Genomic DNA, 143,316 nt, shown 5'->3' with positions numbered 1-143,316 from the left:
ATATCAGTGCCTCGATGCAGAGTTGCTGCAGCACTCCCAGCAGAGGTTACATGTGAAGCAGTCGTGGTTGTCCAGCCACGTCTGTCTTCAAGAGCCAGGGAGCATTTGCTCCGGGCACTCGTCAGGCAATGACACAGCATGGTGGCTCCAGGGGACACCCTTCGAGGGACCAACAACCTGCCAGACATGTGAAAGTGGGTGGCTTCTATCTCCTATCTCTCTCCTTCCCTTGAACTCTTTGCACTAATATATAGCCCATACCATACCGTTGTGCCCTCATTCATTCATTCATTCATTCATCTATCCCGCAACCATGTAGAAAAATCCTACTTGAGTCTATTCACACATCTTGAGAGCGGGGGCCGTAATTTTTACATTTACGGTTTCCCCCACAAAGTCTATCTAGCACAGTGCTGTCACGTAGTAAGTGTTCTAAGTTCTTGCTACTGGAAGAGTGGGCCACAGAATCCACTCAAGCAGATTTGGCATCTTGCCGAATCTCCAGATAACTCATGCGCCCATTTAGGCTGGAGAAGTGCTGGTCTAAGTGTTGGTTTGAGGATAGTTATTTGTGGCCCTGGCTAATAGAGTGGGTGTTGTCTTCAGTTCCAGACAGCTGCGATCGTGCGTGCACTGCGTCTGCCGGCGTGGCAAGGAGGGGGCCTGAGTTAAGGGGTGGCAGAAAGGAGAAGTGAGTTGAGGGAGAGGGATGGACAGAGGGTTTGCCGAGGAGGAGACAGATGCAGGGCTTTGGAAAGCCTGCTGCTGGGGGTGTGAGCATGTTAAAGGCCATCTCCTTCTGTGGTAGGTGGGGGGTCACTCTTCTTCCGTTCCATTTCTCTGATAGGAAGTGGGCTCGGTGCCAGGAAGAGATGGATCCATTCTAGAACTTGAGTCTGGAACTCCATGGAGAGAGTGTCGGGGCCGAGCTGGAGTGGAGGCTGACGTCTTACCTCTTTCCCACCAGCCCCGCCACTCGGGGTCGTGACCCATGAGCTCCTCCTGGGTGGGAATTTATCACGGAAAGCTAGGAGCTAGACTGGAGCCCCTGGGCCTAGCAAGGCACATACCCCTGCTTCTCCCCCTCTCACCCCTCAAGAAAGCCACGCACCTGGAAACCAAGTTTATTCTACCCTCGTGGGTGGGGTGGATCTGCCTTCCAGTAAGTCCTTGAGAAGCTCAAGGGAATGTGTGGTAAGTTTCTGGTGGGTTCCTCTACCAAAAACAACCTCAGGAGGGAGCAGGAGGACGCGTGTGCGCCCTTCCCCGTCCGCAAACCCGGTGAAGGCGCCTCGTCTGTTCTGCTGAGCGAGGCACCTGTCTAGGGCCCGACAGGACACCCCCCTGCTCTGCACGCCTGCACCCCACTCCAGCCTGCAGGCCAGGCCCTCTGCTGACACCCACCCACTACCCCTGACACCGCCCCCCAGACTCCTGGGCTCAAAGCCAGGGACTCCTCTTTGACTGTCTCCCCTCACTCTGTCCCCCTTCCTGCCCGTTTCCCTCTCCCATGCCTCAGCCGGCATTCCTTCCACTGCACTGTTTTGAGCATCAACACAGAAAGATCTGTTTGACGTGGATCCTGTCCTTAGGGAGATCAGCACCTCAGGGGAGATAGTCACATAAAGAGGCAAACTACGAGGTGAACAGGTTGCAACATAGTGTATCGTGCGATGTGAGGCAGCTCAGTGCAATGCTGTACGTGGAAGCACTCTGGCCTGGCGTTTAACTGAGAATAGCTCTTCTTCGCACAGCTTTGGGTAGCGAAGGCAGCTTGGTCGTATCTGTGCCAAAGCGTTACTTCCTAATCATTAGACTCTCCAGAGATCTGCCATTAACCCCACCTCCACATCCCCAACTGTAAGTTTCTTCCTCGGGCAGCTTAACTAAGACACCACCAGCAAGGCCGCCACAGTGGCTTTGTTCATTGTCACTTGGGGACCCTGCCCGGGAATCCTCAGCCAGCTGTACAAGAGCTCCGTTCTCATGGAAACAAGAATAAAGAATCCCACTTTGGGCTTCCCTGGTGGCGCAGTGGTTGAGAATCCACCTGTCAATGCAGGGGACATGGGTTCGAGCCCTGGTCTGGGAAGATCCCACATGCCGCGGAGCAACTAGGCCCGTGCGCTGCAACTACTGAGCCCGTGCATCTGGAGCCTGTGCTCCGCAACAAGAGAGGCCGCGATAGTGAAAGGCCTGCGCACCGCGATGAAGAGTGGCCCCCACTTGCCGCAACTAGAGAAAGCCCTCGCACAGAAACGAAGACCCAACACAGCCAAAAATAAATTAAAAAAAAAGAGTAACACTGTAAAAAAAAAAAAAAAAAGAATCCCACCTACACCCTAGTTCCCTCCTATGCCAGCCCGTCAAGATGCCTGTCTGGTTTTATCCTAAAAGTTCTTAGACACGCACATGCCCTTACTGTTGCCCTTCGACTTGCCCAGGCTAGACAAGGCAACTGCACTTCCCAGCTCTGTCCCCTTGGGCGAGTTACTCGGTTTCTCTGACCTTCATCCATAAAGCAGGGATAATAGCCATTTTCTCCTGGGCTCATTGTGAGGATAAATGAAATACAGATGTGGAGCTCGGCAGAGCACTCCTCGGAGGAGGCTCAGGGTCACATTCATTATCTTCATCGCGGCTTTCCGTGGTCTCCACCCTATTTATTTACCCTTGCCCCACCTGCCTACCATACCGTAAAGAAACAATCTCACGTCTCTGTTTTTAATTTAGTCTAGTCCCGTTAACATTTTTGTCTTACCAGTTGTGTTTCCATGAGTTTGGATGACAACTGATAGTATCTAGGTTGATTGATGAAGATCCTGGGATTTGAGGTATAGAATTGAGTGTTTTCATTGTTTTGAAGTCAGTAACACAAACTCGGGATTCACAAACATTTAGTATTACCTGCAAAGGAAACCTGGCACTAGGGATACATGGACCCAATACTTAGGCACAACTTCTCCCTAAGAAGGAAAACAGGAGCTTCTAAGTTTATCATGAAAGCTAGGAAGACTAGGATAGTGGTTAACCTTCTCAATACCTATCAGTTTAAACAAAAGCATAACTGTGGAAAGACCAAGATTTGGGGCGAAATTACCCTGTAAGTCTTTTTGATCCAGTTTGATGAGAAGCTCCAGAGTATCTAACTCAAAGACGGGAGAGAGAGGAGCGGATTCTTCTCAGGTCACAGTGGCACCAATGCTCTACAGTTGAAGGGGAGAGGCACTAGGGGCACCGACCCTTTGGCAGTCGAAAATCGGCATATAATTTACCCTGACCCTCTGTATGTACGGTTCCTCCATGTATACAGTTCTGCCTCTGCGGATTCAACAACTGCACACTGTGTAGTACTGTAATATTCACTATTGAAAAAGTAATGGAAAAAAAAAAAAAAGTAATGGGTTGGGGGGAGGCTTAGTTATCCCAGAAACAGTGTGTGCAAGGTGAATCCAGCAGTAGGATGTGGTGGCCGGGAGTGAGAAGATGAGAAAAAAGCAACTTCATTATCATCCTTACTAGCAAACATTTAACGAACACCTACCTATATTATGTATTGTACTAGAGATAAAAATTTATGTAATATTTTATTTCTTCTCTTGAATGGCTTATGCATCTTTGCAAATCTCTTGGGCGTGGAGCAGTGGAAAGAACACTGGCCTTGGAGTCAGGAAACCTAAATTTTACACGTACCCGTGCATCTAACTTGCCTCGTGATCTTGATCCAATTGCTTTACTCGGTGAGCCTCAGATACTTCATCCGTAAAATGAGGTAGCTGCGTGTGGTTTTACAATGAGAGGCACCAGCTCCAGTTTCTTTTCCTCTATCACTTCACCCTAATCCTAGTTTCACTATCAATGACCCATCAGTTGAATCTGAAAATCAACCACTGTGAAGCTAAGGGATCAACTGGCTGAGGGTTTAACTTTCCCATCCAGTGTGACTAAGTCAGATGGCACTTCCTCTGCCTTTGGGCTCAGCACCCCTCTCCCAGCTCCACCTGGGTCCATGCTAGTCACCCAAGGAGAAGCAGAGCAGTTACTCAGGCATAGGAGGCAGGCCGCCTCCAGTACTTCCCTTTCCCCAAGACCCAGAAAAAAATACCTTGAGAAGAGAGAATATGTCTAGATTTGTCACCTCTGAGTTGGGCTTGGAAGATGAAGCGCCCGTCAGCTGCACCAGTGTATCCTGGTCCATCTTCCAGGCTGTAATGACTGACAACAGCAGATGCTCTGAGAGGCGATCACCTGGAGCCCTGCATTTTCTTGCCTGAATCAGAGGCTGGCCAGAGGTAGAGGAGGCATTCCCAGTGCAACCTGGCCATCAACCTCTGACAAGCCCATTGAGCTGTCCTGGATAAAACTCCATGAGAATGCTAATTGATGCCCAAGTAGACATCAGTCAATCAGCCAGTGTTTACGTGATGCTTGTCTGTGGACAAAAGCCTGAGTGCGCTAACCTGAGCAAGTGTTAACCAAGCATCTTCCACAAGCCCAGGGCACAGGTGTGATGTGGGGAGTGCAAAAGAAGTGTTATGTAGTCCTCGCACCAAGAAAGCTTCGACCCACATTCCAAGAGATGACCCACATTTCAAGCTGCTCCAATACAGCTTCAGAGACAAAGAGATGCTCTAAGACAGAACTGCCTAACAGAACTTTCTGTGATGATGGAAACATTCTACATCTGTGCTGTCCAGTATGGTAGTCACTAACTACATGTGATGATTGAGCACTTGAAAAGTGGCTAATGCAATTGAGAAACTGACTTTTTAAGTTTTAATTGGTTCTAATTTTAATTAATTAGCCACATGAGGCTAGTAGCTACCATCTTGGACCACATGTCACAACCTTGCTACTCAAAGTGTGGCCTGTAAACAAACCAGCAGCATCACATCACCTGGGAGACTGTTAGAAATGCAGAATGTCAGGCCCCACCCCAGACCTACTGAGTCAGAATCTGTATTTTAACAATATCCCAGGGTCATGTGCTTGCACATGAAGTTGGAGAAGCACTAGTCCAGGGGCAGTGCTTCCCAAACTTGACTGTGTATTCAAATTCCTAATAAGGGGAGCTTTTAATACTCCCAAAGCTGTGACTGCACCCCAGACAAGTTAAATCAGAATTTCAGGCACCAGTGCTTTTTAAGCCCCCTCCTCATGTGACTCCAGTGTGCTCCCAAGGTTGAGAATGGCTGCTCCTGGGCCATGCAGCCAGCCTGGGTCACACTCTGATGGATGAGTGTGTGTGAGGGCCAGCGCCTCATCTCTCAGCCTCTAAATTCACTTGTTGGGCCCGGCTGGCTGGGAAGCCAAAGGGAGGTATTCATCCTCAGCAAGTAAAAGAACTGGCTGGGGCTTATATTTGTTTCCAACGCCTAAGTGAGATGTTCATAAGTTTTTGACAAAACACATCCAAATGCCCCACCACCAGAGCATACTGAACAGGCCTGATGACTGGAGGGCTGGGAAGGGCTGATTCACTTCCTTACTCTGGGACTTGGATAACACTGGCATCCCAGAGCAGCCCCATGAAGGGAGATATTCTTCCCATCCAGGGTGGAGGCGGCTGGTTTTTCCAATGCCACTCTCTTCAGCTGTCCTTCCCTGTACCTCAGCAAATGTCCGAGGGTCACTGGAGCCAAAGAGAAAAGGTGGATTTTCCTGAAGAGCCAGACTCTCTCATCCTGTTGATTCAAACAGGACCTTAAAGGCCCCAGTCACTTTCTAGTGATGAATGACATTTTAGGAGATGAGTCTTCATCTTCCAGCTGGCAAAGACTCGGGAAAAGCATATCTGAAATCAGGCTCTGAGAAAACTGGGTCCCATGAACAGCATGGCTGTCCCCAGGGATGGAGCTGCAGCCCCTGTATGGAATGTCAATTTCCAGAGTCTCACTGAGGAATTTCATCCTTGACTTGGGTAATTTGGAGATGCAAGTGATGCACTGTGGAAATGGGGTCCACAACTATATGATTATTTGCCCCTTTGTCTTGACGTGTCCATGGAATTTCTTAAGCTTTCTATCCATAACTCTTCTCCATGTCGACCTTAGGAGACTCTGTCAAGACAAGGGTGACCTCAGAAACAAGGGAACAAGCTATGATGTTTTGCCCATTTGGGGCAAGGGAAGAGTAAGGGCCAGCACTGGGAGTGTCCTAGGACAGCCAGAGCAAGGACATCTGCTGCTGTCTCCTCCAAATCCACCTCCACCTGCAGGTTACCACGCATCCTGCAGACATCCAGACATCCTTAGGAGGCTTTGTTAGCCAGCAGGCCCCTGGCCACAAGCCACATCTGAATGAAGCTCTCTCTTTGCTCCGACTGGATGTGAACCTATTTCTAGGGGAGAATCAGGAAAAGAGGCAATGGGAGGATTTTCTCCCCTCCACGGCTGCATAGGTAGGTTATGCCCAGTGGGAACAGAGAAAGAAAGCTGGCTAAATGTTATCTCCTCCAACTGTCTCAACTTTATTGCTGTCCCACTGCCTAGATGAAGACTCCCTGTCACACAACTGTACTGTTATCTAGGCTGCACAATTATCGCTTTGCTAAATGCTCCCTAATTCTTCAATGGTACTTCATTACTGAGCCATAAATCATCAGGGCCCAGCAGTCTACTGGAAGGTCAAATGGTCCAACCCTCTTGACTTAAAGATGGAGAAATGAGACCTAGGGGGCAGAGCTGTGAGCCATAATGGAGCCTAAAGCTAAAGCAGAAATCAGTAATGCTGCCCCCATCTTTATTTCAAAGGTGGACATTCTGTTCATCATGGATTTTTTGTATTAATTTTTATTTTTAAAATATTACCTTAAAATACTCTTTATCTTGATTACTAAGGCTTTTTTGTGTGTCCTTAAAAGTTTGCACCCAAAGCAAGTGCCTTACTTGCCTCTCACCCTAGGCCTGGCTGGCGCTGGCAAGAAGGGTAGGGACTTGACCACAGCAGCGCTAGTTTTGACCAGAGGCAAAAGGAGAGCTTGGGCCTTCCAACTACGTCTACCTCCTTCTTCTCTGTCAACTTCAAGTGTGAGATCTTGTTTCTCCAAATAAGTGGAGCGCTTCAACAGGCAGGGAGCTGAACTTGCGGAATAATAACACTCTTGCTTTGCTATTGCCCAGTCGGAGAAGCAATATTTGCACAATTAAGAAACTGCAAAATTATTCCCTAAATAACAGATTGCTATTGATGATAGTATCAGAATAGTGATACTGCAGTGAGGTAACAAGAGACGTAGAAACACAGGCTAAAATGTGGGCCAGTTCCCCTGCCCAACCCTCTCTCACCTGTACTACTTTGGAAGTGAGGAAGCCCCTTCCATCCTTCCCAAACCCAGGCTGGCGTTCTTCAGAATAGTTTTGTTTCTTTGATAAAGCTTCACCATACCGGTGGTTCTTTTCCTCACCCCATGCTCATGGCATAAAGCACAGCCTTAGGCACGTAAAGCGTGAACAAGATGCAACAACTGGGCACCGATGAAGCACCCCTTCTTTCGTTGTATGGTCACGCGACACCGCGTTCCTCCGCATGGATGCACCATGGCGCACCAGTCACAGGTCGATGGACACTCGGTTGCTTCTTTTTGTTTTCTCTCTCCTTCCCCTCCCCTCCTCTCTCTCTCAATCTCTCCTTCTCTCTCCCCTCTAACTTTTCGGCTGGGGATAACCCTCTTTTGTTTCTCCAGGGTTCTCCATTGCACACTCATGTAAAGCACACAGTTTTCTTAGAAAGAGTACACGGTCCCTGCCCAGAATCAGTGCTGCTCGTGATTCACATCCTCTAGCTATAGGATCAACTGTCCGCCACTCAAAAGAAAGGCTTGGAAACCCAGATTGATGGAAATCGTGGTTTGGTGGTAAGCTTTTACGGACAACTGTTCCCTAAAAATCTCTGCGAGCGTGGCTGCTGGGAGAGCCCAGGAAGAAGGAGAGGAGAGGGCAGTGAGCTGCCATCTCCCCATGGACCAGGCTGGGTCAGCTTTGCATCGTCTACAAAGAAAGGAAAGCACTCTTGGTTTTTCTCCTTTCTTTTCTCTTCTTTCTTTTTTTTAAAGAAAAAATATCATAACTTTACTATTATTTTTAAGAGGTAATTCATTCACATGATTCAAGATTCCAAAGTTACAAAAAGTGAACTCTCCCTCCCAGTCACCTACTTCCCCTCCCAGAAGAGATCAACACGACAAGTTCTCAGGTATCCTTCCCGAGAGATTCCAAGCATAGCTCAGCAACTGTTCCCCCCCTCGCATTACAAATGGTAAATATCATCCATCCTCTGTTTTTTTTTTTTATTTTTATTTATTTATTATTTATTTATTATTTATTTTTCGCTGTGTTGGGTCTTCGTTTCTGTGCGAGGGCTTTCTCTAGTTGCGGCGGGTGGGGGCCACTCCTCATCACGACGCGCGGGCCTCTCACTATCGCGGCCTCTCTTGTTGCGGAGCACAGGCTCCAGACGCGCAGGCTCAGTAGTTGTGACTCACGGACCCAGTTGCTCCACGGCATGTGGGATCTTCCCAGACCAGGGCTCGAACCCGTGTCCCCTGCATTGGCAGGCAGACTCTCAACCACTGCACCACCAGGGAAGCCCCCATCCTCTGTTTTAACACAAATAGTAACATACTCTACACACTGGTCTACATGGGACTTCATTTTTTTTTTTGTATCTTGGAGATGATTTCATATCAACACATTAAAAATGGCCTCATTATTTTACTGGTTGCTTAGTATTCCACGGTGTGGATAAACCATAATTTATTTAACCAATCCTCTTTTGATGGACATTTGGGCCATTTCTAGTCTTTTGATGAAATAATGCTGCAATAATAGTTGCAAGTATTTTCTCATGGTTTAACATTTTGTCTTTTGAGTTTGCCTATGGTGATTTTTTTGTTTTTTGTTTTGCCATGCAAAAACCTTTTATTTTTTATGGTCAAAATTATTTTATTTTGATTTCTGGCTTAATTCATAGATTTAAATTTTTTCTCATGCTTTCTTTGAGTTTTTTCAGAGTTTAATTTTTACATTTAAACTTTTCATCCATATGCAATTTATTTCATTTTAAGGTGTGAGGTATAAATCTGACTTTAACTTTTTTCCCTGAGTGTCTACCCAGTTGTTCCAGAACATTTATTGAGAAGCCTATCTTTCCTCACTGGTGGAAATGCCATCTTTACTATGTTGTCACTTCCAGAATCTGTTTGTGCCTGTCTCAGTGCTTCCCCTGCTGCCCCACTGGCCTAGGTCCCCGTGCACCAGCACCACAGCCTGTCTTTTCTTTAGGTGCCACGTGGACTTGACTGCAGGTCTCTGGGTTTGCAGACACTGGGGTGGGATGGGATGGGGATGGGGGAATAGCAAAAAGTTGGCTATTAAGATCAGAAAGATTCTAAGCTCTCTCCAAAGAACCCCGCATCAAAAATGTCTTTGCTCCCATACCTCCTCTCAAAAGAAAATCAAAAAGAGAACAAAGTTTGTTTCCTCATTAAAAACTCTGGCTATTTGTCCAGCCCGGAGGGAAGCCCTTCTCCCCTGTGCACTGGCTATCCTCGCAGTGTCTTCCTTGCCAATTTCAGGAGCCCAGAAAGGCCTTTGGTCACCGCCTCGCTTCCCTCACAGGTACCCTAGGCCCCAAGCCCAGTTCTTGAAGGTGGAGTGTAAACTGAGCTGGCCTTTATCTTAGAGACATTACAACAGACCCTAAACAAACACATTAACAGCCACTAAGAGACCTAACTAATGCTGGCCAATAAACAACCCCCCAGGAGAGATTATGCAGAAGAGGTTCCTCCTCCTCCCAAGGCGGAGTTCTTGCTCCCTCAGCCTGTGGGCTCCTTCCTACGGCTCCCCGCTCTCCACCCCACCACTGGACTGAAAGCACCTGGAAGGCAGCTGCCCTGCCCTGGCTTCTTTCACATCTCCCCACAATCACCCAGCATGCTCCCCTGCACTCAATAAACAGCCACTGCAAACAAAACAAGTAAGTACAGCTCCTTAGAAGGAACGGCTGAGAGTTCCAAGATATCAAAAGGGAAGTTTTCCTTTGGAGATAGAGCTTATCCTATATAACAGAGGTTTTCAAGTTAAGGCCTTTGGATGCAGTTCAGATGTTCCCTGAACCCCTGCAGTGATTTGCAAATGTATACATAGGCCTAGGGGAAGGAGGGTTCTTGGTGTTCGCCAGAGTCCAGTACTTAAAGAAAAAAAAATCTAGATATCTATGGATAAGATGATGTCTAGAATTTGCTTCAGTAGATTCCAGTTGGAGGGCATGGAGCGGGTGGGGTAGGTGAAGTTACAGGTGAAACAAGATTGGCCATGAGTTGATCATTGCTATTGATGGGTGCTTGGGAGTTTATTATATTATTCTCTCATGAAAGAAATGATGGAGGGAAGGAAGGAAAGAAGGAAGGGAGGGAGGGAGGCGGGGCGGGGTAGGGGGAAGGAAACCCTTGCTGCAGACCACATTGAAAGAGCCAGACAGCCCACAGTGGGTAGCTGCCATCTCACAGTTCTAGCTTTACAGGAACAACTGTTGCCCAGTGGTTTCCCTGATTAGTGTTTGGAAGCCTGGAAATATTTGTGGGTGCAGAAGCATGTCCCCTTCACTCTCACCTCCACCCTCTATCCTCAGCATCACCCAGAGAGGGGGACCAGAGTCCCTGAGGCCATCTTTGTTCATCTGCATCATCTCTGCTAAGCCTCCAATACCCCAGCACAGGCTTCGTGGGATCAGGGAGCCGGTCATCCGAGGCCCTTGGCCCTCCAGCCCCTCTCCAGGCAGACAGAGCCCCAGTTGCCTAAGCGAGCTTGTGCCAAAGGGGTCCGTGGCTTCTCCGTTTGGATGTGCTTGGAGTAGAAAACTCACAAATTCCAAGCTCTGCTCCCAAAGCAAACCTCCTCAGCCCAAGTTCTGCTCCCCTCACCCCTCCGACGAGCTCCTCGGGGCTGCCAAGCGGGAGGCTTTGAAAACCAGCTTGTGTCCGAGTTGTGAAAGCACCAATGTTTGCTGTGTTTGCCCAGCAGAGAGGGAACATATTTCCTCCCTTCCAAATGCACACTCAAAAGATGCTCCACAGGTTTTTCTTCAGACTTTCCACAGGAAACATAAATAAGGAAGAAAAATGACTTTAGGTACTGAGACCTGAAGTGGAATTTCAACCCTGAAGAACTGCTTGTAACAAGTGCTCTCTGTCCTTCAGTGAAGCTGTCCAGAGCCTGGGTCCATGATTCGTCCCTCTGAGCAGCCTTCATAGACCAGACAAAGGGAGGAACTGGACCAGTTCTCAGGCCTGACCCCTGGCCCAGGGCTTCACCCCCCTCCTTTGGATGGCTGGTACTTGGGCTCATCAGCTGCTGAGATTCCTTAGCTAATTCCTTAGCTATCTTTCCATCTTTTATCCTTCTTGATTGTGTTAGAGTAGAACAAATGTGGGTCCTCCAACCCCAGAGGCCCACAGCCCTGCAAGCCAAATGCTAATCAGAGCATTAGGAAGACACATGGACATGGCGTCCCATGGACCCTGAGGACCTCTCTGACTTGGTCTCCATCTTGGAAGGAGAAGGACTTCCCTGGTCCATGGTCTCTGCCCTGAGGAAGCTTATAATCTGCGTGCAAACGCAAAGTAAGAGAGGTCACGGCAGGGTTTGAGTGCACACGTATGCGCATCAGTCGATCCAGAGTTTTGAATAATCTAAATTGACTTTTTTTCTGCACAGAGGATGAGAGCACCTCCTATTCATGAGTTCTAACTCCCAGCTGCTGCTTCCTCACTGGGGGTTTTTGAAAATTATACATTTACAGATCAAACGGGCCCTACAAAACCCCAGACCCAAGAAATACAGGGTTGAAGTCAGTTTGGCTAGTTTTAGTAGACTAGATGCAACAGGCTGATTGGTTCGTTATGAGCTGTGTGTCGAGGGTTTACTAGGGCTGTAGATGGAATGCTTCAAGGCCGCCATTTCTGCCTCTTGACATCTGAGCACCTTTCTTCTTGAGATGTTTTCCTCTCCTATAACATTCTATCTTTGGATAGGCCCAGCAAGGCCATTAAGCATCTATAATATTTTTAAAAATTATTATCAATTCATATACATCACCTAAACAAAGCAAGGGACCCCACTGGAAGGTGCTTGTAAGAAGATCATGCTTCCAACTAGAACTCGATTGTCTTTGATGCACCAGATTCAGAGAAAGGCACCAGATTCAGAGAAAGACACCAGGAACCATTTCTTTTTTGGCTGAAGTTTATTTATCCTGTTTATTTGAAGCCAGAGCCAATAATCCAAGTGGCTTTCAATGGCTCAGAAGGTTTCTCTGCGTTAGATTAATCAGTCCCATCACAGAAAGGTCAGCTGCCCTATGGACCGGCCTGCTATATTCACGAGTGATGCCCGTTCTGACACCTGGGGTGGGGGGAAGTGTTTCCCTAGTGATGTTTGAGAGGAGAGGCACCAGCTGAGATTGGCTTTGAAAGGAGAAGTAGAGGAGGAAAGGGCAGGCAGTGTGCTGACATGGGCGAGAAAGAGTGATCAGGTGGCTCAGAGCATGGGCTTGGGGGTCACACAGATCTGGGCCCAAAGGGCTAGCCAGGCTCTGCCACTTAGCAGCTCTGCAACCTAATGTGCTTACACGTTTCCGCACACGCAAAAGTGGTACCGTTCAAGCGCCTGCCTTGTAAAGTAATTGTGAGGATTAAATAAGGCAGAATGTAGACCACAACGGACAGCGCCGGGCTCAGTCGACACTCAGCAGACGGAAGCTATTCTAATTATGACAAAAAAGAAGAACAAGGGGACAAGTCGAGGATGGGGAGAGGGGACATCGTGGGAGAGGTGCATGAGACAGCAGCCCCTCCCCCAGCCCCATCTCCAGGAGCCTGGGATAACGGATGTTCCAGTCCAGACAGATGGCTCAAATGTTTATTAAGAAACCATCCATAGAAGTTATTGGAAACTTTACACTTGCAGCATGGTCTCTGCACACTGCCCAGCTGCCATGGCTCTAAACAAGGCCTCATTCACTTCCCCGGGCAGCTCCCTCTGCTGCCCCCAGCCCCTCGGTCTCACACCCACCAGCACCCGGCCTGCTGGGCCTGGTTTGCAGAGCACCCCACCCCCCAAGCCTGGCCCCCTCCCCTCCCTTGGCTCTGAGTGATTTCTGACTTGCTTTTTGCAAATGTGAAATCTTGGAATGAGGTCACTTCAAGTGGGGGAGCTGGGGGAGGGTCACCAATATTTCCTAAGTGCAGAGGTCCCTGGGGTGATTTTAGGTGGAACACGGGTAAATATTTTTCGTCTTAATAGTTATACATTTTTGTAATGTATTTATTTTAATGTGCATTGGAGGAAAAGGTAGAATATCAATGCCATGATGTAGAGTTTTCAGTTCACGTAAACTTGAGTAAAGGAAAAGAGAATGAGAGAGTTGACTTAAGGAAACTATTAAATCCATAGTAGTGCAGGTGGCCCTCAGATCTGACAGATCCATCTGGGAACACTGCATACTTGATCTCAACCCTCACCTAAAGCTTCCTAGACATGGACAAGGTTTTGATCTAAACAGGAGGGTCCTACCCTGGGCTGGGCAGAGAGAAGGTTTGCTCCATGTCCAAAGAGCTCTGGTGACATGTCACAGCTCCCTGGATGGTGGTTCTGTCTGCCCCCTGTGGTCTGCACACCCGGCCCGACTTGCTGTCCTCAAATGCTACTCGCATGGAGTTTCAGTCGAACTGCTCTGAAGCCCTCTGTAAGTCCCCATTGCCTGCAGGGTGGAGGCCAACTCCTCAGCCTGGCACTCAAAGCCCTTCTTAATCCGTCTTTCCGGTCTCTGCCCCTGGTCCGGTGTACTCGCTGCCCAGGCACCTGGTCTCCTTCCTTTGATCTCCCCTCTGCCCATACTGCTCCACCGAGGTGAACTGCCCCCCCACCTCCAACCTGTCCTGCTCCTCCTCAACCTCCTCCGAGGCCCCCAAACCTCCTCTTCCCTGAGGAGGGACAGTTCCTACAGTGTAATGCTCACAGGCAGGCTGTGAGTTCTGACCCTGACTCTACTGCTTGCCAGCTGTGTGTCCTTGAGTCAGTTACTTACCCTCTCTGTTACCCAACTGCCTCATCTGTAACGAGTGGGTAATGACAGCAACATCTACCTCCTCCCAGTTTTGTTGGGAGGACCGAATGAGATGCTCCTGGCATAGCACCAGATACACAGTAACAGCAAGTAAACTGCGGTGGCTGTACCTTCCTTGAATTAGCTCTTGCCAAGAGCAGCCTTTTGGCACTTGTTTTCCAGGGAGTAGGTGTTTGATAGACATTTGCTGATTGATCGTGGCTGTCCTGGGAAGTGTTGTCTTACATTCTCTTGATAGTAGGCTCCATGGGGCCTGAGAGCTGCGTTCCTTTGCCTGGGTCTAAGGACCCTTTGGAGCCTTGGAGAGCATCTATTCCTGGGCCATCTCATGGCCTTCTCTTCTCTGGACCAAGTTATCTTTAGCCTCCAGGGCTCTTTGTGGAACTATCTACCTCTTATCCTTCAAATTTGGCCGAATAGCTGGAGTCTTCCCAGGAGCGGGCGAGGCCAGTGGAGGTGGCGTATGAAGCGTCCCCAGAGCAGATGGGTGGAGACAGGACGGTGCCTGGACACATGCAAGGCCACCTGCGTGGACAGGGGAGAGAGGCCCGCAGCCCACACCCACCCAGGACTCCCTCTCCCAGGCCCTGTGCTGGGTGCCCCCTGCAGGTCCAGGCCCTGCTCCCTGGTCTGGCCCCTCGGCCCTTGCTCAGGTTGGCTATAGAGACAGTTCCAGAGCCTGGGGCTGAGGACGAATTCTCCAGCAAATGGCCCGTGGCCACCCTGGAGCCGGCCTGGAGGAAGCAGCGTGCCTTCCCTGCCCCACCCAGGCCTCAGCCTTTTCTGAAAGAAATGCTGTGTTCCCTGAGCCCTCCCCTTCCACCCACAGAGCCCCGGTCCCCAGGCGGCGTTCCAGCGGTCCCTCTGACGCATGGCTTTGTTAGAAAGCCTCATTAGCAGAGACAGAAAGGCGCGAAGCAGCTCAGAGCGGCATTCCAGGTGTCAGATGAGAGTGGCCGCAGGAGGAAAAGGCCAGTAAACCATACTGAGGTCAGCCTGCAGTCGAATGAAAATAATCAACTGCGACCTGGGAGAGGGGTGGGATGCGAACTGGGGGCGTTAAAACGGGATGCCCCGGGCTCAAGGCGGGAAGGGAAGGTCCTGGGTCCTGGAAGGGCTGCCAGCTTCTCTTGCCTGATCCTAAGGGTCCCAGAGGTGAGGTCTGAACAGCCTCCATTATGTGGACATCTGGAGATGGAGGCTGGGCCTCAGGGGACGCTGAACCCCCAGCGCCCGGCACCGGCACGTGCTCAGTGCCAGCATGCGCTCAACGTCCGTTTGATGAATGAATGTATGTCTCGTCTGGTCCTCGGGGAGCGGGGCCGGCAACAGCTCAGACCTCCGGTGCGCCAGGCGCTGTGCTAAGCACGGCCTGTCTAGAAGCTCTTAGTAACCCCACCGCCCAAGTATCATTAGCTCCATTTCAAAGATAAGGGAGTACAGATACCAGAATGTGTTATTTGGGTCTCCTCTGGCTCTTCAAGAACTCACTAGAACGTGACCTCCTGACACTCGAGACTGCTGAACTGGGGACGCATTCCTTCACTCCACAATTAGTCATAAAAAGGCTGAATGAGCACTGGGGCTGAGGCAGCACTGAAGCTCACTCCTGCTGCAGGGTCATTAGTGTGAACGCTGGGATCTGGAATTCCCTGGCCCGGGGGCGGCGAGGGCCTGCCCCTAGTCAGGGACTGGCTCTGCCGAGGGCGGGGAGGGTGCCGCCCTGGGTGGACCCCGGACCGCTGCCGTGAGCTGTCTCTGCCTTCTCTGGGCAGGTGTGCTCGGGGGCTGTATATTTCTGTCCTTCGCAACGGGGAATGTGTGTGATTTATGAAGACTTTTTAACCTGATGCTTCCTCATAAAGGAGCTTTGAGGAGACTTCAGGGAACCTAGTTATGAAAGGCCTTCCTTCCTGGGGATCTGGTAGACAAGGCTTTGCTGCCCGCCTGCCTGCCCTCAGGGGCTGGGAACTGTGCATGCCCCACCCTGGGTCTGGAATGTGGGGATCGGGGACCCCAGGAAAACTGGACGTGGACTTGTGCCTTGTCCCCCACCCCTGCTCAGGCTTCTCGCCCTCCTCACCCCCTTAGCAGAAACCTGCCCCGAGAAATCCCCGATGCCCTTGACTTCCAAGGCCCAGGCTTCCCTTGGACAAGCCACTTTACCTCATTTGAGCCTCGGTTTTCTCATCTGCAAAGTGAGCATGACAATACCTAACTCAGCTTCTTGTAGGCCCATATTGCACCTCTCCCCAGTCCAGAAAGCCCTCTGTGGACTCGCCTCTATGTGTCTTGTGTATTCTTGTCTCTCAGGCGCCTGATACAGGGCACACGGCGGTGGATGCAAAGTGGCAATTTGTTGAACTGAATTCTACTGGATGCAGTGATGAGGAATAAATGAGATGTGTTTGAAAGCTCCAAGCACAGTGACCGGCTTTGGCGGGCAATTAGAAAATCGGGGTTAAATTTGAATTTAAATCTGACTCTCCCCTACAGATGCAGAACCCAAGACCCCGGCCCAGACTGTGAGATGGGGCCCCAGGGTTTCAGCACTCTCCTCCCGGACCCCCTTTGGACGACCAGGACCAGCGGCAGAGGGCTTTTGTCTGTCTCCCTCGCAGGAGCCACTCCCCCCCACGGACCTCCCGGCCTCTCTCCATCCAGGCAGCAGCTTCCGTGGCCCCTCCGGGGAGGTGGGTGTCCCTGTGTCCGCAATAGCCAGGCTGGGCCCCTCAGGGAAGGGGCTGAGGCGTGTGAAGGACTGGTGTGTGTGACTTTGTTTATTTTCTCTGAAGGCTCCCGCCTGAGCCCTGCTATAAAAATAACCTGCCTGGAAACCTCATCTCCGAAGGGGAGAAAGAAGCTTTTGTACCCAGACAAGTGGCTCTGACGGTCCCCGTGTACCTTCGTCTCAGCCCCACACATCAAGGAGGAGCTGGCTAAGGTGATGAGGGGCCAGGGACCAAGTGAGAAGGGTGCAGGGCAGCTGCCGATGGAGGGCATGGGGGGGAGGGGGGGAGGAGGGGGGGAGGAGGGCAGCTCAGCAGCCTCTCTCCCCTAGCCCTGCTGAAGCATCTCCCTGCCTGCTTAACCCAGGAAGTTCTGAAAAAGGAGGGAGAGAAAAGGCAGAAAGAAGAAATCAACAAGAGAGAAAGGCCAACTGAGATGCACTGGAGATCAAGAGAGAAATTAAGAGGAAAATCAAGTTCAATGGAGAGGAGACCTGGGGAGGAGACTGAAGTTAAAGGAGAAAGAAAACAGTGAGAAATATTCACCCACACAGCTATGGAGCTCCAGGGATCGGAAGAGACTGCCGCCGTGTTTACAGATGTAACTAAGGATTTGGTCCAATTCCTGGGATCCCCACTGTGTGTGCCCCCAGCCCCAAGGGAGGGCCACGCAGGGGCAGAGCTGGGCTTTAGGGCCCATTCCTGCTTCGCTGCACCAGCTCCTGCTCTGGCTCAGGTTGGGCTAGGCAGGAAGACAAGCCTGACTGAGGTTTCTCAGGGTATTCCTTCCCCAGAGACAGGTCCAAAGGCAAGAAACCAATCTGCAGGAGTCAAAAGAACACTGGTATTGGATTCAAGAGGCCCTAGATTCAAGTCCCAGCTCTCCCACTTTTGAGCTGAGTGGTCTTGTACAAACCATTTAAAGTCTTCCAGCCTCATTCTCTTCTCTGTAAACTAGAAAAATAACAACTACCCCCCGCCATCCCCAACTGTCAGGGCCACTGGGCACATCCTTAGAAGGGCGTCCAATGGACTCTCTAAGCTGTACGGTACCAGCAAGATGACAAGAGGGGATGACCCATTCGGACACATTTCTCCAGGCACTGGCAACGGGCTGATGCTGACCTAGAAGTCATTAGAGTCTTAGTAACCAGACCACTCACGCCACCTGAAAGCGGCAGGAGGGGCTCTCTGTTCTGCAGCCAGAAGGTCAAAGAGGAGCCTCGAGCATCAGCCATTGGGAGAAGAGTAGGTTCTAATATTAACCACGTAAGTGAAGTCCTTTGCTGTAAGAAATCTCCCATAGTTTTTTATCACCCAAACTTGGGATTGATCCACTTAAAACCAGAGGTTGGTAGGACACGTGCCATTGAAGACACCCTTGAAACTTTTGTCTAGGAGGGAAGGTTTATTTCTCCTGAGATAATTTATGGGGCCAGCAGAGGGGACATATTATCTCCCTGGGACTGGTGTACTTTGAGTGACACAGATCAAAGGGGAGAATAAAGCTGGGGTCCTGGATGCCTTAAAGCAACTTTTGGAGGGAGAAGTTAAAATGTGGAAAGACTATAAAGGAAGCTCTACTTTGGGAACAAAGAACCACGCAGCACAGCTGCCCACCAAAGCTAGGAGAGGGCCAGGGAGCTACAGAAGCCATAATCACAAGCAGGCTGTTGGCACTGCAGGGCCTAAAGGGTTCCCAGTGGCCTGAGGCTGAACAGAGTCCTAAGGGATAAAGAAACAAGTAGGGCTGCAGCAACATTGTTGCTGTGAAATAGAAAGGAATAGGCTTGGTGATGTTGCTGGGGCTGTACCCCAAACTGGCCATCAGAAATGCATTTGAAAACTGATTCACGGCATGAGCTCAGGATGCTAATAACAATGATAGTTCATAAAAAATGGTTAGCCCTGGGACTTCCCTGTTGGTCCCGTGGTTAAGACCCTGTGCTTCCACTGCAGGGGGCGCAGGTTCAATCCCTGGTTGGCGAACTAAGATCCCACATGCCACACGGTGCTACCGACAAAAACAAACAAACACACAAACAAAAAACCTGGGGGTCAGGTGCTACTCTGAACACTTTTCATACCTTATCTAATGCAGCCCTGACAAATGTCCTCTGCAGAGGACATGGTGTTTTCTTCCTCAGCATCCATCACACACACACACACACCCCCACTATGGAGCAAACTTGCAGTTTGGTAGGGTTGACACCAGGCCCAATTCCAAGGGTAGAACCTGGTAGATCTGAGCCAATCAGGGTAATCCTATCACTCATGCCCGAGAAACTCTTTCAGGTTGATCCAAACGAAGTGTAGAGCAGAAGTTGATTTAATGATGAGGAAAGAAAAGACCGCTCTTCTCTTTCCTTTTTATGTTAGACTGTGATATGTGCAGGTGTGAGGCCTGGGACTGCTGGTAGCGATCTTAGGATCATAGGTGAGCCATCATCATAGGTGAGGATGAACCAACATATCAGCAAAGCCAAGCCAAGCCAAGAGAATCACAGAGACAAGCTGAAGCCCTGATCAGACTATTCCTGAAACTCTTATGACCTTAGGATTTTCTGTTATGTGAATTAATAAAGTCCATTATTATTTAAGATAGTTGAGTTGGAAATTTTTTTTCTTTTTTTTGTAACTTGCAAGTATCCAAACAGATGCAGAATACGAGGCCCAGGAAAGTTAAGTAACTTGTTCGAAGTCAAGTATGATACATACATGAAAGAGTGAAGGAGCTGGGATTTAAATGAAAGCAATATGAATCCAGAGCCTATGCTCTTCCAACAGCATCAACAAACCACATTGGTTGCCTTCTGACCATAGACCGGCTCTGTGCTTAGTCACTTTTCATGTGATTTCGTTGCATCTTCACAACAGCCTTTAGAGGTGGAAACTACCATTATCCCTATTTTTGCAGGTGAGGGAATGGAGGTTAAGTAACATGCTCCCCGTCCCATAGCGCTTAAGCAATCGAGTGTGATTTGAATCCAAGAATCTGTGATGAGGATGCTGGGCCTTCTCTCCAATCTGGTGGCAGGGGCTGCCCGGGAAAGACCCAGGACGGTCTGCTCCACTCCCTTTGAGGATGAACTGATTTCTAAATTGTTCTTTATAGGTCGGTCTTGTCTCTCCATGGAGACTGCACAAAAAGATGAGCAACAAAGGGAGTCAGGGGGTCAGTTTTAGCCCAGTGTTAGGAAGAAGGTTCCTAGCGTTCCAGCAATGGAGTGGGCTGCCTGGGAGGGTCCCAGCTCTCCATGGCCGAGAGGCCGGCAGGCCAGGGAAAGGGGTGCCTGCACAGCTTAAAGGAAAGGCTGACGTTCTGTGCTCCTGAAGGACTTGCCCTCCCTAGGCTTCAGTTTCCCCATCTGTACAGAGGTTGGGGCAAGACTAGGTGAGGGCTGAGGTGTCTTCCAGCTCTAACATTCTCAAATTCTGGAATTCCCGGAGGCAGAACTCCAGGCCCCAGGGTCTGGCGGAGAGAACAGAGCCATGGCTGTTTTGGCCAGCTCCGTAGAACAGTGGAACTCATTGAGCTAGCGGTTCCTGAAACAGAAACAGCCAAATGGCACATGCAGGGAAGATAAATTCATCTGTGGGTCTGGTGAGACTTGCTGGAAAAAAATGCAGTGCTTGAGGGCCATCCAAGGAGAGCCAATCTTCAACTAGTAGGCTGTGACAGTGCGCTCACACGATAGAAACAGCACCCGGGGCTGCACTCTGCCCTGGCCAGAAGCAAGAGGGTGAACTCAGAGATCACAGTCTCCGCTGACACCACAGGGACCAAGAAGCCCTACTTGGACAGGGCTGCTTACGGTGGGGTCCACTCTCCCTGGAGGCCCGGTGGCGTTGTGTCTGTAATTAGCAAAGGGAGTCCTTTTGGAAATTTACCTTGAACTAAACTGTAGTTGTTTACGTAACCCAAAGGTGTTTATTTCAGCAGTAGAGAGAGAGAGACCACCCTCACAATGTGGTGAGGCCAGAATTAGACTGAGAAGGCCTGGGGTCTCCTTCCCTGTGTGTATTTGGGTTGGACTAGAAACCAAGAGGTGGACGAGATGCCATCATAAAGCATCTGATGGTCTTTCTGGGACATTCCCTCCACCCTTTGCTCTAATGATGACTGATGTTGATGTCGTGACTATTTTCAACGTGCCTGGGCATCTGCAGTCCTACTGACCTTCATTACAATCCACTGAAGTAGAGGCAAATAATACTGCACCGTCTGGAGGGGAGAGAACACAGGGTGAGCTGAGGGTCTCTCAGGTAACGCATTGTGGCTCTGGGGCCTGAACCTAAGCCCCTTGGCCCCAAAGCCTAGACCCCTTATTTCTGGCACACTGCCGTCACTCCACCCCCATTTTGGGGGCCACATAGGACTGACTTTCCCAGGCTGATTTTCCTTTTGCTTAGGGACAATGCAGAGCCCTTGGAGCTGGATTAAAACTTTTACAAGTGTCAGCTTTGAAAAGATTGGTATTCAAATAAAAGCAATTCAAATGGTAAAGTAAGTATACAGAAGTCCAACAAAGTTTTGGCTTTTACCATGATGACCACCTGTATGCTTAAAAAAAAATCAAATATCAGAGATTACATGATTAATTTTTTATTTAGTGACCCTGCCCTCCTGGTGTCCCGAGTAGTTTCTAGCCCACCTTTGGACCACCCAGCTCCGAGGACATCCCACCATCACAGGTCCCTGGGCCCCCAGGCCACACGCTGCTCTGCACTGAGAGGAAATCTCTAGAATTGTCTGTGAACAGGGCAGGAAGATGCCTGTGCTGGAGCAGGAGGTGACTGCTAAGCAGAGAACAGGGGGACCTGAAGGAGGTGCTCTGTGAGAGGGACCCAGGTAAGCAGGAGGAACAAGCCCTGTCTGGGAACAGCCTCATGGCCTCCCTGGCAAAGGGGGCAAGGAAACGAGGCCACAGACATGGAGGCTCCTGCAAAGCTGTCAGTCATATTCTTCCCGGGCTTGGGAAATGCAGCCATGACTACCATCCCTACCCTCAGGAAGGAGATGGAGCTCAAATCCGGAAGGGCCAAGGTAACAGTGTGAGAAGAACGGAGTATTAGGAGTGTCCAGCAAGGGGACCAGGAAGGGAGTTGGAGATTTCCCGACTCCCCACTCCCTAGTGGAGTGGACCCCATCCTCCAGAACTTCCTAGAGCTAGGGCTCCTTCCTATATTCTCTGGTTCCTTCTAGACGCCAGTCTGGGGAGGAGGAAGCTGAAATTAAGTTCTGGGATATCTATCAAGAATCCAGCTGGCACATTTTCCCATCTTCCCTTCTCTTTTTGTTACTTCAGCAGAAGTTGAAGGGGGCTGAAGGATTATAGGGAGAAGAGGATAAGGGAGCTGTATTAACAAGCGTTTGGAGGAATTCTGAGCCCTTTAGTAGCACATTAATAAGAATTTGTAAAATTCTTTTAAGTAATATAAAAATAAGCAGCTAATAAGTCTTTGATTCTCTGTCTCAAAAGAAGTAAAGCCTGTTTGTTTGGGGAGCAGTGGGCGTGCAGTGCCTCCACTCTGATTCTCCCGGACACAGTCCCTCCTGCCCACCCCACCTCCTGAGCAGTCCTGCCCCTGGTCCCCGAGCCACCCACCCTCTCAGGGACCCTCGCCATGATGGGGGCTGGCTGTTCTCTGGCTGAGGGTGAGAGGGACTGGAGACCCCTGTATGTTGGTGAAGCAGCCCAAGGTCCCTGAGGATGGAGATGGAGGACCCTGTAGAAGTCAGAGCAGTGAACAAAGAGGGCTTTGAACCAGGCCTTGGCAAAAGCTCTGAAGAGCCAGTGCCTTTGGCCCAGTCTTCTTGCTGCTCTCATACTCCCAAGGACTGGCTCAAACAGACTTCTGGCTCTGGCCCTTCTCTCCAAAGGGGGTTCCTTATGTAGCTTTGTACCCCAAATGCTGAAGAGTGCTGTGTCCAATTCATCTGAAATGTCACCAGGGATGGGTTCATCCCCTTGATGTCCTTCTCTTTTAAGAGTAAAGACTTTGGAGTCAGACAGTCCTGATTTCAGTGTTAGTTTCTGCCACTTATTGGGCAAGTGATCCTGAGCAATGCACAATGTCCCTGAGCCTCAGTTTCCTCACCTGTAAAATGAGAATAATGATATTATTCACTTCATTGTTTGGTTTCACAATGCCTGGCACATAGAAAGCACTCAATAGACATTAGTATCATGGTTATTATTCCAAATATCCACCCCATCCTCCATTCTCTCTTGCTCCATGACCACTACCAGGCTTGACCCTCCAACCTGACGACCCCAGCCCAGCAAATGGGTCCGTCAGATGAGAGCACCTCAGTCTGAGCCTGAGCTAGACTCTCCACGGAGGTGATGGGTATGGGGATATGGGTATGGGGGTCATGTGGGAGAACCTCAGAAAGTAGGTGTCGGGTGAGGCTGACACGGACCTTAGATGATTGAGTGGACTTACAATGGCCATTTTTTGTCACTTGCAAAGCACATGACTCATACACGTAGAGCCCTGAATGGTCAAGAAATTCACTGATTCTTCGGCTTTGAAGGAGTCCAACGGACCTATGAGAAGCTGGCTAAACTCATGAAACCTCTTTCCAGCAAAATATAGACTTCTACGTGTTTTGCGTATGATTTTAGTAGGTTTCTCTATGGACCTCAGGGTGGCCTCTATTCATCTCACTGTCAGAGACTGGAGCCCAGAGGGGCGGACTGACTTGCCTGAGGACCGCAGCTTGCAGGCGGCGTAGCTGTGACTTGAACCCAGACGTTCAGAGTCCTCTCTCTTCCTTCATGGGGAGGAAGGCCTTCATCCAGTTCTTTGGCTGAGAGTGTGTTCACTTCCCCTCCCGGGGACTTGGGGGATTTGCAGGCCCGCAGTGGGCTCCCTGGGGATCCTGAGGACGTTGTTCAAGGGTTAACTCAGGTGTGGCCAGGCTTGGGTAAAAGGGATTGAGAAAGGCAAGGCCAGAGCCCAGGCTGGGAGCCAAGAGCCCCCCGCACGTGGCGGTGAAGGGTTAACAGAGCCCGAGTATGGCTCTGTGTGTGTGCTCGAGGGCAAGGTAGCGTGTGCAAAGGCGCACGTCTCTCACTCGCGCATGTGGGAGCTACGGACCGCAGGCCAGCCTGGGAGAGCGGTGCCGCAGTGTCCTGGGATGAATGGGTCTCTGTCTTCAAGGCTGTGTGAGTCTCTGTGTGTGCAGTCCCATTAACTCGCCCTCGGCCACATGTGGAAAGGGGAGGAGAGGCCTGGAGAAGCCCAAACCACTCAGAGTCTTTCTGATTTTAGAATGAAGTAGAAGGCACAGAAGAAAGAAAATTATACTGACCCAAACTCGTATATTAATAGAGCGTGCACGCGTGCGCGCGCGCACACACACACACACACACATACGCACATGCACACACACACACTCTGGTGCCCTGTCATAACCTCCCTTTCTCAACCCTACTGTCAACCTCCTGTTACGCATCTGGGTACTTTGGGGGAAGAATCTTTGGCTAATACCTTAAAACAGATTCTAGAGACCTGACCCTATTTGCTTTTGGAGAGGTTTCAGTTTCGTACTGTGTGTGTCTGTCTTCTCCTTGTCTGTGAGTCTGGGTGTGGCTTCTCTTTCCCCTGCCTCACCTGCAGCTCCCGCGATGTGTGCTCAGAACTCCAACTCAGCCAGCAGGCCTCACTTGCACCATTGTGCCTGTGATGGATGGGCTTGGCCCAAGTCCTGTCCTCAGCCCCATGTCCCTGCTCCCCCTTCGAGTCCTCTCTGGGCCCCTGTTGCCCTTGGCTGTGGTTTGTTTAATGGAGTGACTTCTGTCGGGAGCAACCCAGAGCTCAGGACACAGGGAGACACTTGTCCAAAGTTGCTATTTTTTTCACCAAAAAGAGCCAAGCCACAGTGATGGGCTCAGTGGCCTGGCTAGGAGCCTTCCTCATCCCTCCCACCACTAGCCTGGCCTCCATTCCCCTCACTGGCCCTTGTTACCAGTGGCTTCTGGTTCAGGACTTCTAGTTATCCATTGGGAGTCCTCCTCAGTAGGAGTCTGGCTTCTTATGTGAGGAGAGAAGGGAGATCTGGGTTCTGTGGAAGTAGCTGAGGCTGAGAGAGATGCCCTGGGGACCAAAGAATAGGCCCACAGAGACCAATGACCATACCATATTCATCCCTCTCTCCCCAGTGCCTGGCACAGAGTAGGTCCTAAAAGAGTGAGCGAGTGAATGTTGGATGGATGGATGGATAAGCAGATGTGTAGATGGGTGAATGGGTAGAAAGATAGATAAATAAATGAAGACTCTTAGATCCAAGTAGACATTCTGATAAACCTAATCTGATTTCTTGGTCCAAACGTGGGACACAAGGAAGGAGAAACCTGGGTCTAGAAGGTGCAGCCAACTTATTCCTGAATCTAAAGGAAATCTCTCTTCCCAGACTCTTTACAGCATGTCCTTGAGACTCCCCTGGAGGTCTGGGGTTGGGTGAAACTGGCCTTTTCTCCATCCTCATGTTTTGCTTCAGGCCCCTTCTTGCAGAGGCTTCTCTGCCCGCTAGAAAAGGTGCTCTGCAGCTGGGCAAAGCAGCACTGAGTTAGGGAGGAGATAGATGGGAAGAGATGAGGCTCAGGCTGATGGGAGTGCCATGGAACAGGACCCTGGGCACAAAATGTTTTAGGCTGGGGCTAGAGTAGACTGTTATGTGCTTGGACCAGGAGGTGGAGAACATTTCCAGCACCTAACACAGGGGCCTGACATAGTAAGCACTTGTATTTTTTTGAATGAATGAATAAAACATTCCTATGTCCTCTTCTCTCTAGATAACACCCCCAAATCCTTTCCCAAAAGGTATAGAGAATTCTCAAGAGCGCTAGACCGTTAAGGACCTTCCTTTGAGGGTAGAGCGAATCAGGGTCAGCAGCCCTGCTGAGGGAAAAAGGGACAGTGGCATCTCTGGCCCCATCCAAACTCTTCTCACCCCCACCCCTGCTACCCATGGTCCCCCCTCCTTCGTCCTCCTCCTCCAGCCCCATCACTAGCTATCACGGTGCTGATCCAGAAGCTGGGGGTGCCAGGAGGGAGCAGCACAAAGCCGCCGTGTGTACGTGAGTGCATGTGTGCATGCATGAGTGGCCGTGATGAGGGGGCTTGACTGAGGAGACGGACGGCTCCACACCACCAAGGCCGGCGCCGTGGGGCTCGGAGACCCCATCCAGGGGTCCTGTCCCCAGGCCAGATCCAGTAGATCTTCTCTGGTGCTGAGATCTTCATGGAAGGAAGTTCTCAGAGCTCCTCAGGGGCTCTTGTTGCTGGGATGTGCTCCTGAAGTTTAATCACTCTTCCCTGCTGCAATTTGTTTTGGGAGAGTCCAAGTAGAGCCTTCCCTTAAAGTAGACCCATGGTCAAAGCTGCCCTCTGAATCAGACCTAGAAAGCCTGGGTTTTAAGGCCGGAGGGGGCTTGCCTCTGGTCTGTGCTGAGCCCATTTTCTGAGCAGACACAGAACTGTTGGCTCAGGGCAGGCAAGAAAAGGCCTCGTGCGCCAAGGGAAAACAATTAGGAGTAATTACCATCAAGAGAGGCCCCCAGTGAGGGGTGAGGGTGGGAAAGGCCGTCCGTTTAAGAGGAAGCTGAAAGCGGCAGACTGATTTTGGGGAAAAAATCAGAGACAGAGGGTGGGAGGAAGGGTCGAGTGTGTGCTGTCTTTCTTTTCCAGGAAGACAGCAGGACTCCTCCCCCTCGGCCTCTACAGGGGCTCTCTGTCCGGAGGTGGGAGGGGAGAGCAGGAGGGCACTGGGCTCTGCATTCCTGAGATTCTCAAACCAGTCGGAACGGAATGGCAGAGGAAACTTCATACTGAGGGGACTGAGCCCTAGACACAGAAGAAAGTGAAAAGATAAAATGGAGCACTGTGGAGCACCCAAAATGTCTGCAAGTGTCCCCCCACGCAACGCCCTGGATCCCTGAGAATCGGTGGGGATGCGCTGGATCGGCTGGTGTCTCCCTAGTCACCACCCTCCAATGCTCAGCCCTGCCCCTTTCGGGGTTAGAACCAGAGGCCTCAAAGGACAAGTGTTGCTAGTATGGGCAACCTGGAGTTGGGGACAAGAGTGGGGGGCATGGGCTTCCCTGGTGGCGCAGTGGTTGAGAATCTGCCTGCCAATGCAGGGGACACGGGTTCGAGCCCTGGTCTGGGAAGATCCCACATGCCGCGGAGCAACTGGGCCCGTGAGCCACAGCTACTGAGCCTGCGCATCTGGAGCCTGTGCTCCTCAACAAGGGTGGCCGCGATAGTGAGAGGCCCGCGCACTGCGATGAAGAGTGGCCCCCGCTTGCCACAACTAGAGAAAGCCCTCGCACAGAAACGAAGACCCAACACAGCCACAAATAAATAAAAATAAATAAATTTCTGATTGCTGACAACACTTTTGTTTAAAAAAAAAAAAAAAAAGAGTGGGGGGCAAAAAGAAGGGCAGTTGGAGAAAGAGCTGTCGAAGGAGGGGTGAGGGAATTCCTTGGTACCCTTTGCTAGAGAAGTGAGGAGGAAATGAACCCCAAAGGAGAGGTGCCCTGACATTCCCCTTGACCTTCCAAACTAAGGTGAAGAGACAAGTAAGGGCCTCAATCCTGCTCATGAGGGAAAAGAGGGAGGCTTGGCCTTTGCGGACCTCATCGGAGGCTCTCACTGGCTTCATGCTGCTGGAGCCCCGTGACCCCTGCTGAGTGAGCCGGAGCAGGGCTGGCTGTGTGAAGTGGCAGGCCACAGGCTTCGGGGACACAGGCTCTTGGCTTGGAGTCTCTGTTTCTATCACTGACAATCTGTGAGAATTTGGGCAACTTATGCAATCTCTATGCTCGTTTTCTCATCTGAGAAATGGGGATAAAGTACCTACCTCATACACTTGTAAGGATTAAATGAGGTAATGTATATAAAGATTGGGCACATAAAGCTGGGGCCAGGGCCTCAATAAATGCTTAGTCTTCTTATTATTATTGGAAGAAGACAGCTCTAAGTGCTAAGTGGATGAGGAATTTGAAGCCAGAGGCCCTGGGGGAGGCTGCCCTGTCAACCACATACGAGGAAGTGAGTGAGGACTTGATAGGGTGGAGGCTCTCAATACGGAAGGTAGGCACTGCTCAGAGATGCTGAATAACTGTAACTCGTTCACTCCTTCAACAATTCTCTCCTTCCGTTGTTCTAGGCACCTGGGATGCAGCATAAACAGAACAGACATTTTAGTGAGAGACCGACAAAGCAAATGAGTAAATAATATAGTCAGAATGAAATGCTACAGAGAAAACATGAAGGGAGCTAGGGAGCGTGAGAACTGGGGTGTGGGAATGACAGAGGAGGTGAGGGAGTGAGTCGGGGGGAGAGTGTCTGGGGGAAAGCCCTCCAGCCACAGGAAGCTGCAAGTAGAATGACCATGAGGCAGAAGCAAGGTGGGTTTGTTAGACAAACACCAAGCAGGCCTGTGTGGCCGAGACCAAGGAGCCGGGGCAGAGTGATGGGGGAAGCTGTTGGAGAGGTGGTGAGCCACCGTGCAGGGCCTCGCGGGCCCTTCTAGGCATAGGTAATTGGCCGGTGGTGGGCTGACGGGAAACGGAGCTCAGGTGTACAAGGAAGCAAACTTTCTTTCCTGGGTTTCAGAAGAGCATCTGGTACAAACACTATATATAAAATAGATAAACAACAAGGTCCTACTATCTAGCACAGGGAACTATATATTCAATATCTTGTAATAAACTATAATAGAAAAGAATCTGAAAAAGAATAAAAAGCGCATCTGGAACACGAATTCCTTAAGGAACGTGAATCCCACCCCCCTTCCCTTTGTAACTTTCTGCAGGGCCCAAGACCAACCCAGCCACCTGGGGGTAGAGCCTGACTCTGACTCACGTTTGGGTCCAGGTCCCCACTGTGATGGAGTCTTCTCCCCATCTGTAGACCCAGGCAATCGTCAGCTATCTTTAACCACATTGGGGAATCAGAAAACGAGAGGCTTGAAGGCTTCCCTCCTCACTCCAACCATTTTCAAACGGCTGAAACATCTTAACTGTGTCAGAAAAATGTTAGAACTCAAGAAATGTCCTGGAGGGACTTCCCTGGTGGCGTAGTGGTTAAGAATCCGCCTGCCAATGCAGGGGACACGGGTTCGAGCCCTGGTCCGGAAAGATCCCACATGCTGCGGAGCAACTAAGCCCGTGCGCCACAACTACTGAGCCTGCACTCTAGAGCCCGCCAGCCACAACTACTGAGCCTGCGTGCCACAACTACTGAAGCCCACACGCCTAGAGCCCGTGCTCCGCAACAACAGAAGCCACCGCAATGAGGAGCCCGTGCACCGCAACGAAGAGTAGCAGCCAAAAATAAATAAATAAATAAATAAATTTATTAAAAAAAAAGGAATGTCCTGGAGATGACAAGCAACTCTTCTAACTCAACACAGATAAAACTGTTTCCCCAGGATAGTGGAAGATTTTTCAGAAGTTGGTGCTTTCTTGTTTTATTCTTTGGAGTGCGAGTTTTACAGGTAGACCGGCGGAAGCACTTCCTGGAGGTTAGATGGTGAGGAGAAAGGGGTGTGGGAGGGGGCAAGGAGACAAGGGATGCTGTTAGGTATCCAGGGTGGGTTGGAAGTCCCGACTGGTGTGTTTGGCTCAGGAGGGCTCTCTGGCTGGCTCCACAGACAGGTCTGGTTTTAAAAAGTGCCAAGGAGCCACAGATTTGCATGTTATTTGCGTTTCAGACTTCAAGTCCAGGTATGTGGAATGAAATGAATGAATGAACAGTATTGAGACTCCTGGTTAAGGCGTGGACTCCGGAATCCAGACCACACTGAGGATCCAATCACTGGTCCAGCTTGGATCAGGAGACACAGACACAGACAGAGACAGAACAAACAGTCAAAGAGACAGAGAGACAGTCAGAGAGACAAACACCATCGAGTTCTTTTTTACCAGGGAGTTTCCAAGTCAAAGCAAGAAAGCAAAATCCACAGAATTTATTTTAAAATAAATCAACTTTTAAAAACTAGGGAGAGAGCCACACATAGATAGTCAGATAAAGGCAACATCATCCTTGACTTATCTCCGCCTCTGCCCCGCCATCATCTACACCCAGCTTCAAACTGGACCATATGCCTATGAGTCTGCCTTCTTGATAAGGTCCATTGCTTGGTATCTGCCTGGCCTCCTACATGAGTTAGACTCTAAGGTCTTTGAGGATGGGTGGCTTTTATTTCCACCAGATGGTCAAACCATCTCTTCACTCCACCCTCCCGGGCCCCCAAGCCCAGTGCTTAAACACAGGCTTATTAAACACCTAGCATAAGGGGCTCCTCAGAAGTATTAGATGAGGAAAATGCCCCCAGGAACTTAGCTCCGGCTAATAGACAAGACACAGGCAGCATGTAAAACAGTCCATTTAAAGGACAAGGCAGACAGAAGGGGATCCACAATCCATAATGGATGTACAACATCACTGGAAATAAAAAAAACATAAAGAAAACTGTATATAATAGAAAGGTGTGTGGTTAGGGAAAAAATACTTTTTTTTTTTTTTTCCAGGAGAAACAGCTTTATTTGGACTGAGAGCTGGAGAGTGAGAGGAGGACCTGAGATAGCATACTGAGCTAAGGGGTAGAGATCAGTTTCCAAAATGGCAGGCAGAGCTCATCAGCCAAATGGACTCCACTTCCCAGCAGCCTTGCAGTGAGTTCAGTCAATGAAAGGCCTGCTGGGAAACGTTTATTTGCCACTAAATCATCCAAGCATGCCACAATTACAAGAAAGGTACAGGTCGTTTTTTCCTTTCCATAATTAAATCTCCACAGCATCTCCCCAATCATGAGTATTACAAAAGAAAGTTAAAAAATCACATTTTACAGATCTTAGACTTGTCTTCAGCATTTAGCTCAAATCTCACCATCTTCAAAAACTAGTTCTCCTGTAAAATTCACCAGCTAAAAGTTCTATCCAAGCAGTGGGAAGACGGCCTTTGCTAGCCCATGGCAATTCTTTTCCCATTTTCCCTAGCCAGTTAGGGTTGAACAGCAGAGTGAGGCTTAGATTGCAGGGTTGGCGAGGGGAGGGACACAAAGGCTAATTTCCCCCAGTACAAGATGGCATCTGAAGCGTGATGGGGGAGCAGAGCTGGAGAGACTTGAGGGAAGGGTCCAGGCCCTGTATTCAGTCAGAGTCACTGCTGGAAGAGGAGGAGGAGGAGGAGGAATGCTTGCCATGTCTGTGGTGTTTCTGCTTCTTTTTATGAGCTTTTTTCATTTTCTTTTGCATCTTCTTGTCAATCACCATTCCTGGTCCTACCATGCCAGGAGCCCATGGAGTCACAGGACACATGCCAGGGGCAGGTGGTGGGTATGGAGGGGGGTAGGGACCTGAGGGTTGGCATCCTGGATACCCTGGTTGTGGCACAGGATGACAGGGCCCACCAGGGGGAAAGGCTGGATTCCCCTGGGGTGCTCCTGGGGGAGTGGGAAAGGGGCCTGGAGGAAAGGTAGGGGCGGCAGGTGGTGGATGGGCAGGATTGCAACCTCCAGGGCACCCAATGTTAGGGGGGTGTGGATATGGCCCTGGCTGCCCGGCATTGGGATTCCACATGTTCAGGTATTTCTTCCAGCCTCTACACCACTGGCGTCCTGTCACCTCTACACCACTGCTTGGGCGGACTCCTCCTTTCCGGGAAAAAATACTTTGATTAGGCCCCTTGCATAGAGACTGAAACCCATGAAGGATATGCCAAACTGCTGAGGAAGGGGCTTTTGTTAAGGGCAGAGTGAGGCGTTAGGTTTAGGGCCAACAAAGGAGGTGCAGCCTCACTGCAGGCTGATGTGAGTGGACCTTCTCCCCCGGACTCCTGAAATGTTGGTTAAATAAATGTTTAGTCAGTTACCCCTACTCCTCCCTAGCAGGCCAGAGAGAAGCAGCTTGCACTCCTGGCCTGGAAAAAAAAGCACCAAATCATTCACCTGCCTTCACTGGCAACACAGGTCTCAGTCCATTCTTGATGTAAAGGACAGATTACAATACATATGCCACGTGGAGTTGTATTATTTTCTAAATGCTGCAGATGTCCAGATAAGAGATTTTAATGTAATCAGGGAAGGCTTCAAGAAGGTGAGATTTGGGTGTGTGTGCGCTGTGTATTCGTGAAAGCAGTAAGAGTAAATTGGATGAGGGGTGCCCAGCAGGTTGAAGGCTCTGGGCTCCTTGTGTGCCTCTCCCCGACAACTTTCCTTTCCCAGCACTAAAGTTCTGTGAAGGATGGAAGGACAATCTCCAGAAGTCAAGCAGTTGATGGTTACTCCTCAGTTTAGAATGGAGAAAAGTCAGCAGCTATGATCTGTTCCACTAGGAAAGACTGACCTGGGCCTTAACTCTAAGATCAAGCCAGTGTTAACACTGGCCTTAAACTTGACTTTGAATCTCTACCTTGACCAATTTCTATTCCAAGCAGCATTATGGCCCTCAATAACATTTCAGAATCTGGTTCAACCACTCCCAAATGGAATTCTCCCCACCCTCTCCCTGACAGGCCAGAGAGGCAGCCTGCACTAACGTTTCCTCGAGGTTTATCTTGTAGCTAAAAGTCTCCTAGTTTCCCATTTCTCTCCCACAGGGGATGCATGTCTAAGTACTCTTCTCTTTTTTTTTTTTTTTTTTTTTTTAAATTTTTTACTTATTTATTTATGGCTGTGTTGGGTCTTCGTTTCTGTGCGAGGGCTCTCTCTAGTTGTGGCAAGCGGGGGCCACTCTTCATCGCAGTGCGCGGGCCCCTCACCGTCGCGGCCTCTCCTGTTGCGGAGCACAGGCTCCAGACGCGCAGGCTCAGCAATTGTGGCTCACAGGCCCAGTTGCTCCGCAGCATGTGGGATCCTCCCAGACCAGGGCTCGAACCCGTGTCCCCTGCATTGGCAGGCAGACTCTCAACCACTGCGCCACCAGGGAAGCCCCTAAGTACTCTTCTCTTAGTGGTGACCAGCATAACCCCATTTACCCTTACGTTACATCACCCACCACCTCCAAAGCTGGGAATAGGAATTATGGGCTCTTAAAAGACAGATATTAGGATTCAACACAGGTGAAATAAGGCCTGGGCTATTAGGAAAGTTATTGGGTTGAGTCTTGTCCCTTCCCAAATTTTAGGATGAATTTGAAGCTGTGGACAGATTGCTCCTGGGTAGGGAAATATGGCCACTTTGCCAGGAGCTCAGCATGTAGTCTGAGTCAACAACAGGGCCTGATAGCGTTACACGTCCTTTTCTGACTCTCTTGGGTATGTGAGCTCCCAGGATGAAAGCATCATATTCCACCCTACCCCAACCCCCCTGGCCCATCCAGGTGGAGCAAGGGAGAAGACAAAGGCCGAGTGTCAGTTGTCTCTCTTACTCTGGGTTAAGACGTATTTGAGAGCTGGAGGGATGGCACAGGAGAAGGACCAGAAGCTGAAATGCTAAAAACATTGGGGCTCTGAAGCAAACCCTCCCTCTCTACCCACCAGAGCCTTTTATGGGCCACGCAGAACCAGGTGGCGATGGACAGACTCTGGAATATGGCTGCTGGCAGTGCTTTTCCAGGCAACCTGTTTCTATCCCAGAACACTAAAACTTTGGGGCTAATCTTGCTAGGGGCAGTGGGTAGAAGATGCTAGCACAATTACAAGGGCAAAATAAGAGAGAAGTTGATACCACAGAGAAATATGAAGAGTCAGTTTACACAGAGTCTCCAGGCCAGATGAGGGAAAAGCGCTCTTACATTCAAACCTAAACAGGGCTCCCGGGAGCAATGGTGGGTCCCAGATGACAAATGGGATGGAACTAGCCTCTGTGCCTCGCACCATGTATCCTCAAATGGGCAGGAATGGTCTGATTTTCTCTGTACAGGGTCCAGGAGTGATTGTTGAGACTGTGGTTTCTGCTGAAGGCTCCATATCTGGCATCTAGAGCTTATCATCCATCAAGTGTTCCTTTTTTTAGGGGAGGCAGGTAATCATGAGCACTGGACACAGAGGAGAGGGGAAGATCGGAGAAAAGGAAAGCAACAGGCTTTAGTTTAAAGCAGGTTAAACAAGACATTGGTAACACGCCCTTGGCCATGGAATACAGGAACGTCATATTTTTTCCCCCCTGTCATCAAGGTCCGCCCTTAAATGAAGAAGAAAGTTTACAGATGCTAGTCCTGCTCTTCTTGGGCAGCTCTCTGGAAAGAATGGCCCCCACTATGTTAAGTCTACTTGGTTCCCACCCTGGACCACAACCTGTGTCTCAGCCTGGCCCACTCATGCAGGGCATCTCAGGATCACTAACTTCACCTTGTACAAAACTGCACTGGTCAGAAAGTGGGGCCAAATTCAGACAGGCTTAACAATTCCTTGTATATTTTTCAAAGTGCTTTTGTTGCATGTTTCATTTTCTGCTGTACATGGCAATAAATATTTGTTGCTTTGGTCTGTACAAAAAGTCTGTGAGGAAAGTAAGACAGATGTTATCTAAATGGACAAACAATAAATACAGAGAAGTATCTTGTTTTGAGTCCCCCAGACAATAGCAAGAGTGCCTGAAAAACTCAGGTCTTTTTGATTCATGGTCCAAAATCTATACCATATTGCCACCTTTCAAGTTGTCACTTAAATACATTAAGTACCAAGAATCAATGTTCAGGAGTCCCACAATGAGCCTGCATGCCATAGCTCTCTAAAAGAGAATGTGAAAGTCCCAGGAACTCATATATAGAAAGCTATTTATTTCCTATAGAAAACACCAAAAAAACCCAAAACAAAACAAAAAAAAACAAACCAAAACAAAACAAAACAGGCAAGAAAGAAAGAAGAAAAAAAAGAAAACAAACAAACAAAAGGTGGTCTTCCCCCCAAAGGCAGGCAGTATGAAAAAGGTAGGACATCTAGTTGCTGGAGTGGAAAACAGTAACATTCAGTTAACAATGGAATATTTAAAAAAAATAGTTTTCTTTTCAAATTGTAACCTGTGGTAACACATAGAAAAATGTACTAAACAAGCTTGATATAAAACAGAGTAAAATTTTCAAATAAGCCCAGGGAGAAAGCACAATGTTGGAAAGGATGAGGTACATGGGAAGAGAAGAAAAGATTTCATACAAAACTACCTATTACAATACAGAAAAAAGTATAAAATGTTCCTATTTTGGAACTTAAGTACAAAATGACACTGGCATTGGATCGTTTCACTATCTAGCCTGAGGAGCGCTCAGAGGGTGGGGAGATGCCACAAAGAACAAAAGGAATAGCAGTTTTTCAATCTCAAGTTGATCAGTCCAAATTCCACCCGTTTTCCAGTTGAAAATCTTGCCTCCCTCTGTAACCTCTACCCCTAAGCCAAAATTCAACCAGGAATCAAAATATTCGTTAGGAAGTCCACAAACACCCTACACATAGGGGCTGGGATCTGTGCGTGCTGGAGCTAAATTTGGAAAATGGTAATAAACCTACAGGCTAAAATGGTGAACACATTCAGCCTTCAAAAAAAAAAAAAACATATCCCTGTGAAATATATATATATATTAAATTCTCTGTGGTTAGAAACATATTTAAACTAGCTAGCCACAGACCAAACTAGACCTGCATTCATCCAATGCTGGAATTGTATGCTAAAGACTGAGGTCCTTCTTCTTGGTCAGAAGTAGGTAGCAGTAAAAGCGGTGCCTTGTCGCTCCACTAAACCGCTCCCTGGGTGGGTCTTCCCCATATCATGTGTTGTGAGCACATGCAAGCCTCTGCTTTTAAGGAAAGGACTGCCTGGGACTTTGGGGTCCATCCAGGGCTCACGTGTTGTGCCTCAGGAGAGGAAGAAGCTACAGATGATAAAACAGCCTTGTACAGAAGCAGACGGATTTCACAAAGGGGCATATAAATAGGAAAGGTCCTGGAGGAGGGAATTATGCAGGTGCCCCAAAGTCCAGTTTACAGTCACTTTCCCAGTGACATATCTTGAAAATCCTGTGTGTATGTATGTGTGCGTGTATATGCTGGTGGTTTTCATCCCTACCTTTTTGCCCACGTCCTTTCCTACCTCTTAGTAAGGCCTAACAACAAGAGTTTACATGAAATCAAGAGTCTTTCCAAGCTTCTCTCAGGCCCCTAATTAGAGACTGAGTGAGGCTGGAGCCCTTTGAAAATAAGATGGCAGAACTGAAGAAGTGAAAAGCAGTCTCTCTCTTCAGCTTAGGGATGTCCCTCACCCCTTTCACAGCACCAAAGTTTCTTTGCAAAAATAGTATCTGAGATACAAAAGGAAAGGCAGATGTGCTTGTGAGTGCATCTCTCCAGGGCCTGGTCCAGGATCAAGGACTTTACAAGAACAGAGGGTTGGGAGCAGCTGTTTCCAAGGTCTCTGGCCGTAGACAACAAAGAGCTGGTCTCCCACAAGTCCACGTCTGCTAATTGAGACAGTCTTCACAAAAGCTTTCGGTGGAGGATTTCCCAGACCATCCGCTTCCGGAAGTAGGGCATGTGTTGCTGTAGGGACACAGAGACACCCTTATTTTCATTTCTTGTATGCAGACCTAACACTCCTTTCCGTCTTGAAGTTTTCAACTAAAATAATCTCAGCTGAATTTCTGATCTTTCAAATGGCTCATTCTTCATCACATGTGATTTTTTTTCTTTCTATTGCTTTTTTCTATTACTATCTCTATTGCTATTTTCCATTGTTGTAACCTTAGAAGTTTTGTTGGGCATTGCCAGAAGTCCCTAGGGTACACCCAAATGTCTCCAAGAATTTTGAGAATGGTGTCTATCAAGTCCTCTATGTTAAACTTTTAAGAGGATATGAGATCCGACACTTGAAAATCAAAAACTCACTTTTTACGGGAGGAGTTATAGGAACTGCAAGAGTGAGCTCCACCCAAGGGCTATGGTGGAAAAATCTGGTAAAGCCATTGATTTAAACAGAAGTAAAGAGTTAAGTGGAGGACACAGAATAACCCCTAATCTCTAGTCTCAATCCACTTTGGTCTCCGAAGGACCACGTGGACAGAAATAAACAATCACAAACTATAAGAAGACTGACCAGCTGCATCAAGTGAGGGGCAGGGGAAGAGGGCAGCATAACAAATTACACTAGATCAAGGTGTGGCCTGTTCCAAAACTTAACTGCTATCCAAATAAAGGGAAACTACAGGAAACTTGCTCTGGTCCCAGTTCTCTGCTTCTTACAGGATTTGAGGTAGGTGGGAGAGATGGGCAGAGAAGAAGGCTCTGCCCATATATCACAATATGTGATATACGGTAACCCAGGATGTGGCCTATCACTACCCTTTTTCTTGTGACGCGGCACAGGCAGTAACCACCCGTGTTATGAGCCACAAGCTGAAGCAGAGCCCCCTAAGTGGAGCAAGTGGAGGGAAAAACATCTATCCGGCAGCCTGGAGACAGGGTGGTCATAGAGCTCCCTCCTGAAGGCTTGGCTCACCTGTGTGAAGTTGATTGGTCTGTCTTTGGTAATGCAGTCAGCATATTTGCAGGCAAACATGCCACAGTCGCTTCCATTCATCTGCTGTGGAATTTCCTGAAAGGCCAAAAACAATAAAAAAGTGACATCTTTCCAAGCTTCCTTCTTTCTTATTTGATTATAAATAAGAGCCAAAGGATATAAATTTTACAGGTTTCCCTGAATTTGGAAGAGATGACCCTGGTCCCCGACTCAGAACAACAGAGGCTCAGAGAAAAAAATTCAGCATCTCAGTCCAGCCTGTGTATTTCATATTAATCACACAGGAGACTATCTTAGATTTCCATGACACCCAAGGGTGTAAAAGCTGGCCCCTCCCACAAGGGCCAAACAATCTGCAAACATTTCCCACAGATGAAAGTTTAGCAAAATAGCTGGGCATTTATAAAACCTAGTTCTTCATAAGAAACACATTACTAGTTTCCCACAGATAGCTTACTCTATCTTCCCCAAGGAACCAAACGACTAAGCTGAGGTGAGGCTAGACACTAACACAGAAGGTCTCTGGGGACCAAGCAGTAAAATCCTTTTCTTTCCAATACCCTAGGTCTCAGGATTTCCATCTCATCAAGAAGAAATGTACCTGGCTTTTCTTGCTGAAGAGTTGCCAGCCATTGGTGTCAAACTCTTTCCTTTTCTTGTCAATGCTTTCTTGCTTCAGGTATTGCCTAAAGGTATTGGGAGAGAATGAGATGAGCTTGGGGAGCAGTGATGACAGCTGCCACTGCAAGAACGGGGCTGACAATCCTTAGGAAGAGTTTTCTTCTGTGCGTCTAAGGAAAACAGTATATACTACTGGGCAGGGAATCTTTGGACTGCTAAGCTTCCTTTGGAGGTCCCACAATTCAGGCCTTCCCTGTCAACCCAAGAGAAGCATGACATCTGCCTTTGATACCCAGGCTCCTTCTACCTACTGTCCGTCCTGAGGAACAAGTTTTGGTTCTTTTCCTTGGTTTATATGGTCCTACAGAACTCAACCTAATGGAAGAAAAATGTTTCTCCAGCAATACTGAGGTATTTATTTATTTACAGTCTTGATTCTCCTGTGTGAAAATTCAATCCAAATCAACAATTTGTTGAGTGCATACCTCATATACAGCACTCTTCTTAAGTGCGAACTGCTCACCATTCTGGAACCCAGCCCCCTCCTGGCTGCCAAAATGGTACAGTGAGAAACAGACATTTTGGAAAGAGAAACAGATGGGATATAAAGAGATTTGCATTCTGGTTCCCAGTTGAGCCACTAACTAGCAGGACCTGAGCAAATCTAAGTCACCTCTGTGGGTCTTGGTTTCTTCATCTGAAAAATTAGGAGGTTGGAGTAGATGATTTCTAAGTAGTTTCTATATCTATATGTATATATCCACTCTGTATTTAGAGCACTGGGACAGTAATTATCCCCATTAGGGTGTATTTTTGGTATTATATTATTATTAAACTTTACTTATTTAGATGGAAAATATCCATTCTTACTCAAGATAAAGATTTCCTTTATTAATCACTACATTGAAGGGATCAGAGAACTGAGTTCAATAGCTGGAAAAACATAACATATACCCAACATCAAACTCTTTGTCCTCAACTCCCTACTTACAAGAGGATCCTGCAGGCTTCATTGTTTATCCCACCCATGGAGTCGTAATAGGTAATATTCTTCTTTCTAAAGTCTACAACCTGGGAATTAAAAAAAAAAAAAAATCTGTGTTTATGAAGTGAAGAAAACTGGTTTCTCAGCTTTTCCCTTCCCTGGAATTTGGAACCTTCTGCAAGATTTCCTATGATATCATGACAAGTTTGATGGATGCTTAGCATTATACCATGCTTAATCTGCAGAGGAGAGAAGAACAGGGGGGTTATTTACTCAGAACTACGATGGGGGCTGATTGACTGGTGGCTCCAGTAATTGCCCTGAAACCTTTTCCTAGTACTCAGGTTCTCCATCTGCACTGTGGGTAACAGTGAAGACACAACATGCTCTTCAGAGAACGTAAGTTGAGTGAGATAATTTCCATACATTTTCTGAAAGATGGTAAAAGAGTCTAGTTTTTGTTTCTTTACTTGGAGAATTTTCTTTTGGCTTATGCTTTTCAAATGTAATTCAAAACAGACTGTGAAATACTTTTATACTTTTATTAATATATTAAGCTCATGTATCCATGTTCTCAGAATCATAAAAAATATTGAATTACCAAGTATGCAAGACAAGTCATGATTAGGCAGAAAATAACAGTCATAGAATCTGAGTTGGCAGCATCACTGAGAAGTCACTTTTACTCCCCATGCCTTGCCTTTAGCCTGCTTTGACTTATAACTCCCTTTTTAAATATTTCCAGAAAAGGAAAACTCCATAGCTTTCTTCAAAGTCTAAGTATCTCCCACTCTTGACAGGGAGTTCACTGATCTACCCAATTTTTAGACAACTAAATGCTACTTTTTCTCTCAGTCATCTAGTGAAAATGTAGAATATTCACCACTCTCTGTGTATTCTATAATTACATAGATTTCTTTTAAATTTTATCAGTAATAAAAGAGGCACTCACAGCAAGACACCAGTGCACTCCCAGGTGAATGGGCACCAAAAGAATGTCAACAGAAAAGACATCCACTTTCTTTGTCCAACGTTTCACTGCTTGATAACCAGCTGTTTTTAACTTAGTGAAAAAAAAGGTATTAAATGCATGCACACTTGGCAATCCCTTCTCTTTACTTCGCTCCATCAGCATATTCATGTAGAAGTTGATGATCTGTGGGAAGAAAGTATATGTATTAAAATTGATACTCCAGCCTTTCAAAATAGTTGTGTTGTAAGAAGGAAACACAGTTACGATATTGCACAGCATAGGTTAGTTTCCTAATCAATTCAATTATGACTTCAACACCCAACAGCCTCATGTCCCTATATCAAATTCTGACTAGAAGGGAGGGAGGTGTTGAGGTGGTTATAAACAGTGAAAACAGAAAAAGCTGATGTGTGTGTGTGTGTATACACACACACACACACACACATATGTGTATATATATGGTTCCAGATACATATGGGAAGATGTTGGCCAGACTTGTAGAAGACTGAAGATTAGGTTAAAAAAACTGGAAAAGGAGGAGGAAGGGGTGGTACAAGGTGAGACTCAGAGAAAAGGAAAGGAAGGAGTACAAGCAGTTTAATGAGGTACACACAAGCAGTTCCTTTAATCTATCGGGACTGTGTGAATAATTTAAATAAATCCTGAGCTCAGAGTCTAGTGTTAATAAAGCTAAGATCAGTAGTTCAATCCTTCTATGTAGGTCTCCTGATTCTGCACAAAGATAGAAAATTCTGCTCCATGACTAAGGATTGCATTTTCAGCCTAACAAGCCACCTAGCAGAAGCAAACTGTTTTGGTCTCAAGTAGAACTGAGCGACAGAATAAACCATCAACTATATTGGAAAAACATCTCTAAACTGGTAGTAGCTCAGCAATGTCACCATTATAGAGGCAGACATGGATATAGTATAACCTACATTACATGAGACCTGAAAGTAAAATGACAAACATGAAGAGTAAAGTTCTCCCCCAGAATCTATATGGTTAGCTGCCTCATTTTTGTTGATTCCATTTATGCCTTCAATATCAAGTACAAGTGAAAGAAATTAAAATGCTTGATACAGGAGATATGTTAATGAAACAATGTGTTCTCTAACAATGACTATGTCATCCATGGTTCCTTTAAGTCCAGGACTCCTTGGTACCAAAGCTTGAAAGTTACTGTGCCGGAAGTTACTGCATACTTATTTTATGTGGCCAGCTGAGGTCAGGCCAGTGTCTGTCAACTGCAAGGAATGAATGGGCTAACTGATCCAAAGCTTGGAAATATGACTAAGAAAACAGGCACATTTTTCAGAATGCTTTTTGGGGAATGGGAAAACACCCCCGTCCTTTGACAAATATTTACACACTAGAATGCCAGAGCAGTGAGCCCAATAGTAGGCAACTACATACTGGGGAGGCAGCAGGGAACGCTGCCAGGAACACACCGGAGCATGGTCTAGACCAGAGAAAGGGCCTATAGATGAGGATGCCTAAGCAGTTGCAGGGAAACCACATTCACCATGAAGCAGAGCTCTGAGGGTGGTGGGAGGGAGAGCTAGGACTGAAGAAAGACACTGTTTTTCCTGCATCTCTGAAGACGGAACAACAGGCCCAGAGGACTCAGGTTGTGGTTAATTCTCTGCTGAGTGATGCCCAATAGGTAACTGGAGCTCAGTTATTTAAAATAATGATAATGAATTAAGACACAATTAGGATCACAGATTTCTCCAATCCAGGTTTTTAATCTAACCCTGCCCCCGAAGATAATGGTGCTAAAGGATGCTTCTCCACTTGTGAAGGCAGCCAGGAATGCAGGAGGATCTTGCTCAGCAAGCACAGATTTCACAGCTATAATCTACATCCTCTAGTGAGAGAAAATCAGCAGGAAGGGACTGATTCCTCTGGCATTCTATCCCACAGTATTAGCCATCCTATGAGGCTAACTAAACCCTTCAATCCAGGGGGTGAAGTGAACAGGCAGACAACCTGTCAGTCACTGTAAGCCAAACCTTCCATGGGGGCAGACAAGTTATATATTACAACAGGCAACAAGGACTTAGGATGGAAGTGGAAGAAATTAGAGAGAGATAAGGATAGCCAAGCACATGAAAGCCACGGAGATATATCTCCCCCAGGTGCCCATCAGAGGGGTATACCACCTTTGGTATAGTTACCCTGAAGTGAAAAGGATGACATTATGAGTGTCATGCTATACATGACTATCCTATTTTTCAGGAGGAAAGAGTGCCAGAAACCAATTAAGTTTAGCTGGACCTCCATAGACTGAGTTGTTTGGCTTCTTATTTCATTTTGTTATTTTGAGAGAGTGGACCTATAAAGCTAAAGACCAAGCCAGCTGAACAGGAACAGAGACCTAGTGATCAGGATACCACACTAAGAATCCCTCTTCCACTGCTTCAGTTCTGCCTCCAACCAAGGTTTCTCCACTGAGAGGGAAATGGCTTCCTCCAAAGCCAGCTCATTAATTAGCTCTACGGAGTGGTCTGGGTTCTTTTTCATTTCTTCTGTATCTCAGTAGGAGGGAGTTTAGTGGCTTCAATGTTCCCTCCCATTAACTGAGGACATGTAATCTGACATCTGAGGCAGAATTTAGATCTGAGTTTCTCTCCTCAGTTTTTCAGCTCTTACTCTATCCAAATGAGGAAAATTGCCGTAGTTCAGCCAAGACACAATCATACCAAAAAAACAAGCTAGGAGTTACGAGAACAAAAAGAATCCTACACGTCATCTCACAGAGGGCTGAAGATAAAGGAAAAAGAAATGAGAGAAGGGATCACAGTGCTTAAGATGAAAGAGGAGCAATGATGGTCAGAGCACTTGCTTGTATTTTGTGAAGACAAGGTTCCCTCCCCTTCCATAGTGAGAGCCTTTCTGCACACAGGACTCTCTTAGCTGCAGAAGATCTTCAATTCCCTTTGGAATAGGGGGCTAAGAGTAATAAGTCAGCCCGGTGCCTACTGTTTGTCTTGCACTTGTCACTCTTTTGGGGGCCCACACTTGCCTCTGCTTGCTGCAGCTCCTGGTGCCTAAAGAGCTGCCCTTCCTGCTGCCTTTGCAGCTTTGGCCATGAGTGCCTACTTGTCTATGCAGTCCTGTCTGGGGGTGGAATGGTTGTTTATAGTGTCTTATTCCTTTGTGATTTTATTTGAAGAGTTGCCAGGTTGAAGCTGAAAAAAGCTTCTCTTTAAAAGAAAAGCCTACCATGTTTTCAAACTAAGGACTCAATCCTTTTCCTGTATGTTACCACAATGACATAAATGACTGCTATTTGTATCCTCCTTCTCACGCAGTAAACCAGCCAAACTATTGTTTTCTCATGCATTTAGAAGTAAAACATTTCACAATACAATCCTGACGTTAACCCTTTCCAATTTCACACTCTGAACCCTTATAATTGACTTAGGAAATAAATGTTCTAAAAGTCCTGAGCATGACAGTGTTCCTGAGCAGAGACCACGATAACTTTCAGGGGGAAAAAAAGCTGTTTTCCTATTTTACCCCTCCAGATTTTCCCCTCTACATACTCATTCTGAAATTTTTTTTTTTAAAGATTTAATTGTATTTATTTTTGGCTGTGTTGGGTTTTCGTTGCTGTGCACAGGCTTTCTCTAGTTGTGGTGAGTGGGGGCTACTCTTCCTTGTGGTGCGTGGGCTACTTGCGGTGGCTTCTCTTGTTGTGGAGCACAGGCTCTAGGCGCGCGGGCTTCAGTAGTTGTGGCACGCGGGCTCAGTAGTTGTGGCATGCGGGCCCTAGAGCGCAGGCTCCGTAGTTGTGGCACACGGGCTTAGTTGCTCCGTGGCATGTGGGATCTTCCTGGACCAGGGCTCGAACCCGTGTCCCCTGCGTTGGCAGGCGGATTCTTAGCCACTGCGCCACTGGGGAAGTCTTCCTCATTCTGATTTTTAAATTAGACTTATCCTTGTCAACCACAAAACCCAAAAGACTAAACAAGCAACAACCCCTGAATATTATGAGTCAGAAGGTCACTCACTCCTAAAAGATCTAATCTAATAATACTATGGAAACCAAGAAGGCAGACTTCAGGTAAGCTCTACGTTACTGCATCCCTCACTGTGTCCAGGATTTTTCTCACATGCGAATTCAAGTAACAAATTATTAGAATTACTGCCAAGGTTTTAGAGAAAGAGAGGCAGGCAACATCTATTTTTATGGAGTCATGACAACTGTAATTATTCTCCCTGTGACCTCACATAAATCCCTGGTTTATCAATAGGACTACTTCTATTAAGAAACACTTTAAAGAGGTAAACTATAATGACGTGGAATCTTCCCACGAGTCATGTTAGAAACACTATAACTTCCATTCTAGTCATTTTATTCCACATGTTAGAGTGCATAGCATATCGTAGACCCCATCATATTCACTTAATTTATCTCATTTTGTCTGATTTTCTTCCCTTCTTACGCAGTTTTTATTTCCTAAGGAAAACCTACTCCCTGTGCTAGGTTTGTCTAGTTGGGCTTAATGTTTGGCAGGATGTTTCCTCTCTTACCAAGCATCACTTAGATTTAACTTCTCCTCGGAAACAGTTAATTATTGAGAAAGAGGTGTTGAAATCTTCAACAGTAATTATAAATTTGTCTATTTCCCCTTCCAATTTTCTCAGTTTTTACTTCATCTATTTTGAAGTTCTGTTAGGTGTGTACATATCTAGGTTGTTAATCCTCTTGAACTTACCCCTTTACCATTATGAAAAGTCTATCACTGGTAATATGACTTGCTCTGAAATCTACTTGGTGTGATATTAATACAGTTACTTCATCTTTCCTTTGTTTAGTGTTGGCACGGTATATTTTTTCCATCCTTTTACTTTTAACCTATATGTCTCTTCATATTTAAAATAGGTTTCCTGTAGACATATTTTTTAACCTAATGTGACAATCTCTGCCTTTTAACAGGATATTTATACTGTCCAATATGGTAGCTACTAGCCAAATATGACTCTTGAGCACTTGAAATATGACTAATGCAAATTGTGTTGTAAGTGTAAATGTGCTGTAAGCGTAAAATACATACATTTTAAAGAGAAGGTAAAATATCTCATTAACAATATTTTCAGATTTATTACATGCCAAAATAACATATTTTGGATATATTGGGTTAAATAAAATATATTATAAAATTAGTTTTACCTGTTTCTTTTCACTTCTTTTTAATGTGACTACTAGAAAACTTAAAATTACATACATGGCTCACATTATATTTCTATTGGGTGTGCTGGGTTAGGTCATTTACATTTAATGTGATTACTGAGATGGTTGGTTTTAAATCTACCATCATGTTCTTTTTTTACTATTAGTCCCATCTGTTCTTTGTATCCTTCCTCTTTCCCTGCCTTCCTTTGGATTGGGTATCTTTTAATTCCATTTTATCTCCATTACTGGCTTATAACGATACCTCTCTGGTTTTTGTTTTTGTTTTTAACTGGTCGCTCTAGGATTTATATGTCTTTAACTTATTGTAGTCTACCTTCATATAACATTATACCACTTCATGTATTGTACAGGAACCTTAGACAAGTATGTACTTCCATTTTCCCCCTCCGTTATGTTATGATTTTCATATACTTCACTTCAACATGTTATAAACCCCACAGTATGTTGTTTTATTTTTGACTTGACTAGTCAATTGTCTTTCAGAGATATTAAAAACTGAAAGCATTTCCACTGCTCTTCACTCCTCGTGTAGATTGAAACTTTTACCTCATATTTGTCTTCTGCCTGACAAATATCTTTTAATATTTCTTACGGTAGAAGTCTGCTGGTGATGAATTCTTTCAGCATTTGTTTGCCTAAAAAAGTATAGCCTTATTTTTTGAAAGATTTATTTGCTGGTATAGAATTTAGGTTGACAAGCTTTTTTTTTCCTCCTTCAGTACTTTAAAGATGTAGCTATATTGTCCTCTGGCCTACATGGTTTCTGACAGATCTTTGTTCCTCTGTACATAATATGCCTCTTTTCCTCTGGTTGCTTTCATTAGTTTTCTCTTTATCAGTGGTCTTTAGCAATTTGATTATTATACATTTCACTATGGTGTTTCTTCTATTTGAGGTATGCTGAATTTCTGGGATCTGTCAGTATATTTCCAAATTTGGAAAATCTTCCACCGTTATTTCTTTAAACATTTTTTCTGATACCACTTACACCCAACTTTCCCTTCTGGGACTTCAATTACATGCTTAGGCTTGACACTGCCCCAGAGCTCGCTAAGCTCTAGTCATCCTTTTTCAGCCTTTTTTCTACTCCATTTGAATGGTTCCTATTGCTCTATTTTCAAGTTCACTAACTGTTCCTTCCACAGTGTCTAATATGTTAATCTCATCTCATGTATTTTTCATTTCAGATACTGTATTTTTCATCTCTAGAAGTTCAATTTGGGTCTTTTATATTTTCCATTTTTCTCCTCATAATGTCCACTTTCCTGAACATGTGAATATGTTAATGATATCTGTTTTAATATCTTTGTTGGCTAATCCTATCATTTTTGTCTTTTCTGGGTATTTCTATAGTGACTGTTTTTTCCCTTTGTTATATTTTTCTTCTATTTGCATGCCTGGGAATTTTTAATTGGATGCTAGACATTGTGAATTTCATGTTGTTGGGTTTTGTTGTTACCAGAATTTGCTGTGTTCTTTTAAATATTGTTGGGCTTTGTTCTGTGATATAGTTAAGTTAGTTGGATCAGTTTCAAGCTTTCAAGACTTGTATTTAAGCTTGTTACCATGGGTTCAGGGCAACCTTTATTCTAGGGTCACTTTGGCCCCACTCTTGAAGCAATGCCCTTTTGATGACTCTATTCAATGCCCCACAACTTTTCTACTCTAGATGGTTGGGACATGAACTATTCTTGGCACCTGTGTTAGCTCTCAGGCTTGTTCTGATTCCTTCTTTCTGGTGGTTCTTTCCCCAGGCTCTGGTAGTTTCTTCCCATATATGTACAGATCAGTATTCAGCCAAAGATTTGAGGGGGGCCCACTGCATATCTCTGGAGCTTTCTCTTTGTTCAGCAACTTCCCCTCCAGTATTTATCTCACAAACCTTAGCCACTTTGGCCTCCCTGAACTCCGTCTCCTCCACTCACAAGACTGCCAGGCACTGCCAGGTTTTACCAGCTCTCTCCCCTCAACACACCGCCCCAGTAAGCTGTGGAAATCATAGGCTCATCCTTTTCATTTCCCTTCTCTCAGGAATCACTGTTATCCAATGTCTGAAAATTCTTGCTTGATGTTTTATCTAGTTTCCTAGTTAAGTTGAAAGAGTAAATCTGATCCATTTTATTCTATCAAGATCAGAAGAAGTCAGATTCATTTACTTGTATGCCTAAATAATTTCCATGTATTTCTAAATTTATCTGATGCTTTATAAAACAACTTTTAGGCCCTCTAAGAAGCAGAATTAGCAGGCCATAAAGAGAAACACAAAGCCTAAGGTAGTCCTCTCCTCAGGATCATTAACCTAAAATCTTAGACTTGGATTCCAGAAGTTATTCAACTCAATCTCCAGGAAATAATAAATAGTTTCTAGTACTGACATACACTAAAAAATATTTCCTTTTGTTTAATTTGTTAATATTGTTAATATTTAATAATATTGTATTGTTAATATTTCCTTTTGTTTCCATCTACTTTTGCAACTAACTCCTCCTCTCTTTAACCCTGTCTTCCTTCCCTTAATTAGAAATTTCTTTTAATAACTAATCACCAGACCTGGTATAGAAATCCCCATCTATATGTTATTAGCTTTCCAGCCTCATTTTCTATTCTTTACAAGGCAGCCACTTCCCACATTCCAATTTTGAGAAGTTTCATTTTCTTATAGTAAGGTAAAATGTTAATCCTCACCTATATAAAAATCCATTCTTAAAAACATGTTGGGGGGGCGGAGTCAAGATGGCATACTAGGAGGATGCGGAATTCGCGTCTCCTCACAACTAGGACACCTACCAGGCACCAGTGGGGGACCACGGACACCTAAGCAGGTAGGAGGAACCCCCAGCGACTGGGTAGGACGTGGGTCACTGGGGGAAGGAAGGGGGAGAAGAAGTGGAGGCGGGATGGGACTGGCGCCCCGAGGGGTGGCTGCGGGAGGGGAAGGGGTAAATTGGGGAACCACTGGGAGGGTAGAGGATCAAAAGGGAGTGTGGCCAGGTTTCCCCTGCCCACTTGAACCCCCAGGAACCTGCTGAGATCCCGGGCCTGAGCCTCTGCCCATTGAGGCCCCCTCCAGCCATGCGGGTCCTGAGGGAGTGGGAGGGAGGGAAGGGGGAGCAAAAGTTAAGGCCAGACCTCCAGGACCGGCACCCTGAGGGCTGGCTGGGGGAGGTAAGGAGTTCCTACACCCAGCGGGACCCAACCACGGTTAGGGGTCCAGTGGCAACGGGGGAGACCCTGGGGGATACGGTGGGGGAGGGGCACGAAGGAGCGGAAGGGAACGGGGCCAGTACTTTCCCTGTCCACTTAGGCACTGGGAAGCCTGTTGGGCTCCCGGGCCTAATCCTCTGCCCTTGGAGCCTCCCCCCTGCCGTGCAGAGCCCAAGCCCCACCCCTACACCCCCACCCAGGGCCCCAACTCTACACTCGGAGACCCCCTCCAACGAGCTGGGCCTAAACCCCACCCACACACCCTCACTCAGTGCCCTACCTCCAAACTACGGAACTCCACACTCCTGAGGCCCTCATTTCTGCATGCTGCCTCTCCTATTCCCCACAGGTCCTAAGCGGAGGCCACGCCTCAAGCTTAAAAGTCACCCACCTAGGCCCCACCCCATGCTCAAATGTCACCCCCCACCTGCCTAGGCCCCGCCCCACCCTAAACACTGCCCCTGCCTAAGTGCCACCCCAGCCTAAACTCCACCCCCATGGTCAAGGCTTTTTTTTTTTTTTTTTTTTTCTTTTTTCCTCTTTTAGATTGGGGTTCTGTTTTACCTTGTTGATTCACTGTTGTTGATTCTTTTATATTTTTATTTTTCCTAATAAATCTTTTATTTTTCTTATTTTATTTTATTCTTTATACTTTGTTAGTGATCTCTCCTTTTGGCTTGTCCTCCACCACGCCTTTTCTTCCTTTTTTCTGTTGTGGTTTTATTTTGCCTTGTTGCAGTTGTTTCAATTATACTTTTACTTATCCTAACATATTTTTTATCTTTCTACTTTTATTTTGTCTTTTATTCTTTGATATTGTACTGCTCCTTTTTTTCTTTCTTTCTTTCTTCTTCTTTTTTTAACCGTGCCACAAACCTCACGGGATCTTGGTTCCCAGGGTGGAGGTTGGGCCCAAGCTCTCATAGTGGGAGCTCTGAGTCCAAACCACTGGACTAACAGGAACCTCAGACCCCAGGGAATATTAATCAGAGTGAGACCTCCTGGAGGTCCTCATCTCAGCACAAAGACCCAACTCTATCCAACTGCCTGCACACTCCAGTGCTGGACGCCTCAGGCCAAACAACCAGTAAGACAGGAATACAGCACCAACCATCAAAAAAAACAAAAAATGAAATGACAAAAAAATATGTTATAGACGAAGGAGAAAGGTAAAACTTACAAGACCAAATAATGAAGATGAAATAGGCAAACTACACAAAAAAGAATTCAGAGTAATGGTAGTAAAGATAATCCAAAATCTCGGAAACAGAATGGAGAAAATGCTAGAAACATTTAACAAAGATCTAGAAGAACTAAAGAGCAAACAAACAGTGATGAAAAACACAATTACTGAAATTAAAAATACTCTAGAAGGAATCAATAACAGAATAACTGAGACAGAAGAACGAATAAGTGAGCTGGAAGTCAAAATGGTGGAAATAACTGCCAGGGAGCAGAATAAAGAAAAAAGAATGAAAAGAATTGAAGACAGTCTCAGAGACCTCTGGGACAACATTAAACACACCAACATTCAAATTATATGGGTCCCAGAAGAAGAAGAGAAAAAGAAAGGGACTGAGAAAATATTTGAAGAGAGTACAGTCAAAAAACTTCCCTAACATGGGAAAGGAAATAGTGAATCAAGTCCAGAAAGCACAGAGAGAACCAGATAGGATAAACCTAAAGAGAAACACTCTGAGGCACATATTAATCAAACTATCAAAAATTAAATACAAAGAAAAAATATTAAAAGCAACAAATAATATACAAGGGAATCCCCATAAGGTTAACAGCTGATTTTTCAGCAGAAACTCTGCAAGCCAGAAGGGAGTGGAAGGACATGTTTAAAGTGATGAAAGGGAAAAACCTACAACCAAGATTACACTACCCAGCAAGGATCTCATTCAGAATCGAGGGAGAAATTAAAACCTTTACAGATAAGCAAAAGCTATGAGAATTCAGCACCACCAAACCAGCTTTACAACAAACGCGAAAGGAACTTCTTGAGGCAGGAAACACAAGAGAAGGAAAAGACTTACAAAAACAAACCCAAAACAATTAAGAAAATGGTAATAGGAACATACATACCCATAATTACCTTAAATGTAAATGGATTAAATTCTCCAACCAAAAGACATAGACTGGCTGAATGGATACAAAAACAAGACCCGCACATATGCTGTCTACAAGAGACCCACTTCAGACCTAGGAACACATACAGACTGAAAGTGAGGGGATGGAAAAAGATATTCCATGCAAATGGAAATCAAAAGAAAGCTGGAGTAGCAATTCTCATATCAGACAAAATAGACTTTAAAATAAAGGCTATTACAACAGACAAAGAAGGACACTACATAATGATCAAGGGATCAATCCAAGAAGAAGATATAACAATTGTAAATATTTATGCACCAAATATAGGAGCACCTCAATAAATAAGGCAAATGATAACAGCCATAAAATGGGAAATTGACAGTAACACAAAAATAGTAGGGGACTTTAACACCCCACTTTCACCAATGGACAGATCATCCAAAATGAAAATAAATAAGGAAACACATCTTTAAATGACACATTAAACAAGATGGACTGGGGACTTCCCTGGTGGCGCAGCGGTTGAGAATCCGCCTGCCAGTGCAGGGGACACGGGTTCGATCCCTGGTCCAGGAAGATCCCACATGCCGCGGAGCAACTGAGCCCGCGCGCCACAACTACTGAGCCTGCGTTCTGGAGCCCACACGCCACAATTACTGAAGCCCGCGTGCCTAGAGCCCGCGCACCACAACGAAAAGTAGCCCCGCTGGCAGCAACTAGAGAGAGCCCAACGCAGCCAAATATAAATAAATAAAATTTAAAAAAAAAAAAAAAAAACAAGATGGACTGAATTGATATTTATAGGACATTCCATCCAAAAACAACAGAATACACTTTCTTCTCAAGTGCTCATGGAACATTCTCCAGGATAGACCATATCTTGGGACACAAATCAAACCTTGGTAAATTTAAGAAAATTGAATTGTATCAAGTATCTTTTCCAATCACAATGCTATGAGACTAGATATCAATTACAGGAAAAAATCTGTAAAAAATACAAACACATGGAGGCTAAACAATACACTACTAAATAACCAAGAGATCAATGAAGAAATCAAAGAGGAAATCAAAAAATACCTAGAAACAAACAACAATGAAAACACAACAACCCAAAACCTATGGGATGCAGCAAAAGCAGTTCTAAGAGGGAAGTTTATAGCAATACAGTCCTACCTCAAGAAACAAGAAATATCTCAAATAAACATCCTAACCTTACACCTAAAGCAATTAGAGAAGGAAGAACAAAAAAACCCCGAAGTTACCAGAAGGAAAGAAATCATAAAGATCAGATCAGAAATAAATGAAAAAGAAATGAAGGAAACAATAGCAAAGATCAATGAAACTAAAAGCTGGATCTTTGAGAAGATAAACAAAATTGATAAACCATTAGCCAGACTCATCAAGAAAAAAAGGGAGAGGACTCAAATCAACAGAATTAGAAATGAAAAAGGAGAAATAACAACCGACACTGCAGAAATACAAAGGATCATGAGAGATTACTACAAGCAACCATATGCCAATAAAATGGACAACCTGGAAGAAATGGACAAATTCTTACAAAAGCACAACCTTCCAAGACTGAACCACAAAGAAATAGAAAATATAAACAGACCAACCACAAGCACTGAAATGGAAATTGTGATTAAAAATCTTCCAGCAAACAAAAGCCCAGGACCAGATGGCTTCACAAGCAAATTCTATCAAACATTTAGAGAAGAGGTAACACCTATCCTTCTCAAACTCTTCCAAAATATAGCAGAGGGAAGAACACTCCCAAACTCATTCTAAAAGGCCACTATCACCCTGATACCAAAACCAGACAAAGATGTCACAAAAAAAGAAAACTACAGGCCAATATCTCTGATGAACATAGATGCAAAAATCCTCAACAAAATACTAGCAAACAGAATCCAACAGCACATTAAAAGGATCATACACCCTGATCCAGTGGGGTTTATCCCAGGAATGCAAGGATTCTTCAATATATGCAAATCAATCAATGTGATACACCATATTAACAAACTGAAGGAGAAAAACCATATGATCATCTCAGTAGATGCAGAAAAAGCTTTCAAGAAAATTCAACACCCATTTATGATAAAAAGCCTCCAGAAAGTAGGCACAGAGGGAACCTACCTCAACAAAATAAAGGCTATATATGACAAACCAACAGCCAACATCGTTCTCAATGGTGAAAAACTGAAACCATTTCCACTAAGATCAGGAACAAGACAAGGTTGCCCACTCTCACCACTATTATCCCACATAAGTTTTGCAAATTTTAGCCACAGCCATCAGAGAACAAAAAGAAATAAAAGGAATCCAAATCAGAAAAGAAGAAGTAAAACTGTCACTGTTTGCAGATGACATGATATTATACATAGAGAATCCTAAAGATGCTACCAGAAAACTACTAAAGCTAATCAATGAATTTGGTAAAGTAGCAGGATACAAAATCAATGCACAGAAATCTTTTGCATTCTGATACACTAATGATGAAAAACCTGAAAGAGAAATTAAGGAAACACTCCCATTTACCATTGCAACAAAAAGAATAAAATACCTAGGAATAAACCTACCTAAGGAGAGAAAAGACCTGTTTGCAGAAAACTATAAGACACTGATGAAAGAAATTAAAGATGATACAAACAGATGGAGAGATATACTATGTTCTTGGATTGGAAGAATCAACATTGTGAAAATGACTATACCGCCCAAAACAATCTACAGATTCAATGCAATCCCTATCAAATTACCAATGGCATTTTTTTTACAGAACTAGAACAAAAAATTCTTAAAATATGTCTGGAGACACAAAAGACCCCGAATACCCAAAGCAATCTTGAGGAAAAAAAACGGAGCTGGAGGAATCACTCCCTGACTTCAGAGTATACTACAAAGCTACAGTAATCAAGACAGTATGGTACTGGCACAAAAACAGAAATATAGATCAATGGAACAGGATAGAAGCCCAGAGATAAACCCACGCACATATGGTCACCTTATCTTTGATAAAGGAGGCAAGAGTATACAATGGAGAAAAGACAGCCTCTTCAATAAGCGGTGCTGGGAAAACTGGACAGCTACATGGAAAAGAATGAAATTAGAACACTTCCTAACACCATACACAAAAATAAACTCAAAATGGATTAAAGACCTAAATGTAACGCCAGACACTATAAAACTCTCAGAGGAAAACATAGGCAGAACACTCTATGACATAAATCACAGCAAGATCCTTTTTGACCCACCTCCTAGAGAAATGGAAACAAAAACAAACAAATGGAATCTAATGAAACTTAAAAGCTTTTGCACAGCAAAGGAAACCATAAACAAGACGAAAAGATAACCCTCAGAATGGGAGAAAATATTTGCAAACGAAGCAACTGACAAAGAATTAATCTCCAAAATATACAAGCAGCTCATGCAGCTCAATATCAAAAAAACAAACAACCCAATCCAAAAATGGGCAGAAGAACTAAACAGACATTTCTCCAAAGAAGATATACAGATTGCCAACAAACACATGAAAGGATGCTCAACATCACTAATCATTAGAGAAATGCAAATCAAAACTACAATGAGGTATCACCTCACACCAGTCAGAATGGCCATCATCAAAAACTCTACAAACAATAAATGCTGGAGAGGGTGTGGAGAAAAGGGAACCTTCTTGCACTGTTGGTGGGAATGTAAATTGATACAGCCACTATGGAGAACAGTATGGAGGTTCCTTAAAAAACTAAAAATAGAACTACCATATGACCCAGCAATCCCACTACTGGGCATATACCCTGAGAAAAGCATAATTCAAAAAGAGTCATGGGAGCTTCCCTAGTGGCGCAGTGGTTAAGAATCCGCCTGCCAACACAGGGGACATGGGTTCGAGCCCTGGTCTGGGAAGATCCCACATGCCGCGGAGCAACTAAGCCTGTGCGCCACAACTACTGAGCCTGCGCTCTAGAGCCCGTGAGCCACAACTACTGAAGCTCTTGCGCCTACAGCCCATGCTCTGCAAGAGAAGCCACGACAATGAGAAGCCTGCGCACTGCAACAAACAGTAGGGAAAGCCCGAGCACAGCAACAAAGACCCAATACAGCCAAAAATAAAAACAAACAAATAAATAAAAATATTTTAAAAGTAAAAAATTAAAAAAAGAGTCATGTACCACAATGTTCATTGCAGCTCTATTTACAATAGCCAGGACATGGAAGCAACCTAAGTGTCCAGGGACAGATTAATGCATAAAGAAGAAGTGGTGCATGTATACAATGGAATATTACTCAGCCATAAAAAGAAACGAAATTGAGTTATTTGTAGTGAGGTGGATGGACCGAGAGTCTGTCATACAGAGTGAAGTCAGAAAGAGAAAAACAAATACCGTATGCTAACACATATACATGGAATCTAAAAAAAAATGGTTGTGATGAACCTAGGGGCAGGACAGGAATAAAGACACAGACGTAGAGAATGGACTTGAGGACACGAGGAGGAGGAAGGGTAAGCTGGGACGAAGTGAGAGAGTAGCACTGACATATATACACTACCAAATGTAAAACAGATAGCTAGTGGGAAGTAGCTGCATAGCACAGGGAGATCAGTTCGGTGCTTTGCGACCACCTAGAGGGGTGGGATAAGGAGGGTGGGAGGGAGCTGCAAGAGGGAGGGGATATGGGGATATACGTATGCATATAGCTGATTCACTTTGTTATACAGCAGAAACTAATACAACACTGTAAAGCAATTATACTCCAATAAAGATGTTAAGAAAAAAAAAAAACCATGTTAGAAAGCCTATTGTATGAACAGGCACTGTGGCTTACTCTTCTTTTAGGAAAGAGAGCAGAGAAAGGGTAGCCTAATGGCTCTCTGTACATATCCCAAATACAGGACTTCTGGATTTTATTTTCCTTATAAACTAAATCTGATCCCTTTCATTTCTAGGATCTTATATTCCTCGTCTATAAAATAGTAGAAATAATGTGTCAACCACCTTCTTTTGGAGGAAATTTTAATGCAGCCTATAAAACTGACATGAGAAACAAAAAGAAAAGAAATGGTTATTAATGAAAATATCTGTTTGAGGGAAGGAGAATAGCACTGAAGAGAGCAAATTACTTGCAAAAGATTGAGAGTTCACAATTGAGAAATGGAATTAAGTATTTTAAAATGATTATGAATAATTAAGGATATCTACTAATTCCCCTTCAGAATGGTATTAGCTTCTCAAGGGCAGTAATTCTAAAAGCCTGAGAAATGTGGTACTTTGAAAATGGTGCTTTTTAAAATAGTTAAAATAGTTATTAAAGTAGTTATTATAACAGTTCTCATCATCATTATGGACATGTGAATTGGCACCTGCTTTCAAGGTTAACATTATCCTGAACTCAGAAGACAAGTACTCCTTACAAAAGTTATGGGTAGGTGTGGTAGAGATAAAGTAGGCAAGGAATCTTTCCTTTCCCTTGTCTCTTCTAAGTAATGTAATTTCCATGAACTTTGGTAAAAATCCAGCCTCTGGTGGGCCCAGGGAATGGAAAATATGTCCTGATGAATGCTGCCTCTGTAAGGGAGCTCACTGAGGTAATACCAGAATATATAGCTAGAACTCAGCTCATATCCTACTCATTGCTGCCCCCTAGAAGGTTCTGCATAATTTACAACAAACACGAGCTACAATCCCTATAGAATAACTGACTCTTCCCCATTTAGCAGTGGCAGTCAAAAAATGGTAAAAGACCACAGATTAATATCTCCAAATCAGAAACACTTAATTGGTGGATACTTATGACTGTTCTTGATTTTCATTTTGCCCTTTGATTTGGTGAGCTCTTTTTTTCCCCTGTTATTTGACCCAATGTTCTAATATCACTATTCTGAGCCACAAGAAGCAAGGGATGTTTCCCCTAAAGCAAGACAGTATCAAACCATAATTTCTTTACTATTCTTTGTCAAAGATATTATTCAGGGAGTGATGAACTTCTGAAATTTATATCTTATAAACTCACCAATGGCAAAGACGGTGGGGTTAGTTCAGCTGGTCCCATAGAAAATCAACCTACTGGACATGACATGGTTCTCAAATCCTATACATCTAATCCTAACACGGGATCCAATTTAAGATTCTGAGGCAGTATGACATAATAGATAAGACCCAATGCTTGAGTCTGAATCCTGGCTCTGCTACTTACTAGTTATGTAACCTTGCAAGTTTCTTAATCTTTCTATGCCTTGTTTCTTTATTAAATGGAGATGATAAAATTACAGTATCTACCTCCAAGGGTTGTGGTGACTATGACATGAGTAGAACACATAAAACACTTAGAATAAACCATAAACAAGACGAAAGACAACCCTCAGAATGGGAGAAAATATCTGCAAACGAAGCAACTGACAAAGGATTAATCTCCAAAATATACAAGCAGCTCATGCAGCTCAATATCAAAAAAACAAACAACCCAATCCAAAAGTGGGCAGAAGAACTAAATAGACATTTCTCCAAAGAAGATATACAGATTGCCAACAAACACATGAAAGGATGCTCAACATCACTAATCATTAGAGAAATGCAAGTCAAAACCACAATGAGGTTATCACCTCACACCGGTCAGAATGGCCATCATCAAAAAAATCTACAACCAATACATGCTGGAGAGAGTGTGGAAAAAAGGGAACCCTCTTGCACTGTTGGTGGGAATGTAAAATGATACAGTCACTATGGAGAACAGTATGGAGGTTCCTTAAAAAACTAAAAATAGAACTACCATATGACCCAGCAATCCCACTACTGGGCATATACCCTGAGAAAACCATAATTCAAAAAGAGACATGTACCACAATGTTCATTGCAGCACTATTTACAATAGCCAGGACATGGAAGCAACTTGAGTGTCCAATGGATAGAGAAGATGTGGCACATATACACAATGGAATATTACTCAGCCATAAAAAGAAACAAAATTGAGTTATTTGTAGTGATATGGGTAGACCTAGAGTCTGTCATACAGAGTGAAGTAAGTCAGAAAGAGAAAAACAAATACTGTATGCTAACACATATACATGGAATCTAAAAAAAATGGTTCTGATGAACCTAGGGACAGTACAGGAATAAAGACGCAGACATAGAGGATGGACTTGAGGACATGGGGAGGGGGAAGGATAAGCTGCGACGAAGTGAGAGAGTGGCACTGACATATACATACTACCAAACATAAAACAGATAGCTAGTGGGAAGCAGCCGCATAGCACAGGGAGATCAGCTCGGTGCTTTGTGACCACGTAGAGGGGTGGGATAGGGAGGGTGGGAGGGAGACGCAAGAGGGAGGGGATATGGGGTTATGTTTACATATAGCTGATTCACTTTGTTATACAGCAGAGACTAACACACCATTGTAAAGCAATTATACTCCAATAAAGATGTTTAAAAAAAAAAGGTATTTGAGTTCAAAACAAATACTGTATAACATGAGGTAAATGCCCAACAGACGTTGGCCAATATTAGTATTTGGAAGGTCTTAAACATAGAAGGCCAGGATACAGGTACCTAGAATACCTAGTGCTTACTATATTGAGCATCTAAAAAGTATCCATAGCTATGAAGCTTGAGTACACCCAAGATATCAGGCAGGAATGCTCCTAGTGGGCCTAAGAAAGGAGGCAGGTAAATAGGAAAAAATCCCAACCCAGCTCTCCTCTTTTGCTGTGAAAATATCCTTTCTAAACCTGTAGACTCCTACAGGTTTAGGAATAGGACAGATCAGTTTAAAGATTCTAATGTAACTAATCTACATAAAATAATTAGAACTCTCAGGAGCTGAGAGCCATACCTTTTTTCTTTTTTAACTCAATACATCAAATATTTAATAATGTAACTTCTATGTCAGTTTAAATAATATCACGTATAAATGTAGGCTATTTTAAAAAGCTTCCCACTCATAACGTAAGTGACCTAAGTAGAGACAGAAAGGGTAATAGAAATGGATTCCTATATGGAAATCCCAAAGTATTCCTTCATGCTGCAACATGGTCAGCTATTAAATATTTGATCAAAAGATGTGAACTGCAGGGCAGGTGCCTTAAACAGAGCGAGAATACCAATAAGCGAAGGTCCTCTCCCTCAGCGTCCAAGTCTTCAACACATAAAAAGATAAATCAGCAGTTCTCAGACATTAAGGTACATAAAAAAATCACCTGAGATCTTTGTTTAAAATACATAACTCTACCACACTGCCTCAAACTTATTCAGGAGAATGGAGAGGCCTGTGAGAGCTGATTCTGAAGCAGGTCATCCAAAGACCACACTTTGAGAAACAGTGAAATAATACCTTTCGTTTCCACTTGATGTTTACTTACTCTTTGAATATAAAAACTAGTGTGAGATTACCTCATCATTGAGCCAGTTCAGATGGTTTAGAGTTTGAATATCTTTGCGTGTAATAGTCAAGCGGAATGCTTCACTCAGAACTTCATCCTGGTTCCCATTACGAAATACATTCTTTATTTCTTTCTCCATTTCCTAGGGAACCAAGAAGTGTCAGAGATCAAGCATACATGGCCTTAGACATACCAATCTCTCACCAAGCTCCATGCAATCCCTAGACTTAAATCAACTATTTACTTCTAATATTTTGGTTTCTATTCCTTCCAGTAATCTCCCTGATTACTTCTTTCCATCCTAGCTTGTCCTCCCTTCTCTGTTTCAGTACATTTCAGACCCTTGTTTCATATTATTCCTGAAGTCTGAAATAACCTTCTGCTGTCAAATTTCCTAAGTTCATGAGAAGACCTAATTATATTTTATATCTTTGGTCCAAACAATTTCCTGAGAAATAGAATCTTTCTCAAAGGCAATAAGGGAATAAAGGTAGTGAAGTCTTTTAGAAACATTTTCCTAGAAAAATTTGTTTTACTTTTTTAATGTAAAACTGTGGAATTCAGCACAACTATAATAAATGTGTTACACTCACCAGCTATATGATAGTTTTTCAAACAGAAGAATGAATTAAGGAACAGATTTTTAAATGTATGCTGACTTTTATGTATTTTCCAAATTTTTATTCTGCGTTTTATTGCTTAAAAAAAAAGGTAAGGCTCAACTTACTATTTGATATCAAAGTACCAGACACATGCATTAAGTAAAAGTGCACATGAAATGAAACACAAATTTATTAAATGCTTTTTTTACTGAAGTCACTAAAAGTCACCCATAATTCTTTCCTGAATTTTCAATAATCCTTTAAAAATAAAGCCAAGATTGGTATGCAATACAAATGAAAGCAGGAGTATGCAATACAATTTAAATACCAGATTACTTTTATGTTTGAAATTTGTCCAAAGAATTCTCTCTAAACACAACACTTGCTAGTGTAGGAATTGAGAGTATATAATTTACCTCTGTGATTTCAGGAAATTCATCTTCGCTCTGCGTTAATTTATGACCTTTTTTTCCTGTTTCTTGGGCGATCGTGACAGGAATCTCCTTTTCAAGAGGCACACGAAGATGCAGTTCTACTGAATCATGTACTGAATGTTCTTGTTCCTGCAGTCTCTGAAAAACAGAGCTTCAAAATAAGTGGAATAAAGAAATCTACTATTTGTCTATGTACACTAAGTAGTACTAGTTGGAGAGACCAAGAACAAAAACCACTTATCATACAATGCTATGCTATCACACTATCTTGTAATTACAACAACTTTGATCCCAAATCCAGGTAACCTTCTAAAATTAGTTTCAACCTGGATGTGCTATTCATTTATTATATCAAAAAAATTGTTTTACCTGGTTTTGAAGCTGTAATGCCAGTGCTTTCTGCTCTTCAATCTGGCGCAATCTTTCCCGTGCTCGAGAATCATAAACACTAGTCCTTGGAAATGAAAAGGAAAGTGACACAAATGCAGACCACTCTCTCAGTGTCAAGAACATTGCTGACGCACAATGAGCGTTAAATATAAAACCCTCAGAGAGAAAGTCTAAAATCCTTATACTAACTTATCACACTACATTTACTTTAAGACAAAGTGAAACCACATGGTGTTACTGAAATTATCCTATTTTTTTTTGATATAATGAAAATTACTAGTTTGTTGCTAAACGTGAACAAGTGACTTTTGTGTTCGTAAATGTGGAGTCCTTTTTTAAAAACATGCTTCTAAGATTATGGAGAAAGTGAAGCTTCATTCTAGAAATCCAAAAATGAAACTGAATTCCAAAGAAGAGAATAATATAAGATATCATCGAGGTTTTAGTTCAAATATTGTATTTATGATCCAGAAGAAGAAATATGGGTTTCTTTTTTTCTTTCAAAAAAATCAACTAGACCAGGGGTTTGGATAACTCAAAGTGAGTCCTTGAAACTAGAGACTAAACTTTCAGTGATTTCACAAACTCCAGAAATAAAGATTATTCAATAAATTAGTTTTATCAATGTGAAAATAAAGGCACTTACTTTCCTTTCTATATAATAGCTAACTTTGAAATATTTTTCCAATTCAGTTGAGCTTCAACAATTGTTACAGATTTAATAAACCTGAGCATAGATATGTCCCAACTCCAACAGAATCTTTAAAACCCAATTAACTTAAAAGTTATTTTCTATATAGACAAACATAGGAAATTTTTACTGACTAAAAATAGGTAGGGTGATTGGCTAATTGATTTCTTCTAACTGAAAAGAAAGTGATAGAGAGGGAAAAATGATACCAAAAATAATAACTTACAATTCTTTGATCCACAGCTCTGCCTGGAAAAAAGTAGGACTATGGGTGGGAAAAGAAAAATGTGACAAATGAGCAGGAGACGTAAAGGAAAATCAAATATTTTCATCAAGAAAACCAATTATTTAAACAGTTTATAAAAATGCTTTACAAGTATGCAATAAATAAAAGGACCTAAATTACATAAAACAATTCTAACTGGGAAGTAAAGGAATACAAATATGAGTCATCCGCACACGTACAGTTAAAAAGATGACCCAACATTCAGCCGAGAAATTAAGTTTAGCATGCTCCTTACTTGGAAGAGAGACCAACACGATGTGAAAGAGTACATCACTTGCCAAGGCAATATATTAAGCTAGAACGTTCCTCTTTCCAAATGGCTCAGATTGACAGATTTATTAATGGTTTAATAAAATCTTATGGGTTCTTGGACTTCTTGTAGGTCTACTTGAGTAAAAATACATTCAACCACATCACATTAGATACTGAAAATCCCCGCCCACAGAACAGCCCATATCAAATGGCTAATGAGCCAACGAACCAAAGCGGATAATCAGCAATACAACTCCATTCCAAAGATGAAAGGCCAGTTCTACTCCATGCAGCTCTTGCTGACAACCCAAGTGAATAATGCTTAGCAGAGTCACAGGTATGCTCTCTGTTCTAGAGCCTTTTGCTCTTCTGAGACTTTCTTGTCTCCTTTCTTATCTCCTTGCCCCTAACTGAAGGAGTTCTCATAGAACCAAATGAAAGAAGAGGGAACAGTTTTCCAAAGAAAACTTTCAGATACGTAGAACAGGTAAACAGAGCATCAAATTGCAATTTAAGAGACGAGTATCTCCTGGAGCTGCTTTGTGACCTTGAGCAAGTCACTTCCTTTCCATGGGCCTCAATTTCTGGGTTTGTAAACATGGAGATAAGAGTCCCTTTCAGTTCTTAAATTTCTACAGTCTGTCCTGTAAAGGCAAGAATAAGGGCTCAGAGATTATCCCCTTGCTCCTTAGCCTAACTTCTGAGAATTAGTATTCCCAATCATCCTTAGTTCTGGGGTTTGGTGATAAACATGCTGCTCTATTACCTCCCCACTGTCGGTAGCTACCTCCTTAACACAGTGAACGACTGATACAACAGCCAAGAAAGAAAGTCACAGAGATCAGTGGAAGCACTGTGAGGGGCTACTTAGCGCGGGATACTAAAAACAAATGAACGTGAGAATACATTTATTGAACAATATAACAAAGTGACAAGAATCACCCAGAATTTCATGGTACTGGATCATGCTATTCAAATTTGTCTGCTCCCCTTATTAGAATATAAGCTTGATGAGGATAGGAATTTTTCTCTTTTGTATTTACTACTGTATCCTCTGCACCAAGAATAGTGCCTGACACATAGCAGGCAGTCAGTATTTACTGAATAAATAAATAATGTAAGGGCCAAACACTTCTCTTTAACGGATCAAGGTATCTGCTGGCGCAGGAAAGCAAAATGCAGAGGAAAAAGCAAAATCTGTTTGCTTTTCAGAGATTATACATTACTTCTCATATAATTGAAGCAATAATAATTACAGCTACTTAATGAGCACCTACTTAGTGCTTTATGTATAAAACTCTCTTTGGGGGGTTTTACATATTAGTTAAGCCTCACAATAATCCTCAAATTAATTAAGACTCAATATAATGTGTAATAAGGAAATATTACATATACTGTACAGAAAAGGAAATTGAGTTCAAAAGAATAATTTGTTTTGGAAGAGCCAGGATCAGAAACTATTTATGTCCAATTCCAAAGACTGTGTTCTTTCTATTATTATAAAGTGTCTTCTAATAAACCAAAGTATTAAGCCAAAATGGAGATGATGAGTATTTGGGCTACTCAAGAGAGTATCTCAGGCTCTCTAGCAAAGTCATTTATTTAACACAGATTTATTTTCTAAGTGCCCATGATGTGCCATGCACTCTTATGGGCACCAGGTGGTAGTGCAAAGGTACTAGTACCCAACAAAGTACAGAGATCGAAGTACTGGAAGGAAAGACTAATGCTATCAGGAGAAGCCAGAGAAATGTCCTGAGAAAAAAATAACACCTGAGTCAGATTCTGAAAAGCAAAATAAGAGTGTAACAAGTGGACAAGGAGAGAAAAGGAGTTCCAGGCAGAAGGGGAAGGGTTGGAACGTACAATGGCACAAAGGCATAAAATATATGGCACGTTCTGGGAAATAAGGGCAGATCTTCATTGCTGGAACCTAACCGAGCGGGAATGCTGGGAGATTAAGAATAAAGAGCCAATCAATCAACCCAGCCTTGGGAGAGCAGGCTCCAACTTTGACAAACAGCATCATCCAATAAGCCTTACCCAAGACTACTTCTTGTCCATCTCACTCTCAGTCGTCACTAGGAGAAATTCTCCATAAAGGAAAGGCAGACTCAGTAAAGCACTGAAGAACTGAGAGCACCCATTACATGAAATCAAATTTTTCCCAAGAAAGAACACCTATTTTTGCACATACATGTAAAGCACTTTTATAAGTGTTTTATCTGTAAGTTAATCTTCACAACAATTCAATAGTAAGGTATTAATACTCGCATTTTATTGATAAGGAAACTGAGGTTTAGAAGAGTAACTTGTCCAAAGTTACATGAAGCCTGGAAAAGGCAAGATCAGAACCCAGGTCTAACTCAAAAAAAAAAAAAAAAAGTATAAAGAATAAAGCATCTAAACTATAAAGTCTCCTTGAGAAACTATAACTGGGGAATTTTTTAAAATATCTAAAGTTTAGAACATACAAGGGAGCTGCAAAGACACAGAGGGACTGAGATGAGAAAGAACATTTTATTATTCCTAATCTTCTCAATGGAAAACTGATACCATTATTATTCTAGCAATTGAATTGCTAAGGCCAGATATGGCAAAGACACAGCAATCTGAGTAGCAACTTATTGGATTACAGAGGAAGAAGTACTTGGTACCTCTCAGAGGGGTCAAGTTTCATATAGAAGATCACACTTGAATTGAGACTTAAAAGATAAGAAAAAGACTACTGCCCGAGAGACAAGTGGAGGGGGGAGAAGGGGAGCATGCCAGGCAGAAGGCACACAATGTGAAGGTAAGAAAATACCTATCATCTTATAAGTCAGCATAGAATAAACACACGAAAGAATCCAGTATTTACACATGGTTCCTTCTCTCACCTCCACTGTGTCTCTCCTCAAATGTCACCTAATCAGAAACTTGCCATGACTATCCTAGATAAATAGCACCCCCAAACCCCAGTCCATATACTACCCTGCTTTATTTTTCTTTGCAGCACTTATCACCAACAGGCATGTGTTTATTTGTTTATTTGTTCTCTGTCTGTCCCCCATCCCTCCCCTTACACCCCTTACAATTAGAATGTAGACTCCTTGAGAGCAGGAACTTCATTTTGTTCACTGCTGTTATCTCCAATGTCTATACTAGTACCTGGCACCCAAGAGACTATCAATAAATACTTGTTAAAGGAAAGAACGCATGATAGGAAGCAAGACTTGTGGAGGAAGGGTGTTGTATACCATACTAGGAGTTTGGGCTTGATTCTATGTCTGATAAGCCACCCTTGAGGGAGTTTAATGAACAATTAGACAAGCATTTTAGGAAGATCACTCTGCAGAATGGAAGATGGACTAAAGAACAAGGCAAAGAATGGATTAGAAAACATGGTGGAAAATGGAATGAAGAACAAAATGGAGGCTGGAGGAAAAGAGATTAATCAGGAAGTTACTGAAATAATTCAAACAACATGTAAGAGAGGTCTGAGTTGAGGCCATTTTATATTACTTAGATCTTAGTGAAGAAACGGTGATTAAATAGAGGGAGAACAATATGTTAAAAATGTCCTTTAACCAAAGTTTACCTGGGAGTTGGAGTCTGGGAATCTTTCACTTTGAGTAAAATCACAGAGTCTGATCCTAAACAATAAAACACAAGAGCATATCATTATTAACAAAATTCCACATGGTTGTACCTTCTAGATGTCTGTAGTGTAAGTTCCCATACTTTGTTATATTCTATTTCCATAAACATAACACAGCATAAGGATAAAGGTAAGATGGAAGAGAAAGAGAGGCAGGTCCATTTTCACTGAGCCATAAATAGGGCTTAGTGAAGAGCCTGCCTCACAAATAAAGCAATCACTCTAAAAGAAAGTATATATGCCCTTCAGCATCTCCTCCTGGGCTGAGCTTGCTCCCTGTGCTTCTTCTTTCTATTCCTGGGAAACAAGAATGTGCCAAGATTTCTCAAAAGTCTTTAGTTCATGAGCTACCACAAGACTGAATAAGGTGAAAGAGGGAAGGGGAAGGAGGAAGGGAAGAGAGGGGAGGGGACAAGAAGAGGAGGGAAGGCAGAAAGAAAGAGAGCAACAGCTATGTGAGAAGTAGCAGACTCTAAAGAGTGTAAATTCTATCATTCTAGCATTTATTTTCTATTGATAGAGGAAGAAATCATGTCCTTCTAAAGCACTATGATTAGAATCTCATTTAGAATATTTAATAAATGGTACAAGGAAAGTAATTAAACAGTTCAGTGTAGTATATTTGTTCCAGTTTAGTTGTATCTAAGCATCTGCCATACAATGCATGCTTCTGAAATTAACAGCTTTTAATAATAGTTCTCAGTAAATCACCTGACAAAATTTAAGTTTTCATGAATATGTGTAGCTATATAATGATGTCACCAATAATTTTAATCCCCAAGTGAGAATTTTAAGAAAGTGAGGAATAGATTTAAAAAAAAACTCAATAACCTGAAGAAGGAGGGGAGAGCCTTACAGACTGATCTAGCAAAAGATCCCTAATGTCTAACCACTTAACATAAAACTTGTTTTAAGTTACATGCCTAAATACATACCATAAATACACACATAACGCATATTTAAAGAAGGGGAAAACTAAGCAAACAAAAAAAAAACTACCAGAGCAAACCTTTTAATTAACTGGAATGCTAAGAGACTGAATATTTTGGTTAGCTGAAAGTTAGGTAGAAAACTTTGTTTCCCAAACTTCCCGATGACCATTCCAAAATGCGTAAACCTACTATACAGGTTTTATAAGTAGTACTTGTTTAAGAACTTCTACTTCAGTTCTTAATTGATGTTCCAAAACTCCTAGAACTTCAGAGTACTTAATTTTCATTGTAAAGTACTAGAAACAGAGACAGTACTGAAGTAATTTGGCTTAATATATTCTGACACAAGACTGCTCAGGAAGTTAATCTTTTAAATAAAATATAGGAAATCATTTGCATCTCCATGTAAGAAAAAAGTAAGCTACTTATTATATGCTTCATTTACTCGTGGCACAGCTAACTGAATTAAATGTATTTAAGGTATCTTGTATCTTATATCTTAATTAAGTTACATGTGTATTACTACCTTGCCTATAATTCACATGGATCCAATAAACTGTTAATTGGCTATTAGGGTTCAAAATACAGTTATACAACACCACTTTTACCTTCAGATTGTGTATTTGAAGCTGGTAAGTTATCTGGCTGATGTGAAAGAGAGTGGTGATGTTGGGGTTGATGGAGAGGATCAGAATCTTTGGATCCAAATGCAACAACATCTGGGGTATAAGATGATATGGAAAACACACTGTGGGACAATTGTTCCTGGGCAGTTAAAATGCTGGCCGATCCAGATGATGAAGTATCAGAGCCAATGATCTGGGTTGCACAAGAGTTTCCATTTTTAAACAGTGAGTCTTTCAAAGTATTCTTACTGGAACTAAGACATCGAGACCTAGCAAGAGAAGAATACAACTTCAATATCAAATAACAAAATGTCGAATTAAATTCATTTGAACAATGTTTCTGTGACTCACAAGTGTAAAGGAAAGTGTGTGGTAGGTTTGGCTACAGAAAACTGTTTCCCTGTGACCATCTGTAGCAGCTGTCTGTAAATCTCTCGTTCTTCCTCTTGAACTGTCTATAAAAGAAAAAAAAATCTTAAATACATCCAATGAGGCAAATGTTTCTCAAAGTAGTATCTAGACTCCCAGAAGCTCTGTCAAAGCTCTGGCAGCGTCCTCACGATAGTTAAGAATTATGGTTCATTAATAATATTCTAGAAAATTATAAAGTATACATAAGAGGAGTTGAGTGAAGCAAATACCAGACAGTATATTTTGGAAAATTATGGGGCATATACGTAAATAACAGCATAGAGAAACTATGGGATATGAAAGCAGAAGGCCACTTTTGTGTCACTTATAGAGTGCCAGAAATAAAACATTTGAGGACCTCTAAATAGGACTCCAACAAATCCCTTGACTCCTAATACCTGTTAGAAAAACCACAAGGAAATAACCAGAACAGTGAAATGGGATATCTTGCTAAAGTTTCCTATTCTATCCAATCTTTAAGAGTGTAAGTATTTTCCAGAGATGGTTTTCATTATTTACTTTTTTTTCCCCCTCAAGTCCCAATACTGAATTTAGGGAAAAGCACATACTATACATCTACAACATAATTCACTTATTGACTTAAACACCTACTATGCTCCAGTCACTAAGATACCGCACTGAATAAAAGAAAGTCCATGCCCTTGTGAAGCTTACATTACAGTTGAAAGACTGACAAACTAGTCAAGTAGCATGAAGAAAATTAAAGATAAGAGAATAGAAAGTGATGGAGGAGGAACAGCAAGAACAGGTAAGACATTTCTAAAAAGGTGATATTTCAATAGACACCTAAATCAAAGGAAGAAATCAGTCATAGAAATTTATAAACAGTATTCCAGGTAGAGTCAGAGCAAATGCAAAGGCCCTGAGACAGAAATATGCTTGATGTGTTCAAGGAATAGTAAGGTCAGTGTGAATCAGAAGAATAATAAGAAATGAGGTTACTTAGCAGAGAACCAGATTACATAAGGACTTGTAACTATAATCATGGTAAAGTATCTACACTGCACAGATCCCCTGAAGCAATGGGCTGCATTCATTAAATAACATGCCCCAGTATTTTCAAAATCTTATATAGAGTTTAATACAAGCACCAATCTTCACAAAATAATTTTAATACTTTGTGCCAATGCTAGCAACATCCTACACTGTGACATTTCAATATGCACATAAGCATTTCATTCAGTTTCAGATGTTTGTTAAAAGCACAGTGAAGGGACTTCCCTGGTGGCGCAATGGTTAAGAATCTTCCTGCCAATGCTGGGGACACGGGTTCGAGCCCTGGTCCGGGAAGACCCCACATGCTGCAGAGCAACTAAGCCCGTGCGCCACAACTACTGAGCCTGCGCTCTAGAGCTCACGAGCCACAACTACTGAGCCCACGTGCCGCAACTACTGAAGCCCGCGTGCCTAGAGCCCGTGCTCCGCAACAAGAGAAGCCACCGCAGTGAGAAGCCTGCGCACTACAACGAAGAGTAGCCCCCGCTCACCGCAACTAGAGAAAGCCCGTGCACAGCAACGAAGACCCAACACAGCCAAAAATAAATAAATAAATTAATTAATTAATTTTAAAAAGCACAATAAATAAAGCAATTATCTATGCAAAGGTAAAGAGACACTAAATGTTTTCTTCTTGAATCTTTTTTTGTACATAGTAAATTTCAATTACATTGTCAGTATAATGTTACTGATCTAACAAGATACACCTTGTACTGTGCTGCATGACAATTCCTTATGAGAAAGAGCTATCCTCAAATCTGAATAGTTGAGTGATCAGAAAAGGTAGAACTAGTTGAGCATTTGGTGGCAAAATAGACCCAAGAGAAAAAACAAATTTGCAATGTTCTATATGAAGAAAATAAACACCATTATTTTATCCCTTAGACATTAATATTATATTCAAGATGATGGCGGTCTTCTTTTTTAGTGTTTGTGAAGAGACTGTCTACAGTATTAAAAACCATAATTAAAATAAATGCCTCTTTATTAAAACATAAATTGGCTACTATGAAAATTCTTCAAGTAGATAATATGAAGAATGAAGTATCATTACAGATTATTAGATTGTAAGAGACATCTTTGCCAACCAACTCCACTGTGATCTATATACAGGAAAGCTGTGTTATCTGGCACTTTAATGACTGGAATTTTGAATACCCCTCAGTGTAAATCTTGACTCCACCTTCCCACTACACCAAGTAACCTAATCCACAATACTATGGGGTTAACAGTATGTTGTTTTCAGGGGTGGTAAAATGGAAGGAGGGAAGGGAAACCGTAAGCGGAATACCACACCTGAGTCGTGGATATTAACTCAATCATTTTAGTTCATTTTCACTGTCCCAACAAACTACATCTTAAAAAGCTCTGACTGTATTATCATAACATAGGGAGGAAAGTAAAGCAGATAAACTGGTGTAGGAGGTTACTCTGCATACCAAGGGAAAATAAAGAAATATGCCCATTACTTAAAGACCTCCAGAGAACACCAAGAATTATGAGAACACCAATTTATTTGTGGTACCCTAAACACTTCAACCAAAAGGGGAAACATGAGGTGGGGGGAAGAATAAATCAGGAGCTTGGGATTAACGTACATATACTACTATATATAAGATAGACAACCAACAAGGACCTACTCTACAGCACAGGGAAATCTACTGAATATTCTGTGATAACCTATATGAGAAAAGAATCTGAAAAAGAATAAATATATGTATATGTATAACTGAATCACTTTGCTGTAAACCTGAAACTAACACAACATTGTAAATCAACTATAATCCAATAAAATTTTTTTAAAAAAGACTTAAACCATAAAAAGTTAGAAACATTTCCCTCCTTCCTGATACCTCATAGCGAAATGTTTTCTTGAAATAAATTTTTATACTTAGGACTTCCCTGGTGGCACAGTGGTTAAGAATCCGCCTGCCAATGCAGGGGACACGGGTTTGATCTCCGGTCGGGGAAGATCCCACATGCCGCGGAGCAACTAAGCCCACATGTTGCAACTACTGAGCACGCGGCTGCAACTACTGAGCACGCGGCTGCAACTACTGAAGCCCGTGTGCCTACAGCCCGTGCTCCGCAACAAGAGAAGCCACCCCAATGAGAAGCTCACACACTGCAACGAAGAGTAGCTCGCGTGCAGCAACAAAGACCCAACGCAGCCAAAAAAAAAAAAAAATTTTTTTTATACTTATAAATAAAACATGAATAAACTAAGGAGCCATTAAGCAACTCAGCTAATGCAAATTACAAGAAATCTAGATTAACTGAACGCAAAGAGTTGATTTTTAAAAATAATTTCACACACACAAAAGTCCCCCACATATCTTTTTCCCCAATAAATATATCTTCAAAGAAAAGCTTCTGTCTGAGCCTGAACAACCTCACAGTCATTAGACAACATAAAATGAACAGAAATAAATCCATATTCCAAATAATTATCTGAACTCCTTCAAATCCCATACTTTCAGTTTAAACTGATTTATGGTTTAAAAAAGAAATTACAGAAAAAAGGTTAAGAAGTTTTCACTGTTCTACATGTTTATTTGGAAGTTACAAGAATTTATGCTTTTTTAAAATGAGGCAAGGCACTTTTCTTTTTGGGGCTGCATTAAACAATAAAATACTGAGTATATTACATTTTATTTAGAACCATTTCGGACAAAGAAAGAATAGTCTAAGCAACTCTCAGAAGAACACGTAACATTTGGCTTTACCAAAAGCAAATGCAAGATGCAAGGAGGTAAGTCACTTGAGACTTCAAACATAATCCTTTTTTGGAGCATCTGGTACTATAAAGTAAAAAAAAAAATTCTTTCTATGTATATTACTTATTAAACTATTTTCTATTGAGAAAGCAAATTAGGAAATTGAGAGGAAAGGAAGCTATAATTGGATAAAATGTTAAAGGAAGTTGGCTAACGTTATGTTTCAAACCTAATAGAGGACCAAAGAAAGTTTAATAAGTATAAGGACAATTAGTAAAGTATGTTTTTTTAAAAGAAAAAGAATAAAACCATCAGTGACATCTATAAGGCAGTCTAACATCTTAAAATGCTGCTCAATATGCAGCAGAGAAGCATGTCTGGAAGCAACATATAATTGAAAAGAAACTACTTGTGTTTTTACTATTTAACATTTCTATTGTCCCTAATATTTTTTTCTTTCCTAAACAGAAACTCTCATCCTCTGTAACAGTGCTAAGAGAACCTTCTGTGATAATAGAAATGATCTCTATCCTGTCCAATATGGTAGCCACTAGCCATATATGGCTAATGAGTACTTGAAATGTGGCTAGCATGACTGAGAAACTACACTTTTATTTAATTTGAATTAACTTAAATAGTGCATGTGGCTGGTGGTAACCCTACTGCAGTGGTCCCCAACCTTTTTGGCAACAGGGACCGGTTTCGTGGAAGACAATTTTTCCATGGAACGGGGGGAGGGGGAGATGGTTTCGGGATGATTCAAGTGCATTACATTTATTGTGCACTTTATTTCTATTATTATTACACTGCAATATATAATGAAATAATTATACAACTCACCATAATGCAGAATCAGTGGGAGCCCTGAGCTTGTTTTCACTTGCCACTCACTGATAGGGTTTTGTGAGTCTGCAAGCAATTGATTTATTATGGTCTCTGTGCAGTCAAACCTCTCTGCTAATGATAATTGCAGCCACTCCCCAGCGCTAGCATCACCGCCTCAGCTCCACCTCAGATCATCAGGCATTAGATTCTCATAAGGAGCGTGCAACCTAGATCCCTCACATGCGCAGTTCATGGTAGGGTTCGAGCTCCTATGAGAATCTAATGTCACCGCTGATCTGACAGGAGGCGGAGCTCAGGCGGTAATGTGAGCGATGTGGAGTGGCTGTAAATACAGATGAAGCTTCACTTGCCAGCCACTCACCTCCTGCTGTGCAGCCCAGTTCCTAACAGGCCAGGGACCGATACCGGTCTGTGGCCGGGGTGTTGGGGACCCCTGCCCTATTGGATAGTATCGTTCTTTAATGTTACCCTTGAATCAGCCATCAGCCAAGTGGTGGTACAGCCACCACCTGCATATTTCCAAATTCTTCTTCCTCACGTATTATCTTCAAACCCGTTGTAAGACTCAACAGCACAGTGGTGACATGTTAATTCCGCAGATAGCTTCATATTCCTGAAGGTGTTAGACAACTCCAGCAGTAAGATTCATACACAATTCTCCTTCTTTAACATAAGCAACAGATGTCTCTTGGAGATCCCAATATTTCCATGGAAAATAACTTTTCCTCCAGCTTATAAGCTCCCATCAATAATTTTAGTCCAGGGGGGAAAAGTAACATTTTAATCTGGATTATCTGTAATATCCAAGACTAAATATCTAAATAATCTGTTGAGAGTTTCATTTAATAAAGTTTGGTCCAATATTTCGTCTTGTTCATATAATATGGGTTACTCCATATTTCTACACTACAGGTGACTTGCTTTTCACAGCAGATTATAGACCTAAAAACAACTGAGACAAAATTCCCTGCATCTCTTGTTCCATAGGACAGGTTAAATCCTTGGCATCTTTTTGACACTGCAGAAGGAAAGAGAAACCAGCTTCATGTCCTCCCTTGACCCAGCCTGCGGCCTGGAAGGTGGATTGGAAGGATGAAAGTATTGGGTCAGCCCAAGTCTTCGGGCTGGAAGTGTAGGTGAAAGGAGGAGGGGCTGAGTGGTCCCAAGGACTGGTTGGCTAGTGGGTGAATGGGGGGCTTACAATGAGCACATTCTAAAGGGCACTGGTGATGCCAGCAGCAGCCACACGGGGCAGGGACGGGTTCGGGAGGCCTGTACCGGCTGCCATGTGTTACCGTCTCGGTCCCCACAAGTCTCTCAGTATCCTGCTGGCTGCCTACACTCTAGCACAAGCACAACCCCCACAGCTCCAGTAACTAAAAGAATTATTTATGTATGTAATAACTGATATGCAGATCGTACTAAATTCAATGTTACAAAAGGTACAGTGAAAAATAAATCACCCTTTCATTAACTGTTGCTCAGCTCTTATCACCAAATGTAACTAGTGCCAGTTTGTCTATCCTTCCCCCTGATAATTATGATTTACTAGCTCTGTCATCCTCTGCTTGAATATTTTAGATTCAATACAAATTTAAAACCAAAAGATATACAGCATTTTAAACTATGTAACAAATAATCAAGTTTTGCCACCTAAGAGATCTTCACCGCCAAATTACACAATTATTTAGCACATAATGCTATATTCTTGACTCCACGGTCTGTAAGCGCCAATGGACAGGAACCACAGAACCATGCTGTATAAAAGAAAGCATACCTTCTAGACTCCTGTAGAAGAACTAGGCTACAGGCTGGCCATTTATTAGTTGTGTGACGTCTGATCTTTACTTTCCAACTTTGTAAAATGTGGTTATTACCTCATCTCTACCTATTTCACAAGGTTAAAAGAATTCAAAACAATAATACATGTGGAAAGCACACTGGAAACTCTAATGCTATATAAGTATGAGGTCATTATTATTCATATGTATCTCCACAGCAACCAGTCCAAAGCTGACTAAATGCACAATAAATATTTAATTGAACAGGTGTAAGCACATCTCCTTATTGTATAAATTATATGTTATATATAAGGAACTGATTTTTTCCTAAGGTTACTGAATGAATATAACATAGTGTCAACACAACATCTTTCTTGTGGAGAAAGTTTATGATCTCAAAGATCTTACTCATAATGAAAGGATGTAAATTATTTAGCTGGCTTCTTGACTTTTCTTTTATATTGAGGAAAAATTATCCTAGTAAGAAGGGCAGGTATGAAATCCAGCAAGGTTAACAGCTTTGCCACATGAAACTAGAGTTTTAATAAGGGTCCAAAAGAGAACAGAGATAGTTTGATGTACGAAAGCCACTCAGACAATACTGAAGATTAAGTGTGCTGTCCAACAGGAATAGAAGATGCTAAGAAAAATACTGAAGTCCTGCTAAAATATCTCCTTACTTTCTTTAGAAGAGATGCTGGCACTCAAAGAGTAATTAAGAAAGAAAAAAAACATAGAAAGGATTAATGGAATGGTTAATAAACATCTAAGTCAGAGGGAACAAATGGCTGAATGTAGGGAGAGTCTAACTTTTAGCAGCTTTTGTTGCAGGTTTTCCTTACCTCTTCTGCTGTACTAATGTGTCGCCTCTGAGTTTTCTTGGGGCTCAAAAGATTTCGACGACATGAACCACTCCAAGATGGACTTGGAACAGGCTTAATAGGAAAAGATTTTTCATATGCAGACACATGACAGTGATGGTTTGACTTTCCTGTAAAAGTGTTTGATAATCCACTAAAAAAAAAAAAAAAGTTTGTAAGAAAAGACAAGAACAGTAAGTAAGAAAATCTAACCAGGTGATTATTTTCACTTTTAAGAAATAACAAAAACAAAAAATGCAGACTGACAGATGTACCCTGTGAGGGAAATACACAAGAAATGATACGAGTTGCTGCATTAGGTTCTGCCACTTAGGAGGTCTTAAAGTGCCAAACTATGTAATTATCAAACACCTAAAATTGTATTTCTTAGCTTCGCCATCTATAAGTTCCTTTGGTCAGGAACCATAGACCTGTGTGGTATGACAGAAAGCCTATCAGATTAGAGTTCTTCAGAAAACCTGGGTTCTAGGTATGCACCTGGGTTCTAGGTGTGCTAATATGCACATTCTATTTACTCCCTGCAGTCCCCTCTCCCAGCCTTTTGGAGGGAATTATTTTAATATTAAATATGCAAAGATGGATAAAGCTGAAGCTTCTCAACTGTTTTTCAATTGAATTTAAGTTTCCTAAAAGACCAACAGAGGGCTCCCATCCTCCATTAAAAAAAACTAGGCTTTTTATGAGGTTGCATCACTGTGACTGCTCCTTCTGCCCTATCTACCTCTTTTGAAGGAGAATCTTGCTTTGTTTCTTTATACCATATGTGCCTCAAATAATGGGAAAAATTGGCAAGAAAAATATTTTTGTGGACTCAAAATCCAGTTTTATCTCTAAGGTTAGGTTAATAATTTAAAGTTTTTTTCTATGTGCTCTTTTTCAAATATCATTGCCCAGCACAGGTACTTGTGCTCAATATAATTAATTTTCTTTCTTTCTGCTGAGGATGAAGAGTAAAGTACATAGCTGACTAAGCTGAATTTATTGAAATGAACTCTTTAAATCAGTACATGTGGTCTGATCCAAATGAAATCAGACTAGGTCTAAAGAAAATTAAAAAGTACATATACTCCCTCTGACTCTTCAAACTCTGTTTCCTACGTGTGTTAGAGTGGGGAAAGGAGCAAGAACTTGGAATTTCAGAAACACGGTTCTTTTCTTAGGATGGGTAGATGTGGCTAGGAAAAAATGGCAAGGGCAATATAACTTGCTTGATAAAGATATAATGAATTCCCCGCAATGTCTTTTGCATTTATTTTTCCTGGAGTGTGTGTGCATGTTTAATGCAAAAGATTCTTCTTCCTAAAGAAACAGTATGAGGGCACTTGCGATGCCAGAAAGCAAGGGTGCTACCAACAACTAACGAGGTTGAGTCAGACACAGACATAAGCCTGACGGAACTTCCACTAGCCAAAGTTGTGAGAATGTAAGCATTAAAAGAATAATGATTGTAGTAGTGGATTAAAACACACTGAATCCATGACACTGAAAAAAGAACAGAAAAATTCATTTGAACCACATGAAGTGGCGATTAAAAAAAAAAAACTTACTTTGAAAATTGGTAATGAAAAAGAAAGATCTAATCACATACCCTGCCTTCCCAGTAGGAAAACTATTTCAGGGTAACCAAACAGCCCTAATGAGGAAAAAAGCTCTCCCTTATAGCAGAGTGCCAATTAATTAGTGTAAAAGAAATGATAAAATTAGAAAAATACTATTTCATTAACTACTAAAATTATTATCAGGTCAAAGGAGGTCAAAAGGTACAAACTTCCAGTGATAAAACAAGTCATGGGGATGTAATGTAGAGCATGGTGACTATAGTTAATAATACCATATTTCATATTTGAAAGTTACTGAGAAAGTAGATCTTAAAAGTTCTCATAACAAGAAAAAAAAATTTTGTAACCATGTATGGTGATGGATGTTAACTAAACTTATTGTGGTGATCAATATACAAATATTGCATCATTATGCTGCACACCCGAAACTAATATAATGTTATATGTCAATTATACCTCAATTAAAAAATTACTATCAGCTAAGGATTATCAGTTGATATTAATAACTCCTAGGCTGATTTGAAACTGGTCGTTCATAAAATGCCAAAGTAACATCATTTAGATTACATTCCAGTCACAAGGGGGAAGAAAACCTGACTGTACAATTAAGGACTACAGCGCTATCACTCTAAATCTAGAGGTCAATCCAGCATCACTAATGATAGGACTGTAAGTTTTCTAATATGATGTAACACAGCATCAGCTTTTATTAAGGTCAAAAATCTAGTTTATAAAATATACAGAGGGTAGAGGACAAAATAATGATACTACGGGAAAGCAACCTGTCAAATCCAAAAGGTGGAACATTATGCAGAAAAAAGTCATTCATAAAAAAAGGGGGTGCTGTTCAGGCTTGTAAGAGACTTAAGGGTGATAAATACCAGATGCGATTTTAAACTGCATACTGCTTTGGACAAACTAGCTGTAAAGGATACTTTTGGGTCAACTAGGAAAACTTAAATATAACTTATTCAGGGTATAAGATAAAATTTACTGAATGAAAAAGAGATGATTGAAAAAGATTACAAAAGAGTATGCACAATATGAACTCATTTTTGGAAAAAAATGTGTGTAAACAGAAAAATATCTGGAAGGACATGTACTAAGACATTACAAAGGTGACCTCTGACTGGTGGGAATATGATGTTTTTATCGTTTATTTGTGCTTATCTGTATTTTCCGATTTTGTACAAAGCATGCGCACTGTTTCTGTAATAACATTATTTAAAAAAATAACAGCATGGCATTATTGAGGAAAAAAAGCAACTTGCCAAATGATGCAAACAGAATATCTTTAATGAAGATAACATATTATACATTTTATAGTATTACACAGCATATATATCATTCTATATCTAAGCAAGAGAAAGTGAAAGAGAAACAAGCACAGGAAAAGATTTGGAAGGAAACGCATGAAGGGGAAGGGAGTAAGACTGTGAGTAGTGGTCAAGGGATCTTTGGCTTTATTGGCAATGTTTTAACTTTTACAACGTGACTGTGTTAATGAATTCTTATGTAATTTTTAAAAATATTAAGAAGTGGGGAAGACAATCCCTGGGAGTACTCACACGTTTCCAGAGTCCATGTGCTGATAATCATAAAATAAAATAAAAACCATCTTGTTGGTTTCAATCAGCACCAGAAAGCTTAGCTTTGACTAAGCAGGAAACTGAATGATCCCACATGCCTAAAATCCACCACCAGAGTAATATTTAAGAAGTCATAAATACCATATTAAAAAAGAAATATTTACTAATATAATAAAGTACTTGAGGGAAAAGTTTCTAAGCCAAACTTCATCTGCCTTTAATAATCAGAAGTTTGGTGAGGGAATGAGCAGGGCTTATAAGTTAGACTAAATATGATCAAGTTCTTTCTGAGTTTAATTTTACAATATAGGTAGTTGACTAAGGTGTAAGGTTGTTCTGGTTTAAGTCAGGTCTCTGCTCACATGAGAGCCTACAAAATGCGCTGGTTTCTTTGCTACTGAAGTTGCAGAAATTGATCAATTTTCACTTTAAGGTTCAAAATAGCCATATTGATCCTGAAGGGTCCCAATACACTCATATCCACCAAGATTTCCCACAAAACTCTCTCCCTCTAATGATAAGATTTGGCTGTCACCAAAATCCAGCACCACATAAATTAAAAGTTGAAAGTTCAAAATGAATTTGTCCGTATCTCTATGGTTTAAAGTTCAAAAGTGGTGTTACTTTTTAAAAATGCCAATGTAACAACTATCTTATAGCCATTTTCCCTTATATTGCAGGAAGAGCTTGTGAACTGAGCAGCCAGAATACTTACCTTGAGGTCTTTCGGGTTTCGAGGTAAAGACTTCGGCTGTTTCTTGATTTTTGTAAAGTTGAACCTGATGCTGGAGTGGAATTTCTCCACTGGCCATTTGCACTCTGGCCAAAGGTTCTTAGGTCTCCTGAGCCAAGAAAACTGTCTGAGGAAGGGTTGTCTAGAAGAATAAAAGTTTGAATAAATTAAACAAATACCTATACTGGTTCTCCATATGACTGCAACCATGTCCAACATTGTATTCCAAAGTAATGTGGCATATCACCATGTCTCTAATGGAAGAAAGATCCCGGTCTCAACTGCCAGTAAAGTCTGCAATAAGGGAACTTCTACAAACTATAATTGATTCAGCCATACTAACCTGAAAATTGATGAAGGAGCTGAATCCTGCCACAGCCATGTGCCTTATCTGCATCAATGTGACTCCGTGGTGTCCACCAAAAGTCAACATTTTACCCCAACTATATCTTGCAAGCACTCCCAGGCCTGGGCCTGAAAGAAGGTAGGCCAGACCAGTAAGAAAGCAGGTGGAGGGCCAAGGAGAATTGTAATTCAAATGAACAACAGTTATTGCTTAATAAGCAGCTGGTGTCACTTTCTTGTTTTAATTACCATGTTCACGACTCAGGGGCTCTGTCTAAGAGCAGAGGTAACCTAATTGCTGCTTATTCTGGCCGGCTTATGGCAGGAATGACCCGTCATTATGCATTTGGTTCTGGTATGATAATCTTCAGTCACTTAATGTTATAATCATCAGACATATCAATACTCGGATGCTTGCTATTGCAATCAGACTAAGCGAGGATTAATTATTATTTGAATTTTCTGACTTGTGGCTTACAAACTGGGGTGATAAAAATCTTTGAAGCTTTCAGCTAGGAGTAGAATAATTTTTATAGCCTCCTCTCTCCATCAGCAGGATGGGACAATTTAAAACAACACCTTCAAAATAACTTCAGATGTTAGGCTATGTAACTGAGGAGCACCAGTAGAAAGACAAAAATGTAACTCTCTACTCCCTGAATTTTGTCTAATGCCAACATCACTTTGAGGATCCTCTTTCAAAGCATATTACTATGGAACTTTGCACAATATTATGTATTTATGTTATTTAAACTATTTAACATAGCTTTTGATACTCTATCCAAAAAGTTTGGCAGCTGACAAAAGTATCAGTTTTGTATTGTATTGGAAATTTTTTTTTTAAGCTGATCAGGATTATCAGAATTTAGGCTAAATAAGATGGAAAAAAAGCAGCAGTCAGGGGTGGTATTAGTACCAGTTGATGCACCAGTGGATGACCTAATTAATAATTAAATTTACTTTCAAAATGAATTACAACCTTTTCCCTTTATAATCAACAACTATGCTTGACATCTACTACTATTACTGTAAAAATAAGAGACATGAGGCTAATGAAAATGAGTTTCATTAAAGGACCAGAAAATCATTATCTTTAAGCAAAGTAATAACAGTAGAAATCTTCGTCTCTCATACTTTGTTGTTGTTAAAATTTGATTTGGGAATGATCTAACTAGAGATGTCTACTTGAGAAATAAGTCTACCAAAAAATGCAAATTTGAGACCAAGGATAAACCAGAGTAGCCTCCTCAATGGCATCTGACAGAGGTTTTGGCTTTAAAATTCAAGGGAAAAGCACAGGATCAGGCAATCTGTTTCACCAGAATAAGGTGGATTCCATCCCCACTCAATGAAATCACTGAATAGTGCTCTACTGCTGATGGGATCAAGCAAAGCTAGAAAGGGACCAACAGGAGGCTGCACACATTCTTTTTTAGTTGACAGTTTAACCCAGTATTCTGTCATCATTAAGAAGTCAGATTGCAAATGTCACAAATAAGATTACTTATGTGTACACACACTCACACATAGAACTATAGGGAAATACACCAAAATTTTAACTTTGGGTGTGTTCCAATGATAGAATGATGGGGATTTTTCTACTTTTCTCTACAAATTTCCTACAAGGACAGGCAGTAATTTTATGGACATAATGAAATTTTATATTTAAAAAAAAGTGTGTCAGGCAATCACTTAGTATGAAAGTAACCATCAGTTGCTCCTGTTAACTTTCAGATTCATTTAGTTATTATGAATACAGGATGCTTTAATTCATCTTACCTACCGTACTAAATGCCTATTTGGCAACCTAATTTAACATATTTTCCAAAGACATTGACAATGATTCTGAGCAAGAGCAAAATCATTTCTTTTCATCTAAAGCTACTTTTCTTTAAGGTTTAAAATGTTTTAATTTTCTTTTCAATTGTGCTCTTAATAAAATCAAGAAGTCTTCAAGTCTGACAAGCACTAAGTTATTAAAGTGAAAATGTTGCATTTTCTCTGCTTTCTAAATTAAAAAAAATATTTTTAACAGTCTATTCTTGGGATTAAGAAACAAATATTTAAAAAGCTTGATACAGAGAGGCAGATCCAGTAAAGTGTAAATGGGAAGCTCCAGACTCTAGGTTCTGAAGTTTGAGTTTTTCCTGTGTTTGTTTTCATCTTAGTGGAGGACAGGATAGTAAGGTAGGAGAGGAGACAAAGACCAGTACAGTCAGAATGAGGAGACTAAGGCAGGTAAACTGGGGACCCACATCTAGCCCAATCAAGAGTTAAGTCTCAAGGTGACTGACCACAGAAATCAATGTGGAAATTATTGGCAAAGAACAGGAGATAACAGAGACAATATTCTGCAGGACTTGTAATGAACAAGAATGGGTGTGGCAAAGGAACAAAGTTAAAAAAGTACACAGTAAAAAGATTTGAATTAAAGTCTTTATTATAAGAAAAAAGTATACAGACCCTTGGCATTCACAGATTGAAAGTTCTGATAGTCAGTGAGCAACCTAAAAGGTCTGTGGCATGTCATAAGCTTGCTTGGTCAGGGGCTAGACTAAACTTGGCAGAGGCATAAATCTGAATCCTCTGCTTCAGGCTGTATTTTAGAGAATGAATCTAATACCTCAGCAACCCCATTTCAATATGGTTTTATTATTTGCTGTTGGTACTCTCTAGTCATCGTCATGTATAAAGTAACTGTTATGATTTTTTTTCTTTTCCTAAAAAAAAAGCCTTCAAGTGAGAGATAAAAACTCTGGCATAAAATTTTGATATAGGGATCAAGTTGTGGTATGAGGACAAACATAGAAAAAATATAACCCTCAAGAATCATGTAACTGAGTAGAAAGCCAGCACTCTGGTTAAACACCACCAGTCAAGAATATAGGGACCTGAGATGATCTCAGAAATATGCTTTGTGAATATCAAGGGTCTACTGAAATTTAAAAGAAAAAAGCTAAAACAAATTATTTTAAGTAATGTTATTTATAATAGCTGAAAATGGAGAGGGTGAAGGGGACCTAAACCATAGAGAAAATGAAGGAAATGAAGACACAGGCCCATTATCCTAAATCACAGCCCCCTGGATCCAGTTGTGTTTCTACATTAAAAATTTTGGCGATTTTACAAAGATAACCTGGTATATACTATGTAGCACTTCTAAGTATAATCTGAAGTAGCACCCTGTTATCAAACATATTGATATATCTACAGTAAAATGTGTAAATATTCATATTTACAGAGATAAATAAAAGACAAAACATAAACAGTTAAATGTCAGTTCATGTAGCTTTTGCCAAGTAATGAATTGAGCTCAGGTCAGGTTTTGATGTCAAATAAATCATGAAAAAATTTTTTGGTTTTCAGAGCTTTTCGGATTTTGGAATTGCATGTAAAGGATTGTGAATGTGCATATAAATTCCATGGATTATGAGAAATCAACAGAAAAAGGTAAATAAGAAGAATAACAGGTAAGCAGATAGAAAATTTAAAAAATATATATTGGGCTAAAAAAAAAATTACGTTTCAAATCATACAATGTGTACATAGATATATACTCAGATAAAAAAACAGAAAAGACCACAGGGTTAAGTAAGAGTTGAGTTAGCCAGGAGATCTTGAGTATAATTTTCTATATATGATTGTTTACTATTAAGCAATTACTTTAAACAAAAACCAAAATTCTGTCCAAAGGTAAATCAGCATACAAAATTACAAGCAAACACAGCCTGAGTTCAAATGAAAATATTATCCACTCAACTGTCCTTCCCCTAGGATCAATACTAATAAGCTATCAAGCCATATTTCAGGCTCTCTGCTCATCAGAAAGGCCTTTTCAACAATAATGATGGCAGAGTTACTTTCTGAAAAAATTAACTGATTTTTCTATACAATTATGCACATACTATGTGGACACCATTTCCCACCCCAGAAGAGGAAATCCAGTGCCCAGGGTAAAGTACCACCCACCTAAATGATATTTAAATATAATATAAATCTAAAAGAGCATCATACTAACGTCTTTTTAGGGGAGGAGATCTCATCTTGCTGACAAAGAATCCTGAGGAAGCCAAATAACAACAATAATTATTATTTGCATTTCATATTTATTATCTCAACTTATCCTTATAAAAATCCCATTGAAACAGGTTCAATGGTATGGCTAATATTCCCATACTTGGGTCAGGTGAGGAGATTAAGGCATGAAGAGTGAAAAGACTTTGGAAGACCACTATAATCTTCCTGGGTCATACTGCCAGGAGACTAACCAATAAAAAACTCTTAAGTTTCCCCAAGACAGAGCCAGATCATTGGAAATTCAAACCTTAGAAAGGGGGCAGATGAAAAGTCAGGCAGGCCAGGGGCTAGGAATAGCCTAGAGAATGCTGACTTCTGTCATGGATCACAAGTTGAAAAGGCAAGCCCTTGAATATGCAAGCATGGCTGTGGCAGGTGCTAGACAGAAACATGTAGTTAACATTTCCTGCCCTAATGGAGGGACAAGCTTGGGTAGAAATAAATTTTCAGGGTTTATGATTTCAAGCAGAATACAAATAGGCTAGCTCTGTGCTTCAAATTATTACAAGTAACCTTTACATCACATACACATATCTAAAAAAACAAAAAACCAAAAAAACTAAAAGCCAAAAACAAAGCTGTATTGCTTTTAACAAGGGCATAATAGACAAGTAGGAGAATGGATTCTAAAAAAAAAATCTCCCTTTAAAAAATATTTGGTTGAGACTAGATCAGTGAAGTATTATAGCAACTATACACAGAGAGCTCATTAAAATGATGTTTTAGTGGAGAAAATACCATTTTGCTTTTGACAATGTTTTCACTTTTAGAGACAGTAAACACAAACAACTTGCTAGGAAGAAGTCTGAAAGGTAGAAATGCCTTGACTCCAAGTAATGTGTCATACCTGAATAATAATTTGGATAAGCTGCACTTCTTGTAGAACAAGTATAAGATCGGTCCAAATTTCCTTGCCTGGAAGGTAAAATCTAAACAAAACAAAAGTTTTTTCTTAAACCATATTTCTTACAATAAAACAAAAATTTACACTAGGAAAAATATATAATTAAACAAGATTATGACATATTTCAGAATGCAATATAATTAATTATAATTATATATATTATAAATAAATTAAGCTACATACTAGTAAGAAAGGAAAACATGATGAAATGATTAAGGCTTCAAGGGGAAAAATGGGCAAAATATCCGTTATACAACTTAATTCAAAGAATGCTCATTAGAAGGTAATATGTATTTAATATATCCTGTTCTCAAAGCCAGCTGTATCACATATCAAAGCAGCTGACAAAATCAACCTGGTTTTGATTCTCTTGATAACTTTACAGGACAGTTCTTAATTAGGGGTGCTGCTGCACCCCAGTACAAATCTGGAAATGTGTAGATATATATTCAGTTATCAAAATGATTACTGGGGGCAGATGCTACAGGTATTTAGTGCCCACGGATGCTGAACATTCTGCACACAGCAAAGAACGGGCTCATCCTAATTAGTAATGGCTTCCTACTGAGAAAGACCGCTTTATTAACAGTCCTCAAACCTTGGAGATTTTTTAAACTGTAGATTCTGATTCAGTAGGTATGGGGTAAAGCCTGAGATTCTGCTTTTCTAATAAGGTCTCAGGTGATGCTGATGCTGCTGGTCCCTTGAGAAACTAAGCTTTACAGAACAGAGAAATTTCAGAGCTACTGTATATTTTCATAGTTTCCCCCCATTTAATGCTCAGCAATTTTAAGACACCAGTTTAAAAGAAAGCTGATCTGTGTATTAGTAATTGTAATATTCAGAGGAATAATAAAGAGTTTCTAAAAGGTACCATTCTCCAAGAATTTATACATAGCCTGGCTCTTATTTAACTTTAACGTATCAAACAGAATTCCAAATACTAGCATTACTGATTGTAAAAAGTTTACATATATTCTTGTGCTTTTGAGTGTGGCATTTAAACTCTATCAGATGAAAACTTAAGCCAAAATAATTCATTAATTAAGGAAAGAAAATTATTACTAACCTGATGGTCAGAAAGTGAAAGCTGGTCCTCTGGAAAACCTGTTTGTGACAGGAGATGGGTTTTGAATATGGAGTTGTGGTTCACTAAAGTTACTTCTCCAGCATCCATCCTCATCCTATCAGCAGTATCATCTGGGGAAAGAGTCCGGATTAGTTCAAGTCACGTAATTCTTCAATACCTACTTTCCTATGAACCAATCTTTTCACCTAATAAAAATGATTTCCCCCAAACACCTCTACAGTCAAATAAAACCGCTCCTTCATAACTATTGGCAAGAAATCTCAAAATGTCACTGTCAAAAAAACAGGCCCACGTGCAGAAACTGGTTAATTTGGAATCGAGATCATCTACTAAATAGTTCAAAACTTGTACAAAAATAAAAAGAGCTTCATTCAAAGTTTTAGAAATAATGAAATTTTCTCAAAAGAAGATTTTTTTATTTTAACTGTAGGAAAAAAAAAAAAAAAACGGGGAAAAAATTTCACCATTCAAAGCAAATACTCTTAACCCTGGTTTATTTCCTCTGTTTCAACTCAACAAGGTGCTTTAAAATTTAATCCACTTGAAAATTTTTTCTGCAAAAAGCGTAATTTATTCATATAGCTCTTAACAGATATCAGCTCAGTTACTGTATACTGTGGCAGAACCGTACTTTATTACCATTTTTGAGACCTTTGTTACCATAAAAGAGTTAGAACAGGAACAAGTGAGAGTAAGGGAACTCAGTGATTTATACTGCTATCAGCAATGAGAGAGAAGGGAAACAAATGACCAGGAGAAAGAAGGTAGACTAAACAAAAGGAAAAAACAGTAGAGAGAAGACTAATGTGGACTTAAAAGGAGCATATGGGATGTTGTAAGATCTAACTGTATAGATTTTTCAAACTATTCCTAAATTGACTACTAGTCTTGACCTTATATTGTTCCCCGTTATAGACATAAAGTACTATGAATAGCAGAAAATGTTCCAATCACAATTAATTCTCAGTGCCACTAGCTAAATGAAATTTAAATTTTACCTTAATCATATTATTTATCACATAGAGGGCAGTATAACAGTACTAAAGAACAAGGACCCTGGAACCAGTCCCTGAGTTTAAATCCTGGCTCTGCCAGTTATAGCTGTGTGATCCTAGGCAAGTTTCTTAACCTCTGTGCCTCAGTTTCTCTGTCAACAAAATGGAGATAATAATAGTACCTACTAGGTACTAAAGTAAGTCCCCTACATACAAACGAGTTCCGTTCCGAGGGTGCGTCCGTTAAGTCCAATTTGTTTGTAAGTCCAACAAAGTTAGCCTAGGTACCCAACTAACACAATTGGCTATATAGTACTGTACTATAATAGGTTTATAATACTTTTCACACAAATAATACATAAAAAACAAACACAAAAAATAAAGAAAACATTTTTAATCTTACAGTACCTTGAAAAGTATAGTAGTACAGTGCAGTAAAATGGCTGGTGCTTCTTAGCAGTACCACCTACATTACTGCTGCTTTTACACTTGCTTCCAGACATCCTGGGCTTGAAATAAAGACACCGTACTACTGTACTCTATACAGTACTGTACAGTAAAGTACACAAAAGCACAAGGACTTGTAGAGGATGCACGCACGTGACAATGTACGCCAGACACGTGAACTAACTTACGTGATTGGACACGCAAACGCATGTTCGCGTCTTTGAAAAGAAAGTTCACAACTTGAAGGTTTGTATGTAGGGGACTTACTGTATTAGGTATTTTAAGTACTTAAAAAACAAGGCCTTGCACACAGAAATGCTTGCTACTGTATATTTAGCTTTTTCAATACAATGAATGAGAAAATGCTTTAAAATGTTGCTATAAACAATATCCCAACCAAAAGAAAATTGTTTGGTATACTGTATTACATAATTAGGATGAGATCTCTTTTAAAATTATTATTAAGCACAAAGACACAAATACTGAAAATATTATTAAGCACAAAGATGCAAATATTCTTTCACTCCAGCTTATCTAATCAGAGTAACTAAAAGGATTGAACACTACTTCATAGTCAGTCTTACCCATGTCAGGTGTTTTCACATCACTGACTTCAGCAAAGATACAAAGTCCTATAAAAGAAGACAGAGAATAGAAATGTTACATTCTGAAACATCTCTTTCATGTCATTACAGAACAGGAAGCCACTCAGAAGTGACACTTGTATTCTTAGTGGAGAAAAATATAACATGGTAAGGCAAGTTGATGGGAAGAGAATGGGAACTAAAACTAGCCTGAGGTAGTTCCAAACATTTCTGCAACCTGTGTAATACTAAACAGCAATTATGGACTACCCACAGAATCACAGAATATTACAGCACAAAGCAGGTTAGGAGAGCCAACCCTTTGCAGATTAATTTGCATATGATCATAAAGTTAGTGACTGCACTGAAATTACAACCTAAACATTCTTCCCAATCCATTACTCTTTCTATTACCTCATGCTAAACCATTATATTTTATTTCATTTGGACCATTTTTAAAGTCTTTGTTGAATTTGTTACAACATTGCTTCTGTTTTATGTTTTGGTTTTTTGGCCCCGAGGCACATGAGGTCTTAGCTCCCTGACCAGGGTTCCCCCTGCATTGGAAGGCGAAGTCTTAACCACTGGACCACTAGGGAAGTCCCACTAAACCATTTTACAAACAAGTGACAGATCTTGTGGTAGTCCTGTTAGGACTTCTCTTCCATACGTCTTAGCAGCCAAACAAAAAGTTATCAAGGAACACTTCACAGTGGTACTAAGTACTTTTCCCCCCATCATTACTCAAACAGTTGCAAACCAAAGCCCCTTTGTCTACATGAAATTATTTTTTTCCTCGATATATCTAATTTGCCCAGAAAAAGAAGTTAAAAGCCTAACTGGTGGAACTAGGTTAATAAATGTACCCTTGGACACAGGCTTCTTGGCAGATTTACAATAGGAGGAGACTAGAGATGTTACATAGATATAGTCATAATCTTATCACATATTTTTAAAAAGATTGAGCACTTCACCAAATACATAGCACTATCAGAGTTTCAATCTAAGGAAACTGAATAATGATAACAGGAATTCATTATGGCCCCAATAACGAAGTGCATACATAAAGGAAGGCTGCTTGAGCTTTTCCTGGCATAGGTACAGACTAAGCAGAGTAATCATCTGATTACCTAGTCTTGCCAGGGAGGTTTCCCAAAGAATTTAAGCCCTAGATTTAGGCTTCAAATATATTTCCAAATGCTCAATTTACTAAAAGGTTTCTATCTGGTAATTCTACAGATTATTCTTTCCGCTTCTTTCTTTTTTAATAAAGCCAAATTCCCTGGGTCCCCCATTAAGGGGAAAAAAAAAAATCCTATCAACCAATAAACTAGCAGTGGCTCTTTCACATTTCACTCTTTCAGGTCATCCCATAACTGTCATTGCTAGTCTTTTTTTTTTTTTTAACAAACCTACCCTTTTAATATTTATTTAAAGTTTCATAACACACCTGTTTGGCTTGGGTGGGGAGGGGTGAGGGGACATTTTTTTCAGGTTTAGTTTTAAAATATTTGCTCATTTTCTACTGTCCAATCATTTCAGCACTTCCAAAGGTTCCCTAGGACACTTTGCCTCTCTTCTCTCCCTGTCCCCCAGCCGCCCCCAGCTCTGGGGGCCCATGGGCCAGGAGTCATCACTAGTCTTTTTTGTTGTGTTAAGAAAAATGCCAATTTAAAAGCCTGGTGCCCATCAGAACAATCCCATGTTAACTTTCTTTGCATTGCTGAGATAGATGTGAAGAGGGAAGCAAGCAAATCAAAGAACGTGAGAGATTATGTCCAGAGAGGTTAAGTGACCTGCCTGAAATCTCAAAGATGGGGCAAAGGGAAGACAAAAATCCAGGCATCCTCACTTCCAAGCAAATGTTCTTTCAATAAACAACACAAAATTTCACATCCTTTAGCATATCCTTATTCAAGGATTCATACACATTGGCAAGATAAAAGTAATCCCTAGCTAATTCTGGGGAATCCACACTTTTTTATAATTTTAAGAATTAAAGCCCCACATTTACATTTTAATACAAATACATCCAGCTTCTTCAGTGTGCTACTTCCTTTTTGTCACTTGGCAAATACAATGGGAGAAGGAATATTTTACCCCAAGATTCAACATGAAATGTTGGACCTGGAACCTCTGATACCACCAAATTCTTTCAAGCATAAGAATTTTTTCCCTCTACGAAGAGCATTCTAGTAACACATTTTCTACTTCACTTTGTTCATTTAATTTACTAAAAGAACATAAGTAGTTACAGGTAATCAGGTGAAGTCAGGTAAGTAGCTGAACACAAGATAATAGGAAATCTGAAAGAAAAAAAAAAGATGGCAAAGTCCTGGCAATAACAGAATGTAATGAGTATGGTAAAACATTTATAAGTTTACATACATGCAAAGAGCTGATTATAAAAGTGAATGTTTAGAGCTATGATGAAGTTTTTTGAAAGTATATATTGAGGAGAGGCATTGTACAATTAGCTTTATGCAGGACCAAGATGTAGTAAGAACAATTTATGATATGAGAAGGGCGTGGAAGTGATCATATGAATTATCCTACTACGAACTCTGGGAAATTATGTTCATGAGACAGTTTGTACTATATCATTATGTATTTTTTGGTTGTTTTTCATATTTTTACAAGGAATCTCTCCAATTAGACTCTAACACCTTAAACACCAAAGATTCACTTTCTTTCATACACAAACATTTACTGTGCACTAATAACATACAGGGGACTGGTGATACAAAGATGAATAAGAACTGGTCCCTGCTGCTGAGAATCTCACTGTCCACAGGAGGAAACCAGATTCATCAACAGATACTTACAGCCAGACAATAAAGCTGGTGCAATTGGTAGGAGGTGTAGGAGTCAGCTAAAGAAAAGGAAAGACTTCCGAAGCAGCAGTCAAGAGTTACATCACCTTAGCTTGAGGCAGAAGAACCTGTCTTTTAATCCATTTGCTCCCTCTAGATTTGTCCTCAGATGGGTGATACGAAGACCACCTTTGCAGTTGGGATAATTAATTGGAATTAGGTAAGAGTGAATGAGGCTTCTCAAGATAAAAACAAATGAGGCTTCCAAAATGGGACTAGAGGGAAAAAAGGGAAACTCTAAATTGGAAGGTTAAGGGATCATGCTTAAAGAGATGCTTAAGGTTTCACGGTAACTGTAATTTCAAATTCAGTGTAATCTATCTTTCAACACGAGTCCTTAACACAAATTATCTTTATAGAGAGTGAAGATTTAGGAGATGATGCGATCTACTCCATCCAAAAACATCCAATTGGAAGAGGGACCCTAAGTCAAATAGTTATTGGCCTATAAAAGGCTTTATATAAATTTCATAAGAATCACCACCACCCCAAATATAAGTGAACCAAACGTGAGATGAAATGACTTAACAAGGCTGACGTGAAAGTGATAAAGGAGCAAGTTATTGCCAACAAGATAGTGGAAATACTGCAGAGGCACCGATAAACAGAAATCACCAAGCTCAAGAGAAACTGGGCATATATCCAGAGAGATCACGTTAGGGGACCCCAAGAAAGAGACGGTTCAAAGGAATTACCAGAAGGCGATGAGCCAGGTAAGCAAACGGTGGCGGTTAAGGGGATTTTCATAACCTGGGCAGGAGGGTCCAGACGCTTCTCTCTGGTGGTGGCACTAGCGGTATCACATCTCGGGAAGATACCACAGAGTAAAAAGAGTTGGAGAAATGTTTACGTGAGACGCAGAAGTAGTCGAGAAATATCTTTCAGGTCTCAAGGAAGGCGGGAGGTGAAGCAGGTATAACAGAAAGCTGAGCTTCCCGGTGAAAACAGCTTTCCCCTGAGAGAAGACCTGCTCTGGCGGGAAAGCCCCGAAATCCCAACCGGCCTTTTCCTCACACGTAGGGCTGGCTGCTGAGATGGGGCCGGCCGTGACCTTAGGGAGACGGCCTCTCCTCGACCCCGGAGAAAGAGGCCTCAAGAAACGGCCTCGGGAAACCAAACTAACGGCCACCGGCCAGACCGCGGCCGGCAGACAGCAGGGGTGAGGGGAGGTGGTCCCAGGGGGCGGGGCAGAGGAAAAAGCGCCGTCCCCACAGCCGTCCCCGCTTCCGTCCAGCCCAGCCCAGGCTGCCGGGCCCGGGCTCGCACTGCCTCCCGGCCCAAGCTCCCTCCATCCTCACCCCTCCCCCAGCTTCCCGCCGCCACTCACCGAACCGGAACCGGCTGCTATGCGAAGGGGTTTCCGGCCGGGCGCGGAACGCAAAACCCGGGAACCGCCGCGAACCGGAACCGCCTCCACAACACCGGAAGAGCTGTTCGGTGGCAGCGGGGGAGGGGGGTGGGGCGAGAGGTCAAAGAGCAGAGTCGAGGACCCGCGCAACGCCTGCGCAGTGTGGCGAGGCCTGAGAAGCCGAGGGATCATCCAAGGCTGTGGTTATGATTTCCTCTTTCAGTTTAGGCTTTTTCTTGTTCTCGTTGTTAGAATACTGTTAGTTTGCCCTTCGTCCTTCGCTTTTCTCTGTTCCCTCGGCCCCCTTACCTGCCGCCTTCTGGTTCCGCTCTGGCGGTTTTTGCTTATGCTCTGGTTTCCATGGCAGCTTCTTGCTGTGGCCCTCGATCTGCGGGAACCTGTGGCTGCCTTGACAGATGTTGACCTGAGAGCTAAATCTGACTCAGGCTAGATTCATGTTTTATTGAGAATCACAAAACGTTAGTGCTTGTAGAGGTTATTGGCGATCATTCAGTCTGAGTTTCAGAGATGTGAAGTCTTTTCCCAAAGTTATAAAGTACATGGCAGATCTGGGCCTAGTAAACAAGTTTCTTAACTTGCAGTCCTATACTCTTTGCACTACATCATGCTTGATTGGCCATTGGGGAAAAGGGGGCGGGGAGCAGCTTGGGATTGGCTTAGGTTGGACTCTAGAAACGTGTAGAAATTTCCAGAACTCTGGAGGAGTTTGAAACACTCCTCCAGGAAGTGTGAGGAAAGCTATCCAGGGTCAAACCCAGATTTCTGCCCTCTGAAGAACTAAATGGCCATGTTGTTGTTCCTGGGACCGAATTGATTAACCTTTAATCTTTATTTTTAAGAGAAAATAATGAGAAGAAATATGTTTGTTCATTTAGACTTGTTACCAAGTCCCTCAGCTTGGCAGGCCTCAGGACCCAGGCCCTGTCTAGAAGTCTTGGAGAAATGCTTCTGAGTAAGCACTCTAGACCCAGATGACAGCCACAGTCTGAGGTCAGACTGGGCTGAGCTGGAGGCCCCCAGCCGTTTAGCTACTCCCAGATGCTGGAGAAGATGCTTGCTGAGTTCAGGATATCTTGCCCTGTCAAATGTATAAAAGTAGATTATATGTATCACTTCATATGCTGACATTTTATACTGTCAGGTCCTAAGACCTGTTAGTATTGAACATACCTGGTCCATGTCACTTTTGTCCATCTTAATCATTCCACAGGTCTGTTGATTTGCATTAAACTCTGTCTCTATTTCTAGGAGACAACCATGCATAAAGAGGAGTTGCATCTGAAATTTTTCATGTGTGTGATTCAGTCTCGCCAGTTAGTCAGGACTCCTCAGAGAACAGGTACCAGTGTCTCCTGATCATACTCCAGTGACAGAATGGGTTCTCTTGCAGGGAATCTCAGTGCAGGATATGAGACTTACTAGTGTAGAGGCAGGCTTTAGCAGTCAACTGACCTTGTTTATTCCATCCCCACTATGATAAAATGTTTATGACTGAGTCCTGTCTTTTCCTTGTACAAGTATCAGGTGAGATTTTGGCCTGATGTGTGGGGGATAGGCCCCAGGCAGGTAAGGAGGACTTGCGAGTTGAAGGAGAACAAGCTTTATAGCACATGAGCTGGTAGTTGATTTCTCTGTCCTTTGTGAATTATTTCAACCTTTCCAGGTTCATCTGTGGGAGTCCTTGTTGCCATTGGAATTGACACTCCAAAACCTATAAGATAAATAGAGTCCCAAAGAGAAATGGCTTTCTCTTCCACCCCAGTCTTAAAGTTTCTAGTTATGTGTTCTGCCTTTACCTCATTTATGTCAAAATAGTAGAACCTTTTGGAGGTAAGATAGTTGTTGATAAGAGTCATCACTTCTCTAATTTGTCACTGGATTTATGTGAAAAATGCCCTGGACAGCTAACTGAGAGCCATAGAGAAAGTGAAAGAGAATAAAGAGCACTCCCCTCCCTGAATCCCACCTTGAGGGTGACCTAGAAATGTTGCTTCTCAGCTGGGGAAGCTTCAACTTGCAGCATGTTCATACAAAAGCCACCACCCAAGACAGACGCCTTGAAGAGTCTAGATACTATGGATGATCCAGACACCGTGGAAGGCATACCTATTTTTAAAAATGGTGAGGCATGTGGTTAAACAAGGGAGAGGAATGTGGAAAGGAGTATTGGAAAGTGAAAAATTTATGAGTAGCATTATAAATCAGGATAGACTTACTAAATTCAAAATATGAGTTAAGACACAGGGGAGAAAGTTGTGTGTGTGTGTGTGTGTGTGTGTGTGTGAGAGAGAGAGAGACAGAGAGAGATCTGTAAAACTACAGAAAGAGGGACAGTTCCCTCTATGAAGAATAGCTTGATTTAGTCAATAGTAAGTCATTTGGCTCCCTCATAACTGTAAGCTGCTAATCTGGTTTAACCTATTATTAGGAACCTTGATATATAAAAATGTGAAACTTAAAAAAATAAATTAAGGAGTTATTATATCACGAAGTGATTCCAAATATCATAAAAAATATTCACCTTCAGAATCCACTTAATAACAGATTTCTCTTTAAGTAGTGTCCAACTCTTAGGCAATTTATATGAAACTTCAGAAACACATTTCTGTGTTTCTTCTCAACTTAAATATATCTGTATTGGAGTCAGTTCACTGCAAACATTTATTGAGTTCCCACTATGTGCCCAGTAATATGCTAGAAATGATAAGAGAGGTTGTAACATAACCTTGTCATTGTCCCAGTAGTTTACAATTTGGAAATGCCTTAGAGATTATTTAGTCCAACTCCTTATATTTCCAGAAGGAATTCAGGTCTAAAAAGGTTTTCCTCAAGAAGTTAACAAATTCATTGGAGTAATTACTCCCAGCACCTATGAAGTATATAGCAATATTTATTCAATAATTTTTGAGCACTTACTATTTGAAGTCATTGTACTAGACTCAGTAGGAGATGAGAAAATGAACTAGATGCTTTCCCTCTCCCCCAGGAGCTGACGATCAAGAAGGGAGATAATAAGTTAAGAGCTTGATAACTTTGGTTCAAAAATGTTGAATTTAAAAAGAAGATGCCTTGGAGATGTAGGAAAGGGAGGGGCCAGCTGACTGCTTAGGTAGAGTTTCACTGAGCTCCAGCATGTTGGCAGGGCACAATGGTCCAGGATCCAGTCCTAAGCTTTGAAATAGCATACACTCTAACTTAATTCAGTCCCCTTAGTGTACCCAGGGTTAACCAGACTCACAAGAAAATGGTTTGTATACAAGAATCTCAATTTATTAAGCTGTTGGAAGAATACATATCTATATATGGCAACTGTGTGTGGTCTGTGTCCCTTTAATCAGACATTGCTTTGCCCATGCATAAAAAGCTGCTAGGTAAAGAAATAAGCCCAGCTGGTGGACTTGTCCTACAGTTTCCCGAATTTGTATAGATTATTTCTTATTTGCCCTCTTCTTCCCTGCTTTTCCCATTCTCATTTTGCTCTATACTTAATACTCACCTCAGACCCCCTTTGCTCTGATGACCCATTTGGAACTGCTTCTGTGGTTTGAACTCAGCATTATCCCATGGACAAAATTTTGATGTTCACCTTCTGCCTTTAAGCACTGAGGCCTCAGGTAAGAGCTACATTTAACCCTTCCAACTCTCCCATTAGAGATTGAGAATCAAATATCTTTCCAATTTGCCCCAATGGGGCCTCCATTCCTCCTTTTCTGCCTTTCTCCCTGCCTACTTCCCCTCCTTCATTCCCTCCTCTTCCCTTCCTTTTCTTCCTTTCTCTCTACCTCCCTCCTTTTTGTTCCTTCCAAGAAAACTTGTTTAGCACATACTATGTCAGGCACTGTACTTGGCACTGGGAGTAAAGTAAGGAAAATCAGTACATTGCCTGCCCTCATGAAGTTTATGGTCTTATGGGAGGAAGACAGTAATCACATGATCACACATGTGGCTAGATAATTAGAATAATGCTAGTACAATGAAGGAAAATAATACCATGTAATCAGAGTGTAAAACAGAGCACCTAACCTGGCCTGAGAAGTCAGAAAAATGCTTTCTCGGGAAGACCTGAGAGATGAGTATGCACTAGCCAGGCAAAGGGGGAAGAGGAGATTTCTGGAAAAAGGGACAGTAGGCTCTGAGATGAGAAGGAGTTTGGCTCATTGGAGGAGTAGAGAGGCCAGTACAACTTGAGTGAGGGGAGGAGTAACTGGGGAGCCAACTATAAAGATAGTAGAAGAGCCAAATCATGCTGTGCCTTCTGGGTTTTACCACTTCTAAGCTGTAAGAACCTGTATTCTTGCTAAAGGAAAATCAGTGGGAGCTCTGCCTCTATCAAGATTGCCTTCATCTCAACCTAGTCACCATTCAACATTGAGCTCCCAATCCCAACCTCCCAGGACCAGCTCCAAGGAACTTGTGTTTTCATGAAGCTAAAATTCTCAGGGCTTTTATAGTGTCAACTAAATTGGAAAGATCACTGAGTGGGAAAATAGCCTTATAGATGCTTTTCTTCCAGTCAAATATGCAAGGATACCAGTAGACCTGTGGAACACTTTTTTTCATCTTCCATTGGTTAATAGAAATGATCTTATTTATCCTCTTGGACCACCCTACTATGGGTGGCCCCCTGTTAAACTGCCTCTCAGTTAACCCAGGGAAATGTGTATAAGAGCCTGAAGATATAGCCCTTGGACTTGCTAAACAGCTAGGCCTTTCACATTATGCTTGATGAGATGAAGTAGAAGATCTGAAGTAGAAGACTCACTCCCAATATTTTCTTATATAATGATTATTTGTCTTCTCTTCTCTGATATCCCTCCAAACTTTCTTCTTTAAGAAAAGAAAAAGTGTATCTGGTCCAAGCTTGAGTCTTCATACCTCAGCTAAAGACTTTGTTTACCTCTGCCCTTATCAAGACTTGAATGTGGTGCTTCAGCCTGCAGTAGGGGTCATCTTGTTACCTGTAACCTCTTTCTTGAGCTAGCTTTCTCAAGAAGTTGATCCTCATTGGCAGAAATGACTCCATAGGAACCACCCAGGCCTTTGAGACATGCAGATTTATTCTTCAAGTGGCTGGTGTTCCTAGACCTCCACAACTTAGAACAATGGTTCTCAAACTTCATTGTGCATCTGAATCACTTGGAGGGCTTGTTAAACCACATTGCTGTGCCTCAGCCCCAGAGTTTCTGATTCAGTAGGTTCCAGGTAGGGCCCAAAAATTTTCATTTCTGGCAAGGATCCAGGTGATGCTGAATCTGCTGGACTGGAATCAAGAAGTTTTGTCTTAAGCCAGTGCACTGTGTCAGAAACTTTAATATTTGTTGCTAGTAGAGGCTGCAGTGTCTCCAGGGGTCATCCTATGCCAACTAGAGCTAAAGATGACTCTCCAGCGCAGACAGTGGTTTCATGCTTGTGCCCAGGGTCTGTCCTCAGGGAGCTTACATTCTAGTGGAGGCAAACACACAATAGTATATTAGTCAGGTGATGACTAGATGAGATCCAGGGGTTGTGTAGAAGTGAGAGGACCAGATAGATATTTGTTTCAACCCAGAGAGAGACCCACACCTAACTGCTACATATGTTTCACAATATGAACCCACCAAGTCATAGTAACCCAGTTACAATTCTGATTCTAGTCCAAAGGAAATCTTGGTGATCCTCTGGTATGATACTCCTAACTTCTTCCTGCCTCAGAACCTTTGCATTTGCTATTCTCCCCATCTGAAAGCTCTCCCTCCAACTGGTAGCATGGTTTTCTCTCCTGTTTGTTCAGACTTCTTCCTAGAATGTCATTTCAGCAAGGTTTTTCCAGAACACCCTACTTCAGATAGCACACTTGTTGCTCTGCTTCTTTGCCCTGCTTTATTTTTCTTCAAAGCATTTATCATTAATTGACTAATTTGTTCATTATCTGCTTTCCTCACTATTATTTAAGCTCCATAAGGATAGACAGGTTCTGTTTTGTTTCTCCAATCCTGGATCCCCTTGTGTCTAGAACAGTGCCTAACATGTAATAGGTGCTCAATATTTGTTGACTGAACACAAGAAACCTATAGTATGCTATTTCCTCTTCTCCTGGGTTAGAGTTACACCTGGATGACTGACATACCTACTTCTCATTCCTAAATGATGGTCCTGGTACAGCATCACTAGCATCATCACCATAATCTTTATCTTCTCATACCATCCTAGTGGTAGTGAATGGACTCATGAGTATGGCATACAACATCCTCTTTATTGCCCCTCATCTATACCAGCCTTTAGTAATCATTGTGAAAGAGATCTTCTGTCTTCATGAACTACTCAACTTCCTGGCAGTAATGTCTAATTTTATCCTAGTTTAGAGGGTCCTCTCCAAAGCTCTCTATATGTTTATTTAACTACCATTACTTAACAGGGTTAATGGGCAGAGCATATGAACCAAGTACTTTAGGATACCTCAGCTGGTTTACTCAAGTGCTCTTCCTATCTAGCTGCTGCAGAATTCTCTTTAAACATCTTCTTGTACTTCTCTCCCCCAGAATGCCTTATAATTATATGCCATGATAATTACGCCATGATAATTATAATTTTTGCCCCTATTATTTGCCTGGGCTTCATGCCAATATCCCAAATAGCTGGCTAATACCTAGAAAGCTCTGGGGAGTCTAAGAGGACCTTCTAAATGTCTTCCCATACTATGAGGATCTATGTAAAGAATATGTCTTTCATTGCTTGGTACCAGCGTATGACGTATAAGGTGAGCTGTCGTATAAGGTGGCTCTCCTTTGTGCTGAAAACAAGAAGACCACCAACAGATAGTACAAGGTAGAAGAAATAGTGGACTTTAACCACATGGCCTTCTGGGTCCAACTGACTCTCTTCTTATGGGTTCAAGTCTTTTTTTCCCCTCACTCTCTGCCAAGTCCCCTAAAGCCTGAATTCTAGCTACAAACCTCGACAACTGAAGAAAGCTGATTATATTTTGGACAAAGTTCTAGATTTCCAGCAGAACCCTAGCTAATTCCTATCATTGAGTCATTAGAATGGGCATAAGCCCCTCTTGAGAAGCCTATTTGAGGACCCCAGGTTTTTTTCCAGTGCAAACCCAGGACATTTTAGCTTTCTTCTCTGGAAGAGGGGTCCAGGGTGTCCTTTTTCAGCCCCATTAAACCATACCAGCAATGAAAATAATCTTCTAATAAGGGCAAATTCAGCTGCTGGCTTAGTTTGGTTGCCTCAAGATTTTTTTGGATACCATCTCTTGTTTGCCTAACTTGCTGCTTTGTTTTTGTGACTCCTGGTCCTTAACTCTGCTAAGCTGTGTGCTTTACTCCTGACAGTTTCCTTAGGCACCCTAGCTTGTATGACAATGTTTAGACCCCTTTCTCAACCTCTTCTTCCTTAGTCACCATACTATGTTTACCTGTAGGCTTCACATACCAGCACCATGCCCTGAGGGATGCTTCTCAGCCTCCCCTATTAGAGGCCCGAGGATTGGATATATACCATATTTTTTAGAACTTCCCAGATCTCAAACATTCCCTTCTGTCATCAGTCCACCATCAAATTATACATCCAAATTTTGATTCATAAGTCAACCATGGCTCACTAAAATGCCCCTTCCAAGTTGTTAAGGTTCCTGGGAAACTATATTTGAAATTTAAAAGTTGTTTGATAAGCAGAAAATTATGAAAAAGTGAAATTTTATGGTCTTGGAGTTTAAGATTAAAATTATGGAAAATCCATATAAGGAGCTGTCATGGTTTTATCATATCATCCATCTCTCTAATACTGGAATATCCACTGGTGTCTCTCAAACAGTACTAAATAAACACTGCCAAACTCTTACTATCCAGGTCCCATTTTTTTTCTTACTCCATTTTCCCTCAACTAATATATTTATGGCATAAGAATTTGATATATTATAATTGTTAATTGGGTTATTGACTTCTTCAGTTATATCCCAGGTCCAATGAAATATAAGCTTCCTATGAACCTTTGATAGCCCCTCTAGATAAGCTTCTTGAGAGCTTATTATAACCTCAGTACCTGACACAGTGGATGGCACATAATGAGTCCTCAATAAATATTTGTTGAATGTATGAATAAATTAATAATGAATAGGGGTTTCTCAAAATTCTTATCAGGAAGACATTTACAGCCATTTCTTAATATGATGTATTTCTTCCATTAGCTACTCTCTATTTTGGGTTGGATTTTTACTAATTTAGCTCTCAGAGAGTAACATCTTCAAATTTGGGGATTACACCAGGATGACCATAGGCAAGGCCTAAGTACGTTCTGTGATTCCAACCTCCAACTGACCTGAAGGTTCCCTAGGTGCCTTTTGATATGATATTTCTTTGAATTGTCCTCAACTCCTAGGGATGATTGATCCCTGGACAGAAAAAGGGATCTAAAGGATCAAGTATCTTGGGATAAGGCTATGAGTGAATGACATTTCCTTGTCTTTACCTAATTAAGGTAGACTCATTAATGCAGTAATTCATTAAGAACACTTTCAATGAAGATATAGGAATTGGTAGTGGGTAGAAAGGGGAAGGGGTGGATTGATTTTTAAATTTCAGCCTTTAGATTAATTTTTGGAGTTAAAAACCCCAGAATGTATGGGGAGCTTTTCCAGCCTCTCCTTTTTCAAATTTTAAATACATATTTATTGAGATGTAATTCACATATCATAAAATTCACCCATTTAATATGTATAATTTGGGCTTCTATCTTCCAGTTCCCCATGTAAGGCACTGGGAAGTCACACTCCATGCTAACAGCAAGTAATAGTAAAAAGACTGAAAAACCAACAACTCTTCTTGAATCTGTAAGAGAGGGGAGGACAAAGGGCAAACTGTTGACCCCAAAACTGGAAAGACAAACAGGTGAATACAGTTTATCACAGCTTACTGGAGCAGAGACCCAGGAGTGGAAACCTCCTCCAGAACCAGTGAAGGGGTAGGAAAGCCTGAACTGTAATTGACAAATTGCTGGAGGCTCAGTGCACACAATTCTGGGAGTTAAAAACTATAGGGGGATCCAATCAAAGGGGGACCCTCACAATATTGTGAGATTTACTTCCAGGAGTTTGACCAGATTCCCACAGTAAATATCAGAGAAAAATCTCCTTGGGCTTCCAGCAGGGAGAGGAGAAGAGGAACCATTTTGAACTAAACCAGAGTGCTACCAAGTCCAAGCTTGTACTGCTTGCCTCACGACAAGCCAGTAAATTGAGAGACGAGTTGTTGGGGCAAGGAGTAGCAGCTTTATTTGGAAAGTCAGCAGACTGAGAAGATGGTAGATTAGTGTCCCCAAAAACCATTTTCCCTGTGTTAGAATTCAGGCTTCTTTTATACTAAAAGGAGGGTAAAGTCCTGGTTCCTACATGTGTTCATTTCTTCCTCCCTGCAGCCATTCACAGGTGGACCTGGTCAGAAGGTTTCCTGTGAGGTAAACAAAGGTATATTAGCTTAACGTTCATTACATGGGAGGCAGGGTTCCCAGAGATGGACCATTATGTATAATTTAAGCTTATAGGCAACATCCTGTTAGTGACTGACTTGTAGCAAAAGGCATAGACTACAAAGGTTAAAGTAAAAGAAATAGATCCAATATGGAGTCAGATTTGTTCCTGCCTGTTACAAGAGCACTTTATTCTTCATAACAAGGCCTGCCTTCAGGAGAAACTAGTTAACCAGAGACTAACTTACTGGGGTAAGTTATCAGAGTCTAACTGACCTGAGGAAGGGAAATACCCAACTCCAGCCCACTCTAGCTGTCCTATCCCACCTAAGGGGGGTGGGGAGAAAAAAAATGCAAGAAACACTTGTGAAATTCATAGTCCAGAGGCGTAGGCACTGTAAAAGAATGAAATCTAACCATAGGACTGTAGAATGCTTTCCCTCCCCCCATATTTAAGACCACATCATTAAGGCCTATTTACAGCACTTTCTTTTATCTGGTATGTCATGTCTGGCTGCCAAGAAAAAGTTATAAGGCATATAAAAAGGCAAAAAAACACAATTTGAAGAGACAGAGCAAACATCAGAACCAAACGTGGCAGAGATGTTGGAATTATCAGACCAGAAATTTTGAACACCTATGATTAATGTGCTAAGGGTTCTAATGGATAAAATAGATAGCATGTAAGAACAGACAAGCAATGTAAGCAGAGAGATGGAAATCTTCAGAAATAGTGTTATTTGAAACTTGGATTAGTTGCAAATGTATATTGCAAACTCTAGGGCAATCACTAAAAGAAGTGATAAGGTATTACTGATATGCTAAGAAAGGAGAGAAAATAGAGTCACATGAAATACTCAGGTAAAACCACAAAAGGCAGAAAAAGAGTGGAAGACAAAAATAGGAACAAAGAACAGGACAACAAATAGAAAATGGTAATGAATATGGTAGATATTAATACAATACTCATTTTGAATGTCAGTGGTCTAAATGTACCAATTAAAAGACAGATTGTCAGAGTTGACCTGAAGACATGACCCAACTATGTGTTGTCTACGAAAAAACCCACTTTAAATATAAAGATATCTATAGATTAAAAGTAAATGGATGGAGAAAAATATCCCATGCTAACACTAATCAAAGAAAGCAGGATAATTTTAATTTTAGACAGAGCAGACTTCAAAGAAAAGTTATCAGCATTGAAAAAGGGTATTACATAATGATAAAGGGCTCAATTCTCCAAGAAGATATAATAATTCTTAATGTCTATGTGCTTAACACACAGCATCAAAGTACATGAGGCAAAAACTGATAGAACTAAAAGGAGAAATAGAAGAATTGACTATCAGAAATGGAGACTTCAGCATCTTTCAGGAGTGGACAGACATAGCATACAGAAAATAAGTACGGACATAGTTAAACTCAACGCCACCAATGAACTGAATATTATTGACATCAACAATTCATCCAGAGATTGGTTCAAGATGGCGGAGTAGAGGACATGCACTCACTCCCTCTTATGAGACACCAGAATCACAACTAACTGCTGAACAGTCAATAGGAAGATACTGGGACTCACCAAAAAAGATACCCCACATCCAAAGACAAAGGAGAAGCCACAATGAAATGGTAGGAGGAGCACAGTCACAATAAAATCAAATCCTATAACTGCTGGGTGAGTGACTCACAAACTGGAGAACAATTATACCACAGAAGTCCACCACTGGAGTAAATGTTCTGAGCGCCACATCAGGCTTCCCAACCTGGGGGTCTGGCAACGGGAGGAGGAATTCCCAGAGAATCAGACTTTGAAGTCTAGAGGTATTTGATTGCAGGACTTTGACAGGACTGGGGGAAAGAGAGACTCCATTCGTGGAGGGCACACACAAAGTAGTGTGTGCACCAGGACCCAGGGGGAAGGAGCAGTGACCCCCCCCCCCCCAGGAGACTGAACCAGACCTACCTGGTAGTGTTGGAGGGTCTCCTGCAGAGGTGGGGGGTGGCTGTGGCTTACCACGGGGACAGGGACACTGGCAGCAGAATTTCTGAGAAGTACTCCTTGGCATGAGCCCTCCTGGATAGCCCCACCAAAAAAGCCTATAGTCTCCAGTGCTGGGTTGCCTCAGGCCAAACAACCAACAGGGAGGGAACTCAGCCCCACCCATTAGCAGACAAGCAGATTAAAGTTTTACTGAGCTTTGCCCACCAGAGCAACACCCAGCTCTACACACCACCAGTCCCTCCCATCAGGAAGCTTGCACAAGCCTCTGAGATAGCCTCATCCACCAGAGGGCAGACAGCAGAAGCAAGAAGAACTACAATCCTGCAGCCTATGGAACGAAAACCACATTCACAGAAAGACAGATAAAATGAAAAGGCAAAGGACTATGTACCAGATGGAGGAACAAGATAAAACCCCAGAAAAACAACTAAGTGTAGTGGAGATAGGCAACCTTCCAGAAAAAGAATTCAGAATAATGATAGGGAAGATGATCCAGGACCTTGGAAAAAGAATGGAGGCAAAGATCGAGAAGATGCAAGAAATGTTTAACAAGGACCTAGAAGAATTAAAGAACAAACACCTAGAAGAATTAAAGAACAAACAAACAGAGATGAATAATACAATAACTGAAATGAAAAATACACTAGAAGGAATCAATAGCAGAATAACTGAGGCAGAATAACGGATAAGTGACCTGGAAGACAGAATGGTGGAATTCACTGCTGCGGAAGAGAATAAAGAAAAAAAAATGAAAACAGCCTAAGAGACCTCTGGGACAACATTAAACACACCAACATTTGCATTATAGGGGTCCCAGAAAGAGAAGAGAGAGAGAAAGGACCCGAGAAAATATTTGAAGAGATTATAGTCGAAAACTTCCCTAACATGGGAAAGGAAATAACCACCCAAGTCCAGGAAGTGCAGAGAGTCCCAGGCAGGATAAACCCAAGGAGAAACGCTCCGAGACACATAGTAATCAAATTGACAAAAATTAAAGACAAAAATTATTAAAAGCAACAAGGGAAAAATAATATACAAGGGAACTCCCATAAGGTTAACAGATGATTTCTCAGCAGAAACTCTACAAGCCAGAAGGGAGTGGCACGATATATTTGAAGTAATGAAAGTGAAGAACCTACAACCAAGGTTACTCTACCCGGCAAGGGTCTCATTCAGATTTGACGGAGAAATCAAAAACTTTACAAGCAACCAAAAGCTAAGAGAATTCAGCACCACCAAACCAGCTCTACCACAAACGCTGAAGGAACTTCTCTAAGTGGGAAACACAAGAGAAGAAAAGGACCTACAAAAACAAACCCAAAACAATTAAGAAAATGGTAATAAGAACATACATATCGATAATTACCTTAAATGTGAATGAATTAAATGCTCCAACCAAAAGACACAGGCTTACTGAATGGATACAAAAACAAGACCTATATATATGCTGTCTACAAGAGACCCACTGCAGACCTAGGGACCCATACAGATAAAATAGACTTTAAAATAAAGAATGTTACAAGAGACAAGGAAGGCCACTACATAATGATCACGGGATCAATCCAAGAAGAAGATATAACAATTATAAATATATATGCACCAACATAGGAGCACATCAATACATAAGGCAAATGCTAACAGCTATAAAAGAGGAAATTGACAGTAACAATAATAGTGGGGGACACTATTAACCAATGGACAGGTCATCCAGACAGAAAATTAATAAGGAAACACAAGCTTTAGATGACAAAATAGACCAGATAGATTTAATTGATATTTATAGGACATTCCATCTGAAAACAGCAGATTACAGTTTCTTCCCAAGTGTACACGGAACATTCTCCAGGATAGATCACATCTTGGGTCACAAATCAAGCCTTGGTAGATTTAAGAAGATTGGAATCGTATCAAGCATCTTTTCCAACCACAATGCTATGAGATTAGAAATCAATTACCAGGAAAAAAGCGTAAAAAACAATTCACACAACAACAGCCGAATGTAAATTTTTCTCAGGGTCACATGATTCACCCATACATATTCATTCATACATTCATGCATACATGATAACATATTTACCAAGCTAGACCACATTCTGGCCTATAAAAAACATCTTAACTAATTTAAAAGAACAGAAATTATACGATGGCTCGTCTCAGACCACAGTGGAATTAAACTAGAAATCAATAACAGAAAGATAACTGGAAAATCCCCCAATACTTGGAGATTAAACAACATACTTCTAAATAACGCATGAGTCAAAGAAAAAATCTCAAGGAAATTTAAATATATTTTGAACTAAATGAAAAACACAACTTATTAAAATTTGTTGGATACAGAGAAAGCAGTGCTTAGAGGGAAATTTATAGCCTTGAATGTATATATCAGAAAAGAAGATGATCTAAATCTCTTATAGTTCCCTAAGTTTCCATCTTAGGAAACTATAGGTGAAGAGTAAATTAAATCCAAAGTAAGCAGGAAAAAAAAAAAAAAAAAGAATTAGAGCAGAAGTCAATAAAATTGAAAACAAGAAATCAACAGAGAAAATTAATGAAACCAAAAGCTGGTTCTTTGAAAAGATCAATAACGTTAATAAATCCCTAGCTAGGGTAACTAAGAAGAAAAGAAAGAGGACACAGATTACTAATACCCAAAATGAAAGCGGGGACATCACTACAGATCCCATGGAAATTAAAAGGATAATAAAGGAATACTACGAACAGCTCTATGCCTACAAATTTGATAACCTAGATGGAAAGGACCAATCCCTTGAAAGACGCAATCTGCCAAAATTCACACAAGGAGAAACAGATGATTTGAATATGCCTATATCTATTAAAGAAATTGAATTAATAATAATCTTCAAAAAAAGAAAGTGTCCTTTCATGTACTTATTGGTTATTTGTATATTTTCTTTAGATAAATGTCTTTTCAAACCCTTGCCCATATTTTTTAATATCACAGTTTTATTTGATATTTCATTGAACAGGATATATTTTTGAAATTAATAGACTTTATTTGTTAGAGAAGCTTTAGGCTTACAGAAAATTGAGCAGATTGCACAGAGTTTCCATATATCCTCTCTGTTTTCTGCACAGTTTCCCCTATTATTAACATCTTGCAGTGGTGTGGTATATTTGTTACAATTGTTGAACCAATATTGATACATTATAATTGACTAAAGTCCATAGTTTACACTAGGGTTTACTCTTTGTGTTGTACAGTTCTATAACTATTGACAAATGCATAATGTCATGTATCCTCCATTAGAGCATCACACAGAATAATTTCACTGCCCTAAAAATCCCTTGTGTTCTGCCTATCTATTGTTCCATCTCTACTCTGAGCCCTTGGCAACCATTGATCTTTTCACTGTCTTTATAGTTTCACTTTTTCCAGAATGTCATACAGTTGGAATCATACAGTACGTAGCCTTTTCAGACTGGATTCTTTCACTAAGCAATTTGTATTTAAGCTTCCTCCATGTCTTTTCTTGCCTTGATGGGTCTTTTTTTTTTTTTTAATTGCAATATTCCACTGTATGGATGTACCACAGTTTGATTATCCATTCACCTTTTGAGGGGCATTTTGGTTGCTTCCAGTTTCTGGCAATTATGAATAAAGCTGCTGTAAACACTCATGTGCAGGTTTTTGTATGGATGTAGTTTTCAACTCATTTGTGTAAATATTTAGGAATGTGATTGCTGGATCATATGGCAATACTATATTTAGCTTTGTAAGAAACTGCCAAACTATCTTTTAAAGTGACTGTACCATTTTGCATTTGCACCAACAAAGAATGAGAGTTCTTGTTGCTCCACATTCTTGTCAGTATTTGGTATTGTCAGTTTTTGTTTTTTTTTTCATTCTAATAGATTGTAGTGGTATCTCTGTTTTAATTTGTGGTTCCTAATGACATATGATGTTGAGCATCATTTTATATGCTTATTTGCCATCTTCTGTCTTCTTTGGTGAGGTATCTGTTCAGATCTTTTGTCCATTTTTAAATTAGGTTATCTTTTTATTGTTGGGTTGCCAGAGCTACATATTCTCGATACCTGGTCCTTTATCAGATATATGATTTGCAAATATTTTCTCCCATTCCATGGGTTGTCTTTTCACTTTCTTGATGGTATCATTTGCAGTACAAAAGTTAATTTTGTGTAGTCACATGGTTTTATCTCCTAGTCACTTGCATTCTTATTGTTTGTAGAATGTGCAGGTGCAGAGACGAAAGACAGCAAGAGGAAGGGCAGTAGAAACAGCAAGGAGACGAGAGATGACTGTGGAGAGGCATTGAAACAAGGCATGGGTGGAGCAGTGGAAAGAGTAAAGAGGATCTGAGTAAAGTTTGCACCTCTTGCTGTGGTAGTACCAGACCTATGTTCCCAGAATGGATTCTGTTTGCTTTGTAGCACAACAGATATGCTTGCTTCACTATCAGAATCCTGCACCCCCTTCTAGTGCAGGCCTAGTGCAGGCTTGAGAATGAGGCTATCAAGGCAGGGGTCTTGCCCCTTAGTACTCTCGTTCCTAGGTAGCTTCTCCGTATTTTCTCTGAGAAAGGTAGGTAAATGTAAAAGGAGTTTTTGAGGTCCCTCCATAGAAAATACCAGTGATCAATGTTCCTCAAGGGCAGGGATTCTGTTTCACTTGTCGTTTCATCTCTCAGAACCTAATACAAAACCTGGCACACAGACTTCCAATAAATGTTTGCTCAAAGAGTGATAGAGGTGGGAGACAATGGATAGGGCCAGAGAGGGAGGCTTATTATTAGTTGCGGAGGATGTTTGAATGCAAGGAGTCTCAGGCAGCCTCCGCTCGGAAAAAAAGTGTCTCTGATGACAACAAGGGAAGCAACTAAATAATTCTGATTCCCACTGTACACAGGAGCTGATGGCTCCCGAGATTGATGCAGGGACTCCAGAACCCTCTGCGGAGTGAAGAGACTAAGCCGGTGTCACATTTGAGCTGTGTTCTTAGCGGGAGGGGGAAGAGGAGGAGAAAAGCTACCAGGAGGAGGCGGAGCCTCCGGGCCAGCATCAGCTTAGTGGAGGCTGGAAAGGCTCTCCTCTTTCCCCTCCCCTGTTGCCTCCACCTGGCTCCTCCCCGTGTTCGCCAAGCTCCCCTCCCCCCTTCCCCAAGGACAATCTGCAAGGAAGACCGGGCGGAGGAGAGCTAAGACTGTAAGGCAAGAGGGGCCCTTGGGTAAAGAGCGAGGGGAAAGCTGAGAGCGAGGTGGGAATGAACGTGCTGGGAGGAGGCGGTGGGGAGAACAGAAAGGAGCAGAAGGGAGAAAAAGAGGTGGCATGGCATCAGAAGCAGGAGCTGAGGCGGGGGATGGGTGAAGAATCCTAGCCCCTTCGCTCGGCTTGCACGCACTGCCCCTTTGCCTGGAAATCACGGATGGGTGGGTGGTGTTCGGACCTAGTGGCCCTCGGCTGCCCGACTCCTACCCTGGCACTCATCCAGTTCAAATCAGTGCACCTAGGATGCTGCCTCCAGTATTTCTCCCTCCCGCGTGCTTATCTCCGCACCTGTGATTTTATATATAGGTTTTAACATGTCTGTTTCTACGTGTGTGTCACTGTTGATCTGTTTATTCACGAATCTGCTTGCATATCTGTGACTGGTGCCTCTATAACAATTTTAGAGAAGCAGAAGAAGAATTTGAGCTGTATTTTGCCGGTCAGCACTCCTAACCTTCCCCGTTTATGATGAATTCTCTCCCTCACTGAAGCCTCTGTGGGTGGAAGATCCCTGTATGGGTTTCTGCCAGTGAGGAGCTCCCAGAGTGACTGAGAAGAAAAAAACTCAGCGAAAAAGGGATCAGCATAGTACTCATATGTTTTGTTCTTTTCTTTCCAAAATGTTGCCTTCCTATTTGCAACCACTTAGTCTTTCTTTTTTTTGAGAACTGCAGAAATTTGCACAGGAACACTCTGGTTAAATAGGAGAGCGTTTCTATCTATGTGTGTTTTTATTCCTCTCACTGTCACTATCTGCTTTCTTAAGTCCTATTTGTATCTGTATGTGTTAGAAGTAGAGGGAATATAGAGGTACATCTGTATCCAAGCATATTTTTAAATTTTTCTATATTTGTGTGCATTTCCTGTTGTTTGTCAGTTCACTAATGCTTTTGATAAGAGTTTATTGAACTCCTGTTGTTATGTGCATAGACTTCTTTAGGCTTTGGTAGGCCATGGGAGAGTTTAAAACATGAACATGATCCCCCCCCTCCCAACCCCCCGAGGAGTTTTCAGTCTAGTTGGGGAAATGACTTTAGCAATCATTAGTCCAGGTGTCTGCAGACTTTTTCTCTTAAAGGCCAGATAGTAAATGTTTTAGGCTTTGCAGGCTATCGGGTCTCTGTCACAATAATCTCTTCTGCACAAAAGCAGCCATAGATAATATGCAAAAGAATGTGAGTGGTATGAGCACTGAAATCTGGATTTCATATCATTTTCACATGTCATGGAATTGTTTTTTCAACCACTTAAAATGTAAAAACTTTTCTTAGAAAAATGTAAAAGCTTTTCTTAGTTTGCTGCCATACAAAAACGTTAGAAGGGCTTGATTTGGCCCGTGGGCTGTAGTTTGCTGACTCCTTATCTAGTCCAACCTTTTCAGTACGTAAGAAGCAATTAAACTATCACATAAAGTAGTAATTAAGTGCTAAGTGAATGATCTGGTTTCAGACAATATGTGATTAGAGGAGGTCCAGTAAGAAGCCCTCTTTGACCTGTGGTAATCAGTGAGGGCTTAATAGGTTTAACAGGGATGTGACTAGGACGGGCCGTAAATAATGGAGTAGGATATTGATCTGTGGAAAGAACCAGGGTGGCCTTCCAGACAAGTGATGCAGTGTGCACAGGCACAAAAGTGGGGAGGAACAAAGAAATGTTCAGGTGATCATGGAGCAGAGAATTCATGGGAGCAAAGGTTGAAACTCTAGGCAAGAGTTAGATCATGGAAGTTTGAATGCCAACCCAAAAAGTTTGGGTTTATCTGTCAGCACTGATTATATGTAGCATGTCTGTGAATCTGTGTTTGTTAACAGCACTATGTGTGTTTCTGTTTGTTTTTCTTCATGAGTGTCTCATTGCATGTATTTGATTGGCATGTGTGTGGATCTGTATGTGGATGTGACCTATGTCTTTATCAGCAGCTACCCTGATTGCCCTGGGTTCACAGCAGAAACATGAGCTGTATTTAAAGGTCATCAGCTCCTGTTCGTGTGAATGAATCCTCCCTTCAGTGAGGCCTCAGGGGCCTATGACCTTCCCATGGAGGTTTATTTTGTGTCTCAAATAGAGTGGAGAAGGGAAGCACAAGCAGAGGGGGACCAGCTATTGTAGTAAGCAATTCAGGTGGAAAGAGGCAATGAGGACAGAAAGGAAGAGAAGGATAAGGGAAGATAATAAGAAGGAAGAATAATAGGGTTTGGTAACCGTTTTGATTCTGAGAGTAAAGAGGAGATAAATTTAAAAGATAACAGACTTTAGCCGGATAACTGGGAGAGTGATGATTCCATTGGCATTTTTATGGATACAAAAGTATGTCCTTTGTTTTCCTTTGAGAGAGATAAGCCCTAAAGACAAAAATAGGAAGGTGTTCACATGTCATGTGTACATATCTGTGTATATGTGGCACTGATTTTGTGTTACTCTTCCCATTTGATAGTATTTAGTGTGAGGAGCAAGGCCTGAAGATAAAGGATCAAGAGACGCTCAGGAGGCAGAGACCCTGAGAGGGATGGGAAAAGCCAGAGAAAGTCCCTAACCATTCCTGAGCCTGAACCATTATTTTGCCCGAGCGCCAGTGTGCCTCTATAACCTCAAACTCCTGTTCTAACTTAGCCCAATTCCGTAACACCCAACCCTAATCTTCACCATAACCCAACCTACCCTTGCTTTTCTGCTTCCACTTTGCTAGTTTTCAGTGCCCCAAGCCTCATCTGATTCCTATCCTCGGCAACAGCCCTTCCCTTCATTAAAAGGGAGGAATCTTTGAGGCTAACTTAACTTTTTCCTTTCTCATTTCTGTTCAGTCACCCACCCTTCTCCTTGACCTTAGCTCATTCTCCAAATAGGCTCCAATTGGGGTGGGAGGGATTAGAGAGGATTTTTGCAGTCTTGGGCTTGATTTCTGTGACATTTCAGCTTGTCACTCTGTGGGGTGTGGCTTTCTTCTGGAGGAAGTTCAAAGATCCCAGGCTGCAAAGCTCAGACTCAGTGTAGTGGGAGAGCCTGACTGAGGTGGCTCTAGCCAGTCTAACAGAGCCATCCCCTGAGCTCATAGCACCTTGATCCAGCTGTGTCTTAACTGGCCATTCTCTTGAATTCTAGAGTGGATCATGACCCATGAAGACCACCATGAAGCCAAAACCCTGGGGGTTGGCAAAGCCATCGCCGTGTTAACCTCCGGTGGCGATGCCCAAGGTAAGGAGGAGGGCCCAGCCTGGGGAGAGACAAAAACCATGGCTTGGAGGCTGCCTTGAATTTTCTCACTTCCCTAGCCCGTAGAACAGAGCTATCCTCCTTAAGATCCTCCTGCTGTAGATTCACACTGGAATCTTGGGCTTCCCTAAAACTCTGTTAGGTCTAAGTCCACAAGTGCTTTTGGATTTCATTTGCTCTACTTATTCACTTAAGTCTCCATAAATCTTCTTTCCACGTTGCTCTGAAGATTTGGGACCATTTGGTCCTTTGGTACCTGGAAAACTGGTGTTTTCTCAAGCAACATTGGAAAGAAACAGACTAAAGAGATAAAATTGTTGAGGGGGCAGTAGGTGGATTCACTTCAAGTATGTTGGAAATGATGGGGAAAGGAGGAGATTTGGCATTGGTATTTGGTGGGCCCTAGTGAATCTTCAGGTACCAGTTCTGATGTCTGCAGAGCTCCTGCACTGACCAGGGTCAGGTGCCTCACTCTTACAGCACAGTTCCTTCTACTAGGCGCACTTCTGCGTCATTCTGTCATTCTCTGGCCTCTCCTCCCCTTCCATTCCTTTAACCCTTGAACAAACGGGAACAGCAGCAGTTAATCAGTACATATCCAAGGGAGTGGGGCAGAAAGCAAAGCCAGAGAGAACGGGTCTCTGGGTTGAGTCCAAGAAACCTAGGAGTCAGAAATATCAGGTATATGGAAAGATGAAGTGGCAGATAGGGGATGTGGTGTTTTTTTCTTTTTTTTCAATTTATTATTTATTTATTTTTACTGTTTTCCCTCTTTGATGTACGTTCTTGTATATCGTAATTTGTGATATGTTGAAGAGAGGCAGAATTTCTTTGAAAGGGATACTAGGACATGGAGACTGTGATGAGGAAAAGAGAGAAAGAAGGGGATCTCAGCTAGCCTCCCCTTCCCTCTGCACCACCCTCCCTAGGCTTTCCTAGACTTTGTGTCAAGCACCCACTTTGTATAGCGCCCTGTCCTGTGTGTTGTGGAGAAGTTGATTTCCTTTGGGAACTTTAATGAGGAAAGATATCATACATTACTAGAATTCTTACGTAAGGCACATAAATAAAAATAATCACGTGTGTCTTAACCAAGTAGAATCCACTTACGTGATGAAATGATAGGCGTTGGTTGGATTAACCAGGGAAAACTTCATGAAAAAGATAGATTTCAAGAAACTGAACTCTTCATTTAAGTAAAGTGCTTAGAATAGTGCATGATGCAATAAATGCATTACTAATTAAATAAAAAGTGAATTGTTGAGCATCTGCTGTGTGCCAAACAGGATGGTAGGCACTAAGGCTACATCAGTGGAAAAGTCACACATCATCTTTGCTCTTATGATCCTTCTTATTAGTATATTAGTTAAGCTAGACCTTAAGTATATTTTAAACTAATGTTTATAATTGTGATATATATTATGACCAGGAGAACGCTATAATGAGGAAACAGAGGAAGGAGGGCACAGAGGCCTGAGTTTAGGAAGAGTAGCCAGATTAGGAATGCAGAGCCCTCCTTGAGGCTGTGGAGACTGCTGACTTGGTTTCTGTTGCTTCTCTCTCCTCTCCTGGAAAGAATCCCGTGCCAGTAATGAGTTCTTCAACAGGAACTCTGAGTGTTGATCCTAAAACCTTGGTAGGATGGCCTGTGGAATTGGATTGTCAGATTAGGGGAAGTGAGAGCCTGCTAAAAAAATCCGGATGAAGCACACAGAGTTATGCATTTATGAAAAAGTAGAGCTTCCTGGAGAGGGAAGAAGGTTAAAAAAAAAAAAAAGGTCTAAGATTTAACGTGGGTCCAAGAGCAGCAGAGCCCTCCCAGCTTCTGATCCTGAGCAGAGAGACCCTCTTATTCTAGAGATGCCCATCACCCACTTTAAGGGAAGGATCATCTTCTGTTGAGGCAGGGGCTATTGACAAGCTCATTTCTGGAGGGCCCAACTGGACCAATGCCTATGGGATTCTGTGACAGGCACAGTGTACCCAGGGAAACACCCAACTGTGAATCCCCATAACATCACAGGTGCATGTCAGTAGGGACTGAGAGTTGTAGAGGATGGAATTCTAGGGAGGAAGGAAGCAAAACAGAAAACTCCAAGTAGAGCTGAGAGGTCCCAACTGAAAGAGCAGCTCAAATGCAGAAGTGACCTTCCCGGAGATAGGTTTGAGGGGCCCTAGTTCTCACAGGGAAAGGGCACAGAAAGGTTTTTCCCTAGAGGCTGTGGGCCACATGGGAAAGTGAGGTTGGGCTCTGTAAGATCAAGAGGGGCCTCAGCTTTGTCATTCCCTGAACTTAGCAAGGCTAGTAACCTCTTAAAGTAGAAGAGTGGCCAGAAATCAGACATCCTGAACTCAGAAACTGGGCTGATTAGATACCAAATCCTAACTCGCTTTCCAGCCCAGAAGTGGTCCCAGTCCTCTTAAAACCATGCTACATTTGGCCTTATGAAATCGGCATATTCTGCTGGAGAGGACCTCAGTCATCTACTCTACCCCTCTGTCTTCAGACAGGCAGTCCATTCCAAATGCATGTTTATCCTATTTTTAAAGGTTCATAGGAACAGGATTCTATTCCCTCTCTGGATTGCTGTTGTAGGATTTACAATTTTTAATTGCATATCCATCAGAAAGTATAATTCACATCTAACAAACATTTGCTCCTCATGTCCTTTATTTCTTATTTAATGTTCAGTTAGGGTAGAAAGAAACTTTTTAGCAAAAAGGTAGTGACCAAGTCATACATTGCTTCTTCTTCTATCTCATGTCATAGAGACCCATCACCCATAGTTCTCCCTAAAGCCTCTTCCCAACAGGCTGTAATTGGAGACTCCAAAATATGTGCTTCTGATGTTCTCCAGAGCCCCTCCTGGCTGTACCCAGAGTACCCCCTGGGTGGTGCCTGTAATCTTATCCTTCATCTTGCTTCTAATAAGTCAGACAGCTGCTCATAGAGGGTTATTTAGGGCAATATGGAGCAGCCAAGGACTGGCCTGGGACCAGAAGAGGCCAGTGATGAAGAGGCCAGTAGGAGAGCCCGAAGAATTGCTGGGACTTTTTAGTGTAAGCTATCTATACAGCCCAGTCTGTGATTTCTAGGGAACTAGGGGTTTGAGACACAGGCACAGAGGCACAAAAGGGGTCCTAAAACTCGATTTCTAGGGAAACACTCAGATATCCAATTCAGAGGCAGGAAGGATGACCTCTGGAGGTTGATACGGTTGAAGTGAGAAGGCAGAGGGAGGAGAAAAGAGAATCTTCTTATGGGATTTTTCTTCTGCCCAATGGATTTGGATATTTCCTGTCCACCATCTGTTGTTTGCTTTACACTTAAAACCTTTTAAGTGATTTGTTTTCCTTAAATGTTTTCTCCCCTACCCTTGCTCACCTCCGGGAGCAGGAAACAGCATTCCAGCCTATATGTTTCAGAAGGTTTTTTCTTACTTCTTAAGATTACAGATTTATATTCCGGGACTCCAGGTATCCAAAAGAGAATCCCATAGGCCTTGTGAAAGTCTAGAAAATAAATAAACAAACAATAGTTTCATATCTGTTCTGATCTTTTTAAGTTGAGTTTATTCATCTTTCCTAAAGCACTGATGGCTTTGTGTTGACTCTAACCTTGTATTTTTTCATACACACAGGCTTTTCCTAAAGCTTCTGAGAAGCCCCCTTCCTTTACAGATTTTTGTTTTGATTCGTTTGATTCGTTTAAGTCCTTCAATTAGACTTCTAGACTTCATGGGGCTTTGCCTTAGTGATGTCATAAGTAAGTTTTTTTTTTTTTTAAACATCTTTATTGGAGTATAATTGCTTTACAATGGTGTGTTAGTTTCTGCTTTATAACAAAGTGAATCAGCTATACATATACATATATCCCTATATCTCCTCCCTCTTGCGTCTCTCTCCCACCGTCCCTATCCCACCCCTCTAGGTGGTCACAAACCACTGAGCTGATCTCCCTGTGCTATGCAGCTGCTTCCCACTAGCTATCTGTTTTACATTTGGTAGTGTATATATGTCCATGCCACTCTCTCACTTCATCCCAGCTAATCCTTCCCCCTCCCTGTGTCCTTAAGTCCATTCTCTACGTCTGTGTCTTTCGTCCTGTCCTGCCCCTAGGTTCTTCAGAACCTTTTTTTTTTCTTTTTTAAGATTCCATATATATGTGTTAGCATACGGTATCTGTTTTTCTCTTTCTGACTTACTTCACTCTGTATGAGGTGAGTAAGTTTTGACATCAGTGCTCACCAATGACCTCCTGTTGGCAAGCCCAACCTTCTAGTCCTCACCTTAGATCAATTATCAGAAGCATTTGGCAATGTTCCCACTTCTTGAAACTGTCTCCTTTGGCTTCCAAGACATTGCTAAGTCCTGGTTCTCCTCTTGCCTTTCTTGCTAGTTAGTTTTCATCATGGAACCCCTGTTAGTTTTCATCATGTTAGTTTTAGTTTTAGTTTAGTGTTAGTTAGTGTTAGTGTTAGTTTTCATCATGGAACTCCTCTTTCTCTGCCCATTCCTTCAATGTTGGTTTTCCTCAGGGTTCCATTCCTTGCCCTTTTCCCTTCTAATTTTACATATTTTCTTGAAACAGTCTCTTCCAAGTCCACATCGATGTTCCCCAGAACTTCAAACTCAATAGATCCAAATATAAATATATCACCCCCACCCCTACCTTCCCGAACCAAAACCCGCCTCTGCTCAGTTAACTGCACCACCGTTTTCCCCGTGGCCTAAGCCAGTCACAGGACATCTCCTCCTTCCTCTCCAACACCTTGAAATCTAATCACATGGCCGATTAGATGGAAGTCCTGTTGCTTCTGTTTCCTAGGCGTCTCTTGTCCAGTATCTCTGTTTTGTCCTAAATGCCACTCTCCCAGTCTAGGCCCTCATCGTTTTTGTCTAGGCTGCCATCTAACCCTAGTGTCACTTCTTTCAGTCTGTCTTTCACGTTGCTGCCAGAGTGATGTTTCTGATACCTAAATCTCATCATGTCCCACCGCTCTCAAAGTTCTTCAAAGATTCTCTGTTGCTTGCAACTTTTTTTTTAAGGTTACAGACCCCTTTAAGAATCAAGTGAGGGACTTCCCTGGTGGTCCAGTGGTTAAGACTCCACGCTTCTACTGCAGGGGCTGCAGGTTTGATCCCAGGTCCAGCGGGGTACTAGGATCCCGCATGCCGTGCGGTGCGGCCAAAAAAAAAAAAGAATCAAATGAAAGTTGTGGACCTTCTCCTAAAAGAAATGCTCGTGCCCACAAAGCTTTTCATATAGTTTCATGGGGTTCATGGATTCCCTGAAACTATCACCCATGGATCCCCAGTCAAGCCCTGGCCTTCAGAATAAAAGCCAGACTTCCTCACTGGGCACACAGGTGCCTGCCCATCTGTGTAGCTTCATCTCGCCATCATTTTACATTTTATTCTTTATAATACTGAATTTCCTAAGGTTATTTCTTGACCCTCACCTTTATTTGTGCTATTTCTCCTGTCTATAACACTCCCCAAATTCATCCACCTAGCAAAAAGATTTGAAAGGAAATTATCCTTTAGGCCTCAGGACAAATGCTGTCTTTTCTGTATCACCTTCCCTGGCTTCCTCCTGGCAGCATAGATGTTCCTTTTCCTTGTCCCCCCTGCACTTTGTACAAATCCCCTCCATATGGATCCAATTTAGAATAACACTATAATTCTTCCCAAGTCTTGAGGACCATTCCTGAGTCCTTTATCTTTGTATCCCCAGACTCTCTATCATTCCGTGATGCATCCCCAGTGCCTACATAGTGTCAGGAACATGAGAGGTATTTAATAAATATTTGTTCAGTAAGTGAATGAACCTTCAATTTAATTTGGAGCTTGTCGCCATGTAATACCAACCTTTGTCAGCCTGCAAACAAACAAACCCAATAGAATCTTTTTGATTCTATTCCATTCCAGATAGCTTTGGATAATGCAATAGTTTGTTATGGATTTTAGTCTGCTGCTGCAGATTTTTCCAGTTACTGACTTCTCTAGTGCTCACTGGTGTATGATGTTTCCCCAGGCAGGGTTAAGGACCATATGAATAGATTTGAGACTGAAACAAAAATGTGTAATGTATACAGGGGTATCTGAGGGATGGTGATTAGAGTGGTTCACGAGAAGCTGACCCATCGCAGCATCACCTCCTCACGTTACAAGGTAAGACAGCGTTACCAGGATCAAGACCCAGGAATGTCTCACCAGTGAGGCTGTGCTGAGCACAGTCAGCAGCGGCATTGTCTCTGCTGTGGAGGTCTTCACAACCATGTGTTGTGTGTTGAGACAGGTCAGCTCCTTCCCATACTCTTGGGAGAGAGTTCTTGTCATTGAGTAGCTACGAGGAGAAGGATAGTACTCACATGGGAAAAGGAGGAAAGGCTCTCCTCTCTGTTTCAGCCCTAATTGTTTCTCCCAGTGGAAACAGAATAATTGGCAGCGTGATTTGTAAGTTCCTCATACGCGTGTTACACACAGGGTCACAGGAGAAGATCAGCGCAGGAGAAGGAGAGCATAGAGTCTTCACGAATTCTGTCTGCACACTTGGTCACAACCTCTTCTGGTAGTTTGGGAGCCAGAGAATCTCAGTGTGTGGTGCACACTGGAACATACACCAACTCAATGACACTAAAAGCTGTGTGTGTGTGTAGACTGGGAGAATCCGCCAGCCAGTAATTGTTGTGCTCAAGAACAGCTTGTGAATGGTCAGGTCACTGAGCCCCAGAGAGCCATGTCTTTGTCCTGAAAAGTCTATACAAGCTGGAGACCTAGATTCAATGCAGAAGGCAAGGAAAAGCCTCGTACAGCCATTGGGATTAGCATGGAGGTCAGCAGTGTTGGTTTAGACATTTAGGATTTGGATTAAAAGCTGAGCTCGTCCTAGTTCTGTGACCTCGACCTCTTTGAACTTCAGTTTCCAAATCTGTAAAATGGAGGCAACTCCAGAGCTGTGGATAGGATTAAATGAGTTGGCAATCGACAAGCATCTAGCAGCATCTAACCCCACAATAAGCATTAAAGATTATTATTCCCCAGATTGCCCTGGCAAGGAAAGGTCTTAGGAAAGATGGGGTTTTGGGGTGAGGGGAGAGGAATGGAGGTAACTTGTGCTATATTAACATTCACAAGCTGTTGAATTTAATTTAATGTTTAACTAACATTTCAGTGTTAGTGGGGAGGCCAGAAGAATTGGATGAGAGGATTCTAGATTCAGAGAAAAGCCTTAGAAAAGGACTGTCTCAGATCTTAGAGTCCAGGGCCGCTTTTCTTAGGATAACCTCTCTCTGACTCTTTCCTCCTTGCAGGTATGAATGCTGCTGTCAGGGCTGTGGTTCGAGTTGGCATCTATACTGGTGCCCGTGTCTTCTTTGTCCATGAGGTTGGTTCTCTGCTCTGCTCCCCATTATTCTTTCTCTGGTTTCTGCTCCCCCTCCCCACTCTCTTTCCTTACCTCCCAGTTACGTTGCTGTGTCTGGTTAGTCTTGGTTCCCTGTCTTCACAAGTCACCCCTCCCCACTCGGGGCTCCAGTAATGATGGTGGGTCCCAGGGATCTGCAGGCTGGGTCCTCGTGTTGCCTGTTCGATTTAAAGTAAGAAGTAGCTCTGTCTTCCCTTTACCTCCCCCAGGAGAAGAGAAGGTGAAATGAGTTAGTATTTCATAGCAAATTCAATACATCCAGAGACAGAGCCCTAAGAGGGACAGAGCCCTAGAGTCCCACTGTGTTTCTGCAGTTTGCCTTACTTTCTGAGGTTCTAAGTCCTCTTTGGTTCCCTCCTCTCCTTTTCCTCTCATCCTTTGTCCACTCTTCTTTCCATAAGGTCTGTCTGCCTTTCTTCTCTCAAACGTTATAGTCTCTTATCTTTTCAAGTCACATTTATCTCCCTTCCTCCTTCCAACATACCCTTCTTTTTTTCCTCCATTGTTGGTTATCAAAACCATCTGTCATCTAGTTCCCCTGGGAGGAAATGGGATGAACCAAAAATAAGAGGAATCAAGATCAAATATTAGGAAGGGCATTCTGATGTTTAGAGAATGAGAGAAACTAGAAGAGGGTGTTGAAAAAGCTGACGTCTCCTTCCTTGGACTGTGTTATTCTCAGGAGCACCCAGGCATCAGTAATGGGAGGCGGGATGGGTGACTTGATTCTCAGAGAACCTCTTCCCAGGGACTCTGTCTTAATCCTGGGAGTTTGGGGGAAGCCTAGCAGAGGCTGAATGGGTGTAATGTACCCCACAGGGTTATCAAGGCCTGGTGGATGGTGGAGATAACATCAGGGAAGCCACCTGGGAGAGTGTTTCGATGATGCTTCAGCTGGTATGTTCCAGAGGATTCCTGTCCCGTGTTTGTCCTGTCCTTGTCTCACCCCCACTTGGATTGGGGCTCATGGTTTCCTGAATTCCCTGCCATGTGGTTTGATGAGAAGGGATTCTGTGACCAGAGAGGGGCTATGTTTGTCCTTTACTCTTTACATTTGAAAACATCACCCTGGTTTCTTGGGGCGGGATGGAGGATTGGGTGTGTGATCACAGGACACTTTGCTTTTTATAGAAAGGTCATAGGCAAGACTTGAGGAACTGGCACGTAACAGGTCCTGCTCTGGGGTCACAGGGAAGGTCAGGCCCTGAAAATAACCTCACCAGAGGACTGGAGCCAGAGCCAGAGTAGAGCTGAAGTTTGCCAGTCCTCATGTGATGACGATGAGGTGACCTGATACCAGACCTTTAAAGGAAGGAAGGAATCGAGAGAGCGTTTTAGAGTTTAAAGAAAAATCTAAGATGATTTCGATTGTATCCACAGCCCTTTTTGCTACTTTCTCTACGTCATTCTATACTCATCTTCTGATTTACTGAAAAATCTGCACATTACATTTGTATCCTCATTCTTTACCTCAATGCCCTAAAAAAAAAAAAATCCCTGGGAAGAAATGTAATGAGCAGCACTTTGTGAAGGTTTTATACAGGCAATGGCGCCTCCATAAATTGGTCTGAGAATGAGCCATAATTCTCCATCAATATCCCCGAAGCCATGGATGCCAGGAGTGCATATGATTTGTGAAAACCCTAAGTGTACTTTCCTCTCTTGGGGTATCTACAAGCTCCTGGGGATTTAGGGCTCTCCATATTCAGAGCTGTTTTTCCTGTGAATGCCTGGGTCTTGTGGTTCCTCCCACTAGCACACAGATCCCCAGGCGCAAAGGGGAAAGGATTAGCGGTGCCTTGTCCCTGTTGAAGTCACTGCTGCTGCTTCTTACACGTCTAAGATGAGAAAGATGGAGATTATTTCAGATGCCTACAGATATGTGTGTATTCCTAGTTCTCTTTAGGACAGTCACAGTGACAAAGGCTTCAGTGGAATGGGCCCATCTCAGCAGTCTTCTAAGAAGTGTAGCAGAACATGGGAATGACCCTGTGATACTTCAGCCAGCACCATCTCGCCTTCCTTTAGAAGGGGCCAGAAACAAAACAAAACAAAACAAAAACCAACTCAGTGAACTACAAGGAGGTTAAAAACAGGGAAAGCTATGGGTAGGCCCATGCAAATCAAGCTGAAAATTAAGATAAAGTGAACAATCTTGAATGCAGTCAAAGGAGTTAGGCAAATGAAATAGAAACGTGTCTAAGGCAATCAAGACTCGCATGTCTTCTATTAATGGCTAAGCTTGTATAATTATGTACCCTCTGACAACAGAGTTAAACATCAGTATTCGTGACTCTGGAATTTGAAACTCATGTGAACTTCATTAATCCTTTTCATGAAGAATAAAACTTTAAAACCACACACACACACAAAAGAAGGGGCCAGTGACTCTTCAGGATGTCAGGGAACTTCCTAGGGAGCCACGTGGTGATGCCAGCCCATCACAGTGTTGGGATAGGGCAATCTCAGCATGTTGAGCCCAAATTTGGCCATGTCACCTGGGGAGCTGACTCCCACCTCTTCCCCAAAGGGAGGCACGGTGATTGGAAGCGCCCGGTGCAAGGACTTTCGGGAACGAGAGGGCCGGCTCCGAGCTGCCCACAACCTGGTGAAGCGCGGGATCACCAACCTGTGCGTCATTGGGGGTGACGGCAGCCTCACCGGGGCCGACACCTTCCGCTCTGAGTGGAGTGACTTGTTGAGCGACCTCCAGAAATCAGGTGAGCTGTTGCTCTCGTGAGTGTGGTTTCTGCATATGTGCACACACACCCGCCTTTCCCTCCCATGGAAGAAAACTGTTGCCCAGACACAGAGGGCCGTCTTTGCCCTCTTTTGTCTGCCATTGTCAACAACTGCCATTGGCTGCAGCCCCTTCCCTCTCCAGTCACCTGCTCCCTAGCATGCCAGGGACCTCACCCAGTGCCTCCTGCTTTGCTTCCCCTTGTCAGGTAAGATCACAGTGGAGGAGGCTGCCAAGTCCAGGTACCTGAACATTGTGGGTCTGGTTGGATCAATTGACAACGACTTTTGCGGCACTGACATGACCATCGGCACTGACTCTGCCCTGCACCGGATCATAGAGATTGTAGATGCCATCACCACTACCGCTCAGAGGTGAGGGCCCAGTGGGAGGAGGCGTGGGAGGACGGCGCTGGGACAGACCAACCAGCTGGGGACTAGAGAAGATGAAAGTGCTTGAGCTATGGTGACTACAGTGACCAGTTTTCTGGGACTAGAACATTGTTTTTAACTAAAAATTATCCCTAGAGCACTGAATTGCACTGCTCTATAAATGCCATAAGACTTGCCTCTGGCCGCTATCTACCCACTGTCCAACTGTGTCGCTCTGAGGTCTTTAATACCTGTGGGGTCTCCTAAATGATTAAAAATGATTGGTCTAAATGATTTGTCTCCAGACTGAGACAAATCCAGGGAGCCCCAAACCTCTCCAACCGTGTCCTAGAGATTGTAGTGGCCATTACGCCACTGCTCAGAAGGGCAGGGACTCGGGAAGCAGTGCAGGAGAATGGGAGGGCAGGGGCAGGTGACAGTCTCCTGCAGGTTGATCCTGGAGGATTCGAGGTTAGTGGAATCCTCCCTCCGCTTCTTTTCCCTTCGCTCCTTCCCTTCCCAGGCCCCCTCCTTCCCAGGCACAGAGCCTCAGTACTGACACCTTTTTCTGTGGTGTTTTCTCAGGCCTGGGACACCCTGTGGCTAAAGTGTTTCCCCGGGGTCTTCCAGGTGTCTCAGGAGACCTGCTGGAAAGCCCACAGCATAAATGCATCTCGCCGAGCGCTTCCTTGGCCTCAGTGTGGGTGGGGGCTTGGTCCTGGCCATAGGGCCACTTGGACTGTGTAAGCCCTATGTCTGTCTCTTGCAGCCACCAGAGGACATTTGTGTTAGAAGTGATGGGCCGGCACTGTGGGTAAGATCCCCCACCTTGCCTCGTTTATGCCTTGGACCAGGCAGTAGCCCTTTCCTCTTCCCCGGGGAGTCCGGGGAGGCCTCCCAGCGGTGGCACCTTGGAGGTGTACACACTTGGGTGGCTGCCTTTCCCCATCTCCAGCCAACCTCCCTTACATCCCACACGTGCACGGGTGAAAGAGCAGACGGTGCTCTGAGATGGGGAGCCGCTGTGGCAGGTGAGCGTGGATAGAAGGGCCCCTTCAGGGACAGAATCTCGCTGATTGGCTGAACCAGTGGGGCTTGTCCCCTCGCCCCAAGAATGAAACGGCGGCTCCTCAGACCTTTCACCGGCTGCGGGACTAGGGGTTGTCAGGAACGGGAGAGGCTGTTTGGGGAGTGTAGCTCCTGGCGTGACGCTTCTGGCTCTCGTCTCAGATACCTGGCCCTTGTCACCTCTCTCTCCTGTGGGGCCGACTGGGTTTTTATTCCTGAGTGTCCGCCAGATAATGACTGGGAGGAGCACCTCTGCCGCCGGCTCAGCGAGGTACCGGCGCTTTACTTCGCCCTTTGAAAATCCCTCGCCCTGTTCCGCTGCTGGCCCCTTTCCTGTCCCTCAGTTTCATAACACTGACCATGTTTTCCTTTGTTCTTGACCAGACAAGGAACCGTGGTTCTCGTCTCAACATCATCATTGTGGCTGAGGGTGCGATTGACAGGAATGGGAAACCGATCAGCTCAGAAGACATCAGAAATGTTCGTATGAGTGGAGCCAGAGAGGCCTTGACACCTTACCCGCCCTGGCCCCATTCCCTGGTGGTTTCTGAGTCTCCCCTTAGTCCTGCACATCTCTCCCCAGGTTTCCTGCCCCCTGGTTTCCTCCCACCTAGGAATCATTACAAGATAAGAGGCTAAGTCATCCTTGGTTTATCTAGGTCCCTGCTTGTTTAGGGACCTTGACTTTAAGTCTAGGTTCTTGACTCTGTATCTCTCTCTGTCCCTCTCTTGATCCCTTCAGCTGGTGGTCAAGCGTCTGGGATATGACACCCGGGTCACCGTCTTGGGGCATGTGCAGCGGGGTGGGACACCGTCGGCCTTTGACAGAATCCTGGTAAGTCATGGGGCTCTGGGGCCCTCACACCGTGGAACCCTCAACCTGCTGTCCTTTCCCAGCAGGACAGTGCTTCACCAGCACAGGGGCTTCAACCGTTGCTCATGCCACCCTGCCACCAGACTCTGGACTGCAGTGGCCCTTGACCCATTCCCATGTGCTCAAGAGTTCTCTTTTGTTGCAGAAAATGATGGGAAACGATATGCTCCCCTAAGGTCTGATATCTTAGAGCTTTGAGCATGAGTGAAAGTATTAAGATCTAACCTCAGATACTCAGTTTGTACCCTCTTATCCTACTTTCATCAGGAAGGGAATATTATTCAGCCCCAGTAATCCCCTTGATTACTGTAGTGGATATGTTTCTCTGGAACCAGGTAGAATCCTTGGGGTTCTGGTGGCAAAAGGATGAAGAGTCATCAAGCTTTAGACAACATCTGGGTCGGGAGGTAAAGCCCAGTGAGTTTTTGGCCACGGTCCTTAAAGGCGGAACTCAACTCGTGATTTGGAAAGGGCCCTGAATGCCCAGGTTCTCCAGGCCAAGACTAGATGGGGAGGCTTGAACCAGACTGTCTCTGCTCCCTGCAGGGCAGCAGGATGGGTGTGGAGGCAGTGATGGCTCTTTTGGAGGGGACCCCGGACACCCCAGCCTGTGTGGTGAGCCTCTCTGGTAACCAGGCTGTGCGCCTGCCCCTCATGGAGTGTGTCCAGGTGGTGAGTACTGACCCCAGCCTGCCTTCCTGCCAGCCCCAAACCCGTCTCTGAGCTCGAGCTAATGGGGGAAGAGAGCAGCTTCCGAGGCTACCAGGGCGGGAGCAGGTGGAGAGGTGGCGCAGCACAGGAAGGGACGCGTGGGGAAGGCACACGATGGGCTTTGTGCAGGAGCTGTCACCTCTCTAACTAAGCCTCAGTTTTCCCATCCGCCAGATGTTGCTAAAGAAGATGCGAAGCTCTACATCCTACCTAGTAATGAGACCCATGCAATCTCTCTCCAAACTTATTAAAAGCAGGGGAATACTATTAAGGTCTGGCTGGGTAGCTTATCCCTCTCTCTGATTTCTCCCTTGAACATGTTTCTCTGAACCAACATGAGGTTACTAAGAAACGCTCACCTCGAGGGTGAGTATAAGGACTGGAGAGAAGACATGTAAATGGTCTGGAAGATGCTGAGTGCTCAGGAAGTGGTGGCTCTAGTTATGGAGGAATCGCTCCTCTGATACCACAGGGCAGACGCTGAGGCTGGGAGCTCAGGTGTCCGGCTGATTCTCAGGGCTGGCTCTCCGTCTCCTGGCTGCTTCCCTCTGAGACTTGGGCGTCCTAATGACCTACAGCCCAGACAAGCTCCAGCCTTGCCTGGAACCGTATCTCTAAAAGCCCCAAGCTGAAGCCCTGGCTCGCAGAGCAGAAAGCAATAGTTGGGAAGCACATGGCAGGGATCAGCCTTTCCTCCTAACTGGTTACCTGCAGGATCGGCTTCATTTAGTCATTAGTTTAGAGGCTCCTCTGAGGCTGGGGCCCTGGCTGTGGAATGGAGGAGGGTGCTATCTTATCTGGGTGTCCTCCTCCACTCTGCCCGTCTTCGAATAAATAGAGCATAGAATCAGCCCTGTTCTTTTGCTGCTCATTACTCAGAAAATTAAGGAAAAACAAAGATACCTCTTCTATGAAAGTTTGGGGGGCATAGAAAAGGTGGGGTACAGGATGGGCAGGATCCAATCACAAGCCCAGAGATGGGCAGGGTCTCAGTGTGGGATGGGAATCCAGCACTGCAGAACCCTGCCCTGGAGTCTGACTGTTGCCGTGCTCCTCCCTCAGACCAAAGACGTGACCAGGGCCATGGATGAGAGGAGATTTGATGAAGCCTTGAAGCTGAGAGGCCGGTGAGGAAATGACCAGGAGCTCACTAGCTACAGAAATCAGTTGCCAGAATGAAGCCAAAAATCGACGTAGCTCCAGACCCAAAATAGGAGCTTCTGCTTTTTCCTCTTCTTATTGTCTCTGCAACAGTTTCTTCTGAGAATTAGTTGTGAGATGACCCAAGAGAGAATTAGTTGTGAGATGACCAGGTGGCTCAGTTCACCCCAGGGATTCTCTCCCTGGCCTTAGCCTTTCATAGTCTGTTATTTCTATATGTGGACCCAGCTAGATCATAAGTTTCTCTAGGCGAGGGGGGAAGAGTGCTCAGGGAGTGTTTGGTGAGTTAGTGGCCTCTTTGCAGCCCCGCCCAATCCCTGCTCGGGGCCCAGTTATGTCCTTAGAGGTTTGCCCTGTGGAACTTCACGCTGGGAGCAAAACTTCAGACCAGATCCCCTTGGCTGCTGGCCTCGGGGAATGGCCTGGAGACACCGCCCCTCTCTCCCTCCCTCTCTCTCTCTCTCTCTCTCTCTCTCTCTCTCTCTCTCTGTACTTTTTTAGGAGCTTCATGAACAACTGGGAGGTATACAAGCTTCTGGCTCATGTCAGACCCCCAGTATCTAAGGTACTGGCAAGTTGCTCTCTCCCCTTATTCTCCCATTATGAAGTGCTACCCTCAATCCACACAACCTACTTCTTTGCCCACCTGTAATCTTCAGTGCTGAGTCCTAGACCCCACTAAGATAATTTTCTCTCAGTCACCCCAGATATAAGCCCATGTTCTTAGAGTGCCCTCTAAGCCGAGACCCACATCCAGTTTAGGGCTGACAAGATAGCATGCAAGGAATGGGAAAGAAGGCTCATGTATTATTTTCTCTGGGCAAATCTGGAATAATCACATCTAAGTGTATTTGAGCCACCTCTTCCATTGGCGTAGTGGTTCTTAATATTTACCATATACCAGAATTATCTGGGTTGCTTATTAAACATGCATATTCCCCTCCCTCAGAGGGGATTCAGATCGGGGGTAGGGTCAGGAATATGCAGATTTAACAAGCTCCCTGGGTGGATCTGATACAGCAGGTGGTCCAAGGATCCCACATTGGGAAACACTGCTCTGGAGGGTCTCCTATTCATTTTGCAGTGATACCTGGGATCAGGGAGCACAGCTTTATTTATTGATCTGTGATGAAGACATCTGCTTCCCTCCTATGGGGGAGGGGACAGGCTGTGCTGGCATTCCCTGGGGGAGGGGTGTGCTGTCAGGACCATAAGGGACTCAGAGTGTAGCTCCCCTCACTGACCTGTCCCCCTCCCCCTGCTGTCCCCTCTTTCCCCTTTCCCCCTCTGCTTCCTTCTCCAGAGTGCCTCTTACACAGTGGCCGTGATGAATGTAGGGGCCCCGGCCGCAGGCATGAATGCCGCCGTCCGCTCCACCGTGAGAATCGGTCTCATCCAGGGCAACCGAGTGCTGGTTGTACACGACGGCTTCGAGGGCCTGGCCAAGGGTCAGGTACAGGGATACAAGGAAGGAGGGCACTTACTTTGGGGCCAAGGAGCAGTGCAGTGAGAGCACCAAGTCCTAACCACTGGACCACCAGGGAAGTCCCCAGAACTTTTCAGTAGCAAATACTGCAGTACTATATGATCCGGGGTTGGTTGGATCCACGAATGCAGAGCGGTGGATGTGAGAGCTGACTGTCAAGTTACACATGTACTTTTGACTGCGCAGAGGGTTGGCACCCGACCTCCATGCTGTTCGGGGTCAGCTGTATACTATGTGTTTTTTCTGTACTAACGGGCGGGTGGCGTATACATCGTGGACACACCGGGCAAAGGGATGACCCACGTCTTGGGTGGGAAGGTGCAAGATTTCATCACGCCACTCAGAAGAGCATGCAATTTAAAAGCTGTGAATTGTTTATTTCTGGAATTTTCCATTTAATATTTTTGGACTGAGATTGACCGCAGGTAACTGAAAGCTTGGAAAGTGCAATCACAGATAAAGGGGGACTACTGTATTTAATTTTAGGGCAGTGGGAACAGGCAGGAGCCACTGAAAGGAACCCTTTGCAAACAACGTATCTGATTTAATTCTCTGTCCCAGAGTTCAGCACAGGGCCTGGCGTAATCTAAGGCGCTTAAGATTTGTGAACGAGCAGAAAGGGGAGGAAGTTGAGTGAGGTGGGAAAAGCTGGTGCCTGGCGTTCCTCTGTCCGGGCAGGTGGGTGTCGGGGCGGGGTCAGAGCTGACGGAGTTGTGTCAGGCCACGAGGCGGACCTGTGCGACCTTTCCCTGCAGATCGAGGAGGCTGGCTGGAGCTATGTTGGGGGCTGGACTGGCCAAGGTGGTTCTAAACTTGGAACTAAAAGGTCAGTGCATTACAGGAGCACTTCCTCCTAGTTGCCCTGAAAGGTGGGCCTTGGCACGCGGGCGTCAGTTCATCCGGTCAGGGTCTGCCTGACCAGTGCTGTCTCTGGGTCTGCTCCCCCCAGGCTCACAGTTGCCTCATGAGGGCAGACGTGCCAATCCAGACATCTCTTGGCAGCTCTGGCAACTTAGAGCCCCAGCGTGTATCCTCGGACGGGGATGAGAAAGTGGGGTAGGGAAGGGGGCACAAGTTAAGAAACTATAAACAAAGTGCCTTCTAACTCTAGCGTTTCTCTCCTTCAATTTTGCTGTCTCTTCCCCAAATCCTATTCCCCTCCCCCTGCCCCAATCAACTAGAACTCTACCCAAGAAGAGCTTCGAACAGATCAGTGCCAACATCACCAAGTTCAACATTCAGGGCCTTGTCCTCATCGGGGGCTTTGAGGTAAGTGCCCCCCCCTTTCTTCCTACCACCCCCCCACCCCCGCCTTCCCTCTCCCCTCATTCCCGCCCCCGCTGCTCTCGTCTTCTCAGGCTTACACGGGGGGCCTAGAGCTGATGGAGGGCAGGAAGCACTATGACGAGCTCTGCATCCCGTTTGTGGTCATCCCTGCCACGGTCTCCAACAACGTGCCCGGCTCGGACTTCAGCGTGGGGACCGACACGGCTCTCAACACCATCTGCATGGTGAGGGCCACCACTGCTTCCCAGCCTCTGGCCAGGACTGTAATCCCTGGACCGAGTCTGGGCATAGAAAGTGAGCCACTTGTTTTGTACCAACCAAGTGGCACTGTTAGAAGAATGCTTCTTCAAGCCCCGGCATTTATACACACTGCCTTTAACCGTACATATGGTGTCCATCCTCCACGCCTTGTGAGTCCTCTCACCTAGAAAGGCGTCTGTACTCTGCATATCAAATGATTTTTCCTTTCTGAGGTCCTACAGCCTAGTTCCCCTACTCCGAGCAACAGGAGGGGTAGGGACAGCTTCCTTCCAGGGGAGGAGCTCCACACTCTGCTTAGCAGACGTGCCTGCCGTCCCGGAAGGCAAGCACTCGATGAGGCGTAGGGGCCCCGCTGGCCTGGGGAGGATGTCGCTCCAGAGTTGGGTGATGGCAGGGGCCAGCGAAGTGACAAGAATCACACCCCTGACCGTGTCTTTCTATGACCTGTTGTCTTTGCAGACCTGTGACCGCATCAAGCAGTCAGCGGCAGGCACCAAGCGCCGGGTGTTTATCATTGAAACTATGGGTGGCTATTGCGGGTACCTGGCCACCATGGCGGGCCTGGCAGCCGGGGCCGATGCTGCCTATATTTTTGAGGAGCCCTTCACCATTCGAGACCTGCAGGTAGACGGCTACCCAGAGCCCCTCTCCCCGCCCCAGTCTCTCCCCACTGTCCCCACAGTGACCTAAGCTGTGAGAGCCCAAGGCGAGGACAGAGCTGATGTGTGGTCTGTGTGTGGAGTCCTAGAAGGAGCACCGGGCGGGCATTCTCTGGTGTAACCTCCCGTACGTGGCCGCCGCTCCTGTTGCTGGAGCATTTGTTTGAAGGGTGGTATGCAGCTAAGCACTTTACGTGCGGTTTTGCATTTTATTTTCATAACAGACATGCAAGGGAGCTATTATCTCCATATTACAGATCAGAAAGGTTTAGTGAGGTTACAAAACCTTTCTAAACTTTGAGTAGGCGGTTTAACTGATTGAGAAAGTCACACGCCCACCCCCCTACCCCCCACCAGCTTTCCCTTGCTACCAAACCGGGGTCCTCTTTCCATTTTTTGAGGGCATACCTTTATGATCCTCGTTTTCCAAGATCTCCGTTCACTGGAGGGAAAAAGAGCCACAAAGTGGAGGGCCGCAGGCTGAGGGAACTCCCTAATCCAAGGGCCCAGCCAACCCCTGCCTGCAGTGGAGGGTGACCTTTTCCCTCCTTCAACCCCAACTCAAAGCCCAATGAAGGGACTGCTTCTGGGTGAATCACTGCTGTACACGGACGGATGCAACCCGGATGCAACCCGTTTAGAGACCTACACGGAGAGCAGGGTCAGCCCTCGAGGGAGGGAGAACTGGAAACCCCTGAAGGGGCCGAAAACTGACAGTTGCCACGCTTTGTCCAACTTTCCCTCTGCCTGTTCTGCCTGTCGCATCTGGAGTCTTAATTTCAGTCTGCACTGACCTTCTTAAAGGGCTTAGGCATGGTTCAGGCCCTGGGCTGTAAATAGCCCTCTTCATGTCCCTCTCCCTCCTGCAGATGCCTGGCGGGGAAGAAGGGATCTATGAGCCTGCCCAGCCGGATCCACTCTCAGCCGGGCTTTGGATTTTCTGTTTCATTTTCAGGTGAACGTGGAACATCTGGTACAAAAGATGAAAACAACTGTGAAGAGGGGACTGGTGTTAAGGTACCTCATCCCCGGTTTGCTCCTAAGTGAAGAGAAGCAATAGTCAGGCTTTGGCCCTAGTCAGACTGCATCCGTGGCTGGGACACCCTGAGGAGTCTGGATACAAATGGAGAGCGCCTGGACCACAGGGGGAGATGGAACCGGGAGGGGCAAAGCTGACCAAGGCAGAAGGCGGGTGGAGGGAGGGGGACAATGCCCGGCACAGGCTTCGGTCTCTCCTGCAGGAATGAGAAGTGCAATGAGAACTATACCACTGACTTCATCTTCAACTTGTACTCTGAGGAGGGGAAGGGCATCTTCGACAGCAGGAAGAATGTGCTTGGTCACATGCAGCAGGTGCGGAAGACACGCCATGCCCGTCACCAGACAGCCATAAATAACCCCCAACAGTCACTGAATCTCCCAGTAGCCTCCGACCTGCTGGAGGCTACTGGGGCTGCCACAGAGCGTGGGCCTGCAGGCTTTTACAGCCACAGAATCAGAAATCTTTACCTTGGAAATGGCCTTAGACATTCTGTGGTTCATCCTCTTTATTTAGGGCAGGGTTTCTCAACCATGGCACTCTTGCCATTTTGAGCTGGAAAAGTCTTTGTGGTTGTTCTGTGGGGTGTAGGATTGCTTACTTAGCGGCATCCCTCTGCTCTTACTCACTAGATGCCAGTAGCACAGCCTCCCCACTTGTATGACTGAAAAAATGTCTCTAGACATTACCATATGTCCCCTGGGGGGCCGAATCGTCTCCAGTTGAGAACCACTGCTTCAGATGAAGAAAATGAGGCTCACAGAGGAGAAATGCTTTTTCCAGGGCCACTAGTCAAGCTGGAATGAGGTCAAAATGAGCTGGTCCAGTGCTTTCGCCACCACAGCGTGCTGCCTTTTGTGGGGAACCTGTGAGACGAGTACAGGCACCTTGCTAGGGTTGGGCTCCGTCTCTACTAACTGGAGTTTCAAGGAGAAAGGAATCCCTTTCTATCACCCACATTCAATCCCCACCCAAGGCAGGCCTCACTCACAGATGATACTAGTGGTCTGAGGCCTATCCCATCCCAAATGTCCCCGCAGATGCCTCTTAAGCATTGACCTTTGACCTTTCTATATCCACAGATGAATTCACATTATCTCAGTTTGAATGGGCTTAGCAGCTCCTGCAGGAATGGGGTACTGTTGGATAAAGTATGAAGACCTATTTTCTGTTTTTCCTTCCTTCCCATTTTCCCACTTCTGCTTTGTTCAGAGAAACTCTGCACCATGTTTTATATTATTCTGAGGTGCTACCAAGAGCATCCAAATTGGGTCACAAGGAACACTTGTGTCATTGATGGTGACTGACAGAAGCTGCTAAGCTAATGAGGGGCAGGGAATTGACTGAATGGCCAGTAAGACTAGACGGAAATGAACAGGGTCATGCAGCTATGGAGCTGGAAGAGGCGACTGTGAGACCAGTCATCCGCCTGTACTAATTAGTTACTCTGAAGTCTGATAAACGGCCAAATACACTAGGCCAGCTTGCCCTGGTTCCCGGCCCTCTTTCAGGATTTCCTTTCATAGTTAGACTTCTGGATTCCTATTTCTGGTTATGAACTTTTCTCTGTGTATTCCCATATCTTTGCCACTTCATTAGAGCCCTTCCCCGTGTAATTTTTATGATTCTTTTTCCAGGGTGGGAGCCCAACTCCATTTGACAGGAATTTTGCCACTAAGATGGGTGCAAAGGCTATGAACTGGATGTCTGGGAAAATCAAAGAGAGTTACCGTAATGGTAGGTGGGGTAACAGGGTTGCCCTCTTCCGAGAAGCTGGTTCCCAGTATAGAAGCTGACTGACCATCCCTGTTGCAGGGCGGATCTTTGCCAATACCCCAGACTCGGGCTGTGTTCTGGGGATGCGTAAGAGGGCCCTGGTCTTTCAACCCGTGACTGAGCTGAAGGAACAGACAGATTTTGAGTGAGTACCTCTACTTCCTGCCGTGGTTCCCTCCCCAGTAATTTCGAGATCTACCCTTCCCAAGCTGCTCACTCTCCTCAGTCCTTTTCTTTTACGAGTAACACCTGTAGTCGTACCTACTTCAGATCTGATGCCCAGGCCCCAAATCCAGCCTCTTCTGCTCAACTTCTTCCCATAGCCTTTGATAGAAGTTGATTGGGGTGCTAAAGATTAAATCATCATCTACCTCGTTCCTCTGTAGGCACCGCATCCCCAAGGAACAGTGGTGGCTGAAGCTGAGGCCCATCCTCAAAATCCTAGCCAAGTATGAGATTGACTTGGATACCTCAGATCACGCCCACTTTGAGCACGTCAGTCGGAAGCGGTCCGGGGAAGCTAACGTCTAAACCTCTTTGCAGTGAGAGGAACGGATCGTCTGATCATGGTCAGCTCACCCCGATAGATCCAAGTCCATGCATTCTCAAGTGTTTCAGCTCAGCTCATTTTCAATTAGGTTTCCTTTTATTCTGTAACTGCAGCCATGGTCAGCTCTGGCCAGGGAGCTGGGGCAGGGGGCAGTAAGCGTAAGCTCCTTGTAGGTAGAATTTATCCTGACTTCTGCCCCGGCTTCATGTGTCACACGAGGCTGGGCTCTAGTGCTACTGCTCGATTTCAGTTACTCGGTTAGAATTTTCCTAAAGATAAGCTTTATTTATTTCTTTGTGGTAACAAAGTCTTGGTTCCTCTACTACATTTACGACAGTGACAAACCATAACTACACTAATAAATGCCAACTGTTCACTGTGCTTTTGCTTCTCCTGTTATCATCTTCACAAGTGCATCCCTATCAGCCTCAAGCACCAGACTCTGCCCAGCGGACACCTAGGAAAATGCAGCCCATGCACTAACCCCATGTACTTCTCTGTGTTCTTGGACATCTCTTGACTCTGTACACAGGGTCCTAAAACATAGGACACTGTCCTTATCCTCATCCCGCAACTAGTCCTCCTGCATCCTCTGCAGCCAACAGGATGCTCCCGTCTTCCTTAAGCATGAAGTTGTGTTTCACCTCTTGATCATCTACCCATTACCCAGCGTTGCTATTTTCCAGCCATCCCCCAGTCTCTACTCTTCCTCTGACAATCCAGGGTTCTTCCTTCTCAACTTTTCCCCTGTGCTCCTTCCTCGATGAAAGCCAGACACCATCGGTGGGGAGACATGTACATATTGAATGCCTGGGAAATAGAGACACCCAGTCCTGGACCTAGTTTGGTGGATTGGTTGAAATACTGCTTAGGAAAATTGTCAGTTCTTATTCAGCTCAATTTGTTTTCTGTCCCATACTTCCTCATTAGCAAGTATCCATGTAATACAGTTGGTTCTTAGGATTGGGACTACAGACTGTTCCCCCAGTTGATAGGATGCTGCCCTGTCAATGCCAGGCTTGAGATTAGTCTCCAATAATCAGATCCTGGCTCTTGGCACAAGCATACATATTCCTCCCAACCTACACAGTTTCCTCGCTTGCTTGCTGAAGCAGGAAGGAGGTTTGAGGTTTTACAAGGGATGGAGGAAAGGATTATCTGTAGTACTTCACTTTTGCTGGCTGTCCAAAGTATAACTGCTATACCCTAAAAACAGTTCTAAAAAATGACCGAGGGCTTCCTTGGTGGTGCAGTGGTTAAGAACCCGCCTGCCAATGCAGGGGACATGGGTTCGAGCCCTGGGCCAGGAAGATCCCACATGCCACGAAGCAACTAAGCCCGTGGGCCACAACTACTGAGCCCGCGTGCCACAACTACTAAAGCCCACGTGCCTAGAGCCCGTGCTCCACAACAAGAGAAACTACCGCAATGAGAAGCCTGCACACCGCAACGAAGAATAGCCCCCGCTTGCCACAACTAGAGAAAGCACGCACACAGCAACAAAGACCCAATGCAGCCAAAAATAAATAAAATAAAATAAATAAATTTATAAAACAAAAAAAAAATGACCGAGAAGTCTCGTCAGAGCCCAGCATTAAAGCAGCCAAATGCTCTTTGTACAGTTCTTTAAGGGGAAGAGAAATTAATAAATATCAAGCACTGTTATCACTGATTCTTCAGAACAGCCAATGCAGGTGGTGGTGACAGCCCCATTTCAGAGATGAGGACACTGGGGCTCATGGTAATTAAATAATGTACAGAAAAGTAGGAACAGTAGAAATTGCCAAACTTGCTTTTAGAACTGTTTATTTCTTTTTTTTTTTAAGTGAGCAAAAAACACCAACAGCAAAAGGACAAAAGCAGACAAACTTTTTCAAATTAGCTGTGTCAGCAGATTCTGTTCAATGTTATTTATAGTTCCCAATCAGTTAAAAAAAAAAGTTTTCCACATTTGCATAAGGTCATCTAGGATCAATAACAACTTGATCTAGTTTAGGAACATGAAAAGGGAGAGTACTGTAAACTAAGTACTGTTCACTAAAACAGATCTTTTTTGGGTAGGTGGGTCATCTCAGAGGAAGCTCTTATAATGCTCCTCCCCCACTCCTCAACTCTCCACCCCCTCCACCAATGTCTAGTATAGATCAGTAAAAAGTAAAGTTTCCAAAACATCTGAAAACAAAACAAAACAAAACAAATTCCAAACTCTTAGCAGAGTGAATGAGAAGACCAGAGAGAAAAGGCAGCCCAGCCCATGTCCTCCTGTGCTCGAGCAAACACCTTTGCCAACGGTGCGGCAAGTGCCTGTCAAGCCCACTAGAGCAAACTGGCTGTCAGGAGGAGAAAGAACTGCATTAGAAGAAAAGTTCTGAGGACCGTTAGTTCTTAGGACTGCTTAGAACCTCCTATCCCTTCTACTGTATGGAAAGCAGCAAGACAGTCTTTCTAAAATAATAGTGCTGAACCACTGTAACCCTTGGGCACACCCATGGAAAAGGAGCAAAGGCTGCCCTTCCCTTCGATGGTGAGAAAGGGGGCCAATCCCTTCTGAATGCCCCAGGATGATTCTAGGGATATCATCCAGCCCAATTCTGAACCTGCACACCATTTGAGGCTGTAGTATCTTCATTTTGGGGCTGCAATTGTTAGCTGCAATTTTCTTAAACTTCTTCACAGATCAATTAAAATGTTGCTAAGAGGGATTCTTCTGAAAACGTTAATCAGGTCCCCAATGGAAAACCAAACACATGTTCTATAAATACGCTTCATCTTCCGAGAGAAATTTAGTCTCACTGTTGACTTTTTCCCTAAAGGGAGGGTCGGGGAGACCTCTTCCTTTTCAGGGTGCAATATGAAAGGCCAGGTAAGCAAGAAACAGAAACAAAAGTGAGGGACGTTTTGGTTGCTTGGTTTGGGGAGGGGAGGTGATGTGGACATTACTGCTGTGACATGTTGCCTCGAAACAGAAACCACAGAGCAGGAGCAACTGCTTCTCCTGTTTTCCAAGACAGAGACGGTGCTGCGGGGCAAAACCTCACCCAGGGCTGCCTGCCTGACGGCGCACTCGTCTCCTCTGGGCTATTCTACGAGTAACACGTATTCCTTCAGAGAAGCTGGCAGCGGAAGGCCCTTCACCGCATCCGGCAGATACTGGAGTCCCAGGCTCCGGCGCACAGCATAGCGAGAGAGGGTTTTGAGGGTCCCTGGGGCTGAGCACAGAACAGTCAGTTTTTCACACAGCTGCTGGTCTTTGGCCACTTCTCGTGGCATGGTACCATTTTTCCTTAATTCAAAGTGCCCCACAGCTCTGTGGAGGAGCTCAAAGCAAGAGTCCTCTTTCTCTGTTCCAAGTCCCCTGACTAGCAGAGCCACCAGGCGGGAGATGGGCGTCTGGCCTTTTAGGTTGATGACTCTGACCTCTGCACCATAATCAAGAAGGATGCTGACGCTCTCCAGATTTCCCTTCATGGCAGCCCAGCTGAGCGGGGTGTCATTGTTGTAATCCAGGGCGTTGACAGAGGCCCCGCTCTCTAGGAGGGCCCGCACACACTCGGCATTGTTCTTAAAGGCTGCCCAGTGAAGTGGGGTGTCTCGGTTGCCGTCCAGTGCATTGGGGTTTGCACCATATTCCAACAGGACCTCCACACAAGCCTCATCTTTCTCGGCTGCATAGTGGAGGGCTGTTCGGTTATAACCATCCAGGGCATTCACCTGTAAAGGGGGAGCAACTACATTACAGTGTATAGACGACTGAGAGGATGACAGGCGGGCAAAGATGCTTGCATGTGTCTATCCACTACCTTTGCTATGTAACGTTCTGAACATGAGGGTCAACAAGCAATTCCCAGGGAGTCATGGTGATCAGGATGGAGCTATGACAGGAGCTGAGGAGCAAATAGGAAAACAACTGTCCCCAGACAACCGACACTATTATGTCCGCTGATTAGCTGGCCTGCATTATCTAGGATTTTGCTTCCATGTTCTTATTTACTATTCACTAGGACCTCTACCACAGAGTAAGGGGAAGGAAAGAGAAGATGAAGTCTAAGTCCTCGTAACTACTCTGAAAGACGTTTATTGGAAAGCGGCTTGAATATACTGGCCAGAGAAAAGGTTTTGGATTATTTTACTTATCCTGACTCACTCTGTATCCCGTGGCTAACGGCAACCAGACTGAAAAGTAATGAGGTCAAGATTCTGCCCATGTAGCTCTGCTGTGTTCTTTAACCATATGGAGAAGCTCAGATTGTTCATCCAAGTCAGCCCCCTGCAAACATATGCTGTGAGGTCACAAGAGAGCCTGGAGGAAAGCATGTGGAGGAAAGAACACAGATCTTCCAGTGCTGGAAGAGCAGCTGGCTTGCTAAAACTCAGCATCCCCTATAATTTTTGAAGGCTACAAAGACTTCAGATCCCAGGTTTAAATAGCGAATTATCTTCTCCCATGAAAGGCACTAAAAAAAAAACCCCTGCGATATTTAACTGAGTTCAACCTTCTACTTAGCTAAAAACTGCCTCCCCCACTGCCCCCCGGGGTAGTTTCACTTTTATCATTGACATTAATCACTGGCTTTCACTTCAGAGTCACTCATAAAAGTTACGGGATAGTTAATGACAAGTAGAGAACAACATGGCGGTGTGGAGGTGAGGACGCTGGGGGCTGCAGCAGGCTTACCGACCAGTGTGTCTGGGGCCCGCACACCAGCTTCATGGCATGTCCGATTCAAATGAGTGCCGCAGCGTGTGCACCTTGAAGATGCCTCAAAAGCTGTCGAAACTGCTGATTGATTTATTTAATAGGCACTTACTTAGTAATTACTACATGCCGGTGCTCTAAACAGTTTACAACCTTATGAAGAAGACACCACTATCATCCTCATTTTACAGATGGGGAAACTGAGGCAAAGAAAGGTTAACTAACTTGTTCAAGGTCACACAGCTGAACGTGACAGAGCTGGAATTCAAATTCATGAAGTATGGCTCCAGACTCTGTTCTTTTAATCATTCATTATACTATGCTGCTTCTTGCTACTGCCAATAAAAAGTAATCTATGTTTTTTTATGTTAAGATACATTTGAAAGAAAATAGGAACAAGATATGCTAAGACAGAAAAAAATCAGTGGGCAGAAAGAGCACAGGTAGCTCAATCCTGGGGAAGGGACTGCCTAGTGATCTATCCTCCAGTGACAGAGGTATTAGAAGTGTACATCCAGTAGCAGGTCTCAAGTGGTTTACATTGAATCAGGGTTGAGGGGCCTGGAGAGGCAACAGGCAATGAGAGGATTAAATGGAAATATAAACAACCCTAGAAGGAAGGCTGAGAGATTAAGGGGAGATAAAAATTCCCTCTTCCTGGAGTCATGGACAGTGTAAGAAAGAAAGGCAAAGGAATGAAATACTTCGGATGATTTACCATTACATTTTGTTTTAATATTGGCCATGCCAGTGTTACCAGGAGCTAGAAGGTGGGAAGAAATGGGAGAAGAGACAAGAAATTTTAAGAAAGTGTGACGCTCAAGTTTTAGTGAATCACTGATGTGACAGTGTTAAAAACGTTACCTCAGCTCCCTTCTCCAGCAGTAACTCCACACAGTCCGCATCGGACACCATGCAGGCACAGTGCAGGGGCTTCAGTGTGCCATGGGTACAGTTCACATCTGCTCCCTATGGGCAGAAGGAAACTTCAATCAGTGTGCTCAGCTCTGGCTCACCACGCAGGACAAGACTCAGAACAAGGGCCGGGGGAAAAAGGGTTCTAACTCTGTACTGTAAACATACTACCAGCCCCAGTTTCTATTCCTATTCATTAAATGATATTATAATGCCAATATCCAAACCAAGAGAATACACTGAAGATGAATGAAAGGAACTGTCAATTCCTTAGATCAAGTCATTAAGTTTCTCCACAAGCTAGACTGCCAGATGGTCATTTGCACATCACTGAGGACATAACCTTATATGTAAAAGCAGTGGAACCTTATCATCAGGCAAGAAGGTTGGAAAAGCAATCAACTTTCTATGGCTACCATGCTCTGAAAAAGTCAGGAAAGGGAGTCTTTCAGACTGAAGCCAGGAGAACTGGCATGCTCTTTTGCCAACTGACAGATGACCATCACTAATATTAAGGTCATCTTAATGTTGTCTCTTTGTTTATAAACATCTTCAAAGTAGCCTATTAGTATCAGCATTCTCTGCCACCTAGTGCCCACTGGTACTTCTATTTCAAATCTGGTAAAGAAGATGGAGATAGCACAGCAGACCAAAGTCACAGAATGACTCAGCAGCAGAGCTAGAATTAGAACGTGACAAACTTTCTACTGCTGAGTCTTCTGATACCACTTTTGCTGAGAACAAGCTAATGCTGTATGACTTTTTCTTCTCACAGCTGTGCCACACAACTCTGAAGCAGCTACAGGGCTCTAGACTGTAAATAAGGACACTAAAGTTGTTAAAAAGAATGTACAGAAGTAACCATCTAGATGCATTCTCTAGTGACCAGAAAAATTACCCTGTAACTTCTCTTCAACAGGAATAATACACAGACAAAGGCATCAAAGCCTTTCTAGGATACTAGTCATTCAGCAGAATTACTGAATAGTAGTGGCTAGACATCAGATAGTTAAGGAGTTTTCTTAAGTCAAAAATTACCATGCATTTTAGGGGTTGATCTTCTCTGTGGAACTGTAAGTGGTGGCTGTTGGTAAGACAGAAGGCCCATGATATCACTCCATGTAATTATTACAAAACACAAGGATTTGAAAGCCGCTTATGCTTTGCTTGCCTCCTTCCTCCCTTAGTACAGCATGTGTTGAAGACTTTGAGCTTGCTGGGTCCCATATGCACCATATGCAGACGGAGATTTTATAGAGAACAAGGGACTAGGTTTAATCTAGAACATAATTCCTGAAGAAAAATATCATAGGCGCAAAGTGAAAGGCAGAAGGGAAGAGAAGCAAAACATAGGCTAAATATATTTTAATGGTCAAGTTAATACATTTTAGACGACTCCCTGTGATCTTGTGCTGAGTCAGAGCTGCAAATCTGTCATCCATTAGGATTCCCCGGGAGCTTTCCCACTTCACCTCCCCAAGGACTCTTGCATCAACACAGCACACTCACCCCTCTGATGAGGTCCTCTACATTGTCATGTGGGAAGGAACGAATGGCAGCGATTGTTCGGATTAAGCGCTCTGAGAGAGAGTATTTGCTCTGAATGCTCTGCATAATATACCACATACTGGAACTCATCAAGGCTCAGAGTACGTTCACATGCTCCAAACTGCCTGAAACAAAGATGTTTTAGGCATACACAGTCTCACTGAGCACACCTGTCCTTAGGGTTAGAGGTTCTCTGAGGCCTTCCCACTACTAAAACCAGATTTCAAATAGATCAATGATTCATTCATTAATATCATTTTTTTCTTAATCATAAGAAATAGATTATAATAGTTGCTGAAGGAGCTGGGTAAACCTGGATGCAAATGTTCTGACCCTTGAAATCTCAGTTCTACTCTCTGACCTAGTCTAGCACAAGATTTCCCCAAGAGGCTCCAAGCTCCCCATGGAGCTCTGCGTGGTTTAAAAAAGACTAGGCAAGGAAGGGGATTCTTCTAAAGGCTAAAGATGCCATAAAACATTCTTTTCCTCCTCTGAATTACGTGGTCTTTATTATCAGCACCCCCTTTAGGTTACTTGTTACATTTGGCCTTGCAGTATAGTTACGGTCATATTGTCTTTCCATCTAAACTGTAATCAATTGGAAGGCAAGGTCCTTGTCTTCTACTTTTTTGGCCCATATAAGGCCAGCCACAGAGTCTTACAAAAAGCAGGTATTTAATAAATACTGGTTGATTGACTGACTAAAGGGTATGGGAGTGATTGCTACTTGTGAGAAGAGATGGAACAAATACAAATGACAAGGCATCCGTGAAACAGTTTAAAATGTCTTCAGCAAAGAAAAAATTAGGAAGTTTTTGAGGTAATATTCTAAAATAAGGAAGGAACGCCAAAGTATAATTACTCTGGGGTCATCTATATAAAATTAGAAAAAAATTTCAAAGTTCACACCAATGACATATGCTTGCACTTGTACGAAAACAAGCATATTTAAGAGTGAAAAATGAATTTAAAAATTTAAAAATGGGCCATTTGTGACAACTGAGAAGCAGACTTGAGTTTGGCGTTGGAAGAAGAAAATAATGCAATATACTTAAATTCAACTATGATAAGTTTTGGCTGTATAAGAGCCATGTATCAGTTGGGGAACATTTAAGATTACAGCAAAGAATGTGGAGTATTTCTATGAAAAAGCATATATCAAACTGTAGAGAAAACATGGTATGCTGTACGGCTCTCTAGGTATAACTGTTTAGGAATCCGTGTTCTTATCAAACTATAAGCTCCTTGGCGGTAAATATAGTGTTATTTTTAATAGTGCCTGGCACATGGCAGGTTCTCAATAAATATCTGTTGAACCAGTGTAAAGCTTATTACTTTGGATCCTAAAAAAATCCAAGACTTGCAGTAATTAAACATCTTATGCATATGATGACTACTAAGGGAAAAATCCAAAAATTATTTTGGTCATTTCATACTATGTAATTTTTGCCTTTTGTGAAGGACTATCCCCTTATACATTATGTAATATACTATAAACTCTAATAGTTTCCATTTTGCTACTCAGTAGCCATTTATCTGTTTAAAATATATACAGTACTAATTAATGGAATGCAAGTTAAAAATATTCAATTCATAGGTATCAATGATTCAAATTGGGTATTCTCCCCTACTTTATTAAGAATAAGTAAGCTTACACACTTGTTTATATGCCTCCCTGAAATTTTCTAGATAGTTTAGACTTGGCATACGTTTTAATCTCTCCAACAGCCACGAAACTCCTCAGAGACAAAGGGTCTGTATCTTACACTTCTTTGTTGCAAGGAAAAAGGGGAAAAAGGTATAGCTGCATTTGAGTCATTGATTTCAAGAACGGGGGCAGAAAACAGAGCGTCCAAAGTGGAAGGCTTACACCGAAGTGGTTCTGTTAACCATTTCTGGGTCATGATAATCTGAAAAAACTAGACCCTGCAATCATTTTCGGAGCGCCCTTGGGCTCCAGGCTAAGAACTCCTAACTCAGAATATGACCACTGGTCCTCTGCTGCTGCCGCCTCGAAGCTCGTGCTGAAGAGTGAAACTTCGGGGCACACAGACAACACTGTCACTGTCAGGGAGGGTCAACGAAATCTAAACTCGACGTATCTCCGGGCAGCAGCCTATGCACGGTTTGACCCCAAGTCTCCCCTTTCCTCTGCTGGTGCTGAAAGTCCTCTCTCTCCCGTTTTCTTTCACTTCGGATCCAGAGACAACCCAAGGTTTTTTGTTTGTTTGTTTGTTTGTTTGTTTTTGTTTTGTTTTGTTTTTATATTATTGCGAAGCTAGAAGCAAAGTAGGAGAGAGGTGACGTTCAAGAGCTCTGGTGCTAGTGAGGCCAGGCTTCCGCCCACTAAGGCGGGGCCCCGCCCCCGCCCCACCGCACCTGCTTGGGGGAGGACTCGCGGCAGTTTGGTCTCGCCGAATCTAGGGGGGCGGTGGACAACTGCACGAAATGCGAAGACATGTGGTGTCACTTTCCGCACGGGCTCCTCAGAGACCGCAGCAATTCCAGCAGGTCTCCCGGGGCCGGTATTGAAACGGGGTCGCGAAATCTGGCAGGGGAGCCCCTGAGGCGGACCAACCCCTGCCCCGATCTCCGCAAGGCCCGGAACGAGGTCCCAGCCTCGAGGGCTGGCGGACCCCGAGCTGGGAGTGGAGGAAGCGTTACTGGGCGTGCTGCCCCGGATTAGGGAACCAGGCTGCAGACATTTCTGCAGCGGGGCAACACTCACCGAACTGCTGGGCTGACCTGGGTGGTGAAAGCCGCTGTCAAGACGTGACCCGGAAGCAGAAGTTGTCTCCCGGGGGCCCCTCTGTTTACAGGATGGGTGACTAGAATGGGCGCCTGCGCAGCGACCGGTGTCCGAAGGCGGAACGCGCCTGCGCAGACTTGTGAAGCCGCCTTGGTCCAACCAAGGCTTAGTTAACCGCTTTGCTATCTAGCCCCGCCACAGGGTTTGCGCAGGCGCAATGTGGCGCTATCGGTTGCTGGCCGGGCGCTAGGTCCGTGGCGGTGGTGGGCAAAGAGCTCACTCCCCGCTGGCTGTTCGACCAACTCCGTGGGGCTGTGCCTGCGTGGAGCAATGAGTTCATCCGAGCCCTCCGCTGCCTCCCACTGTCTCCATCTGATACCGGACCTGAACAGCCAATTCCCAGATTATTCCCAAACTCGCGACACTGATGCGGTTAGTTGGGAGAATAAACTGTTAGTAAGAAGTGTCTTTGGCAAATAAAAGAGACTTCCAGCATTTTTCATAACATTGAAACGCATCGATGCTCCTCGGAACCCTTCTGGATATTGTCCACCCTCCCTCAAAGGAAACTATTGATATATCAAAGATAAACAAGCACTCACGAGGAGTACTAGCCCAAATGTTGAGGGCTGAAAAAATATGTACATGCTGACATTAACCTTTCCCAACCAGAGAGATGCTGACACCTGCGAGTGATGATTTTTCCATGCAAAGCATAAACATTTCAAAGCGGGCAGCACGTAGTGGTGCATGCAAAGAGTAAAGCAGCCCGCACAGGCAGACTGTTAAGAGCCGTGACCTACCCCGCACGCAGCCCGTTTAACCAAGAGTTTCCCAGCACCCCCTCCGCAAAGCTTGCTCTGAGCAACAGAATTTAACCAGTTTGAGAGTAAAGCAGGGCCCAGACAGTTCTTGTATGTCAGTGAGGGAATGGCGAACTGGAAAAGTTCACTGAGCCTCCTCCCAGCATCTTGTAAATTAAGGATGCTTAGTACATTTCCTTATTATTAAGCATTGGGAGACAGATTTGCAAACAGTCAATTGCAGTTAAAGATCACTATTTCAACAAAATTTTACTGTACAAAGCTGATGTTGAAGAACAGTTCTACTTCATGGTGAGATCAAGAGAGTGTAGAGAGAGAGGGTCTGTGAAGAGGTTTCTTGTGGAGAAATGTGTTTTGTTGAGATCCCGCTCCCTTCCCACCCAGAGGGAGAGGCAGTGCTGGTGCTGCA

The 143,316-nt window shown here is 43.4% G+C and overlaps 4 protein-coding genes and 1 long non-coding RNA gene across 12 annotated transcripts; 2 read left to right on the top strand and 3 right to left on the bottom strand.

Annotated features, from left to right (window-relative positions):
- Positions 1–30,411: 30,411 nt before the first annotated feature.
- Positions 30,412–31,486, bottom strand: LOC103008449 (proline-rich protein 13-like). Its single transcript, XM_057557193.1, has one exon. It carries the CDS (start codon positions 31,457–31,459, stop codon positions 31,031–31,033), a length of 429 nt encoding a protein of 142 aa, XP_057413176.1. The 5' UTR covers positions 31,460–31,486; the 3' UTR covers positions 30,412–31,030.
- Positions 31,487–33,771: 2,285 nt separating this feature from the next.
- Positions 33,772–91,421, bottom strand: SENP1 (SUMO specific peptidase 1). Of its 3 annotated transcripts, none has more exons than XM_057557303.1 (19): positions 91,143–91,421; positions 86,613–86,660; positions 84,566–84,696; positions 83,440–83,521; positions 82,534–82,575; positions 78,153–78,312; positions 74,251–74,422; positions 66,988–67,091; positions 66,619–66,905; positions 65,019–65,073; positions 61,127–61,165; positions 60,189–60,273; positions 59,802–59,957; positions 58,794–58,925; positions 39,885–40,088; positions 38,939–39,018; positions 37,928–38,012; positions 37,306–37,401; positions 33,772–36,350 (listed from the first exon to the last, which is right to left on the bottom strand). In XM_057557303.1, the coding sequence occupies exons 2-19, from the start codon at positions 86,614–86,616 to the stop codon at positions 36,288–36,290; spliced, it is 1,977 nt and encodes a 658-aa protein (XP_057413286.1). In that variant the 5' UTR covers positions 86,617–86,660; positions 91,143–91,421; the 3' UTR covers positions 33,772–36,287. The 3 variants fall into 3 exon arrangements, with proteins under 3 accessions (XP_057413286.1, XP_057413284.1, XP_057413285.1); XM_057557301.1 differs by lacking the exon at positions 91,143–91,421 and adding an exon at positions 90,181–90,805; XM_057557302.1 differs by lacking the exons at positions 82,534–82,575; positions 91,143–91,421 and adding an exon at positions 90,181–90,805.
- A 15,968-nt stretch (positions 91,422–107,389) lies between these two features.
- Positions 107,390–132,556, top strand: PFKM (phosphofructokinase, muscle). Of its 2 annotated transcripts, none has more exons than XM_007179255.3 (23): positions 107,390–107,495; positions 110,653–110,745; positions 118,080–118,153; positions 119,012–119,089; positions 120,723–120,912; positions 121,141–121,306; positions 122,073–122,117; positions 122,534–122,642; positions 122,756–122,851; positions 123,114–123,206; positions 123,792–123,917; positions 125,019–125,083; positions 125,619–125,682; positions 126,421–126,570; positions 127,359–127,429; positions 127,785–127,872; positions 127,962–128,114; positions 128,611–128,775; positions 129,766–129,827; positions 130,052–130,163; positions 131,487–131,586; positions 131,665–131,770; positions 132,012–132,556. In XM_007179255.3, exons 2-23 carry the CDS (start codon positions 110,661–110,663, stop codon positions 132,154–132,156), a joined length of 2,343 nt encoding a protein of 780 aa, XP_007179317.1. In that variant the 5' UTR covers positions 107,390–107,495; positions 110,653–110,660; the 3' UTR covers positions 132,157–132,556. The 2 variants fall into 2 exon arrangements, with proteins under 2 accessions (XP_007179317.1, XP_007179316.1); XM_007179254.2 differs by having other exon boundaries at positions 107,402–107,490.
- Positions 113,737–117,111, top strand: LOC130709219 (uncharacterized). Its single transcript, XR_009009715.1, has 3 exons — positions 113,737–113,823; positions 114,405–114,529; positions 116,862–117,111. It is a non-coding gene; the product is annotated as an uncharacterized LOC130709219 (long non-coding RNA).
- Positions 132,557–133,964: 1,408 nt separating the features above from the next.
- ASB8 (ankyrin repeat and SOCS box containing 8) lies at positions 133,965–142,194 on the bottom strand. 5 transcript variants are annotated; one of them, XM_007179256.2, is made up of 4 exons: positions 142,063–142,194; positions 139,296–139,455; positions 137,736–137,840; positions 133,965–135,886 (listed from the first exon to the last, which is right to left on the bottom strand). In XM_007179256.2, the coding sequence occupies exons 2-4, from the start codon at positions 139,422–139,424 to the stop codon at positions 135,254–135,256; spliced, it is 867 nt and encodes a 288-aa protein (XP_007179318.1). In that variant the 5' UTR covers positions 139,425–139,455; positions 142,063–142,194; the 3' UTR covers positions 133,965–135,253. The 5 variants fall into 5 exon arrangements, with proteins under 5 accessions (XP_007179318.1, XP_007179319.1, XP_007179320.1 ...); XM_007179257.2 differs by having other exon boundaries at positions 139,296–139,459; positions 142,063–142,152; XM_007179258.3 differs by lacking the exon at positions 142,063–142,194 and adding an exon at positions 141,714–142,005.
- Positions 142,195–143,316: the final 1,122 nt, after the last annotated feature.

The sequence above is a fragment of the Balaenoptera acutorostrata genome, chromosome 11 (assembly GCF_949987535.1).
Source record: "Balaenoptera acutorostrata chromosome 11, mBalAcu1.1, whole genome shotgun sequence".
Classification (NCBI taxonomy): domain Eukaryota; kingdom Metazoa; phylum Chordata; class Mammalia; order Artiodactyla; family Balaenopteridae; genus Balaenoptera; species Balaenoptera acutorostrata.
This window is presented reverse-complemented; position numbering and strand designations above follow the sequence as displayed.

Bases quoted from the DNA above. Each gene is read 5' to 3' on its own strand.
- LOC103008449 (XM_057557193.1), bottom strand. From the start codon at position 31,459: ATGTGGAATCCCAATGCCGGGCAGCCAGGGCCATATCCACACCCCCCT.
- SENP1 (XM_057557301.1), bottom strand. From the start codon at position 90,232: ATGAAAATCCCCTTAACCGCCACCGTTTGCTTACCTGGCTCATCGCCT. The intron at 74,423-78,152 runs GTAAGTATTCTG...TTTTTTTTTTAG, and splicing joins GAAACCCGAAAGACCTCAAG to TGGATTATCAAACACTTTTA. The intron at 59,958-60,188 runs GTAAAACAATTT...TCTGTTTTTCAG, and splicing joins CATTACAGCTTCAAAACCAG to AGACTGCAGGAACAAGAACA.
- PFKM (XM_007179255.3), top strand. From the start codon at position 110,661: ATGACCCATGAAGACCACCATGAAGCCAAAACCCTGGGGGTTGGCAAA. The intron at 123,207-123,791 runs GTAAGTCATGGG...TGCTCCCTGCAG, and splicing joins CGGCCTTTGACAGAATCCTG to GGCAGCAGGATGGGTGTGGA. The intron at 125,683-126,420 runs GTACTGGCAAGT...TTCCTTCTCCAG, and splicing joins TCAGACCCCCAGTATCTAAG to AGTGCCTCTTACACAGTGGC.
- ASB8 (XM_007179256.2), bottom strand. From the start codon at position 139,424: ATGAGTTCCAGTATGTGGTATATTATGCAGAGCATTCAGAGCAAATAC. The intron at 137,841-139,295 runs GTGAGTGTGCTG...TTCTGCCCATAG, and splicing joins TAGAGGACCTCATCAGAGGG to GGAGCAGATGTGAACTGTAC. The intron at 135,887-137,735 runs GTAACGTTTTTA...CCCCCTTTACAG, and splicing joins TGCTGGAGAAGGGAGCTGAG to GTGAATGCCCTGGATGGTTA.